Source organism: Engystomops pustulosus, chromosome 3 (assembly GCF_040894005.1).
Source record: "Engystomops pustulosus chromosome 3, aEngPut4.maternal, whole genome shotgun sequence".
Classification (NCBI taxonomy): domain Eukaryota; kingdom Metazoa; phylum Chordata; class Amphibia; order Anura; family Leptodactylidae; genus Engystomops; species Engystomops pustulosus.
The window spans coordinates 233,612,342-233,749,667 of NC_092413.1; the positions used below are offsets into that span (position 1 = coordinate 233,612,342).

At 47.1% G+C, this 137,326-nt stretch overlaps 1 pseudogene; it reads left to right on the forward strand.

The window, feature by feature from the left end:
* The first annotated feature begins 74,462 nt into the window (after window positions 1–74,462).
* LOC140123032 (vomeronasal type-2 receptor 26-like) lies at window positions 74,463–94,941 on the forward strand (annotated as a pseudogene).
* The last annotated feature ends 42,385 nt before the right edge of the window (window positions 94,942–137,326 follow it).

Consider the following 137,326-nt stretch of genomic DNA (forward strand, 5'->3'; position numbering starts at 1 on the left):
AACGCGAAACACCGGCGTCTTGTTCCCGATCGCAGGCGTTTCCATAGAAACACCGATGCGATCGGGCCGAGGCCCGCCCCGGTGGGCGCGACTTTGTCTGCGTTTGCGTTTGCAAACGCAGACAAAAGCACCACGTGTGGCGCCGGCCTTAGTCTGATTGTTGAAGGTCCTGTCTATAGAAAGTGCACTGTTCTCCAGAATTAGGGACCCCTGTCCTGTACATTGCATAAAGGGAGACTGCTCATGTGTGTTAGATCTATTAGATTTCAAAGAAGCATTTTTATTTTTCACTGATTTAAAAAAAATCTTGAAGGCTGCATGTTCCATGTATTTTTATCATCATTTTAAAGCACTGAATAAGTGATGACTCCTCTCTTCCCCCGAGGTCTCCATGCCGCATGTTACATACATCATGTTTGTGGCTATTTTCCATGCACAAGGTTTTGCGGATACCACATGCAAAATGACACTGATTGGAGTTTTAGAAAATGTTGTGGAGTCCGGGGACCTTATCATCGGGGGAATCGTCAAACTTTCTGATGAGAGAGGTTTCGTCTCGAAACCGTCAGGTCCAATAAGTGTGGAATTGCAGAGCTGTGACAGGTAAGTGTAATATCTTCATTCTCTAATTTACATAAAAATACATAATGTAATAGGGACATTGGGGCACTTTTACTTACCCGTCCGATTCACAAGAGTTCACTAAGATTGTGCGTCCGATATCCTGCATGTGTCCCTTCCCCCGATCAGGTCCGTCAGAGCTCACCTTCTCCTTCCTGGTACATGTAAGTGCTTGGGCTTGCAACACAATTTGAAAGTTAAATCCCGATTCAGTCGGATCGTCCGATGGCGGCCCCCCGATTTGTGTCGCATGGAAACCAGTGCAGCTGCGCCAAAAATCAATCACATGTGGCACGATGCCAGAGCAGACACCTGTAAAATACCTCTCGAAGCCGTGCAATCCCTGAAAACAGTGTAAACTCTGATGAAAGTGCTTTCCGCGACCCTTAGTTAATGAGCCCCATTGTGAGTCTTATTCATGTTTTTGTGAAAATAAAACATTTTTGTACTGTGTAAGCCAAGTGAAAAAAACCCGAAGCTTTTAATAAGGCAAACAGAATAACCTTCTTGAGATGTTAATGGCTAAACTGAATATGTATGGAAAATTGATGGGTTGATGGGAGCAGCGCCAATCAGAGGTGTGCTGGCCCTTGAAATCTTTAATTGCCGGCGCGTGCGCACCCTAGGTGGATGCGCGTACAGCCTCGTCGGGGCAGGAGCGTGGCGAGGTATGTGAGGGCCTGGGTAGGTAGCACCACAGAGAGTGGCACGTGTGTGCCTGCGATCGCAGGGACACCCGTGACAGCTGCGTCCTTAAATGGTTAAAAGGGAGGATCCCTCTTAGGTTGTATGCTTGGTTGTGATTGGCTTATCCTTATTTGGTCATGGTTATGGATAGAGATGAGCGAGCACTAAAATCCTCGGGTACTCGTTATTCGAGACAAACTTTTCCCGATGCTCGAGTGCTCGTCTCGAATAACGAGCCCCATTGAAGTCAATGGGAGACTCGAGCATTTTTCAAGGGGACCAAGGATCTGCACAGGGAAGCTTGGCCAAGCACCTGGGAACCTCAGAAAAGGATGGAAACACCACGGAAATGGACAGGAAACAGCAGGGGCAGCATGCATGGATGCCTCTGAGGCTGCTTAGTCGCACCATTATGCCAAAAGTATGGGCAACAGCATGGCAATGACAGAGTGACCGAATGAGGCTAGATAGCATCTAAAACATCCAATAATTGACCCTGACACTATAGGGGACTATGCAGAGGCAGCGGCAGCAGCGGCAGGCTAGAGAGTGTCTTGGCAACATACCCCAAGTGGACTCAGGCTTAAAATCAATGGGTGGCAGAGAGGAACCAAAGGAGGTGAGCAAGAAGCGCTCAAATAATATCGGTAAATGATAAAAGTTTGCCAGTATATTTTGTGGATTACACAGCAGGGTGGCGACAAAGTTAACAAGTTTGATGAGGAAGCCTGACACAGCTCGTTTGATAAGGGGACCATGTATGGAGGCAGTGAACTAGTAGTAGATTAAAGGTGCTGCAGTTAAAACTATGTTAGTTGGATCTTGGGATGGAGCTGGCGCTCCGCTGCCAGGCGAGCTTTCGCCAATCCAAGCCCCTGTCTGTAGGCTACTCCCCAAACAGCACTTCTAAGAACCTTTTGTATAAGATCAAGTGTAGTAGCGTTCTTATAAGTTTGGGTTCTGGCGGGTGAGGGGAATGTAAACAGATGCGCAAGAAGCGCTGAAATAATATCGGTAAATGATAAAAGTTTGCCAGTATATTTTGTGGATTACACAGCAGGGTGGCGACAAAGTTAACATGGAAGCCATGAAAACAATCCAAAATTCTGCCTGACACAGCTCGTTTAATAAGGGGACCATGTATGGAGGCAGCTATATGGACTACTTTTGGAGGCAGCTATGGCGTGTGGAGGTAGCAATGGAGACAATGTGTGAAGGCAGCTAAAAAGACGACGTGTGGAGGCTGCTATGGAGACAATTTAATTTGGATAGTGCCTGTATGTGGCAGTCCAAAAAAGTTTTCAAACCAGAGGAGCAGGTAGTTGGTCCTCCAAAAAGATTAAATAAATTGAGTGCCTGTATGTGGAAGTCCAAAAAAGTTTTCAAACCAGAGGAGCAGGTAGCTGGTCCTCCAGAAAAATTACATAGATTGAGTGCCTGTATGTGGCACTCCCAAAAATTGTTTAAAACAGAGGACAGGGTAGTTGGCCCTCCAGAAAAATTAAATACATAGAGTACTATAGCCAGAGCCAGTTGGCCCTGGCAAAAAAATAGCCAGTTTCCTCTGCTTTAGTGTACAAAGAGGAGGAGAAGGAGGACAATGAGGAGGAGTGCATACATTATTCAGGTTCAGCTTCTTTCACCTGGTGGAGAATGGAAATGCGGAGAAATCCAGGCTTTATTCATCTTGATAAGCGTCAGCCTGTCAGCGCTGTCAGTCGACAGGCGTGTACGCTTATCGGTGATGATGCCACCAGCTGCACTGAAAACCCGCTCGGACAACACGCTAGCGGCAGGGCAGGCAAGAACCTCCAAGGCGTACAGCGCCAGTTCGTGCCACATGTCCAGCTTTGAAACCCAGTAGTTGTAGGGAGCTGTGTGATCATTTAGGACGATGATATGGTCAGCTACGTACTCCCTCACCATCTTTCTGTAAAGATCAGCCCTACTCTGCCGAGACTGGGGACAGGTGACAGTGTCTTGCTGGGGTGACATAAAACTGGCAAAGGCCTTGTAAAGCGTACCCCTGCCAGTGCTGGACAAGCTGCCTGCTCGCCTACTCTCCCTCGCTACTTGTCCCGCAGAAGTACGCCCTCTGCCGCTAGCGCTGTCAGAAGGGAAATAGTGTTTCAGCTTGTGCACCAGGGCCTGCTGGTATTCATGCATTCTCACACTCCTTTCCTCTCCAGGGATGAGAGTGGAAAGATTTTGCTTGTACCGTGGGTCCAGGAGAGTGAATACCCAGTAATCGTTGCTGGAATAAATTCTTTGAACGCGAGGGTCACGGGATAGGCAGCCTAGCATGAAATCTGCCATATGCGCCAGAGTCCCAACGCGCAAGAATTCACTCACTAGCCTGACTGTCCATTTCCTCCTCCTCCAACTCCTCTTCTTCTGCCCATACATGCTGAACAGTGAAGGTCTGAACAATGGTCCCCTCTTCTGTCTCGCCAACATTCTCCTCCTCTTCCTCCTCATCCTCCTCCACCTCCTCCGATATGCGCTGAGAAACAGACCTAAGGGTGCTTTGGCTATCAACAAGGGAATCTTCTTCCTCCGTCTCTTGTGACGAGCGCAAAGCTTCCGACTTCATGCTGACCAGAGAGTTTTTCAACAGGCCAAGCAGCGGGATGGTGAGGCTGATGATGGCGGCATCACCACTGACCATCTGTGTTGACTCCTCAAAGTTACTCAGCACCTGACAGATATCAGACATCCACGTCCACTCCTCATTGTAGACTTGAGGAAGCTGACTGACCAGACTACCAGTTCTGGTGGAAGTTGACATCTGGCAGTCTACAATCGCTCTGCGCTGCTGGTAAACTCTGGATAACATGGTTAGTGTTGAATTCCACCTCGTGGGCATGTCGCACAACAGTCGGTGAGCGGGCAGTTGGAGGCGGCGCTGCGCTGCCCTGAGAGTGGCAGCATCTGTGCTGGACTTCCTGAAATGCGCACAGATGCGGCGCACCTTCGTGAGCAAATCAGACAGATTGGGGTATGTCTTGAGGAAACGCTGAACTATCAGATTTAACACATGGGCCAGGCATGGCACATGTGTCAGTCTGCCGAGTTGCAGAGCTGCCACCAGGTTACGGCCGTTGTCACACACAACCATGCCTGGCTTCAGGTTCAGCGGTGCCAGGAATAGATCAGTCTGCGCCGTGATGCCCTGTAATAACTCTTGGGCGGTGTGCCTTTTATCGCCTAGGCTCAGCAGTTTGAGCACCGCCTGCTGTCGCTTAGCGATGGCACTGCTGCTGTGCCTAGAGCTACCGACTGATGGCGCCATGCCCACGGATGGTAATTCAGAGGAGGAGGTGGAGGAGGGGTGGGAGGAGGAGGAGGCATAGTAGGCCTTTGAGACCTGGACCGAGGTAGGCCCCGCAATCCTCGGCGTCGGCAGTATATGACCAGCCCCAGGGTCAGACTCGGTCCCAGCCTCCACCAAGTTAACCCAATGTGACATCAGCAATATATAGTGGCCCTGCCCGGCAGCACTCGTCCACGTGTCCGTGGTCAGGTGGACCTTGTCAGAAACGGCGTTGGTCAGGGCACGGAGGATGTTCTCTGACACGTGCTTGTGCAGGGCTGGGACGGCACATCGGGAAAAGTAGTGGCGGCTGGGGACCGAATACCGAGGGGCGGCCGCCGCCATGAGGTTTCGAAAGGCCTCGGTCTCTACCAGCCTATAGGGCAACATCTCCAGGCTAAGCAACTTGGAGATGTGGACGTTGAGGGCTTGGGTGTGTGGGTGGGTTGCGCTATACCTCCTTTTGCGCTCCAGCGTCTGGGGTATGGAGAGCTGAACGCTGGTGGATGCTGTGGAGGATCGTGGAGGCGAAGATGGGGTTTTCGCACGGGAGGTGTTTGGGCCGGGGTCCTGGGCAGGGGGCTGACTAGCAGATGACACAGGGTAAGGAGCAGTGGTGTGCCCGGCCGGAGGTGAACGGGCTTGGTGCCATTGAGTGGGGTGTTTAGCATTCCACGCCCTCGTCCTCTACCCCTAGCCCTCGTGTTAAACATTTTCCAAATTAAAGTGTAAACTTGAAAAAAAAATTTTTTTGTGTTTATTTTTTTTAATTTTTTATTTTTTTTTAACAAAACGATGCTATCCTATTGCTATGGCTAGTTTCTAACCTACACTGACAGCACATAACTGGATTTTGTGCTTTGCAAGATGAGTTTGAGTTTAAAATGAAATAAAGATAAAAAAAAAATATTAAATCAGCAGACTCTGCCTAATTCTAATCAAACCCCTAATAAATTGTCCCACTTTGGTGTTTGAGGTGGATATGCGTGTCACTAAGAGCTAAACACAAAGGTCGCAGGTCTCCCAGCAAATTCCTCACAGTATGGTACTAGCTGCACTACTAGTGCCAGCAAGCCCAGCCACAAGCAAACAAAAAAAAGGAAAATATAACGCTATTGTAGGCCTAAGTAAGCCGTTGGGGTTCTCCTATGGCTATTTTGTAGCCTACAATGAAAGCACACTGCTTTGCAAGATGAGTTTGAGCTATAAAATGAAATACAGCTAAAAAAAAAAAAAAAATCAGCAGACTCTGCCTAATTCTACTCAAACCCCTAATAAATTGTCCCACTTCGGTGTTTGAGGTGGATATGCGTGTCACTAAGAGCTAAACACAACGGTCGCAGGTCTCCCAGCAAATTCCTCACAATATGGTACTAGCTGCACTACTAGTGCCAGCAAGCCCAGCCACAAGCAAATAAAAAAAAAAAAGTATAATGTTATTGTAGCCCTAAGAAGGGCTGTTGGGTTCTTGTAGAATCACTCCTGCCTAACACTATTCTAATAGAACACCCTAACGCTTTCCCTGACCAGCAGCAGCTCTCTCCCTAGCGGCATCCAGACACAGAATGATCCGAGCAGCGCAGGCAGGGGCTAGTCTATTCCAGGGTCACCTGATCTGGCCAGCCAACCACTGCTATCGACGTGTAAGGGTACCACGTCATGCTGGGTGGAGTGCAGAGTCTCTTGGCTTGTGATTGGCTCTGTTTCTGGCCGCCAAAAAGCAAAACGGCGGGAGATGCCATTTTCTCGAGCGGGCGAAGTATTCGTCCGAGCAACGAGCAGTTTCAAGTGCGCTAATGCTCGAACGAGCATCAAGGTCGGACAAGTATTTTCGCTCATCTCTAGTTATGGATATGCACAGTTACATTGATAAAATGAACAACATATCACATGATATTGATATACTGAGGCTCCAGTCTTCCTTAGTGTATGGAGGAGGAATTTAATCTCTTCAAGGCCTCTTCAAGGCTTCTCTTCGTGATGAGGTTCTCATAGATGTCAGCCAAGCGGACACCATCCTACATAGCTTCAGAATATGAAACTGAGTTATGTCCATAACAAATGTTTCTTGAATTTGTTCGATAATCATATCCATAACTGTGTGGCTGATTCCCCATGGACAGAGATAAAATATATATGTCTACATGGGTCATGGCGTGTGATTAGCTATATGTCCTGAAAATTTAGATCTCCTAAGTTTGTATGTGGCTTTTACTGGCTGGTATTCCGAGACTCTGCAGAGTATCATTAGAGTATCGCTCGGTTAACTCTGTCACTGGTACTCCCGCGAACCCATATCGCGGATAACGGGCTCACCCGTGTCGTTTCGTGTTCACAGGCATGGCACTTGCGCTGCTCACCGCTCCCTGCTCCTAATTCTCATCCGCGTTCCGTGTGCCTATTCCATCACTCCCTGCTGGATCTTCCTGCCTTGTGCCTTAGAGAAAGCTTTGTCTGAGGCCCTGTGCTATTTTTGTGATTTACTGTTGTGACCCTGGTTACGTTCCTGACTACGCTTCTCCGCTGCCTGCCTTGACCTATTGCTACGCCCCCGAATCTGATGCTGTGCTGCCCGGCCTGACTTCCTGCCTGTCTCCGACTACAAGATTGGCTGCCACCACGGACAAGTCACGCCTGTGGAACAACCTGGTGGTACCACGCCGCAGCAAGACCAACCTGCTTTGCGGCATTCTCTAATGAAGACCGGGTGCCACTTAGACTCCAGTCCCAGGTGTTGGCTTGTGTCATCATCCGCATTGGTTCCGAGGATCCACTACCTCTGATCCTGTTAGTAAGATCCGGCCATGGATCCCGCCGAGGTTCTGCTGCCTATTTGGTCCGATCTTACCACCATCCTGGTCCAGCAGTCCCGGCAGATTGCTGCGCAAGGTAAACAGCTAGGATGGGTCACCGCCATGTTGCAGCAATTAATGGTAGCTCAGCCACAGCATCAAGCTCTTGCAGATCCTCCTGCTGCTTTGGTTAGCTTGGGTGCTGAACCTAGGCTTTGACTATCTATGCCTGATAAGTATGATGGGGACCCCTAGCTGTGCAGGGGTTTTATTACCAAGTGCTCCCTGCACATTGAAGTCATGCCATCTCAATTTGTCACTGAGTGATCTAAGGTGGCATTTATCATCAGTCTCCTCTCCAGGAAGGCCCTGGCCTGGGCTACCCCTCGATGGGATAGAGACGATCCAGTCACGACTACTCACATGGCTTTCCTGGCGGAATTCTGGTTGGTGTTCAAAGAACCTGCATGGGCCTCTTCCACGTCTGGTCATTCTGGTCACTCCTCAGTGTTGGCACAGATAGCCAGTTTCAAGTTTGTGCCTTCTGCAGGAAACTTTGTGGATGCTACCCTGGTCTCTTAGCATCACATCCCAGTGGTATGTCTAAAGAAGCCCCTGGTTATCTCCTTAGTCAGTGGCCAGATTCTCTCCGATCCAGTCTGGTACCGCACACAGCCATTGTACCTGTAAGTTGGAGCCCTACAAAAGGAGAGACTGTCCTTCAATGTACTGCCTCACTCCACCTCGCCCATCCTGCTGGGTCTTTTGTGGTTGCAGCTCCATGCTCCTGTGCTTAGTTGGGAGACGGGGGAGATTCTTCGTTGGGAGCCAGATTGCCAGTCCCGTTGCATGGTGGTTCCTCATCCAGTACCCGTCATGGTCTCTTCTATGGTCGATCCTATATAATCAGCTGCAGGTGAAATTGGACTTCTCTTCTGTGTACCATCCGCAGCCTAATGGACAGGTAGAGAGAGTTAACCAAAGTCTGGGCTGTTATCTACGTCAGTTTGTCTCTGCTCGCCAGGACGACTAGTTCACTTTGTTGCCATGGGAAGAGCTCTCCTATAATTCCCTGGACTCGGAGACTTCTGGTGCCGCCCCATTCTTTATTGTTTAAAGGCGAATTATACGCCCCACATCTCCCTCTGTCCGTTCCCTTGAATGTTCCTGCAGTAGAAGAGTTGGTGCAGGATCTCAGTTCTATCAGGGAACAGACTCGTCAGTCTCTGTGTGGCTTTCATTCAGATGCATTCTGGCTTTCATCCAGATACGTTCTACTGAAAATCCACAGCTACAAGCTTGGACCTCGTTTTTTGGGGAAGTGCATAAACCCTTTGGCATATAAACTTTGTTTTTCTCCCTCAATGCAAATCCCGAACTTCTTCCACGTCTCTCTCTTGAAGCCAGTCATCCTGAACCGCTACTCTTGGCAAGTGCTTCCTCCTCCTGAGGCTGATTTCACCAATGTGTTTGAGGTAAAAGAGGTCCTGAATATGAAGACTGTGAGAGGTAAGCAGTTCTTTCCTGTTGACTGTAAGGGGTTTGGGCCAGAGGAGATATCATGGGACCCCGAGGACAATATCTTGGACCATGGTCTCCTGCAGAGATTTCTCCAGCCTAAGAAGAGGGAGAGGCCGAGGGGGGTGTTCTGTCACGGGTTCTCCCGCGACCCATATCACGGGTTGTGGGCTCACCCATGTCCCTCCGTGCTCGCAGGCGGAGCACTCACGCTGCTCATCTTTCCCTGCTCCTGATTCCCATACGTGCGCATGCGTGCCGACTTCAGCAAACTTAAAGGGCCGCCGCACTATCAATTGCAGCTGGCCATTTCTTGGAAAACTATTTAAACCTGCCACTCCCATCGCTCCCTGCCAGATCTTTGTGCCTTGTACTTTAGAGAAAGCTTTGTCTGATGCCCTGTGTTATTATTGTGGTTTCCCATTGTGACCCGATTCCGTTCCTGACTACGCTCCTCCGTTGCCTGCCTTGACCTATTGTGACTCACCCCACTCTGCTACCGTGCTGTCTGTCCTGACCTCCGGCCTGTCCCCGACTACGAGATTGCCTGCCATTCCTGTACCTCGACCTTGGCTGCCATCACAGAAAAATAACTGTGAAACGACCTGGTGGTACCACGCCGCAGCAAGACCAACCAGCTTTGTGGCGGTCTCTGGTGAAGATCAGGTGCCACTTAGACTCCAGTCCCAGGTGTTGGCTTGTGTCATCGTCCACGGTGGTCGAAGAGCACGGGAAGGGCGATAGACTGAGAAGAGAGATAGAGAGGTGCAGCATTATTCAGAGCTTTGTGGATGAGGGTTATTATTTTAACTGGTTCGCGACCGCCCGCTGTGTATTCACGGCGTCGGTCGGGTTGCGCTGCCGGTAAGTCTTTGCTGCATATTGCGATTGGTGCCAGCGGGGAGGGCGATCTGTCTCCATGGTAGCCTCGGGTCTTCCAAAGACCCGAGGCTATTTCGTTTTAACCCCTTCATTACAATGTGCTGATAGCACATTGTAATGATGAGGAGTATATGATAGGATCGATCAGACAACCTAGGGTTAAAGTACCTAGGGAGTCTGAAAATAGTAAAAATAAAAATAAAATAAAGTTAAAAAAAAAAATATTAAAAAAAACTAAAAATTCAAATCACCCCCCTTTCCCTAGAACTGAGATAAATATAAATAAACAGTAAAAATCATAAACACATTAGGTATCGACGCGTCTGAAAATGCCCGATCTATCAAAATATATTAACGGTTTTTCAATGCGTTTAACCCCGTAATAGGGGGAAAATAGCGCCCAAAGTCGAAAATGGCACTTTTTTGCCATTTTGAAAAATATAAAAAAATCTATAAAAAGTGATCAAAAGGTTGTACAGTCCTAAAAATAATATCATTGAAAATATTATCAAATGTCGCAAAAATTGACACCACCAACAGCTCCGTACAACAAAGTATAAAAAAGTTATTAGCGCCAGAAAAAATTTGTACAGGAGGTTTTAATTTTTGTAAATGTATGAAAACATTATAAAACCTGTACAAATTTGGTATCCTCTTGACCGTACCGACCCAGAGAATAAAGAAGACATGTCATTTGGGGCGCTCAGTGAAAGATGTAATATCCAAGCCCACAAGAAAACGGCGCAAATGTGTTTTTTCACCATTTTCACTGCATTTGAATTTTTTTTTTTCTCATTCACGGCTTTATTGAGTGAGTTAAGATACATACAGAGTAATGTGGGTTTATGCATTATTTGCCTTTAGGGCATTCATACATTTGGAATTTTTTTACCGCTTCCGAGTACATGGCATGGAATATTTAATACCATCACTATGAAGTGCAATTTGTTACGCAGAAAAGAAGCCGTCACCCAGCTCTTTACGTGTAAAAATAAAAACGTTATAGATTTTTGAAGATGGGGAGTGAAAAATGGACATGAAAAAACAAGAATGGGCCCGGTCCTTAACCGGTTAAAGTGAATACGGAAGGAGACAGGCAGTCAGTGCAGTGATTGGCACAAACCGGATGCATCCGTGTAGTGTTTGGTCTGAAAGACGAGCCTGGCAGCTGCATTAAGAATAGATTGTAGAGGAGAGAGTTTAGCGAGTGGAAAACTGATTAGTAGGGAGTTACAGGAGTCTAGTCGAGAGTGAATAAACGCAACTATTAGCATTTTAGAAGTTTGAAATTGTTAGAAATGGGTGGAATTTTGAGATGTTTCTGAGATGCAAGCGGCAAGATCTAGCAAGAGATTGAATATATGGTGAGAAGAAGAGGTCAGAGGCCTGCTGCCTTGGTGCTATAGTGATCCCACAGACAGAGATGGAGAGGTCAGGGTTAGGTAAGTTAGGAGGTGGTGGAAAGATAAGAAGTTCAGTCTTAGAAAGATTGGGGCAGATTTACTTACCCGGTCCATTTGCGATCCAGCGGCGCGTTCTCCGCGGTGCATTCGGGTCCGGACAGGATTCATTAAGGTAGTTCCTTGACGTCCACCAGGTGGCGCTGCTGCACTGAAAAGCATCGGAACGCGCTCAAGTTCACTGGCCTATTCCTAGTGAAGGTAAGTGCAAGCTCCGCGACACATTTTTTGTTTTAAATGCGGCAGTTTTTCCGAATTCGATGGGTTTTCGTTCGGCCACGCCCCCCCGATTTCCGTCGCTTGCATGCCAGCGCCGATGCGCCAAAATCCGATAGCGTGCGCCAAAATCACGGGGCAATTCAGGGGAAATTGGCGCAAATCGGAAATATTCGGGTAACACATCGGGAAAACGTGAATCGGGCCCTTAGTAAATGACCCCCATTAAGTTTCAAGAAGAGAGAGGACATGATGTTAGAGACAGCAGAGAGACAGTCACTAGTGTTCTGGAGTAAGGCAGGGGTGATGTTACATGCAGAAGTATATAGCTGGGTGTCATCAGCATAGAGATGAGAAGAGAAAAGGACCTAGGACTGAGCCGTGAGGAACCCCAACACTGAGAGGAAGATGAGAAGAGGAAGATCCAGAAAAGGAGACACTGAAAGTACGGTCAGAGAGATAGGAAGAAAACCAAGAGAGTGCAGTGTTCTTTAGACCAATGGAGCGAAGCCCCTGAGGAGGAGCTGGTGGTCCACACTATCGAATGCTGCCGATAGATCCAGGAGAATGAGGAGAGAATAGTCACCTTTGGATTTTGCAGTGAGGAGATCATTGGACACTTTAGAGCGGTTTCAGTGGAGAACATAGAACAGAAACCAGATTGTAGGGGGTCAAGGAGGGAGTTAGCTGAGAGATAGCGGGTTAGTCGAGAATAGACCAGGCGTTTCAGGACTTTGGGGATGAAAGGGAGGTTAGAAACTAGTCGGTAGTTAGTAGCATTGGATGGGTCCAGTGAAGGTTTATTAAGTAAAGGGGTGACAACAGCATGCTTGAAAGAAGAGGGGACGACACCAGAAGAGAGAGAGGTTGAAGATTTTAGTGAGGTGAGATGTGACTGCTGGGGAGAGAGACCGTACGAAATGTGAGGGGATGGGGTCACTGATGCAGGTAGTGGGGCGAGCAGAGGAAAGGAGCCTAGACACTTCATCCTCTGTGACTGGCTCAAAGGAAGAGAGTAAACAAGATAAGGTATGGGAGGGAAGGGGATTAGTGGGGGGAGTGGATTGAGCAATTACTTCCTGACGAATTAAGTCAATTTTGTCCTTAAAGTAGGCGCCAGATCTTCAGCCCCAAGGTCTGTGACAGGTGGCTGCACCTTTGGTATTAGTAAGAAGTGAAGAGTATCAAAGAGCCTTTTGAGAGAGAGGATATGAGATTAGTAAAATAGACCTGTTTAGCGAGGTAAAGGGCAGAGTTATAAGTTTTTTGCATAAATTTGAAGTTTAGAAAGTCTGCAGATGTGCACGTTTTTTTCCACAGACGTTCGGCAATCCTGGAACACTGCCGAAGGAAACGAGTTTGCTCGGTGTGCCAAGGTTGCCTGTGTTGAAAATTTAGTATAGTGAGTGGAGCCATCTCATCTAGGGCGCTTCTGACAGTGTGATTATAGTGGTCCGTAACCAGGGGAGGACAGGTGAAAGAGGTATACTACGGTATACTACAGCCACACTAAGAGAGAACGGGAGGAAAGTCTAAGGGTGTGGACCTCAAAAGATGGGAAAGTAAGAGAGGGTACAGGAGGAATGACCTGGAATGTGCATTGTGGAGAGGGGAGTATTCCCACCCTCCTCCTCCTCCTCCCTGCCTATTCTCAGGTCTGGAAGAATGAGAAAAGTGTAAAACGCCATCAGACAATGCCGCAACGGAGGCAGAGTCATCCTGCTGGATCCATGTTTCTGTAATGGCAAGCATGTCAAAAGACTTAGAAAGAAAGAGGTCATGAACTGATTCTAGTTTATTACACACAGAGCGATCGTTCCATAGGGCACATTTAAAAGGGGTTACAGGTGGAGGAGGAGAAGAATCTTTATAAGGTTATCAGGGTTTCTGTGTGTTTCTGCAGCAAGCAGAAGGAGAAACAGAAGAGACAAAAGATGCTTCAGAAATTTATAAGATTAAGGTTATGTCTAACACTGTGATAAGTTAGTCTGGTTACATAACATATACAATGTGTGAGTGGTAAAGAAAGGATTTGTAAAGAAAGGGCAAAACGATGTCTTTATCATGAGAATCTATTCTTCTCTTGATAGATCCCATAATTTTATTTGCTTTGGCAGCAGCCGCCTGGCTCTGGTCACTAAAATTTAGTTTATCATCCACCAATACCCCCAAGTCCTTTTCAGCTCCAGTTTTAGCAAGTAATTGACTGTTTAGAACATAATTATACTTTTTGTTTCCAGGCCCAAGTGCATAACTTTACATTTATCTACATTAAATCTCATCAACCATTTCTCTGCCCACTCCTCAAGCTTCCAATGGCCCCAATACTGACCCCTGTGGCTTCCACTGGTAACGTCAACCCAATCTGAGAATGTGCCATTAATGACGACCCTCTGTTTTCTATCACTAAGCCAATTACTTACCCAGATACACAGATTTTCCCCTATTCCCAGCAGTCTCATTTTATGCGCCAACCTTTTATGCGGCATGGTGTCAAATGCCTTTGAAAAGTCCAGATATACAACATCCACAGCGTCCCCCAGATCCAGTCTTGAACTTACTTCCTCGTAGAAACCAATCAGATTAGTCTGACAGGACCGATCTCTCATAAACCCATGCTGACGCTGGGTTATAAGGTTGTGCACAGTGAGATACTCCAGGATAGCATCTCTGATAAACCCCTCAAATATTTTCCCCACCACAGCAGTTAGACTCACGGGTCTGTAGTTTCCAGGATCGCTATTTGATCCTTTTTTGTATATTGGTACCACATTTGCTATGCGCCATTCCTGTGGAACATAACCAGTCCTAAGTGAATCTTCAAATATTAAAAATAACGGTCTGTCTATCACGGTACATAGTTCATGCAGAACCCGGGGGTGTATGCCATCTGGCCCAGGTGATTTATCTATCTTAGTGGTTGGGAGGCGGCACCGTACCTCTTCCTGGGTTATACTGTTGACATTCCAAAGAGAATTTACATTATTCCTCATTGTGTCTTCCACCAGGGGATTTTCCTGGGTAAAGACAGTTGAGAAGGCGACATTCAGTAGTTTCACCCTTTCCTCATCTCCTTCCACCATGACCCCCATATTATTACTAAGGGGGCCCACACTCTCAGTTTTTAGTTTCTTATCATTTATATACTTGAAGAATAATTTTGGATTATTTTTGCACTCCCTGGCAATATTTCTCTCGGTCTCTATTTTTGCAGCCTTTATTTGCTTTTTACAGGATTTATTTTTCTCTCTATAATCCTGTAATGCCTCATCGCTACCTTCATGTTTTAGCACATTAAACGCCTTATCTTTAATGGCATAGAATGCTGGATAAATACCAAGGTATAACAGATGACATCCACACTCTCATTGGTAGCTTCATAGCATCTACTCATGCTTCTCTTTCTGTTTTCTCTTTTATCATTGATTAACAGCCCAGATCTTCACTACTGGAGACATCTCTTGGTCTTTATATTTGCCATAGAAGAAATAAACAGTAGATCTGACATCTTACCTAATATCACCTTGGGGTACAACATCTATGACTCCTGCAGTTTAGGAGATAAAGCTGTACATAGTGCACTGAGTATACTGTCAGCAAGAACAGAAGCCGTCCCCAACTACAACTGTGATGAGAAGAACAATGTGGTGGCTTTTATTGGACACCTGATGTCTACCTCCAGTCTGTTCATAAATCATATAACTGGGATCTATGGATATCCTCAGGTAAGATACATCTCCAGCCTGTCCATAGCGGAGATAACTGGGATCTATGGATATCCTCAGGTAAGATACATCTCCGGCCTGTCCATAGCAGAGATAACTGGGATCTATGGATATCCTCAGGTAAGATACATCTCCAGCCTGTCCATAGCGGAGATAACTGGGATCTATGGATATCCTCAGGTAAGATACATCTCCAGCCTGTCCATAGCGGAGATAACTGGGATCTATGGATATCCTCAGGTAAGATTCTTCTTCAGTCCCACTGCGATGTACATGAGACTTATGGACCCACTATAAAGGATAGTTATCACGACACGTTATCTTAAGCTTAAAGAGGCTTTTTGATTTAGTTAAACCTAATTTACTTTCCTTACCAGAGAATTTTTTGTTAATAGATGATTCTCACTAAGAGATTCTCCAGTTTTAGAGCCATGGTTTAGGCTCATGCACCCAACCATAGTTCATGGCTATGATCTAGCTGCCCACGAGAACTGTTTGCATGCAGGAGGATTGAGTCTGTGTTTTTTTTTTTGCAAAAACAGACACACTTTTTAATGACTTTGTGACTTTTTAAAATATCAATATCTGGATTCCTAAGAAATAAGGGTTTCTGACATTTCACTTGTTACCGTATAAAATTGTTATAATTCCTCTCCATCAGGTACAAAACTTTTCACAGTCATTACTTATTGGTTTTCACAATCACAATCAAATGTCTTCAGCAACTTGTATGACAGCTCCACACTGTGCCCTTAAAAATGCCACAGTCACAGCATAATGGCACATGGATAAAATCTATGTTCTAATTTATATGGGGCACTCAATAATTTTTATACAGCAGTGACATGTCTTAACGGGGTTTTACCATGAAAGAAAATTCTCAAATTTCAATCCCTAGTTATTTAGAGTCAATAAACATTTATTGAAACAGAACAAAATACAGTAAACAGTATATATATATATTCATAGCAGAATAGAAGCGTCTGAGCAATGGACAATATTATCAACCTACATTTTGGAAATAGGAAGTCTTAGAAAATGGTACATTTTTAAGATTGGCAATCCATTGATTAGAGTCGTTTTATAGAACAAAGCAGATGGTGTAGGACAAGTTTTAGATGCAAGCCTGAGTTCTCTATTCTGTAAAACAGCAGTTCAGGAATATAAACAGAATAAAACAATAGAAGTACATATGAGAAAAACAGGGGTGGCACACTAGGATGGGGGGGGGGGGGTAGACAAGAAAGAGTAAAGCTAAAGAAAGTGGGTTGTGGAAGAAGAGCGGTAAAGAGAAGTATCATGAAATGTAATCCAGGTCGCAAAAGAGGGTGAGTCCCTGAAAGTTAGCCAAACGGACCACATGGTGTAAAATTGCGTGACTTTACCGTCATCAATGGCCTTCAATTCTTCCATTCTGAAGATATGATTTAGGGCGGTGACCCAGTCCGCTCTGGAGGGGGGAATAGTAGATCTCCAGCAGCAAGGGATAACCTGGCGTGTAGCTACAAGAAAGTGTCTCAGGAGGTCCTTTTTAATTCTAGAAATAGGTCCCGGGAGGGCCGAGAGCAGTGCCTGCTCCGCTGTCAGATTGACCCGTGATTTGGTCAGAATGTTGTATAACTGATTAATATTCTGCCACAAGGGGGTGATGAGCAGACAGCTCCACCAAATATGGAGCATCGTGCCCGTATCATTTCCACATCGCCAGCACTTGTCTGAAATCTGAGAATCCATTTGTCTCAGCTTAACCGGGGTGTGGTACCAATGTGAGAGAATCTTAAAGTTAAGTTCCTGTATTCTGCAAGCGATGAGAGAACGTGAGTTAAAGTGAAGACAGTAGACCATTGCTCTGTGGTAAGTTCTTTACCCAAAGCCGTCTCCCAGGCCCTAGCATAGTATGGTGTCGAATCCCCTGTCTCCTTTGCCAAGAACACTCCATATAATAATGAGGCGGTGTGGGTGAGACGCGTGTCAGTGAGGCATAGTTCTTCAAATGTAGTGAGATTGGATGTAAGAATTTGAACAGGTGCCAGAGAGGAGATGAAATGCCGCAGCTGAAGATATCTGAGCCAGGCTCCAGGCGTGCTTCCAGTGCCTATGTCCACTAAAGGCCGCATTCCCCCCTCACCTACCACATCCCTGATTCTAGGGAGCACAGAATCGATCCCCAAGAGAGAGTGAGCTTGAGCTCCTGGCGTAAACTGTGGGTTACCCAGCAATGGGGTCAAGGGGCCCGGGACAGAGACTATTCGAAGCTTAAATGCAAACTTCCTCCATGCCTGTAGGATACCTTTCAGGGCCCACGATATCTGGAGGGACTGTAGTGTAGTAGATTGTGGTAACCAGAAAAAGCCTAGTGCATGTGGGGAGGAGAGTTCCAACTCCATTCTGACCCAGAGCTTTCTTGGTTGGTGGTGGAAGAGATCCAGCACACAATTGCCTATGGCTGCTCTAAAGTAGGATGTAAAGTCCGGCATTACCACCCCTCCAGTTATCTTGGGACACGTGAGGAGGCTCCTTCTTATACGAGGAAGGGCGCCACGCCAAATGAAATGACGAGCCAATTTATGGAGGGACATAAAGAAACTCCGAGGTATATCCATGGGTACAGTCTGAAACAGTTATAGGAGGCGGGGTAGGATGTCCATTATTAGTACATTAACTCTCCCAAACCAAGACAAGGCCAGTGAATGCCACTTGGTTAAATCAGCTGCTATGTTTGCCAATAGCGGTTCGTGGTTGAGAGAGTAAAGACGTGATAGGTTTGAGGGAATGTGGATAGCCAAATATTTAATTGATGTGCCCGCCCAGCGTAAGGGGAAGACGGATGCTAGATGAGACGCCTCCGAAGAGGAAAGTGACACATTCAGCATCTCTGACTTCTGTAGATTTACTTTGAAGTTTCTGAGTTTCCCGTAAATGTCAAATTCCTTCAGCATTGCTGGGAGAGAGATTTTGGGATTAGTTACATAAAGGAGCAGGTCATCTGCAAACAAAGACATCTTATGGTGGACACGTCCAACACCCACGCCCCGCACGTCAGGGTTGTTACAAAGGGCGATGGCCAGGGACTCCATCACGAGTATATATAAGAAAGGTGATAACGGGCACCCCTGCCTGGTTCCGTTGGAGATAGAGAATGGTAATGAGAGTGTCCCGTTGACCTTGACCCTGGCAGAGGAACCTCGATATAGCCAAAATTCTCTCTCGCATATGTGGGCCCAGACCGACGGAGCGTAAGGTCGCCTCCTGGAACCCCCAGTGTACTCGATCAAAGGCCTTTTCAGCGTCAATAGATAACAAGCACATGGGGGTCCCGGAGGCCTGTGCCCTTGCTATCAAGGAGGTGGTTTAAATCGTATTATCCCTAGCCTCCCTACCCGGGACAAATCCCACTTGTTCTTGGTGGATCAAGGAGGGGATAAGGGGTTGGAGATGGACCGCCAGAAGTTTGGAGAATATTTTGGTGTCCACATTCAAGAGAGATATCGGGCGAAAGTTGCCACAATGTGTTTGGTCCTTCCCCGCCTTGGGTATCACGGTAATATAAGCTTGTAAAGCTTGATCTGAGAAGGGGCAGTTCTCAGAGATGGCATTGAAAACTTTAGTCAATAAAGGTACCAGCTCCAGTTTGCACATTTTGTATAGTCTAGGAGTAAACCCGTCCGGGCCCGGGCTTTTCCAATTTTTAAGGTTTTTAATCACATTTGCTACCTCCTCTTCAGAAAAGTCATCTTCCAGAGAGGAGGCCTCTACTTCTGGAATAGTTGGCAGTGAATTTGTTTCCAAGTAACTATCCACCGCTGAGGTGTGTAGGTCAGGGGATCTCTGTTGAGTGGAACCAATGTTATATAGATCTGAGTAAAATTTAGAGAATTCGTCTAATATCTGATACTCTTTATATACTAGACCTTTGTCTGGGGAGTTTATAGAGAATATATGTGTAGTTGGATTTCGTGGGTGGATCGCTTTGGCTAGCCATGCTTCACACTTATCCCCATATTCAAAAAAGCCTTTCTGCATACGTTCCCTCGCACAGCGATACTTTTGGTCCAGGATGGACAGAACTTCTTGTCTTATGGTGGAAATTTCAGCCTTCAGAAGCTCGGAGGGAGTAGATTTGTTAATACATTCTTTATCAGCTAGGGAAAGCAGCAAGTTTTTAAGTTTGTGGGCTCTCTCCCGTTTCAGTCTGGACCCATGAGAAGTGAGAATGGTTTGCAGTTTGTTTTTAAGGATATCCCAAATGGAGACAGGGGTTTAACTACTTATGGAGAAACTTTCTGATATGTCTCGAATTGCGGCCCTCACCTCCTCTATGCACAGTTGGTCATCAAGAAGATGATCATTTAATTTCCACGTGCCTTTTCGTCTTGGAAAAGGGGAGCCTGTTAGCGATCCAAAGACCGGGGCATGATCAGACCATAAGAACGTGTCAATGGAGCATCTAGGCAACATGTCCAGTAATCTATGTGAAAGGAATAAATAGTCTAACCTGTGGTAGGAGTTGTGTGCTAAAGAATGGTAGCTATATTCCTTCGTGGACGGATGTAATATGCACCACATGTCGACAAGGTGAAGGGCACGGAGCTCAGTTTTCAATCTTCGACCCTTGGCAAAGGAGACAGCGGACCTACCTGTGGATGTGTCCAGGTCCACGTCCATCATCATATTAAAGTCCCCTCCCATGACTATGTCTGAGCCATTAGCAAATTCTGCCAGAGTCTGGAGTGTTGAGACGCCAAAGGAGACCTGGTTGGAGTTGGGGAAATATACATTAGCAATGGTAAAGACAGCACCTCCGATACTAATTTTCAGAAACAGAAATCTGCCCCCTGGGTCGTATTTCGAGTCTAGTAGGGTATAGTGAAGAGATTTATGTAACGCTATTGAGACCCCACCTACCTTTCGGTCAGGGTGTGGAGAATGGAACCATTTGGAGTATAGGTTCGTTGGGCAGATTGGGACCGCATTAGCTACAAAGTGGGTTTCCTGAAAGAGGGCTATGAGAACCTTTTGTTTGTTGAGTCTATATAAGATTTGTCCTCTTTTTGCGGGGGCATTGAGTCCCTTAACGTTAAAGGAGCAAAAAGATAGAGCCAGGTTATTCATGACGTTACCAAAAAGGTGGAGACAAAGAGAAAGAGAGAAAAGAGAGAAAGAGGGAGGAAAGGGGAGACACAGGGAGGGAGAGACTGAAAGGGAGGTTGAGACAGGGGTAAATTACAAATAAACGAGCTTATTAGAAACAATACTAAATGGCTAGGCCGTGTTCCAGGTCAACCAAATAGACAACACTAGGTTGCCAGAAATGGCTTTAACTTGGGGTGTCGTCTACAAATACACGAACGGGTTCGCCGTACGTGTAGACCCCAGAGGGGAACGGGCAAACTAGGAAAGAGGGGTACACAGAATTTATGCATCCCCCGTTTGCTGTATTTGAGGTAACAAGAAAAATGAAAATGTTAACTATCCAACATTTAGATGGTATATATGAGATGAGTACAGACTGATAACCAGAGCAGATTTGAGTAGTCCCATGAACAATAGGGGCCTGCAAGGAGAGAGACACATACTATACATATGTCGTCCTTCAAAAATCTGAACCCAATTGTAAGTTGCTTTAACTCGGCAAGAACATTGTACATTACTGAATGTCCGGCAGCCCGGGTTGATGTGGGGAGGCCGCTCGTCTTCCTTGGCCTCTGTGGGCCCGCCGTCTTGGAGGTCTAGCTGGAAGAGGGGGAACTCCTCTAGGGCCCTCCGGATTGGGAAGCCGCGGCCACTCCGTGACGGCAGGAGCTGGAAAGCCAAGTGCAGCCGCCAGGTCTTGTATATCTGAAGGATGTCGCAAGGTATACCTATTATCCCTGTAGCGGAAGTGAAGACAAAAGGGGAAACCCCACGAGTATGGGATGTTCTGTTTTCTGAGTTCCTCTAGGAAAGGCTTTAAGGCTTTGCGTTTGAGCAACGTGAGGCGAGATAAATCTGGAAGCAGCTGGAGATGTGTCCCTTGGAAGATGATGTTCTCCGTTTCTCTGGCTTTGCACATGATGGCATCTTTAATTTGAAACTTATGGACTCTACAAATGACATCTCTAGGTGGATCCTGGTCATTTGGCCTTGCTTGTAATGAACGATGAGCCCTGTCTAGTTCCAAGGGCATATCTACCAGGACTTCCAACAAGGAGTTAAAAATCTGCCGGAGCGTGTCATGGAGACGAGAAGATTCCACTGTTTCCGGAAGACCTCTGACCCTTATATTATTACGCCGACCTCTATTTTCAGTGTCGTCTAGCTGGTCCGCTAGAAACTGCAATTGAAATGCATGTGTGGAAAGTATGGCGTCATGAGTGTCCATTCTGGCGGTGAGGGCTGTTTGACTGTCTTCTGTAGCAGAGACTCTAACTGTCAGGCTTTGAACATCTTCTCTCACTGCTCCTAACTCTGCCCCATAGGCCTGTTCCAGGCGCACCATGTAACTTTCCATGTCCTCCCTAGTAGGGATGCATCATCATGTGTGCATGTTGGGACGAGGGAGAGGAGTACGTAGAGTGGGGGGACATTATGGGGTCTGCCCCAGGTAGATGTTGAGGTGCGGATGGTGGAAGCGAGAGGGACGGTGCCAAGGCTGCCGGTGAGGTATTCATCGGGGTGTCCGGCCATTCTCCCTGGGAGGGACAGAGTACAGGAGAGCTGGGGCCATCTGGCATATAAGTGGGTAATGCCGATGTAGAGGCTCCCCCAGGGCTGGTTGGAGGCCCTGCAATGTAGGTAGCCCCTGATTCCTTATAGCCCCCCAAGACTGCAGGTGGGGCTGGTGTTGAGGCAGGTGTCATTTGGGAGCATATGTTCCCCTGCTGCTGGGATGCTATGTCCCCACTCACCTCTCCCGTTGTCAAGGTCATGGCTGCAGCAGGATGTATTCCGGGAGCATGCATTTGGGCAGGTGCGCCTCCGGGCCTCTGTTGGGGTGTTGCGTCGTCTGGGGATGCATTAGACGCCAGCAGTCTGGGTCCCACGATGTCCCGCGGTGTAGCCGCTGTTGGCTGGGTATCGGGCCGAGAGCCCCCGCGACTTCCGGAAGCCCCCTCACTGACCGCAGGCTCCCGATGTGTGAGAGCACCGCTCCGCTGCGCCATCTCCCGGGTCTTGCTGGGCGCCGCCATCTTGGGATCGGCCGCACTATGCAGTGCGGCGCAGGGCCGGGACAGCTCTGCTGCTGGGTCCCCGTGCGCTCCGGAGGTCTCGGTTGCAGCCGCTCTTTCCCTAGGAGGTAAGCTGCGTTGCCCTTGTTTAGAGGAGGACGGCACCTCTGAACCAGCCGCCATGTCGGCTCCACGTGGTGACGAGGAGGAGGCCGCGATGGGGGTCAGGAATCTCCCGATCCCACGGGATCCCGTTCTGGTGAGTGGAGCATTCGGTGCTTTGGGTTCTCCCCGCTTTTTGGGTCCCATCAGAGGTGTGGAGGGGTGTTGGATAGCCCCTATAACAGCCGGCTACGGGGGTATGCTGCGGGAGCTACTCTGATGTGTGACCAGTCTCCGCCATAGTCAGGCCACGCCCCCCCAATCCCTAGTTATTTAAACACAACAAAGATAAATTTTTAACCATTTACTTTATAATTTGACTCAGTTTTATTGCTGTTTTATTGCTCCTATGACTTCATCATGGACAGTGTCAAATTCCAGGGTGTGGGCAGGGACTCTCTAAGCAGACACATTATGATCTCTCTAGTTTTGTGAGCTGACATTGTGGTTAGATTATCAGGGTACATGTTCATATACACTTTCACTTACCTTACCTTATCTAACACAAAGAGAGATGATGACAGATCATAGATGATGAGATCTTTGAGATGATGTCTATTACACTCAATGACAGATAATGTTACAATGTTCCCATACATAAAATCATTTGAGGTAATACTAAGAGTAAGCAGGGCAATTGGTGTGATCACAGTGTCTATAGGTTAGAATACGATCAAAAAGATAAGATAAAATGAGGAAAGAGTAAAAGAGGCCCAAGAGGGGGAGTTGGACATGGCCCCATTACCCTGGTCCCGGAGGGCTGGTAAGCATGTCTTTATATAAGGGAGAGTCCTTGAATAATATCCAAGGTTGCCATACTTCTGCCAATTCTTCCAAGCGAGCTATTGTAAACATCTCCTGAGCCCACTCAAATATTGTGGGTATGGATCTGGCTGCTATGAGGGTGTAGCATAGTAATTTCTTCTTCTGTGCCCCAATGGAGCCAGGGAGCATAGAAAGTAAGGTCACTTCCAGGGTGTTAGCAACAGAGGAGCCAGAAATAGAACGGTATGCTGTTAATACCTGATCCCAAAAGGGTTGAATATTATCGCAACCCTACCATATATGTAATATATTCCCTCCGGGAGCCTCCCAGCGCCAGCAGGTATCTGACACCGATTGGAAGATGCTATGGAGTAATGTAGACCTGGTACCACCTAGAGAGAATTTTGTTCTAATGAATGAGGACAATTGTGAGTATTCCAGCCATGACAAGACACTAACATCTGGACCGGAGCTTAGATCGCCAAAAGAGGGGATCTTTTCAGAACTTCAAACAATTTTATGTTATTGTCGCACTTCAAGCCCAAGAATGTGTCTCTGGACTGTATCAGAGGGAACTCAGGGATATAGAAAAGTGGAGTAAAGGGTCCGTGGGGTCTGGAAAGTATCCGACACTTCACAAATCCACGGCACAGAGTCAATGCAGTACGCAGGAGGGTTGTTTGCGGGGATGCAGACGGTGTGAGGCCAGGGGAGCAGTCTTGGCACAGATTAAATACTGCCATCCTATACAGGGTTTGGACATGTCCCAGAAATAGCAGAGCAAAGCAGTGTGCAAGGATCGAAAGAAAGAAGAGGGAGACTGAATGAGAACTTTATGAAACAAATAAAGGAAACAAGGCAACACTTTCATCTTCAATACATTAATAAAACCAAACCATGACAACCATTTTTTTCATGATAGGAGGCAAGGTCCTGTAACGTGTGCTCCAACAAGGGTGGATTCTGAAAGGTCCGTTGGAACCATGACCCCTAGGTATTTAAGCGCCGAGGCCTTTCATTGAAACGGGAAGTTGTCTTTGTGAATTACTTCAGAAGAGGAAAGGGAAATATTAAGGGCTTCTTACTTACTGTAATTGATCTTGAAATTACTAAGCTGACCATATCTTTCAAACTCTTAAATAAGGGACGGGAAGGACGTGCATGGCTGGGTGATGTAGAGGAGGAGGAGGTTGTCTGCTTATAAAGCAGCTTTGTGATACACCAATACGTAGCCCTGTGATATTTGGATTGTTGCAGATCACGTTGGCAAGGTGCTCTATGACCACCGCATATAACAATGGTGACATTGTACCCTATCTGCTACCGTTTATAATAGGGAATGGATCCCAGGCCAATTTGTGACAGTGCTGCAGTCCTGAACCCCCAATGCACCCGGTCGAATGCTTTCTCAGCATCCACAGACAGAAAACAAGAATGAATGGAGTGGGATTGGGCCTGTTGCATAAGGAAGAAGGTCTTGTTCAGATTGTCTCTGACCTCTGATAAAACCCACTGGGTCATTATTGATGATAAGGGGGAGATGAGGAGCCAGGCGATATCTTCGAGAACAATTTCTTGTCAACATTAAGAAGTGAAATGGGGCAATAGCTGGCGGGGGTTACCAGGTTTCAGGATTACAGTGATGTTGTCTCTTAAGATCTGGAGGGGAAATAGAGTGGAGGATAAAACAGAGTTGAATACTCTGGCCATGAACGGGAATAGGGTGCCCGTCCTTAGCTTGTAGCCAGGCTTTTACCAGCTGGGGATTTCTTAATACTCTCAAGACCTCTTGACCGATGATTTCACTCTCTTGTTCAGCGACAACTTCTTCCCCTAAGGCTGGCAAACTAGTTTCAGCTATGTACGACTCTATCTTACCCTGCAGTGTCATGGGGTGCTGATCAGCTAGTGGTTCCCTAATGTTGTAAAGGTTAGAGTAAAAGGATTGGAACTCCGTTACTATCTTCCCTGGGTGGTACACATCATTGTCTTGTGGGTCTTTCACCCTAGGAATATAGGTTGCAACTGAGCAAGGGTAAAGCAAGCGTGCCAGAGGTCTATCACATTTGTTTGATTGGCCATACTTGGCTATACTTTTCATCCATCAGTGAGCGCAAAGAATCCCTCAGTTCATCCCTTTCAAGTTCGCGTAACTGAGGGAACAACAATGTTATCTTTGCTCCCTTGGCCTTCTTGAGCCTTGATTAGAGTCCCTTGCATCACTCCCTTACGTGTTTCCTATTGCTGTGGTAAAGGGCGATCTGTTGCATCGTGGGAAGTAATGAAGCAGGAAACAGTTTCAAGTCTGCCATGCACACTGCATCTTTAAGCAAATAACATTTAACCTCCAAGACCATGAGGAAGAGTCAGGGTAAGATATATCGGGACGTGATCTGAATGTACTATGTTCCCTATGGTGGAGGTAGGGTCCCAAGACATGGCTCCATGACTAATGAAGGAGTAGTCGATACAACTGTATGAAGTGTTAGCGGGGAAATGTCTAACAGTTGAAGCTCTTGCAGCTCTCTTTTGAATGAGTGAAGCTGCCCGGGTCCTTCCAGCCGAGGTGTCAAGCGTACAATCTTGTGTAACGTTAAAATCTCTCCCCGGGATTAAGGTACCCTCCATGAAGTCTGACAGCTACACCTGCCTTGGGTTTGGGCAATGGTTAGATAGGTACCATGAGGATAAAGTAAAAACCTGTCCCCAGATGTTAATTTTGAGGAACACATATTGCCCATTGAGTCTATTTTTTTCATCTAAGATTTCATGTGGAAGGGATTTGTGTAATGTAATTGATACCCAGCGTAATTCCAGGGTGGCTTTGAGCCTGGATCTCAGAGCACTGCGTTACGGTCTTTTTTGAAGTGGGACGTCTGTAGGAACAGAATATCTATCTTGTGTTTGTGCATCCCATACAGTATTTTGAACGTTTTTGGGGGGATGTTGAGTTCCTTGGTGTTCAGTGTTCCTAAACGTTGTGATGCCATGGCCAGTAAGGCCACCTCATCCGGGGTTAAGAAGAAGGTGTATGGGGGGAAGAGAAAGTTCAGGAGAAGGGGAAGAAGAAAGAAGAATAAGAAGAAGTAATAAGATGGGAGTATATGGACAGGAAAAACAAGGGGCTTAGAGCTAAGCCTAAGGGTATCTACGTGGCAGATTTATAATGTGCACACAGAACAGCCTCGTACGAAACCCCAAGTGGAAAGTTTTGTTGCCGTCAACGGAGAGAGGTCTGTCAACAGTTGTAGTTGAGCCCCCTGGTGGACAATCTGTTCTAGGTCCTGATCTCCGTTCCTAATAGCGTCCTTTAGTTGGTAGCGGTGGAGTCAACAATTAACGTCTTGTGGGGGATTTTGCGCTGCAGGGTGGGCCTGGAGGGCCCAATAAGCCCTCTGCAGCTCAACCGGGGAATCTTCAGGTACTTTCAAGATTGAATTAAAGACTGATCGCAGCAGTTGCGATGATTTCACACTTTCACGGTTGCCACATACACTGATATTATTCCGCCGTCCCCTGTTTTCTGTGTCGTCAAGCTGGTCCATCAGGAATTGAAGTTGATAAGAGTGGGTAGCTAGAGCAGTGGAATGGGTGTCTATCTGGTTCGTCATCACCTCCTGGGAAGCTTCAGTGGCTACTAATCTGTTTTGCAATTGCTGTACTTCATTCCTTTGCACCACTACCTCTGCACTGTAGGATTGTTCAAGACGTGAGATATATGTCCTTGTCCTCTTTAGTGGGAATCACCTTCAGGTGGGAAAGTTACGTAGTTCTGCTAATCCCTTTAGTATTTGAGAGAAGGTGTACCATCAGGACTGAAAAGTGACAGTTGCGGGCAGGGGGGGGGTTGTTGGAGATGGTCATCTCCATAGTGGGTGGCACCAAAAACAAAGAATGCGGCTGTGAAACAAGGTGGGGCGTGCCATGGTGCCCCAACATCAGGCCATGATGGTGACTGCGCCAAACTGGGTTTATCATTCTCCTGTAAGGGGACCAGGGTAGGGCCTGGACTGGGTCTCTCCCGGGCGTTTGCCGGCTCTGGCGCCCAGGCCTCAGAGTGTTTAAGAGGTGGGCAGGAGGGGGCCACAACCGACGGGTATGGTGCAGGGTCCTAGGGCAGCCAGGACAAACTCCTATTGGTGAACTGAGCATTGGCAGCTGAGGGACCCCCGTCACCCTAAGGTCAGAAACACTAACCTCCCATCTATTCTGAGCTTGCCATTCCTTGTTCATCGAGTATGTCGTCTGCAAGGAAAGTGGGGTTAGTTGCTGCTGAGGCGGCAGAGTTTCCCGGCTCACTTTGGGGAAATACCTGCCATAGATATAGCGTTGCTGGGTGTCCGCAGGCTGTAGATATAGTAGATATTAGTTCTGGGTTACAGTGGTCTAACGTGTGTGGCCCGGGATGGAGAAGGAGCTAACACTCTGCACGTCTATTCACCTCCGTAGCCAGCCAATTCCCCTGCCCTCTGTTTAATGAATTTACTGTGCCAGCACACTTTCATTCATATATAGTAAAGCATTAATCCCATTAATTTATATGTAGCACAGATGCTCATGATTAATCCAGGTTGGCGAGCAGCAGCACCCCTCACCAATTCATTTGTGGTCAGCAGAGTTTCCCTATTAATATATAGTAAAGCAGTTCTCCTTATTCATTTACTGTGTAGCAGACCCCCCATATGTATGCGTAATGGCTTGGTGGTAGGTTTCCTTTAAGAATATTCATAAATAAAGATATGACAAAACAAACAATGCTGGTTCCCAAATTTTGTAGTAGACACAGATGGCACACTGTTGCTAGATATCATGTGACAGCACACTGTTGTGAGATGACGCGATACGGAATACGCATCACATGATGCCATGGGACATGTCATGGTTTAAAAGGGGTCTAAATTAGTAGTGTATAAAGTAGTATAGAAATAAAAATGTAAAAAGCCTAACATTCCAAATCATCCACTATCACATGAACATAAAAATGCAAACAAGGCTTCACTGCTTCCCAACTGCCGATCTATCAAAATATAAAAATTATTACTCTCTGTGGTGAACCCTGTAACAGTAAAATATGTCCAAATGCATGGAATGCCACAAAGCATAAAAGTTATACCTAAAAGTGTATAATAAGTCACATAGTCCCCAAAATGGTTTCAAATGAACCAACAGCTCATCCTGCTAAAAATGCTGATATGCTCCATTCAATAAATTCTGAAAACGTTATTGGCATCATAGTATGGCCATACAGCAAATTTTATTTGGAGCGCAATTGTATTCATGTATTTTTGAAAAACTTTTTAATGTTATTTTTTAAATCTATTATTTTAAGGTGTTTGATCCCAAGCGAGTCTGATTGTTTTTATTTCAGTATATTTTTAATATATTGATTTCTGCTAAAGATAATTGGTGACGCGGATTATCTCACGTGTTGGCTGCTTGCGGAGAATAGTCTTAGATTTGGTGCAGAGATGCAATTTTGTGAGCAACATATCTAAATATTTTCAGAATAGCTTTAAATGAATCTTGCAATGGCTCCTTGACCGCCATCCTCAATGATAGATAGCTAACCTTCCATCTATCTTGGTTCCCTGGCTAACCAGTACTCATTTGTGTAAGTCAGACCTCCTTGGTTGGATCTATGGGCGGTGCATGTAGGGGCTTTATGCCATTGCCCTGTGCGGCCACGGCCTCCTTGCCACATGTAGTGCCAGAGTGGATACTGGTAGCTGGTGGCCAGTGTGCTGCAAAATCAGTCTGCTGAGAATGTCTGTTGGTTTGGGTCAGCTGTGACCCCACATGTTTGCTGGTTGCCCCTTCAGTGTGGATGAATGCTGCCCTCGGTACAGCCTGGCTGAAGATTGTGGTCAGCTGTGCCACTTCATCGCCTAACCCCGTGACTGCCGGCTGTCTGAAGGAGGAACTACACTATGTCAAGGCCCCTAATCGCTGGTCTGTGTCTCCTGCTGCCTGTGTGGAGGGATGGGTTCATATGGCCTACATTTGTCTCTCCACATTGTCTCCCGATCTATCTATCTTTCCTAGGATAGACCCACAGTGTCTATCCTAGTCAATAGCCTCTCACACAGCCAAATCAGTTCCCTACACTGTACTGAGGAGACCCAACCAGGTCGAAACAGTGCTGTCTACAGTTGGGAGTCTGTTCCTTATGGAATAGATATACTGGTTTGGCTTAATCCCACATCATGTTTTTAGACTTCTTGTAGGTCATACTTGATGTTAAGGGGGCTGCTTTTCAAGGTAGCAAAAGGAGGTATTGTTTTCCATATAACACCTTGGAAAACTTATTTGCATTATTCCCACAGTGTCTCCCTACACCCTTAGCCTGCACCCAACCTCAATCCTGCCTAAGCTACTGTAACTTCCTCTGCCTGCTGTCCACTGGTGCCTCCTTATTTTCTATGCCTCACAGCAGCCTTAACCCAGGGCCAAAAGTGACTTGGCCCTTGAAGTACGTGTTCCTAATATCCTTCTCTGGTTTGCGCAGCTCCTGACGCCTGTTTTCACAAACACTTGGCAGCGGACTGCATTTGCTCTGGTTGCCTGCTATAGTCATCAGTGGTATAGGTAATCGGAGAAAGACTGCTAAGCAACAAAAGATGACGACTGGCATCTCTGCACTTCCCTCTTAGATGAATCCCTGCCGGGGGACTCCCCTTTTTAGTCCCTGGATCCCTTGTGTGATGAGGTGGGCTCCACTTCACAGCCTTTCCAGGCTCAGATACAATATAATGCTGCCTAGAAACTCAGAAATTTCTTCCATGCGCAACCATGCTCGAATCAGGGGTCTCCAATTTCTTTCCCACCTATGTTTTAGGGCTCTCAAAGTCCCTTTCAGCCCAACCTATAATTTGCAGAAGTGGTGACAGCTATTAATTTGTGCAAATCCATGCGGGTCATCAAAGTGGACGAGCCCTCGACAGGACTTTGTTCTATTCCAGCATGAAGAGAAAATGATGGAGACAGGGCACAGGGTGTCGAAGGCCAATCCCTGCACAAATTAGTGATCTCCAGCATCAGGCTGTGGATAAAGCAGATTACTTTAAAAATCGTTTAAGGCATAACAACATCCATATTGTGGGACTTCCTGAAAAAGCAATGGACCCTGACCCAGTATACTTTCCCGAAAACTGGCTGAAAGACCAACTTCCAGCAGAGACCTTCACCACCTTCTTCACGGTTGAGAGGGCTCACCATGTGCCGACTCACCCCGGTCTCACCAAAGACTGTTTCTTACTCTGTATCTATACTTCAGGGACAGAGATTCCATCCTTTGAGCAGTTTGGGATTATGGGAAAATCCTGTATGCAAATAGTTGAGTCTCCTTCTATCCTGATTTTTCTGCCTTAATAAGAAAGCATCATGCTGAATTCATGGAGGTTCGCAGCTGTCTCCGCGAGAATGGAACTGCCGGTTGCGCATCATTGATGGACAGAAGACCCGTTTCTTCACGTTCCTGGCCGCTCCTCGGGTTTCTTCGCCAAGGCCGCTCCTCGGGTTCCAGGTGCCGCTGGACTAGTTGGTGTGCCAGATTGTGATATTATGTCTGTCCCGTTTTCTCCAGAGGGTTGTATTCTGTTTCTCACAGAGTGTCCTAATGTTGGACAATATCAGCTTTCCTTTTTGATGTTATAGGATCTGCCAAGATGAGGGATTTGATGTTTCCCTTGTTCCTTATTCCTCTCTCCCTCCCCCTCCACTTTTATGGTGCTATCTAGAGATGAGCGAACATACTCGTCCGAGCTTGATGCTCGTTCGAGCATTAGCGTACTCGAAACTGCTCGTTGCTCGGACGAATACTTTGCCCGCTCGAGAAAATGGCATCTCCCGCCGTTTTGCTTTTTGGCGGCCAGAAACAGAGCCAATCACAAGCCAGGAGACTCTGCACTCCACCCAGCATGACGTGGTACCCTTACACGTCGATAGCAGTGGTTGGCTGGCCAGATCAGGTGACCCTGGAATAGACTAGCCGCTGCCTGCGCTGCTCGGATCATTCTGTGTCTGGATGCCGCTAGGGAGAGAGCTGCTGCTGCTGGTCAGGGAAAGCGTTAGGCTGTTCTATTAGAATAGTGTTAGGCAGGAGTGATTCTACAAGAACCCAACAGCCCTTCTTAGGACTACAATAACGTTATACTTTTTTTTTTTTATTTGCTTGTGGCTGGGCTTGCTGGCACTAGTAGTGCAGCTAGTACCATATTGTGAGGAATTTGCAGGGGGACTTGCTACCGTTGTGTTTAGCTCTTAGTGACACGCATATCCACCTCAAACACCAAAGTGGGACAATTTATTAGGGGTTTGAGTAGAATTAGGCAGAGTCTGCAGATTTATTTTTTTTTACCTGTATTTCATTTTATAGCTCAAACTCATCTTGCAAAGCAGTGTGCTCTCATTGTAGGCTACAAAATAGTCATAGGAGAACCCCAACGGCTTACTTAGGCCTACAATAGCGTTATATTTTCCTTTTTTTTGTTTGCTTGTGGCTGGGCTTGCTGGCATTAGTAGTGCAGCTAGTACCATACTGTGAGGAATTTGCTGGGAGACCTGCGACCGTTGTGTTTAACTCTTAGTGACACACATATCCACCTCCAACACCGAAGTGGGACAATTTATTAGGGGTTTGAGTAGAATTAGGCAGAGTCTGCTGATTTTTTTTTATTTTTTATCTTTATTTCATTTTATAGCTCAAACTCATCTTGCAAAGCACAAAATCCAGTTGTGTGCTGTCAGTGTAGGTTAGAAACTAGCCATAGCAATAGGATAGCATCGTTTTGTTAAAAAAAATAAAAACTAAAAAAAAATAAACACAAATTTTTTTTTTTTTCAAGTTTACACTTTAATTTGGAAAATGTTTAACCCGAGGGCTAGGGGTAGAGGATGAGGGCGTGGACGTGGGCGTCCAACTACTGCAGGGGTCAGAGGCCGTGGTCCTGGGCGGGGTGAGACACCACCTGCTGATGGGGGAGCAGGGGAACGCCGCAGAGGTACACTCCTTAGGTTCATCATGTCTCAAGTTACTGGGACTCGTGGTAGAGCACTGTTGAGGCCAGAACAGTGTGAAGAGGTGATGTCGTGGATTGCGGACAATGCTTCTAGCCATTTGTCCACCAGTCAGTCTTCCACGCAGTCCACCCATGTCACCGAAATCGGCACTCCTCCAGCTCCTCCACCTCAGCCTCCTTCCCCCCAGTCTGCCCCCTCCCACCAAAATTTGGCATTTGAACCGGCATACTCTGAGGAACTGTTTTCTGGACCCTTCCCACAGTCACAAACCACTTGTCCTGCTGCTGCTGAGCTATTTTCCGATGCCCAGGTTTTCCACCAGTCGCAGTCTGTGGGTGATGATGACATTATTCACGTAGTGGAAGAAGTGTGTAAAGAGGTGTCGGACGATGAGTTGTCAGACAGTGGTGAAGTTGTTGTCAGGGCAGGAAGTCCGAGGGGGGAGCAGACTGAGGGATCGGAGGATGATGAGGTGACAGACCCAAGCTGGGTTGATAGGCCGGGTGAACACAGTGCTTCTGAGACGGAGGCGAGTCCTATAGCAGAACAGGTTGGAAGAGGCAGTGGTGGGGCCAGACGGAGAGGCAGGGCCAGAGCTGGTGCATCAGCGCCAAATGTTGCCCGTAGTCAAGCTCCCGTGGCGAGGGCTAGATTTTCAGAAGTCTGGAGGTTCTTTAAAGAAACACCGGATGACCGACGGACTGTGGTGTGCAACCTTTGCCAAACCAGGATCAGCAGGGGTTCCACCACTACTAGCTTAACTACCACCAGTATGCGCAGGCATCTGAATGCTAAACACCCCACTCAATGGCACCAAGCCCGTTCACCTCCGGCCGGGCACACCACTGCTTCTTCCCCTGTGTCATCTGCTAGTCAGCCCCCTGCCCAGGACCCCGGCCCAAACACCTCCCGTGCGAAAACCCCATCTTCGCCTCCACGATCCTCCACAGCATCCACCAGCGTTCAGCTCTCCATACCCCAGACGCTGGAGCGCAAAAAGAGGTATAGCGCAACCCACCCACACGCCCAAGCCCTCAACGTCCACATCTCCAAGTTGCTTAGCCTGGAGATTCTGCCCTATAGGCTGGTAGAGACCGAGGCCTTTCGAAACCTCATGGCGGCGGCCACCCCTCGGTATTCGGTCCCCAGCCGCCACTACTTTTCCCGATGTGCCGTCCCAGACCTGCACAAGCACGTGTCAGAGAACATCATCCGTGCCCTGACCAACGCCGTTTCTGACAAGGTCCACCTGACCACGGACACGTGGACGAGTGCTGCCGCGCAGGGCCAATATATATCGCTGACGGCACATTGGGTTAACTTGGTGGAGGCTGGGACCGAGTCTGACCCTGGGGCTGGTCATATACTGCGGACGCCGAGGATTGCGGGGCCTACCTCGGTCCAGGTCTCAAAGGCCTACTATGCCTCCTCCTCCTCCCACCCCTCCTCCACCTCCTCCTCTGAATTACCATCCGTGGGCATGGCGCCATCAGTCAGTAGCTCTAGGCACAGCAGCAGTGCCATCGCTAAGCGACAGCAGGCGGTGCTCAAACTGCTGAGCCTAGGTGATAAAAGGCACACCGCCCAAGAGTTATTACAGGGCATCACGGCGCAGACTGATCTGTGGCTGGCACCGCTGAACCTGAAGCCAGGCATGGTTGTGTGTGACAACGGCCGTAACCTGGTGGCAGCTCTGCAACTCGGCAGACTGACACATGTGCCATGCCTGGCCCATGTGTTAAATCTCATAGTTCAGCGTTTCTTCAAGACATACCCCAATCTGTCTGATTTGCTCACGAAGGTGCGCCGCACCTGTGCGCATTTCAGGAAGTCCAGCACAGATGCTGCCACTCTCAGGGCAGTGCAGCGCCGCCTCCAACTGCCCGCTCACCGACTGATGTGCGACGTGCCCACGAGGTGGAATTCAACACTAACCATGTTATCCAGAGTTTACCAGCAGCGCAGAGCGATTGTAGACTGCCAGATGTCAACTTCCACCAGAACTGGTAGTCAGGTCAGTCAGCTTCCTCAAGTCTACAATGAGGAGTGGACGTGGATGTCTGATATCTGTCAGGTGCTGAGTAACTTTGAGGAGTCAACACAGATGGTCAGTGGTGATGCCGCCATCATCAGCCTCACCATCCCGCTGCTTGGCCTGTTGAAAAACTCTCTGGTCAGCATGAAGTCGGATGCTTTGCGCTCGTCACAAGAGACGGGGGAAGAAGATTCCCTTGTTGATAGCCAAAGCACCCTTAGGTCTGTTTCTCAGCGCATATCGGAGGAGGTGGAGGTGGAGGAGGAAGAGGAGGAGAATGTTGGCGAGACAGAAGAGGGGACCATTGTTGAGTCCTTCACTGTTCAGCGTGTATGGGCAGAAGAAGAGGAGTTGGAGGAGGAGGAAATGGACAGTCAGGCCAGTGAGGGGAGTGAATTCTTGCGCGTTGGTACTCTGGCGCATATGGCAGATTTCATGCTAGGCTGCCTATCCCGTGACCCTCGCATTCAAAGAATTTATTCCAGCACCGATTACTGGGTATTCACTCCCCTGGACCCACGGTGCAAGCAAAATCTTTCCACTCTCATCCCTGGAGAGGAAAGGAGTGTGAGAATGCATGAATACCAGCAGGCCCTGGTGCACAAGCTGAAACAGTATTTCCCTTCTGACAGCGCTAGCGGCAGAGGGCGTACTTCTGCGGGACAAGTAGCGAGGGAGAGTAGACGACCAGGCAGCTTGTCCAGCACTGGCAGGGGTACGCTTTACAAGGCCTTTGCCAGTTTTATGTCACCCCAGGAAGACACTGTCACCTGTCCCCAGTCTCGGCAGAGTAGGGCTGATCTTTACAGAAAGATGGTGAGGGAGTACGTAGCTGACCATACCATCGTCCTAAATGATCACACAGCTCCCTACAACTACTGGGTTTCAAAGCTGGACATGTGGCACGAACTGGCGCTGTACGCCTTGGAGGTTCTTGCCTGCCCTGCCGCTAGCGTGTTGTCCGAGCGGGTTTTCAGTGAAGCTGGTGGCATCATCACCGATAAGCGTACACGCCTGTCGACTGACAGCGCTGACAGGCTGACGCTTATCAAGATGAATAAAGCCTGGATTTCTCCGCATTTCCATTCTCCACCAGGTGAAAGAAGCTGAACCTGAATAATGTATGCACTCCTCCTTCTCATTGTCCTCCTTCTCCTCCTCTTTGTACACTAAAGCAGAGGAAACTGGCTATTTTTTTGCCAGGGCCAACTGGCTCTGGCTATAGTACTCTATGTATTTAATTTTTCTGGAGGGCCAACTACCCTGTCCTCTGTTTTAAACAATTTTTGGGAGTGCCACATACAGGCACTCAATCTATGTAATTTTTCTGGAGGACCGGCTACCTGCTCCTCTGGTTTGAAAACTTTTTTGGACTGCCACATACAGGCACTCAATTTATTTAATCTTTTTGGAGGACCAGCTACCTGCTCCTCTGGTTTGAAAACTTTTTTGGACTGCCACATACAGGCACTCAATCAATTAGTTGACAGTTAGGCGCCGCCTGGAGTGGCAGCCTGTTACAGCAGCTCCTGCTCACCTATGAGCTTATTCTCTCTTTTTTCTTTTTTTATTACTTCTATTACTCTACTTAAGAGAGATTGAACTATGGGCCGAGGGTCTATAGTCTACACTAGGGAACAGCTGCTGGAGCTCAGTGACACATCAAGGCAGCATGCTATCAGACCTGACATCCCCCAAGAACTGAGGAAAAGGAGACGAGGATGTAGGGCTGGAGCTCTTCGGAGAGCCAGGAGGAGACGTCATAGACCTGTTCTACCCTCCATCATTATGGGCAACGTAAGATCTCTCTCAAATAAGATGGAAGAACTGTCAGTGCTGACCCGGTATCAACAGGAGTTTCGGGAGTGCAGCATGATGCTGTTTACAGAGACTTGGCTTACTGGACTTACTCCAGACACACTTGTCTCCTTGGGAGGTTTTAAACTCTTTCGCGCAGACAGGACAAGGGATAGCGGTAAGAGGATAGGAGGAGGGCTGGCAATATTTGTGAATGAAAGATGGCGTGACCCTAGGCACATTACAATTAAGGAGCAAACTTGCTGTAAAGACATTGAACTGTTAGCTATGAGTATGAGACCTTTTTATCTGCCAAGGGAACTATCCCATGTCATTGTCATAGCTGCTTATGTGCCCCCCACTGCGTATGCTGATACTGCCTGTGACGTCCTACAATCTGCGCTGAGCCGGCTGCAGACACTGCACCCCCAGGCCCTCTTTCTGGTGTCTGGAGATTTTAACCACGCTTGTCCAACATCTGCATTGTCAAATTTCACACAGTATGTATCCTGCAACACAAGGGAAAATAAAACACTGGACCTCTTTTTTGCCAACATAAAGGAGGCATATAAGTCATCAGCCCTACCTCCCTTGGGAAGAGCAGTGCACCTATGCCCTGTGTACCTACCTCTTGTACAGAGAGAACCAGTTGCTATCCGCACAGCGAGGATATGGTCTGCAGAGGCTGAAGAGGCTCTGAGGGATTGTTTCAATACAACTGTATGGGAAGTCCTGCAGGATCCTTATGGGGAGGACATTGATGGCCTAACACACTGCATAACGGACTATATTAACTTCTGTACAGAGAACACGGTACCCACAAAAATGGTGAGGTGCTTCTCTAACAACAAACCCTGGATTAACCCTGATATAAAAGCTCTTCTTAAAGAGAAAAAGAGATTTTTTAAATTAGGTGACAGGGAAAACCTGAGGATTGTTCAAAAGGAGCTGAGGCGACAAATAAGGGAGGGGAAATCCAGATACAAGAGGAAGATAGAGGAGCAGATGCAACAGAAAAACATCAGTGGGGTCTGGAAAAGCCTCAAATCAATATCTGATCACAGACAGCCTGTCTCTCAGGTTACAGCAGATAAGGAGTGGGTTAATGAACTTAATCTATTCTTCAATAGGTTTGATCACACACCTGCCTCTCCCACCTCACAGGCTTCCCTCCTGAGACAACATGAGTCCATGTCATCAGGAAACCACTCTATTGTCTCCTCCACACTCAATGTCTCCCCCACTAGATCCCCTAATGTTAGCCCTCATCCACAGATCAGTGAAACCAGCTGTCAGTCATCAGGCTACAATTTGATCCTTACAAGTGCCCAGGTGAGAAAAGAGCTGAAAAGACTCAAAGTGGGCAAGGCTACAGGACCAGATGGTATCAGTACAAGATTAGTCAAGACCTGTGGTGATCAGCTTTGTGGTATCATTGCACATATGTTCAACATGAGCCTGGAGTTGGGAAGGGTACCACAACTGTGGAAAACATCCTGTGTGGTACCAGTTCCAAAAACACTTCACCCATCGGACCTCAACAGCTATAGACCGGTGGCATTAACATCCCATTTGATGAAGGCCTTCGTGAAGTTGGTTCTCACACATCTCCGCCCTCTAGTGAGCTCATTTATGGACGCCCTACAGTTTGCTTATCGGCCAGGCATTGGTGTAGATGATGCCATCATCCACCTACTACATCGAACTCTTTCTCACTTGGAGAAACCTGGGAACACTGTGAGAATAATGTTCTTTGATTTCTCCAGTGCTTTCAATACCATACAGCCAGAGCTACTAAGGGACAAACTGGATTTGGCTGGAGTGGACCACCATCTCTCTAGTTGGATCCTAGACTACCTCACAAACCGACCTCAATATGTGAGAGCCCAGGACTGTGTGTCGGATACTGTGATGAGTAGTACAGGTGCACCTCAAGGTACGGTTCTGGCTCCCTTCCTCTTCACATTGTACACAGCAGACTTCAGGTACAATTCATGTAGCTGCTACCTCCAGAAGTTCTCTGATGACTCTGCAATAGTCGGCCTCATTACAGGTGAGAACAACAGGGAGTACAAAGAACTGATACGGAAATTTGTGGACTGGTGCCAGCGAAACCACCTTAGGATTAATGCTGGGAAGACCAAGGAGATGGTGGTGGACTTTCGTAAGCACAGTCCTCCTTCTCAACCGGTGGTTATCCATGGGACAGACATTGAGGCAGTGAAGTCCTATAAGTACTTGGGTGTCCTCCTCAACAATAAACTGGAGTGGGCAGAGAACATAAACGCACTTCACAGGAGGGGTCAGAGCCGGCTACACCTGCTGAGGAGGCTGAGGGCATTCGGAGTGCGGGGGGCTCTTCTTAAGACCTTCTTCAACTCTGTAGTGGCACCAGCCATCTTTTTTGGCATAGTCTGTTGGGGAAGCAGCATCTCAGCTAGGGAGAGGAGCAGACTGGACAAATTGATTAGGAAAGCCAGTTCTGTCCTGGGGGGTCCTCTTGACACAGTGCAGGTGGTAGCTGAGAGGAGGACACTGTGTAAGTTGAAGTCTATTCTGGAGAATAGCTCCCATCCCTTGCATGAGACTGTGATGGCATTGGGGAGCACATTCAGTGACCGACTGCTTCACCCCAAGTGTGAGAGGGAGCGTTATCGTAAGTCCTTCCTCCCCGCTGCCATCAGGCTGTTCAACAAACAAGGCCCAAACTGAAGTAACCTGCGCCCCCCACCTAACCAGTCCCTGCAGGTCCCATCCACAGACTAAACATCAAACTGCCGATCATTGCTTGTCTCTTTTTTGTCTTTTTATCCCCATTTTCTTTTTGTTCATTTATCCCTAATATTCTCTGTACCCTCTCTGCTGCTGTAACGCTGTGAATTTCCCCACTGTGGGACTAATAAAGGATTATCTTATCTTATCTTATCTTATGTAATTTTTCTGGAGGACCAGCTACCTGCTCCTCTGGTTTGAAAACTTTTTTGGACTGCCACATACAGGCACTCAATCTATGTAATTTTTCTGGAGGACCAGCTACCTGCTCCTCTGGTTTGAAAACTTTTTTGGACTGCCACATACAGGCACTATCCAAATTAAATTGTCTCCATAGCAGCCTCCACACGTCGTCTTTTTAGCTGCCTTCACACGTTGTCTCCATTGCTACCTCCACATGTCATCGCCATAGCTGCCTCCAAAAGTAGTCCATATAGCTTCCTCCATACATGGTCCCCTTATCAAACGAGCTGTGTCAGGCAGAATTTTGGATTGTTTTCATGGCTTCCATGTTAACTTTGTCGCCACCCTGCTGTGTAATCCACAAAATATACTGGCAAACTTTTATCATTTACCAATATTATTTCAGCGCTTCTTGCGCATCTGTTTACATTCCCCTCACCCGCCAGAACCCAAACTTATAAGAACGCTACTACACTTGATCTTATACAAAAGGTTCTTAGAAGTGCTGTTTGGGGAGTAGCCTAGAGACAGGGGCTTGGATTGGCGAAAGCTCGCCTGGCAGCGGAGCGCCAGCTCCATCCCAAGATCCAACTAACATAGTTTTAACTGCAGCACCTTTAATCTACTACTAGTTCACTGCCTCCATACATGGTCCCCTTATCAAACGAGCTGTGTCAGGCAGAATTTTGGGTTGTTTTCATGGCTTCCTCATCAAACTTGTTAACTTTGTCGCCACCCTGCTGTGTAATCCACAAAATATACTGGCAAACTTTTATCATTTACCGATATTATTTGAGCGCTTCTTGCTCACCTCCTTTGGTTCCTCTCTGCCACCCATTGGTTTTAAGCCTGAGTCCATTTGGGGTATGTTGCCAAGACACTCTCTAGCCTGCCGCTGCCGCTGCTGCCGCTGCCTCTGCATGCCGTCCCCTATAGTGTCAGGGTCAATTATTGGATGTTTTAGATGCTATCTAGCTTCATTCTGTCACTCTGTCATGGCCATGCTGTTGCCCTTAGTTTTGGCATAATGGTGTGATTAAGCAGCCTCAGAGGCATCCATGCATGCTGCCCCTGCTGTTTCCTGTCCATTTCCGTGGTGTTTCCATCCTTTTCTGAGGTTCCCAGGTGCTTGGCCAAGTTTCCCTGTGCAGATCCTTGGTCCCCTTGAAAAATGCTCGAGTCTCCCATTGACTTCAATGGGGCTCGTTATTCGAGACGAGCACTCGAGCATCGGGAAAAGTTCGTCTCGAATAACGAGTACCCGAGCATTTTAGTGCTCACTCATCTCTAGTGCTATCTTTTATTATACTGAATTACTATGGTAGTTGAAGGTTGGGGTTCTGGGGTATTTATAGTATAGATTGCTTAGTTAGGAAACACTGTTCCTATTAGGGTAGTTGTTCATGGGTATTGGTCTGCACTACTACAGTTGTGTTAGATAGGGCTTTTCTTTTCTTTCTTGAAGGGTTGCTTCAGACTGCTATGTTGATTTTTCATGACTATGTCTATCTGTTAATGCGTCTGTCATACTAATGCGTGTGCACGCCTGGTTGTCTATGTCTCTCCCTCCTCATCCTCCATGCTCTCCTACTATTGTATGGCCATTTTCATTCCCATTCCGTTAATATGGATGCACTTAAAATTATGAGCTGGAATGTCCTTAACTCCAAATGCAAGCATTTACTGATAAGAGACTCAATTAAGAGGCAATCCCCCCATGTAGTTTGCATAAAGGAGACTGACTAGCCAAAAAGTCTTATCATGGAAACGTGCGTGGGTTGTTCGGGGCTACCATTCCTCATGCTTGGTTTATGCTAGAGGGGTTTTCGTCCTTGTATCTAAGGCCTTCCCCATGGAGGTGCTACAGGTGACCAATGGGTAGATATATGGTTCTGCATTTACTATTGCATCAGGGTATGTCTCCACACATTTTGACCTGAACCTTTAGCATCTACTGTCACGAAAAGTTTGCAACCTTGCCCCCTGGTCCAGTGCTTTGCATCAATGACTTTAATGCGGTCAATGGCGCTGCAAGTATCCTGTGAAGAAAAAATTCCTTCTTCTTACTGGTCCATAAAAGTTTCTCTCGTATAGACCTAGCGTTCTGTTAGGACTTGGGGTCAGTGGAGATGGTACTAGCCAACACTAGGACCGGAATCTAAGTGGCACCTGGTCTTCACCAGAGCCTGCCGCTAAGCGGGATGGTCTTGATGCGACTGGGTACCACCAGGTCGTTCCACAAGTCTGACTAGCCCGCGGTGGCAACCACGTTCGAGGCACAGATTCAGCCGGCATTCTCGGAGTCAGGCACAGGTAGAGTCAGAGGTCAGTTCCGGGGTCACAACTGAAATTCAAGGCAAAGCGGGAACAGTAACAAGGAAGGTACAACACTGGCAACAGGAAGCTTTCCATAATTGCTATGAGCAATCAGCGGTGCACTGGCCCTTTAAATCTTCAGGTGCTGATGTGCGCGGCCTAGCCGGGACAGGAACAGGAGCGTGGAGAGGTAAGTGAAGGCCAGAGGGTGTCACCACGGAGAGGTTTATGGGTGTGCCTGTGATCCGAAAGGTGGATCGCGGGGACACCCTTGACAGTACCTCCCTCCCCTTCGGCTTCCCCCTCTTCTTGGTCCCAAGAAACCTCTGGAGGAGACCACGGTCCAGAATATTCTCCTCTGGCTCCCAGGATCTCTTTTCGGGCCCGAACCCCTTCCAGTCAACTAGGAAGAACTGCTTCCCTCTCATGGTCTTCATGTCCAGTACCTCTTTAACCTTGTAGACATCTGTGGAATCATCCTTAGGAGCAGGAAGAGGAGATTGTTGAGAGAAGCGGTTTAAGATGACAGGCTTCAGGAGGGAGGCATGGAAGGAGTTTGGGATGCGCATAGATGGAGGAAGGCAGAGCTTGTACGTCATCGGATTGATGCGTTTGATGACTACAAAAGGACCGAGGAAGTGTGGACCAAGCTTGTAGCTAGATAACCACACCTTGTCACCCAGAGAGAAGACAGGAGGAGGAGAAAGCTTCTTATCAGCCTGGGTCTTGGGGCGTTCTGTTATTACAAAAATGGTTTGCAAGGACCTCAGTGACGACCATTAGTCTAAAAAGTAAATTTTATTGATGTCAGACGATAAAAATAAATATGTGATATAATAAACCTAAAACGTATTCATGGTAAAAATCTACAGATCATTAGTGTTGGTAGCTATTGCACAATTAGTCACCATGGGGCATATTTATCATACCCTGGCGCTCGTGCGCCAGGTATGATAGCCCCGCTGCAGCATATTCGCAACGGGATACATCAAGAGGCTTATGCCTGGCAGGGCCTTGCGTAGAAAAAAATGCAGCCGGCGAATTTTCACATATGAAAAGTCGCCGGCAGCAGCGAGTGTGCAGGCGCGGAGACAGTAACGCCCCGCGCCGGGGACAGGAGAGTTTAGTATTGACAGCGCCATGTCAGGTGAAGCCAGTAGGGATCACTGGTGCTTTATTTATCAATCAATCACTTAGTAATATGCAACACTGTAGCATTATGTCTTTGTGTAAAGAGTAACACAGCCCTTTGGTCCTGTGCAATAGACCTTCAGACACAGGCACTAATTGCCGTTTGAGGTGCCTAAGGCCCCTTCCACACTAGCGAGTGTGATGCGATGAACTCGCATCACACTCGCAACGCAAGCTGCCGGGAACGCACGGCCCGAACGCTGCACCGCGGGAGTGAACTGACATGCTGAGTTCACTCCCGCGGTGCAGCGTTCGGGCCATGCGTTCCCGGCAGCTTGCGTTGCGAGTGTGATGCGAGTTCATCGCATCACACTCGCTAGTGTGGAAGGGGCCTAAATAGGCATTGCTGACCCTATATTCAGCATATGCTCACGCTCTATTGTCCTATATAAAATATCTAAGGTAACTCAGCACTCAACACTAATATCACTGCTAAATAAAATAAATGCTATAGCCCCCCCGGCATGTTTTGCCACCGCAGTGGTATCTTCGGGGTGCCGGGGCTTTATGTAAGGCTACAGTTTTGCATATCATTAAGTGATTGATTGATTGATAAATAAATAAAGCACCAGTGACCCCTACTGGCTTCCCCTGACATTGCGCTGTCAATACTAATGCTAAACTCTCCTGTCCACATATGGTGACTAATTGTGCAATAGCTACCAACACTAATGATCTGTAGATTTTTAACTCCAGCGTCTTAGTTCATGAATAAGGTTTTGGTTTATTAAATCACATATTTATTTTTTCAACTGACATCAATAAAAGCTAATTTTTAGACAAATGGGTCTCAGTGAGGTCCTTGCTGACCTTTCTTGTAATAATATGTAATTATATACGGACCCAGTCATATAACAGATCCACTATTTTTATTGGCTATTGGTTCGGAGAAGAGATTGACAGGTCTGGTCCCAAATTGATTGCAGGTCTTGCACCAGATCCTCTACTGCAGGGACATCGGAGAGAGTGGATAACGGAAGAGGAGGATGAGGGATCCGTCCGTAGACCACAAAGAATGGAGCTGCCCCAGCAGACCTAGAGTCCAAATAGTTTTAGAAAAACTCAGCCCAGTTATCTTGATGGCTGATACGAAGTGGCGGAGGGAACAGCCAAAAGTCTGATTCACCCTTTCTACTTGACCATTCAACTAAGGGTGGTAAGCAGAAGAAAAGTCCAGATTAACTTGAAGCTGGTTACGCAAGGAGCGCCAGAACTTGGACACAAACTGGACTCCTTGGTCGGACATGATGTGCAGCAGACGTCCATGCAGCTGGAAGATATGCTGGAAGAACAAACTAGCAAGCCGCAGAGAAGATGGAAGACCTGGAAGGGGAAAAAAATGGGACATTTTGGAAAACCGGTCCGTCACCACCCACATGATGGAATTGCCAGAGGAGAGAGGAAGATCAGTAACAAAGTCCAAAGCCACGTGAGACCACAGGTGACTGAGTATCGGGAACGGCAGTAACAGTACAGCCGGCTTTGTAATGGGCACAGAAGGGGCAGGATCCCACGAAATCCTAACCATCTTTGACCAGGTCTGGCCACCAGTAGTAACACGGAATGTTGCACCCCGGGGTGCTTAGCCAGTCACGAAGAATGTCCCCAAGACAGAATCCTCTTCCGAAGTGCAGGTCTAACATACAGGAGGTTGTTGCTGAAGATCTACTGGAGCTTCAACAACAAGTTGTTCAAGAGAGATGATATGCCGAGGGACCAGCTCTTCTCCAACGATATCTGAAAAACGAGACAAGGCATCAGCCTTGACATTCTTCTCCGCAGGACGGAAATGGATTAACAGGTTGAAGCGTGAGAAGAACAACGGGCTTGCCTGGGATTTAGGCACTGGGCTGTCTGGAGGTACAGGAGGTTCTTGTGGTCAGTGTACACACATAAACGGGATGGAAAGCTCCCTCCAATAGATACCGCTACTCCTCTAGAGTTTGATGGCTAACAGTTCTCTGTCACCAATAGAGTAATTTCTCTCTGCGGAAGAGAAAGTCCTGGAAAAGAAGCCGCATGTGAGAGTTTGGCCCTTAGGCCCTTTTTGGTTGAGCACTGCTCCAGCTCCCACGGAGGATGCATCCCCCTCAAAATGAAAAGTTTTCTCTGTGTTAGGCCTAGTGAGAACAGGAGCTGAGCCAGAGGCAGACTGCAACCTGGAGAAGGCCTCTTCAGCCGCAGAGGGCCAGGCACAGGGATTGGCACCTTTCTTGGTAAGTGCCACGATGGGAGACACCAGAGTGGAAAAATGCAGAATAAACTGCCTATTAATAGTTGGCAAAACCCAGAAACCCCAGTATGGCTAGTAGACCTTTTGGGCGTGGCCACTGTAGAACTGCAGACAGTTTAGCAGGATCCATCTGAAGGCCTCTATCGGAGATAATGTAGCCGAGGAAAGGAAGTCTCCGCTGGTGAAACTGACATTTTTCAAGCTTGGCGTAGAGATGATTAGCCCGTAGCCAGCCAAGAACTTGACGTACGTGTGACTGATGGTTCTCGAGTTCTGGAGAATACATAAAGATGTAATCTAGGTAGACCACGACACATGTATACAGAAGATCAGCAGGAGCATTACAGAGTCCGAATGGCATCACTAAGTATTCAAAAGGTCCATCACGGGTGTTAAACACCATCTTCCATTCGTCTCCCTTGCGGATCCAGACGAGGTTGTAGGCCCCACGAAGATCCAGCTTGGAAAACACTTTGGAACTGCACAGACGGTCGAAGACCTCTGTAATCAATGGGGGAAGTGGTTTTTAACTGTGACCTTGTTCAGCCCGCGGTAATCACAACAAGGATGGAGGGAGCTGTCCTTCTTGGTCACGAAAAAGAAATCTGCGTCAGCAGGAAAGGAGGACTTGCTTATGAAGCCTCTCTGCAGGTTCTCTTTAATGTAGCAGTCTCTTTAATGGCAGCAGTCTCTAGAAATGAAAGAGGATACACATGGCCTCTGGAAGTCACAGAGGATGTCAAGACAGGTAGAGGAACCACCATACAGCGGGACTGACATTCTGGGCCCCAACTCAGGATCACCCCCGTCTTCCAGCTGAGGACCGGAGCGTGGAGTTGCAGCCATGCAAGACCCAGGAGAAGAGATGAAATGAAGCGTGGCAGCATGTAGAAGGAGAGTTTTTCTTTATGAAGAGCTCCAATTTGTAGAGAGAAAGGCTCTACTGGATCGGACAAGATTTGTCCACTGACTGAAGATATGGCAAGAGGCTTTTCGAGAGGAACGACCAGAATGTGATGTCGGGAGAGCAGAGCGGCATTTACAAAGTTCCCCGCAAGAAAGCTGAGACTTCCAGGTACCGATACTGAGAATCAGAGGAATTGTCAGGCATGGAGAAGCTGAATTCACGCCTAGGGACCCTTCCCCCAAAAACCCTGGGTGCTAGTATTTCCCGGACGCTGGGGACGGATCGGACAAGCCCCGATGAAGTGCTTTGGACTGGCACAATGCAAGCAGAGATTCTCCTTACACCATCCTTGATGGTGAGGCTACTCTGCAAATTGTGCGGCCGGAGACTTTGGGAAAGCAGGAGCCAGGCAAGGAAGTCCAGGCTTGCGGATGATCCTGATGCAACTCCTCACCACGCTTTATGAACAGCACGTCAATCCGAGTCGAGTGGCCAGGGTGATGAGACCACTCAGAGTAGACGGCAGGTCACGGGATGGCCAATGCGTCTTTGACTTGAAAAGACAGTCCTTTTTTGAATGTTGCTGACAGGTCCGCATCATTCCAGGAGAGCTTGGAAGACAGGGTGCTGAACTTGACAGCATATTTGCCCACAGACAAGTCACTTTGGCGCAGGTTCAGCAGCCCCTTTTCAGCTGAGGAAACTCGTGCGGGTTCCTCAAACACAAAGCGGAATTCAGCCAGGAATGCTTTATGGGTGGCTGGATCACTTCTTTCCTGTAGAGCAGTGGCCCAGGCCAGTGCTTTCCCGGAGAGGAGACTGATAATAAATGCCACCTTGGAGTGTTCGGTGAAAAACTGGGATGGTATCAGTTCTATGTGCAGCGAGCATTGTCTAATGAAGCCCCTGCACAGCTTGGGGTCGCCTTCAAACTTCACAGCATCAAGAATCTGAGCCTTCTGCTGTCGATAGACAAGCCAGAGTAGCAAGAACTGTCGCAGGAGCCTGAATGGCAAGCAGCTGTTGCATCGTGGCAGTAGCTTGGCCAAGCTGTTCTCCTTACGCTGGTAAGATCAGCCAGTATTAGAAGCGGCACCATGACGGGGTCCATGGCCGTACCTTACTGTCCGAGTTCAGGGTCAGTGGACCCACAGGAGATGGTACTAGCTGACACCTGTGACTGGAATCTAAGAGGCACCTGGTCTTCAGCAGAGCCTGCCGCAAAGCGGTACGGTCTTGCTCTGACAGGGTGCCACCAGGTTGTTCCACAGGTGTGACTAGCCCGCGGTGGCAGCCAAGGTTGAGGTACCGATTCAGAGGGCAGTCTCGTAGTCAGGCACAGGCAAATAGTCAGGGCAGGCAGCAGAAATGCAAGGTCAGAATACAAGTCCGGGGTCAGAACAGGATAACTAGACAGAATGCTAGGAACGCAGGGAAACAGTTTTCTCATAGGCATGTAGCACTTAGATCCGGCGGGGGTAATGAGGGAAGCTGGCCTTTATGGAAAATCCGGAAGTGACCGGAGCCAGTCAGCAGCGCACTGGCCCTATAGATCTGCAAGTGTCGGCCGCTCCCTAGGGCGCGTGTGTGGGCTAGCTGGAACAAAAGCATGTGCGTGGAGAGGTAAGGGCTGGGGGCGCCACCACAGAGAGCAGTATGGGTGTGCCTTGCGATCCGAGGCATGGATGGCAGGGACACCCGTGGCAATTTATCTGTACAGTTTAGGGACTGCAGGGATATATTTATGTTTGCAGTGTAGTGACTGCAGAGATATTTTTATGTGTATAGTAATGTGACTGCAGGGATATATTTATGTGTACAGTATAGTGACTGCAGGAATATATTTATGTGTGCAGTATATTGACTGCAGGGATATATTTATGTGTACAGTATATAGTGACTGCAGGGATATATTTATGTGTTCAGTATAGTGACTGCAGGGATATATTTATGTGTACAGTATAGTGACTGCAGGGATAGATTTATGTGTGCAGTATAGTGCATACAGAGATATATTTATGTGTGCACTTTAGTAACTGCAGGATATATTATGTGTGTGGTTAAGTGACTGCAGGGATATATTTATCTGTACAGTATATTGACTGGAGGGATATATTTATGTGTGCAGTATAGTGAATACAGGGATATATATATATGTGTCTGGTATAGTGACTGCAGGGATATATTTATGTGTGTGGTTAAGTGACTGCAGGGATATATTTATGTGTTCAGTATAGTGACTACAGAAATATATTTATGTGTGCAGTATAGTGACTGCAGGGATATATTTATGTGTACAGTATAGTGACTGCATGGATATATTTATATGTACTATATAATGACTGCAGGGATGTATTTATCTGTGCATTATAGTGACTGCAGGAATATATTAATGTGTACAGTATATTGACTGCAGGGATATATTTATGTGTGTGGTGTAGTGACTACAGGGATATATTTATCTGTACAGTATAGTGACTGCAGGGATAGATTTATGTGTGCAGTATAGTGCATAGAGATATATTTATGTGTGCACTTTAGTAACTGCATGATATATTATGTGTGTGGTTAAGTGACTGCAGGGATATATTTATCTGTACAGTATATTGACTGGAGGGATATATTTATGTGTGCAGTATAGTGAATACAGGGATATATATATATGTGTTTGGTATAGTGACTGCAGGGATATATTTATGTGTGCAGTATAGTGACTGCTGGAATATATTTATGTGTGCAGTATATTGGCTGCAGAGATACATTTATGTGTGCAGTATAGTGCCTGCAGAGATATATTTGTGTGTGCAGTATAGTAACTGCAGGGATATATTTATGTGTGCAGTATAGTGCCTGCAGGGATATTTTTATGTGTATGGATTACATAGTGTTGCTGGATTGACCGCAAAATTATAGATGGCACCCAGATTATGCAGGACTATCCACGCCAATATCTCCTAAGAGAACTGTCTTACTTGTCCTCTTATAGCATCCTATAGACATCACATTGAAACTACCCTAGTAGTGAATTCCTTCTTCAAGCAGTGAGTATTGACAAATATAAAAAACGTATGCCAGTTAAATCCAGTCACCATCTTATAGGGTCAGTATCACACACCTGCTGAGATTCCTGCTATCTAGACAAAACCAAATCCATTAGCAACCCTGTGGGCACACAATGGGGCACAATTAATAAGCGGTCTGAGCCAGAATACTGGCGCAGACTGCACATAAATACATACAAACTGGTTGCACATGTAGTGTTTGTGCCAGTATTGCGTTGTGTGCACGCCACAACACAATACTGTGCACCTAAAGGGGAGCTGCACAGTCGCACTGGCTGTCACATTGATTTTGGAAGTTCAATATAAATGTGTCGCAGGCCTGTTAAACTCAGTGCACCCGAAAAAAAATTGCTGCACCCAGGGTGCACCCAGGGTGCGTCGGATTCATGAAGCTGGCACACTCTGCGGGATAGTGAGGCAAAGTACTTTGTGCAGTTTGCTTCACTATTAATAGATGGAGCCTGTTGTGTTTTTCCACCAATACACCTGCAATGACCAATTTATTCCTTATAATCCATAGATTTATTATAATATTTTTATGTCTTTTCTTCCCAGATCAGCTATGGGGCTATGGATTCCATATTCAACAATAAGATCCTATACCCTACTTTATTCCGTTCAGTCCCGGATGATAGGGATCAGCATAATGCGATTGTTCTCTTACTGAAGCATTTTGGATGGAGCTGTGTTGGGATTGTAAGAGCGAATGATGAGAGCAGCGAACGAGCGGTGATAGATCTCACTAGTGTCCTGACCCGGAACGGGATATGTGTCACTGTTAATACCATTGTCAATAAAGAGGAATTATCGCGTAAAGAGCCATACTTTACTACTGTGCAGGGGATACTGAAAACCAATTGCGATGTTATTATATTTGTTGGTAACACAGAGGCGTTCGTATTTATTCAGATGACATTGCTAAATAAATATAAGAAGAGGAAAGTTTTTATTATGCAGCATTTATTTACATACTTTAATAAAAAAGAGGACAATAATCTGCAGGGGTCGCTACATATTTCTATATCTATGAGAAATATTCCAGGGCTGAAGGATTTCCTGCTCAGCATTGGTCCTTTCAAGCATCCAGATTCCGAAATAACTAATCATATATGGAACATTTACCTTGCCTGTACTGATGCACCTTCTGTGTGGTTCCGATCCTGTAACGATACAAATCTCTTCAGTAACGTTCACCCTTCTTTATATGATGTCAATAATTTCCGCTTTACCTTCAGTGTGTACTCTGCAGTCTACGCCGTGGCTTATGCGTTACATGATTTATCACTAAGAGAAGGAGATCTGATGTCATTGGCCAAAAACAGGTCCCGCATGTTATCCAAGGTAAATACCCAAGAAGGCAGTAACATAATAATACATCGTTAAACATCAGGGCACATTATTATGTGTGTCTTCTTGCTGAGTTATGCAAAGTAAATTGTTCCCCCTATTCATCCCCCATGGACACTTGGTAACAAAAAGTATAAGGAAAAACAGTGACAATTAGTATCATAGTTTGTACGGTTGAAAAAAGACACATAACTATCAAGTCCAACCAAGGAAGGGAGGGGATTTATGGGAAAAATGTCTATATAACATAAAAATAAATGTTATTACAGTGTAAAAAGGCATCTAGACCCTTCTTGAAGCTCTCTGCTGTCCCTGCTGTGAACAGTGCCTGAGCTCTCTGCTGACCCTGCTGTGACCAGCGCCTGAGCTCTCTCCTGTCCCTGCTGTGACCAGCGCCTGAGCTCTCTGCTGTCCCTGCTGTGACCAGCGCCTGAGCTCTCTGCTGTCCCTACTGTGACCAGTGCCTGAGCTCTCTGCTGTCCCTGCTGTGACCAGCGCCTGAGCTCTCTGCTGTCCCTGCTGTGACCAGCACCTGAGCTCTCTGCTGTCCCTGCTGTGACCTGCGCCTGAGCTCTCTCCTGTCCCTGCTGTGACCAGCGCCTGAGCTCTCTGCTGTCCCTGCTGTGACCTGCGCCTGAGCTCTCTGCTGCCCCTGCTGTGACCAGCGCCTGAGCTCTCTCCTGTCCCTGCTGTGACCAGCGCCTGAGCTCTCTCCTGTCCCTGCTGTGACCAGCGCCTGAGCTCTCTGCTGTCCCTGCTGTGACCTGCGCCTGAGCTCTCTGCTGACCCTGCTGTGACCAGCGCCTGAGCTCTCTCCTGTCCCTGCTGTGACCAGCGCCTGAGCTCTCTGCTGTCCCTGCTGTGACCTGCGCCTGAGCTCTCTGCTGTCCCTGTTTTGATCAGCGCCTGAGCTCTCTGCTGTCCCTGCTGTGACCAGCGCCTGAGCTCTCTGCTGCCCCTGCTGTGACCAGCACCTGAGCTCTCTGCTGTCCCTGCTGTGACCAGCGCCTGAGCTCTCTGCTGTCCCTGCTGTGACCAGTGCCTGAGCTCTCTGCTGTCCCTGCTGTGACCAGTGCCTGAGCTCTCTGCTGTCCCTGCTGTGACCAGCGCCTGAGCTCTCTGCTGTGACCAGCGCCTAAGCTCTCTGCTGTCCCTGCTGTAACCAGTGCATGAGCTCTCTGCTGTCCCTGCTGTGAACCGTGCCTGAGCTCTCTGCTGTCCCTGCTGTGACCAGCGCCTGAGCTCTCTGCTGTCCCTGCTGTGACCAGCGCCTGCGCTCTCTGCTGTCCCTACTGTGACCAGTGCCTGAGCTCTCTGCTGTCCCTGCTGTGACCAGAGCTTGAGCTCTCTGCTGTCCCTGCTGTGAACAGTGCCTGAGCTCTCTGCTGTCCCTGCTGTGACCAGCGCCTGAGCTCTCTGCTGTCCCTGCTGTGACCAGCGCCTGAGCTCTCTGCTGTCCCTACTGTGACCAGTGCCTGAGCTCTCTGCTGTCCCTGCTGTGACCAGAGCTGGAGCTCTCTGCTGTCCCTGCTGTGACCAGCGCCTGAGCTCTCTCCTGTCCCTGCTGTGACCAGCGCCTGAGCTCTCTGCTGTCCCTGCTGTGACCTGCGCCTGAGCTCTCTGCTGACCCTGCTGTGACCAGCGCCTGAGCTCTCTCCTGTCCCTGCTGTGACCTGCGCCTGAGCTCTCTGCTGCCCCTGCTGTGACCAGCGCCTGAGCTCTCTGCTGTCCCTGCTGTGACCAGCGCCTGAGCTCTCTGCTGCCCCTGCTGTGACCAGCACCTGAGCTCTCTGCTGTCCCTGCTGTGACCAGCGCCTGAGCTCTCTGCTGTCCCTGCTGTGACCAGTGCCTGAGCTCTCTGCTGTCCCTGCTGTGACCAGTGCCTGAGCTCTCTGCTGTCCCTGCTGTGACCAGCGCCTGAGCTCTCTGCTGTCCCTGCTGTGACCAGCGCCTAAGCTCTCTGCTGTCCCTGCTGTGACCAGTGCCTGAGCTCTCTGCTGTCCCTGCTGTGAACAGTGCCTGAGCTCTCTGCTGTCTCTGCTGTGACCAGCGCCTGAGCTCTCTGCTGTCCCTGCTGTGACCAGTGCCTGAGCTCTCTGCTGTCCCTGCTGTGAACAGCGCCTGAGCTCTCTGCTGTCCCTGCTGTGACCAGCGCCTGAGCTCTCTGCTGTCCCTGCTGTGACCAGTGCCTGAGCTCTCTGCTGTCCCTGCTGTGACCAGTGCCTGAGCTCTCTGCTGTCCCTGCTGTGACCAGCGCCTGAGCTCTCTGCTGTTCCTGCTGTGACCAGCGCCTGAGCTCTCTGCTGTCCCTACTGTGACCAGTGCCTGAGCTCTCTGCTGTCCCTGCTGTGACCAGTGCCTGAGCTCATTGCTGTCCCTGCTGTGACCAGCGCCTGAGCTCTCTGCTGTCCCTGCTGTGACCAGCACCTGAGCTCTCTGCTGTCCCTGCTGTGACCAGTGCCTGAGCTCTCTGCTGTCCCTGCTGAGACCAGCTCCTGAGCTCTCTGCTGTCCCTGCTGTGACCAGCGCCTGAGCTCTCTGCTGTCCCTGCTGTGACCAGCGCCTGAGCTCTCTGCTGTCCCTCCTGTGACCAGCACCTGAGCTCTCTGCTGTCCCTGCTGTGACCAGGGCCTGAGCTCTCTACTGTCCCTGCTGTGACCAGCGCCTGAGCACTCTGCTGTCCCTGCTGTGACCAGGGCCTGAGCTCTCTGCTGTCCCTGCTTTGATCAGCGCCTGAGCTCTCTGCTGTCCCTGCTGTGTCCAGCGGCTGAGCTCTCTGCTGTCCCTGCTGTGACCAGCGCCTGAGCTCTCTGCTGTCCCTGCTGTGACCAGTGCCTGAGCTCATTGCTGTCCCTGCTGTGACCAGCGCCTGAGCTCTCTGCTGTCCCTGCTGTGACCAGCACCTGAGCTCTCTGCTGTCCCTGCTGTGACCAGGGCCTGAGCTCTCTACTGTCCCTGCTGTGACCAGCGCCTGAGCACTCTGCTGTCCCTGCTGTGACCAGGGCCTGAGCTCTCTGCTGTCCCTGCTTTGACCAGCGCCTGAGCTCTCTGCTGTCCCTGCTGTGACCAGCACCTGAGCTCTCTGCTGTCCCTGCTGTGACCAGCGCCTGAGCTCTCTCCTGTCCCTGCTGTGACCAGCGCCTGAGCTCTCTGCTGTCCCTGCTGTGACCTGCGCCTGAGCTCTCTGCTGTCCCTGCTGTGACCAGCGCCTGAGCTCTCTCCTGTCCCTGCTGTGACCAGCGCCTGAGCTCTCTCCTGTCCCTGCTGTGACCAGCGCCTGAGCTCTCTGCTGTACCTGCTGTGACCTGCGCCTGAGCTCTCTGCTGACCCTGCTGTGACCAGCGCCTGAGCTCTCTTCTGTCCCTGCTGTGACCAGCGCCTGAGCTGTCTGCTGTCCCTGCTGTGACCTGCGCCTGAGCTCTCTGCTGTCCCTGTTTTGATCAGCGCCTGAGCTCTCTGCTGTCCCTGCTGTGACCAGCGCCTGAGCTCTCTGCTGCCCCTGCTGTGACCAGCACCTGAGCTCTCTGCTGTCCCTGCTGTGACCAGCGCCTGAGCTCTCTGCTGTCCCTGCTGTGACCAGTGCCTGAGCTCTCTGCTGTCCCTGCTGTGACCAGTGCCTGAGCTCTCTGCTGTCCCTGCTGTGACCAGCGCCTGAGCTCTCTGCTGTTCCTGCTGTGACCAGCGCCTAAGCTCTCTGCTGTCCCTGCTGTAACCAGTGCATGAGCTCTCTGCTGTCCCTGCTGTGAACCGTGCCTGAGCTCTCTGCTGTCCCTGCTGTGACCAGCGCCTGGGCTCTCTGCTGTCCCTGCTGTGACCAGCGCCTGAGCTCTCTGCTGTCCCTACTGTGACCAGTGCCTGAGCTCTCTGCTGTCCCTGCTGTGACCAGAGCTTGAGCTCTCTGCTGTCCCTGCTGTGAACAGCGCCTGAGCTCTCTGCTGTCCCTGCTGTGACCAGCGCCTGAGCTCTCTGCTGTCCCTGCTGTGACCAGCGCCTGAGCTCTCTGCTGTCCCTACTGTGACCAGTGCCTGAGCTCTCTGCTGTCCCTGCTGTGACCAGAGCTGGAGCTCTCTGCTGTCCCTGCTGTGACCAGCGCCTGAGCTCTCTCCTGTCCCTGCTGTGACCAGCGCCTGAGCTCTCTGCTGTCCCTGCTGTGACCTGCGCCTGAGCTCTCTGCTGACCCTGCTGTGACCAGCGCCTGAGCTCTCTCCTGTCCCTGCTGTGACCTGCGCCTGAGCTCTCTACTGCCCCTGCTGTGACCAGCGCCTGAGCTCTCTGCTGTCCCTGCTGTGACCAGCGCCTGAGCTCTCTGCTGCCCCTGCTGTGACCAGCACCTGAGCTCTCTGCTGTCCCTGCTGTGACCAGCGCCTGAGCTCTCTGCTGTCCCTGCTGTGACCAGTGCCTGAGCTCTCTGCTGTCCCTGCTGTGACCAGTGCCTGAGCTCTCTGCTGTCCCTGCTGTGACCAGCGCCTGAGCTCTCTGCTGTCCCTGCTGTGACCAGCGCCTAAGCTCTCTGCTGTCCCTGCTGTGACCAGTGCCTGAGCTCTCTGCTGTCCCTGCTGTGAACAGTGCCTGAGCTCTCTGCTGTCTCTGCTGTGACCAGCGCCTGAGCTCTCTGCTGTCCCTGCTGTGACCAGTGCCTGAGCTCTCTGCTGTCCCTGCTGTGAACAGCGCCTGAGCTCTCTGCTGTCCCTGCTGTGACCAGCGCCTGAGCTCTCTGCTGTCCCTGCTGTGACCAGTGCCTGAGCTCTCTGCTGTCCCTGCTGTGACCAGTGCCTGAGCTCTCTGCTGTCCCTGCTGTGACCAGCGCCTGAGCTCTCTGCTGTTCCTGCTGTGACCAGCGCCTGAGCTCTCTGCTGTCCCTACTGTGACCAGTGCCTGAGCTCTCTGCTGTCCCTGCTGTGACCAGTGCCTGAGCTCATTGCTGTCCCTGCTGTGACCAGCGCCTGAGCTCTCTGCTGTCCCTGCTGTGACCAGCACCTGAGCTCTCTGCTGTCCCTGCTGTGACCAGTGCCTGAGCTCTCTGCTGTCCCTGCTGAGACCAGCTCCTGAGCTCTCTGCTGTCCCTGCTGTGACCAGCGCCTGAGCTCTCTGCTGTCCCTGCTGTGACCAGTGCCTGAGCTCTCTGCTGTCCCTGCTGTGAACAGTGCCTGAGCTCTCTGCTGTCCCTGCTGTGACCAGGACCTGAGCTCTCTGCTGTTCCTGCCGTGACCAGCGCCTGAGCTCTCTGCTGTTCCTGCTGTGACCACTGCCTGAGCTCTCTGCTGTCCCTGCTGTGACCAGCGCCTGAGCTCTCTGCTGTCCCTACTGTGACCAGTGCCTGAGCTCTCTGCTGTCCCTGCTGTGACCAGCGCCTGAGCTCTCTGCTGTCCCTGCTGTGACCAGCGCCTGAGCTCTATGCTGTCCCTGCTGTGACCAGCGCCTAAGCTCTCTGCTGTCCCTGCTGTGACCAGTGCCTGAGCTCTCTGCTGTCCCTGCTGTGAACAGTGCCTGAGCTCTCTGCTGTCCCTGCTGTGACCAGCGCCTGAGCTCTCTGCTGTCCCTGCTGTGACCAGCGCCTGAGCTCTCTGCTGTCCCTACTGTGACCAGTGCCTGAGCTCTCTGCTGTCCCTGCTGTGACCAGAGCTTGAGCTCTCTGCTGTCCCTGCTGTGAAAAGTGCCTGAGCTCTCTGCTGTCCCTGCTGTGACCAGCGCCTGAGCTCTCTGCTGTCCCTGCTGTGACCAGCGCCTGAGCTCTCTGCTGTCCCTGCTGTGACCAGTGCCTGAGCTCATTGCTGTCCCTGCTGTGACCAGCGCCTGAGCTCTCTGCTGTCCCTGCTGTGACCAGCACCTGAGCTCTCTGCTGTCCCTGCTGTGACCAGGGCCTGAGCTCTCTACTGTCCCTGCTGTGACCAGCGCCTGAGCACTCTGCTGTCCCTGCTGTGACCAGGGCCTGAGCTCTCTGCTGTCCCTGCTTTGATCAGCGCCTGAGCTCTCTGCTGTCCCTGCTGTGTCCAGCGGCTGAGCTCTCTGCTGTCCCTGCTGTGACCAGCGCCTGAGCTCTCTGCTGTCCCTGCTGTGACCAGTGCCTGAGCTCATTGCTGTCCCTGCTGTGACCAGCGCCTGAGCTCTCTGCTGTCCCTGCTGTGACCAGCACCTGAGCTCTCTGCTGTCCCTGCTGTGACCAGGGCCTGAGCTCTCTACTGTCCCTGCTGTGACCAGCGCCTGAGCACTCTGCTGTCCCTGCTGTGACCAGGGCCTGAGCTCTCTGCTGTCCCTGCTTTGATCAGCGCCTGAGCTCTCTGCTGTCCCTGCTGTGTCCAGCGGCTGAGCTCTCTGCTGTCCCTGCTGTGTCCAGCGGCTGAGCTCTCTGCTGTCCCTGCTGTGACCAGCGCCTGAGCACTCTGCTGTCCCTGCTGTGACCAGCGCCTGAGCTCTCTGCTGTCCCTGCTGTGACCAGCACCTGAGCTCTCTGCTGTCCTTGCTGTAACCAGCGCCTGAGCTCTCTGCTGTCCCTGCTGTGACCAGCACCTGAGCTCTCTGCTGTCCCTGCTGTGACCAGCGCCTGAGCTCTCTGCTGTCCCTGCTGTGACCAGCGCCTGAGTTCTCTGCTGTCCCTGCTGTGACCAGCGCCTGAGCTCTCTGCTGTCCCTGCTGTGACCAGCGCCTGAGCACTCTGCTGTCTCTGCTGTGACCAGTGCCTGAGCATCCTTTTTATTGACCGGAGCCCAGGACTGGACAGCATATTCCAGGTGAGTGTGGACCAATGCCTTGTCCAGTGGTAATATTACTTCCCGATCAGAAAGCCCATACCACTTTTGATACATGACAAGATGCGCCTCAATTTGTTATTTAATTTATGATCTACTAGTCAACCAGGGATCCATTTTTTTTCCTCAATTTATCTTACGCTGACCTTTTAAAAGATCCTTAAAAATGCACAATGTGAGTTTCTGCCCATAAATTATTGCAAATTCTGGTTTTAACTTTATGATATTAACAATATTCATACCAAATACATGAAATTGCAGATAACTATAATGTAAGTGAAAATGGCCCTTAAAGACGCCTCTGATTGTATCACATTCTGTTATTCTGTAGGTCAATCGCTACTTAGAGACGGTGAATTTCACGACTCCTGGGGGGGAGGAGTTTTACTTCAGTGAGGATAGAAGCGCGGCTGCCCGATATGATTTAGAAAATTATTATATATCAAACAAATTGACCCAAAAAAGAACATTTGGATATTATAAAGATCAGCAATTTATCATAAATGACAGCGACGTTCACTGGGATCCAAGATTTACTCAGGTAGATTTTATTATAAATATTTGAAGGGAAACTGTACAAGGTCTTTTATTTTATAAGATATCAGCACTTACATGTCATTTATTATGCTGTATATAACACCATTTGCATCTCAAATACAAATCATTTAACAATAAATTACCGTATATACTCGTGTATAAGAAAAAAAAATTTTCTGAAAAACCTCACCTCGGCTTATACACCAGTCAATTAAAAAATAAAAAACTTAATACTCACCCTCCGGTGTCCGGATCCTTGGCGTGGCTCCCGATCTTCGGTGCGAGGCTCCCGATCTTCGGTGCGGTTCCCGGAGCCTCCTCTGCTCTCTTCTTTTGTCTCTCAGCGCCCGCCGGCAGGTTGCATTGACGCGACTCTGCCGGCTAGAGAAGAAAGTAGACAGAACCTGCCTGGAGCCGCTGCCGGGGATCGGGAGGCGCCATCGAGGATTGGGGGTGAGTATTAAGTTTTTTATTTTTAATGCACTTGGCAGGGGGCTGGCTGTATATTACATGGGGGGGTGGCTGTATACTATATGGGGCTGGCTGTATACTACTTGGAGCTGACTGTATACTACTTGGGGCTGGATGTATACTACATGGGGCTGGCTGTATACTACATGGGGCTGGCTGTATACTACATGGGGCTGGATGTATACTACATGGGGCTGGCTGTATACTACATGGGGCTGGCTGTATACTACATGGGGCTGGCTGTATACTACTTGGAGCTGACTGTATACTACTTGGGGCTGGATGTATACTACATGGGGCTGGCTGTATACTACATGGGGCTGGCTGTATACTACATGGGGGCTTGCCGGCTGTATACTACATGGGGACTGGCTGGCTGTATACTACTTGGGGCTGGCTGTATACTACAGGGGGCTGGCTAGCTGTATACTACACCCTCAGCTTATACTCGGCTTATACTCAGGTCGGCTTATACTCGAGAATATACAGTATACAGAAAATCACAATACAAACAGACTCCTCAGTTCACATCATTACTATACTGCAATATCAGCTTTGTGCTGCACACCTCTCTCATGGAGCTACAAACAGTCAAGGGTTGATCCAGTAAACCCAAATTGTAAAACATAGAAAATAAGTTCTGACCGGAGCTCCCGATTCCCTTGCTTCCATGTGTCCTTCTCTTCCAATATGTCAAAATAGAGCAGTTCACACTCCTCCAGCACAATTCCTGAATCCTCCGATAAGAATGTACCGCTATTCAGACCAACACTCCTGCGTTTTTCTTGTGACCTCCTCCGTATGCAACATATGTTGTGGTAGATCGCTGGAAGAAATTCCCCCGCAGATGGCGTAGTACAGTTTACACTCAGGATTTACTTAGATTAAAAACATACTCACAAAAGAGCGATAAAAATGCGCATATAAAACTCCAACATGGGACGCCAGCTACACGTTCTCGCCCGACCCTGGGTTTCGCCCGGTTTGGCTTCTTCTGGGGCGTTGCTAGCGTCCAGTCCCAATTACTCTTTAAACCCAACATATACTCTAACATTGAGAAACATTTATAAATATATATTTGCAACTTATTCGTTCCTATACTTTCACTGTAATTTTTTGTGCATTACTCTTTATAAAAGCAATTCCTCAACCATACATTGTTTATCCACTCTATTCATTTTATTCATAGACCACAATGCACCATTTTCCATATTAGCCAATCCTAATCTATGGTAGGGAATTCACACCATCCAATCCTCAGTCCCGCAGGCGACACACCTATTGGGGCACATTTACTTACCCGGTCCAGTCGCGATCCAACGGCGGGTTCTCCGGCGCTGATTCGGGTTCTGCCGGGATTCACTTAGGTCTGTGCGCCGATATTCACCAGGTGTCGCTCCTGCGCTGAGGTCCGCCGAAGTTCACCTGCTTTTTTCCGGTGTATGTGAGTGCTTGATCTTGCGACACAAATGGCTTTTTAAATTCTACGGTTTTTCCGAATCCTTCGGGTTGTCCGGTGGCCACGCCCCCCGATTTCTGTCGCGCGAAAGTCAATCGCGTGCGCCACAATCCAGTGAAATACAGCGCAAAGCGGAAATATTCGGGAAAAACCCGACGGATTCGCGGCTGCGGACCCTTAGTAAATGTGCCCCATTGTCTTACTTGTCTACGACACCTACAACGCCTAAATTTCCAATTTATAATTTGGGACTTGGTACCTGTGTATCAATCCCACAGGGAGTCCTATTTTATTTGCATCTTATTTCATCGGTATAAAATTGTTATTAGAAGGAGGTATATATCCAAATTTTATTGCACCCATACGATAGTACATCTAATCCTGTTGAGCTTTCCTCTCTCCCTAATGTACAGGGGTAGAGAATACAGCTCCACCCCACTGCCATAGGTTAATTCTATTGGGCCTTCATCTCTCCCTAATACACAGGGGCAGAGAACACAGCTCCACTGCACTGCCAAAATGCCAACCCTATGTATACCTCTAAGAATATGGAAACATGGAAAATATGGAAGCTGTTATTGCTGTATTTTTTGCTTGTTACAGGTCCAGAGTGTATGCACTGCTCTCCTATATTTTGAGAGAGTTCAATTAATCTGTACTACATCTATTGTGATTTTTTTCGGAATAGTGAAAGAAATGGATGTATTTGAATTTCGAAATGTAAACTTATCAGAATTTCCAAGTTTCTTTCACAATCAAATGGAATCAAGTCTCCAAACAGATGATCTGGAAAGTAATTTTCGAAACTTGGAATTTCTGATGATAAAGGAATTGAATATATTGTGGGATGTAGCGTCTTTGGAGAATTTTTTAAAGGAGGAAATGATACCTGAGGGTTTAAGGTGGCAACTACCACTGAATACAGACATAAATGATACACATGAGCATAAAGCCTGGGAAAAACTATTAAGCCAGTGCTCATCTAGTATAATGAGATTCATAATTGATGTTAGGAAAAGGAAACTAGAAAGCATCAATGGGAATATTGAGGAATTTAAAACAAAGCTAGAACCCTTTAAAGGGTTGGAAGACTACATCGAGTTATCCTCCTTATGCCAAAAGAATGTAAAAAAAGTAGAGCATGAGATAAAAGCAAGAAAGTTTAAAAAACTCAACAAAATTAAGAAAGATTATGCGGAGAATAATGTATATAGATGGAATAAGAGAATGGTGGACGACAGCACAAAGAATGATGCCGATAGGAAAAATCCTAGGGAAGAAAAGGAGATTACCCACTATACAGACAATGTGAATAGGACTAGGAGTGTAAAAACGAATGAAGGGAATCATCAAAGTACACTCAGGAGGAGGGAGAGCCAAGGATATGATATCCAGTATGATAGAGGCTTTCATGAGTTTAGGAGAAACAGATATGAGAAAAGGAATAATTATTATGATAGAGGGTACCTACGGGCCGATACGTACGAAAGAAAAAACCCGTATAATGGGAGAAATCATAATAACTATAACACCCAGAACTATAGCCATTATGATAGATACACAACAGGACAACAAAGCAGATTTTTTACCCCGAGAAAAGAGTGGAGAAATGAATATGTCTCCGAAGCCAGGGGAGTTAACTTTGCATCACAAAATAGGTTTGCTCCTCTAGCAGCATATGAGGAAAGCCCAAATAGAAATAGACAAAATTTTCCCCATCAGAAAATTGGAGACGGACATCGAGACAGTGTAAGGATGGGCAAAAGAAAACTAGAGGATGGGGGAGACGAAGGAAACAACACAACAGAGAAAAAAAGGACAAAGGAGACTTAGATCAATCAGGGATATTTAACCTCAGCTCTGTACAATTGTCTGACGACCATATAACACTTTTGAATAAAGGTATAAAGTATGCGCCTGAGTCCAAAATGGACAAATTCCAAACCTATATAGACATTAATAAGTATGTGAGAAGCATCAATTTGAAAAAATACTTTATTAATAAAAATCCAATCAATGTAAATAATAATACTAGCTATACAGGATTAAGGAATAAATCAGATTTTATTCCACCACCTATGGGAAATAATGAGTGCATTGATACATTCAAAAGACTAGTATTGAGGGACTTTGAAAATTTAAAAAGAGAAAACTGGAAGGATAATCTAACGAAAGGTGAAAGAATAGCACTAAAAGAACTGAGAGAGAACAAAAATATAATTATCAAAAATGCTGATAAAGGGGGGGGGGGGATAGTTCTACTTAATAAGATAGATTATGATAAAGAAATGTACAGACAACTAAGTGACAATCAAACATACAATAAATTGAAGGGTGACCCTACAAATGAATATAAAAAAGACCTCACTAAGCTTTTGGAATGGGGTAAAGAGCAAGGGATCATCAACGACAGGGAATTTGCCTATTTAAATATACAAGTTCCGAGGATACCAGTAATATATTATTTGCCCAAAATGCATAAAGACCCTATAAATCCTCCGAGGCGTCCCATAGTATCGGGGATTAACTCCGTCACCTGCCGTTTAGGTGAATATGTGGATATACACCTTCAACCATTGGTGAAAAAAATGAAATCTTACCTTAGGGCAGTGTTTCTCAACCTTTTTAATGCTGTGACCCCGCAATACAGTTCCTTATGTTGCGGTGACCCCAAACCACGTACAAGACTATAACGACTATAATACTGCCCCATATGTACAAGAATATAACTACTATAATACTGCCTCCTATGTACAAGAATATAACTACTATAATACTGCCCCATATGTACAAGAATATAACTACTATAATACTGCCCCCTATGTACAAGAATATAACTACTATAATACTGCCCCCCTATGTACAGAAATATAACTACTATAATACTGCCCCCTATGTACAGGAATATAACTACTATAATACTGCCCCCTATGTACAGGGATATAACTACTATAATACTGCCTCCTATGTACAGGAATATAACTACTATAATACTGCCCCCTGTGTACAAGAATATAACTACTATAATACTGCCCCCTATGTACAGGAATATAACTACTATAATACTACCCCCTATGTACAGGAATATAACTACTATAATACTGACCCCTATGTACAGGAATATAACTACTATAATACTGCCCCCTATGTACAAGAATATAACTACTATAATACTGCCTCCTATGTACAAGAATATAACTACTATAATACTGCCCCCTATGTACAAGAATATAACTACTATAATACTGCCCCCTATGTACAGGAATATAACTACTATAATACTGCCCCCTATGTACAGGAATATAACTACTATAATACTGCCTCCTATGTACAGGAATATAACTACTATAATACTGCCCCCTATGTACAGGAATATATCTACTATAATACTGCCCCCTATGTACAGGAATATAACTACTATAATACTGCCCCCTATGTACAGGGATATAACTACTATAATACTGCCCCCTATGTACAGGGATATAACTACTATAATACTGCCCCCTATGTACAGGAATATAACTACTATAATACTGCCCCCTATGTACAGGAATATAACTACTATAATACTGCCCCCTATGTACAGGAATATAACTACTATAATACTGCTCCCTATTTACAAGAATATAACTACTATAATACTGCCCCCTATGTACAAGAATATAACTCTAATAATACTGCCCCTATGTACAAGAATATAACTACTATAATACTGCCCCCTATGTACAGGAATATAACTACTATAATACTGCTCCCTATTTACAAGAATATAACTACTATAATACTGCCCCCTATGTACAAGAATATAACTCTAATAATACTGCCCCTATGTACAAGAATATAACTCTAATAATACTGCCCCCTATGTACAGGAATATAACTACTATAATACTGCCCCCTATGTACAGGAATATAACTACTATAATACTGCTCCCTATTTACAAGAAAATAACTACTATAATACTGCCCCCTATGTACAGGAATATAACTACTATAACACTGCCCCCTATGTACAGGAATATAACTACTATAATACTGCCCCTATGTACAGGAATATAACTACTATAATACTGCCCCCTATGTACAGGAATATAACTACTATAATACTGCCCCCTATGTACAGGAATATAACTACTATAATACTGCCCCCTATGTACAGGAATATAACTACTATAATACTGCCCCCTATGTACAAGAATATAACTACTATAATACTGCCCTCTATGTACAGGAATATAACTACTATAATACTGCCCCCTATGTACAGGAATATAACTACTATAATACTGCCCCCTATGTACAAGAATATAACTACTATAATACTGCCCCCTATGTACAGGAATATAACTACTATAATACTGCCTCCTATGTACAGGGATATAACTACTATAATACTGCCCCCTATGTACAAGAATATAACTACTATAATACTGCCCCCTATGTACAAGAATATAACTACTATAATACTGCCCCATATGTACAGGAATATAATTACTATAATACTGCCTCCTATGTACAAGAATATAACTACTATAATACTGCCCCTATGTACAGGAATATAACTACTATAATACTGCCCCCTATGTACAAGAATATAACTACTATAATACTGCCCCCTATGTACAGGAATATAACTACTATAATACTGCCCCCTATGTACAGGAATATAACTACTATAATACTGCCCCTATGTAGAGGAATATAACTACTATAATACTGCCCCCCATGTACAAGAATATAACTACTATAATACTGTCTCCTATGTACAGGAATATAACTACTATAATACTGCCCCTATGTACAAGAATATAACTACTATAATACTGCCCCCTATGTACAGGAATATAACTACTATAATACTGCCCCCTATGTACAAGAATATAACTCTAATAATACTGCCCCCTATGTACAGGAATATAACTACTATAATACTGCCCCCTATGTACAGGAATATAACTGCTATAATACTGCCCCTATGTACAGGAATATAACTACTATAATACTGCCCCTATGTACAAGAATATAACTACTATAATACTGCCCCCTATGTACAAGAATATAACTACTATAATACTGTCCCTATGTACAGGAATATAACTACTATAATACTGTCCCTATGTACAGGAATATAACTACTATAATACTGCCCCCTATGTACAGGAATATAACTACTATAATACTGCCCCCTATGTACAAGAATATAACTACTATAATACTGCCCCCTATGTACAGGAATATAACTGCTATAATACTGTCCCCTATGTACAAGAATATAACTACTATAATACTGTCCCCTATGTACAGGAATATAACTGCTATAATACTGTCCCCTATGTACAAGAATATAACTACTATAATACTGTCCCCTATGTACAGGAATATAACTGCTATAATACTGTCCCCTATGTACAGGAATATAACTACTATAATACTGTCCCCCCTCCCCCAGTTTTGGTTCCTCCATTTGCTGCCCCAGTTGTAGTGCCCCCCCCTCCTGCCCCCAATTCTAGCCCCCCCTCCAGTCTCCAGTTTTGCCCCTTCTCCTGTCCCCAGTTCTAGTGCTTCCCCTCCTGCTGCTTCAGGTTCTACTCACTGTGAGCAGAGCAGTCTGTTCCGCGGGAGTCTGTATAGAGGAGGAGCCAGAGGGTCATGTGATGATGACATCACCACAGGCCCTCAAGCTTCCCCTGTATACAGCAGGAAGGTCCTCAAGCAGTGAGTTATTACACTTTATACTCCGTTTTTGCCGCAAATCGCGGCAAAAACGTAATAGGATCGCGACCCCTGTGTTTTGGTCGTTCGACCCCCTCTGGGGTCGCGACCCACAGGTTGAGAAACGCTGCCTTAGGGACTCACAACACCTGTTGGATATCTTGAAAAATGTAAATGTGGGGTTCGACAATGATATTCTATTATGTACGTGTGATGTATCTTCACTGTATACATCTATTCCCCAAAAATTAGGAGTTAGGGCTATGAAAACAAAACTGGAAGGAATTATGGAGATCGACTGGCAAAAGAGATATTTTTTGCTAGAAGGAATAAAATTTTGTTTGGAGCACAATTATTTTTGGTTCGATGAGGGCTTCTATGTACAGGTTGGCGGAACGGCCATGGGGGCTAAATTTGCTCCGTCGTTTGCCAACCTGTACATGGAAAAATGGGAAGAGGAATTTATTTTTAATGAGGAAAATGAATTTAGAGATAATATTGTTTTATACAATCGATACATTGATGATTGCATTATAATATGGAAGGGTACGCACAGGAAATTTGGGGAGTTTATGAGATATATAAATATAAATGAATATAATTTGAAATTCACACATGATAAAAATTCAGAGAGTATACACTTTTTAGATCTAGAGTTATTTCGTGAAGGAGACACAATTAAAAGTAGAAACTATTTCAAACCTATAGACGTAAATAGTTTTATTCAATTTGATAGCTGTCACCATAAACCTTGGATAAAAAATATTCCTAGGGGTCAGATGAAAAGGATTGAAAAGAACTGCACAAACGATCAAGATAAAATAATCAGGAATTATAAAAGATTAGAGAAAGGGGTTACCCGGAGGACTTATTTTTAGAAAAAGAACCTGTAAAACGGCTACTGGAAGAGGGTAAAATCAACCCCCCATTTATCACCGGCTATTCTAAAGAAGCACTGAGGGTTAAGTCTATCTTACAGAAATATTGGCATATAATAAAGAGTGACCCAGTGATAGGGGCACATCTTTCAGAAAGACCATGGACGCTATTCCGTAAAGCTCCTTCATTAAAGGATATGTTAACCAATAGTTATATAAGGAACGAAAAAGATACATTTAATAATTCGGTAAACAATGTCTTTGTGCACTGTGGTAGGTGTAAGGCATGTAAGGAAACAAGATCGCACATTAGAACACAGGGAGACGCTCCTAAGGTGAATGGATGGGAAATCACACTGAAAAGCAACATGAATTGCGATACAACCAATGTAGTGCACCTGATGGTTTGTCCGTGCGATAAAGGTTATGCAGGGAGAACAGGTCGCTAGTTAAAAACAAGAATTGCGGAACATTGCCGCAATATAAGAAAAGGGGTGAGTAGTCACAGTGTGTCTGCACATTTTAAGAGAGTACACAATTCAAACCCGAACGGGATGCGTTTTTGGGCAATAGAGGAAATTAAAGCACATTGGCGAGGGGAACATATTAATATCAAGCTAAGTAGAAGGGAGGGATTCTGGATACACAAATTGGGAACACTTACACCAGGGGGGTTGAATATAGACTTTGAACTTAAATGTTTTTTAAAGGAAGGTTGACATTGTCCATTGACAAGTTTGGAGATAATAGGATTGTCAATGTTCTGTATGTTTCCGTATTCTTCAGAGGTATACATAGGGTTGGCATTTTGACAGTGCAGTGGAGCTGTGTTCTGTGCCCCTGTGTATTAGGGAGAGATGAAGGCCCAATAGAATTAACCTATGGCAGTGGGGTGGAGCTGTATTCTCTACCCCTGTACATTAGGGAGAGAGGAAAGCTCAACAGGATTAGATGTACTATCGTATGGGTGCAATAAAATTTGGATATATACCTCCTTCTAATTACATTTTTATAACGATGAAATATGATGCAAATAAAATAGGACTCCCTGTGGGATTGATACACAGGTACCAAGTCCCAAATTATAAATTGGAAATTTAGGCGCTGTAGGTGTCGTAGACAAGTAAGACAATAGGTGTGTCGCCTGCGGGGCTGAGGATTGGATGGTGTGAATTCCCTACCATAGATTAGGATTGGCTAATATGGAAAATGGTGCATTGTGGTCTATGAATAAAATGAATAGAGTGGATAAACAATGTATGGTTGAGGAATTGCTTTTATAAAGAGTAATGCACAAAAAATTACAGTGAAAGTATAGGAACGAATAAGTTGTAAATATATATTTATAAATGTTTCTCAATGTTAGAGTATATGTTGGGTTTAAAGAGTAATTGGGACTGGACGCTAGCAACGCCCCAGAAGAAGCCAAACCGGGCGAATCCCAGGGTCGGGCGAGAACGTGTAGCTGGCGTCCCATATTGGAGTTTTATATGCGCATTTTTATCGCTCTTTTGTGAGTATGTTTTTAATCTAAGTAAATCCTGAGTGTAAACTGCACTACGCTATCTGCGGGGGAATTTCTTCCAGCGATCTACCGCAACATATGTTGCATACGGAGGAGGTCACAAGAAAAACGCAGGAGTGTTGGTCTGAATAGCGGTACATTCTTATCGGAGGATTCAGGAATTTGTGCTGGAGGAGTGTGAACTGCTCTATTTTGACATATTGGAAGAGAAGGACACACGGAAGCAAGGGAATCGGGAGCTCCGGTCAGAACTTATTTTCTACTCATTACTATACTGTGTGTTTATGTTTCATTGCAATTGTTTTGTTCATTACCATGGCTAGAACTTTTGCGTCTTCATCATGTCGGCTTGTAATTCGTAGCCTCCATTAAAGTGCCTTTTAAACTTTCTGTATGGTACCATTTAGTATATTGAAACTTAGTCATTTGTACCGGCAGCTCAATTTGTGTGAAGTTCACTAATATGAACTTTTTCCACTTTCGGAAAAATTTTGTTCCAGTGTCCCTTTTCCTTTCTGCCTCGATTTTGTCTGGTCTGGTTAATAAGCTCTTGTATAGAAGGAGTGGTAGCCTGTAACCTGTGGTTGAGCAGACACCTCTTTGCTCTGTTTAATAAAACATATGTCAATGGAGATACCTTCAGTGCTCTTTCCAAGTCATCTGACAGAAGGGGGGAAGCATGGAACAAAAGAGACAAAGGAGTTGTCTCCCAATACTTTTGTACTGGTGGACATTGCTATAGGTCATGTAATGCCTACATCTGGCATTACAGGCAGCTCATAAGTCTCTCTGGTTTTTCAGGGAGGCAGACTGAAGGCATACATTGCATTGTTAGTCATTTCATGGGTTTCTCTCCATCGTTCATTTATTAAATGTTTTCTGGTCAAAAGCTCTGTGACATCTGCATTATTCAATTTTCTCTCCCAGTAGGAGTTTTTCATTTTATCAGATTCTGCTTTTTTATTTCCAAATATTCTATGTAATATAGAAATAGAGAAGTTTGCTGTGGCTGGGCCTATCCACTTTTCAAACCCATTAGTGCCAATTTCGGTAGCTATGGAGTGCATCCACGAGTTGCAATGCCAGGATCAGTGGTAGTGGATCCTCTAGACCATCGCAGACAATGATGTAATCTGACACCTGGGACAGGAGTGGCCCCCGGTTTTCACCAGAGCCAGCCGCAAAGGGGTTGGACTTGCTGCGGCGTGGTACCACCAGGTCATTCCACAGGCCTAACTTCGTCCATGGTGGTGGCCAAGGCGAAGTACAGAATCGTGTGGCAGAAGCGTGGTCGGGGACAGGAAGAAGATTGAGACAGGAAGCACAGGATCGGAGTTGGGAACGTAGCGGAAGGTCAGGAGGGGCAGCACAGAAGTGAAGTCAGGAACGGAATCGAGGTCGACAGTGGGAAATCAGGATAATCGCCCAGGACATTGCTTTCTCTAAGGCTATGAGGCAAAAAGATCCCGCAGGATGGGGCTGGGAATTTATCTGGAAAGGCAGCTGGCCAGTGCCAGTTATTGGTGCGCTGGCCCGTTACAGTGTGCGCGCCCTAGGCGGGGAGTATGCGCAGAAAACACAGATGGAACCCGACGAGGTGAGTAGCGCAGCGAGCCACAAAGAGGTACACAGGTGTCGTAGAGCACCCATGACAGTGCCCCCCCCCCTTCGGCCTCCCCCTCTTCTTGGCGTGAAGGTACCTCTGAAGAACACTATGATCCAGAATGTTGTATTCTGGCTCCCAAGAGATCTCCTCTGTCCCAAATCCCTTCCAGTCAACAAGAAAGAACCACTTCCCTCTGACTGGCTTCACACCCAGGAGCTCTTTCATCTCATAGACATCAGAGGAATCTGCCTAAGAAGCTGGAGGTGGTACTTGCCAGGAGAAGCAGTTCAGGATGACAGGCTTCATAAGGGAGACATGGAAGGAGTTTGGGATTCGCATGGTAAGAGGAAGGCGCAGCTTATAGGCCATGGTGTTGATGCCTTTCAGCACCTCGAATGGACCCAGATAGCGAGGACCAAGCTCGTAGCTGGGAATCTTCAGACGTATCTTAAAGACAGCCACACTTTATCACCTGGGAAGAAGACTGGAAGGAGGCCTGCGTCTCTTGTCGGTCTGGTTTTGGTGGAGGTGGACGCCCGTGTTTGCTCCAAGATAAATCTGAGGTCTTGAACCAATTCCTCCACGGCAGGAACATCAAAAGGCACTGATAAGGTGGGCGTCCATAGACAACAAAGAAGGGAGCGGCACCGGCAGATTCAGAGTCCAGACAATTATATGAAAATTCTGCCCAAGGTATGAGGGTAGAGCAATTGTCCTGACGAGCATGGCCAAAGTGCTGTAGCTAGCAGCCCAGAGTCTCGTTGACCCTCTTCACTTGTCCGTTAGTCTGTGGATGATAGGCAGAAGAGAAGTCCAGCTTAACTTGTAGTTGGCTGCACAAGGAATGCCAGAACTTGGAAACAAACTGGACCTCGGTCCGAGACGATGTGTTGAGGAAGCCCATGAAGCCAAAAGATGTAAAGAAAAAACAAGCTGGCAAGACGTGGAGCTGACAGCAGACCTGGCAGAGTCACAAAGTGGGACACCTTGGAGAACCGATCCGTTACCATCCAGATGACTGTATTACTGTAAGAAGATGGGAGATCCATAATAAAGTTCATGGCTATGTGAGTTCACGGGCAATTGGGTATTGGAAACAACTGGAGCAGACCTGCTGGCTTGCAACGTGACAGCTTGTTATGGGCACAGGAAGCACAGGAACTCACAAAATCTTGAATGTCCTTGACCAGATCTGGCCATCAGTAACGAGATATGAGAGCGATAGACCTCTGCACCCCAGGGTGCCCTGCCACAAGAGAGGTCCACAGGAGCAGCAACAACCAGACGTTCCAGAGAAATGATATGACAAGGAGCCAGTTCTTTCCCAACAACAGAGCCATGAGAAAGAGAAAGTGAATGAAGAATTAGAACCAGGAAAAGAAGAGGGACCAGCGAGCCTCTCGAGGATTGAGACGCTGAGCGGTCTGGAGGTACAGGAGATTCTTGTGGTCAATGTAGATAAAGACCACTAGCTGTAATGTAAAAATCTTGGTGTGCTGCACACTTGGCTCCTAGGAGCTGACAACGGCTCAGAACCAGCCCACAGAAGGTCCCACAATTGAAACAAAAAAAAAAAACTGAGGAAAATTTACTCTGACCGGAGCTCCAATGATCCTTCTATAAGTCCTTTATAATCCAATAAAGTGCATTGCTTGATGTATCAATATTGCACGTCTCCATAGATCTCCGGCAAGAATAGGTCACCATTCAGACCAAATCCTTCGCATTTTCTAATCCTCCTTCATCACCATTTAACTTTAAGGCAATTTCACTGGAAGAAAATACTCATCTGTGTGCATTGATCCCAAGTGTGTGCAGTGTTCTAAGTGTGACTTACGTTTAAGGGACTTAAGTTTGAGGGGCTTTAGCAGGTAACTGCTGTATTTTGTTACTTTGACTGTAAATTCTTCTTTCCGTGCATATTTCTATTGTAATCCCCATTAGAACAATGGACTCCATAAGTGGCATTGCTACACAGTGTACATCCTGTGCCATGTATGCTTTCCTTGAACAGCCGTTCGAGGGGGAATACTGCTGTGTGGGGTGTGTGAGGGGGTATATACTGCTGTGTGGGATGTGTGAGGGGTATATACTGCTGTGTGGGGAGTGTGAGGGGGTATATACTGCTGTGTGGGGTGTGTGAAAATTGCTCATCTGGAAGCCCAGATTCTGGATCTGAATGAGCAAGGTTCAAGGCTGCGGGCAATTGACAATATGGAGCGAAGTTTGCTGCTCCTGGAGCACAAACTCTCTGGGGTAGATGGGGGTGGGGAGGGAAGTATGGAGGTGCAGAGTGAGGGGGCAGATGGGTGTGAGGAGGGAAGTATGGAGGTGCAGAGTGAGGGGGCAGCTAGTTGGGTAACATGTAGAAGGCGGGGTAGAGGGAAGAGTTGTAGGGAGTCTAGTCCTGATCTGGTGCACCCCAATAAGTTTGCCAGGCTGGCGGATGAGGGGGATATCAGCTCTGGGGTAGCAATGCTGCAGCAAGACGTGGCCTCTAGCAACCAGGGGACTGTCTGCTCCAGAAAGAAGGGTAATGGGAGCACAGGCAAGGTCAGACAGGTGCTGGTAGTGGGAGATTTGATTATTAGGGGAACACACAGGGCAATCTGTCACAAAGACCGTGCATAGAGAACAGTGTGTTGTTTGCCGGGTGCTCGGGTTCGGCATGTTGCGGATCGGGTTGACAGATTACTGGGAGGGGCTGGTGAGGAACCAGCGGTCATGGTCCACATTGGCACTAATGACAAAGTAAGAGGTAGGTGGAAGGTCCTTTAAAAATGATTTCAGGGATTTAGGAAATAAGCTCAGGGCAAGGAACTCAAAGGTAGTTTTCTCCGAAATACTGCCTGTACCACGTGCCACACCAGAAAGGCAGCGGGAGATCAGGGAGGTAAATAAGTGGCTCCAGAGCTGGTGTAGGAAGGAGGGTTTTGGGTTCATGGAGAACTGGACTGACTTTTCTGTCGGCTACAGGCTCTACAGTAGGGATGGGCTGCACCTCAATGGGGAGGGTGCAGCTGTTCTGGGGGAAAAAATGGCTAGAAGGTTGGAGGACCTGGGGGAGGGCAAGTACACTTGTGCAGGGCAAATAGACAGTGTAGATAGAGAGCTGGGAAGAGTCATAGTCCATGGGGGAGGAAGGGTGGGGGCTGTAATGAGATTGGGGAATAAGAACAAAAGGAATACGGACAGGGAAAACCATATAAAGTGCATGTACACAAATGCCAGAAGCCTCACAAACACAATGGAGGAACTGGAACTCTTGATGTTGGAGCAGAAATATGATATAGTGGGTATCAGCGAGACATGGCTGGACAGTAGCTATGACTGGGCTGTTACTATAGATGGTTATAGTCTTTTTAGAAAGGATTGTATAAATAGACAAGGGGGAGGGGTTTGTTTATATGTGAATTCTTGCCTCAAGCCTGTCTTGCGAGATGACATCAGTAACGCAAATGTGGAGTCCCTATGGGTGGAGATAAGGGGAGAGAAAAAGAATAATAAAATATTACTAGGGGTTTGTTATAAGGCTCCAAATATAATGGAGGCAGCAGAGGAAATGCTGATAAGTCACAAGGATGCAGCTTCACTTATCATGGGGGACTTCAATTACCCAGATATTGACTGGGGGGCAGAAACATGCAGGTCCTTCAAAGGTAGCAGGTTCTTGTCAACAACAAAAGACAATTACCTGTCGCAACTAGTCCTGGAGCCAACAAGAGGGGGGGGCACTGCTGGACCTTATCCTAACCAACAGACCTGATAGGATATCAAAACTACAGGTTGTGGGGAACCTGGGGAATAGTGATCATAATATCATTGATTTTGTATTACGCTTTACTAAGAGCGTTAGGGAAGGGGCAACCAACACTCTAAACTTCAGGAGGGCAAATTTTCAGCAACTAAGGGAAGACCTTAAAGGCATAGACTGGTATAATGTTCACAAAGACAAAAGCCCCCCCCCCCCCCCCCCAAAAAAAAAATGGGACTTTTTCTTATATATTCTGAAAAAGTCCTGTGAAAAACACAAACCATATGGGAAAAAGCATAAGAGGAACAAGAAAAAGTCAATGTGGCTACCTAGTCTTGTAAGGAAAGCAATAAAGCAATGCGGATGAGGTTATATGCCCCCCCTTCCTCACGCAGATCAAGCTTGGTAAAAACCTTGGCTCCCCGCGACATGGCCGTGTTTTCAGGCACAGATAATGGGTATAACTGACCACGTGGAAAAGATGTACCTGGCAGCAGGTCAATGGGGCAGTCATGGGGACGGAACGGTGGCAGAATCTCCTCTTGCTTATAAGAGAAAACATCTGCAAAGTCCTTATAAGAAGTGGGAAGACCTGTAAGGTGCTTGGAGGAGCCCGGAGACGACATGGCAGGCACCGGATGGAGAGCCATGAGATAGTGAGAATGGCACTCTGGTCCCCAACAAAGTATTTCTTAAGTCAGCCAGTCGAGCACAGGAGCATGTTGCTGCAGCCATGGAAGGCCCAAAAGCACTGGTCACGTAGCCTGGGGGAGCACATAAAATGACAGTCTCTTCTTGTGCAATGCCCAGATTTGCAGAGACAGAGGCTCCGTACGATACTGAACCGGGTCATGGATAATCTGTCCACTGATGGAAGAGATAACCAGCAACTTCTCTAGGCAGACCACAGGAAAGTAATGCTGGGAGACCAAGGTAGCATTCACAAAATTCCAGGAAGGCAAATACTTGAACCCAGCCTGTTCCAAAACTGAGAAGAACAGGAACATTCAAACGCGGAGAAACTTTGGTACCTTAGGTACGGGCGTTTCCTAAACGCTGTGGATGGACAGGACAAGATGTAAGAAAGTGCTCTGAGTTGGCACAATAGAGGCAGAGATTCCCCTGTCTTCGTCTGGAATGTTCTTGGCAAGACAGACGAGCGCTATCCATCTGCATCGATTCCTCTGCAACAGGCACGGAAGATGGCTGAGGTGGTCTTTGGAAGACTGGAGCTAGACGTGGCAGATGACGTTGCTGCTCAGAATGCTCAGCAAACCAGATGTCTACCTGAGTGGCCAGAGAGATTAGATCACTCAGCTTAGATGGTAGGTCCCGTGCAGACAGGGCGTCTTTGATCTGACCAGACAGTCCCTTTTTAAACAGTGCAGTCTCCGCAGAAGATACCTGGGCAGGTTCCCCAAAGACAGACCGGAATTCAGCAAGGAATGCAGTCAGAGGGGAGTAGCCCACTCCAGGGCTTTCCCGGAAAAAAGGCTGATCATGAACGCCACCTCAGCCCTTTCTGTGGCAAACTGTGAAGGCATCAGTTCCATATGTAGGGAGCACTTAGTAATGAAACCCCTGCATAGCTTGTAGCTTGGCCTCAACGTCATATGTGGAGGGCATGGATAGATGCAACCTGGGCTCAGCAGAAGATGATGCAGCCGTAGACACGGGAGTTACCACAGGTACTGGACGCTACTGGGTAGCCAACAATTGCTGCATGGAGATGGTGAGTTGTGCAAGTTGCTGTCCTTGCACGGAAATCTGTTGCAACTGCTGGACCACAATGCTGGTAAGGTCAGCCATTTCAGGTAGAGGAACCTTGGCAGGATCCATGGCCGGATCTTGCTGGATCAGTGGTAGCGGATCCTCTGGACCACCGTGGACATTGACATAAGCCGACACCTGGGACCGGAGTCTAAGTGGCACCCGGTTTTCACCAGAGCCCGCTGTAAAGTGGGTTGGACTTTCTGCGAAATGGTACCACCAGGTCAGTCCACAGGCACAACTTTGTCTGCGGTGGCAGCCAAGGTGAAGTACAGAATTGTGTGGCAGAAGCGTGGTCGGGGACAGGCAGAAGGGCGAGACAGGAAGCACATAATCATAAAGGGCATCAGGAAAGCTTTCTCTAAGGCCGTGAGGCACAAAGATCCGGCAGGGAACACAGAAAAGGGCTGGGAATTTATCAGGAAACGCAGCTGGGCAGCGCCAATTATGAGTGCACTGGCCAGTTAAATTTAACAGAGCCAGCGAGCGTGTGCTCCCTAGGCTGCAGGGACGAGTGCGAGGAGCCGTGGGAGACGCTGATGAAACCCGGCGAGGTGAGTAGGGCAGCGGGCCACACAGAGGTACACAGGTGCCATCACAGATTGTGGGGGGAAGGGGAGGAGTTGAGCTGAACACCAAGCCCAACCTTCTGGCTGAAGAGTCTGCATTTGGGTTCACTCATCACTATGGGTAACCCTGATAGGGTCTCATACTCACCCTGGTAAAGTTCCTTATTTGTGGCCAACACCTTTACCACAATCCACAGATTATTAGCTGATGTTTATAAAGCATCTGTCACTGTAAAATGATGGTAAAATGTTAAATAGATGTTGTATTGTTATTTCCCATCATTTCCTGCATTTGGACATATATATATTTTTTTATAACTTGTACCCTGATACATATAGTCCTTATACAGAAGTTTCAGGATTTCTCCTAAACTTTCCTCTATTCCAGACTCCACAATCTCTCTGCAATCCTCGCTGTCTACATGGATACAGGAAAGTCCTCCATGAAGAAAAACCCAGATGCTGCTAATACTGTGTCCCATGTCCAGAGGGGGAAATCTCCAACCAGACAGGTCATTACATTATATGAATGGGGGTGATATTACCCTCAGACGAGCAAATGTGCAGTGAATGAAGCCGAGGAATTTGACAGATAGAACTGAATAAATAGGCAATGCCACTTACATTATATAGAGCAAATGGCGCCCTTATTTTTTTTTAGACTAGTGAGCTGTTTTAGAACCTCTTACTACACACCTCAGCTGCTGCAGAACATCCTAATACACAGCTCAGCTGCTGTGGAACATCATAACACATACCTCAGCTGCTCTGGAACACCATAACACACAGCTCAGCTGCTGCAGAACATCATAACACACCTCAGCTGCTCTGGAACACCATAACACACAGCTCAGCTGCTGCAGAACATCATAACACACCTCAGCTGCTGCATCCTCCCACAAGCAGCTACAGGAACAAGAAGTTTAGAAAATTTAATAAGTTTAGAAATTAGTGTCTTGCCTGTGTATAATGCAGGGGGCACCAGATTCATGATGTCTGGCGTCTGTTTTTCATGAATCTGGCGCTCCCTGAATCTGGCCTGGCAGAGTGCAGCAACATTATATGGTCTATCTTTAACATGGGACGGGCAACACATTTCGGACTTTGTATGTTAAATCTAGCGCATGGTCCGACTGAGCTACGGACACCCCCTAATTTGTTTCGCTTGGTGCAGACACCTCTTATATACCTGCGCAAGCCATTTACACTAGAATAAACGTGCAAAGTCCGACAGAAAAATGTGCCCACTGTGTTTTGTTATGGTGTTTGTGATGTATTATATAAGTTTTATATTGATATAGATATATGTACTTGTCTGTTCCTGTTATGTCATGTCTTCATGTAGTTGTATCTGTGCTGTGGCGAGAAATAATTTCCCATTGTTGGGGATTATTAACGTTTTATTGTATCGTTTCGTATTGTATTGTAATAGAAAGCCCCAGGGAAGAGTCTGGAATAGGGAAAGGGATACATATTTGTATATGTGCATTAAATGGCTAAGACCAATTAATAAACCTCAATATGCCAAAGAGAAGGATGGATTACTGTACCTTATGCCGAAATAAGCCTTTAGATAAGAGAATGTTATACGGTATACAATGTTAAAGTACATATGGTTTAATGTAAAATTTAAGCAAAATGAAAAAATTCATACACTTACTTTAATAAGCGTGAATGTATAAACACATTTGGGGTCATTTACTAAGGGCCCGATTCGCGTTTTCCCGACGTGTTACCCGATTATTTCCGATTTGCGACGATTTTCCATTAATTGCCCCGGGATTTTGGCGCACGCGATCGGATTGTGGCACATCGGCGCTGGCATGCACGCGACAGAAATCAGGGGGCGTGGCCGAACGAAAACCCGATGGATTCGGAAAAACCGCTGCATTTAAAACAAAAAATTGGTCGCACGCGCCATACTCACATGCACCAGGAAGAGATCAGTGAACAGCAGCGACACCTGGTGGACATTGGGCGCAGGACCTTCATGAATGGCCGGAAGACCCGAACGCTTGTCTGAGAAGCCGCCGCTGGAATGCGAATGGACCGGGTAAGTAAATGTGCCCCATTGTTATGTAGAGTTTTGATTTGAACAAACACGAGATAAGGGGGAAAAGCGAAAAATAAGAATGGGCTCCTGTATTCTGCCTCGCAAATAAGTAATATTCCCCGATGTATTACATAAAGCAGACGAATTTCTAAAAAGAATAACCAGTATATCCGTCGCGCTGCTAGTAGCAGAGGTAGGTGCAAATGCTTAGCAGTGATACGAGCACATTTGTACAATTAATAAAGAGCATTTATTATGACAACTTGTTTACATAAAAGGCTGAAATAAAATGCGTTTCGGGGCGGATTTACCCCTTCTACAGGTCCAGAGGCTTCTGCAATGTGTAGAGACATCATATCACGCATATATACACTCACCGGCCACTTTATTAGGTACACCTGTCCAACTGCTCGTTAACACTTAATTTCTAATCAGCCAATCACATGGCGGCAACTCAGTGCATTTAGGCATGTAGACATGGTCAAGGCAATCTCCTGCAGTTCAAACCGAGCATCAGTATGGGGAAGAAAGGTGATTTGTGGCCTTTGAACGTGGCATGGTTGTTGGTGCCAGAAGGGCTGGTCTGAGTATTTCAGAAACTGCTGATCTACTGGGATTTTCACGCACAACCATCTCTAGGGTTTACAGAGAATTGTCCGAAAAAGAAAAAACATCCAGTGAGCGGCAGTTCTGTGGGCGGAAATGCCTTGTTGATGCCAGAGGTCAGAGGAGAATGGGCAGACTGGTTCGAGCTGATAGAAAGACAACAGTGACTCAAATCTCCACCCGTCACAACCAAGGTAGGCAGAAGAGCATCTCTGAACGCATAGTACGTCCAACTTTGAGGCAGATGGGCTACAGCAGCAGAAGACCACACCGGGTGCCACTCCTTTCAGCTAAGAACAGGAAACTGAGGCTACAATTTGCACAAGCTCATCGAAATTGGACAGTAGAAGATTGGAAAAACGTTGCCTGGTCTGATGAGTCTCGATTTCTGCTGCGACATTCGGATGGTAGGGTCAGAATTTGGCGTCAACAACATGAAAGCATGGATCCATCCTGCCTTGTATCAGTGGCTCAGGCTGGTGGTGGTGGTGTCATGGATCCATCCTGCCTTGTATCAGCAGCTCAGGCTGGTGGTGGTGGTGTCATGGTGTCTTTGGGCCCCTTGGTACAACGCCACAGCCTACCTGAGTATTGTTGCTGACCATGTCCATCCCTTTATGAGCACAATGTACCCTGTAACATCTGATGGCTACTTTCAGCAGGATAATGCGCCATGTCATAAAGCTGGAATCATCTCAGACTGGTTTCTTGAACATGACAATGAGGTCACTGGACACAAATGGCCTCCACAGTCACCAGATCTCAATCCAATAGAGCATCTTTGGGATGTGGTGGAACGGGAGATTCGCATCATGGATGTGCAGCCGATAAATCTGCGGCAACTGTGTGATGCCATCATGTCAATATGGACCAAAATCTCTGAGGAGCTTCCAGCACCTTGTTGTATCTATGCCACGAAGAATTGAGGCAGTTCTGAAAGCAAAAGGGGGTCCAACCCGTTACTAGCATGGTGGACCTAATAAAGTGGCCAGTGAGTGTATATATACATACATAGGTTTGTTATAGTAAATTTATGAATACATATTAGAGGATGGGTCATTAAAAAATATTGATTAATAAAGATAAGTGAAGAATTAATAAATAGATATAAAAAACAATGTGCGTATATAAAATATTATAAAATTTAAAAAACTTGGAATATAAATACATCATACGGTAAATATCCCAAAACTATGGAGCATTAGTGTTTCACTATCATTTTGTAGACAATAATTGATTCTAAATCATGCCACTGTGGGAATACGTTTTCACAGCTGGGGTTTTGCTGTGAGATATATACATTTCATTTCATTGCATAATAATGGATCTACTGACCTTTCTATGTTTGGAAAAGGCACATAAGTTGTCCCATATGTTAATTGTATTTACACTGAAGGGATAAATAGTTTAATTAAATGAGGAAACCGAGATTTTAATTGATATTAAGAAGTGGAACTACTGTTAATTAACTGCTAACCTTTTGTGCTGGGCGCTGAGGAGAAAGACCGGTGTATAACAGACTGCTTGTTGATGGAATCTCTTGTTGATGGCATCTCTGTTATGCTGAAACATTGAAAAAGAGGAGATAGTCCTGGATAAGGTGCGGGCTAAACTCAAGGAAGGTGGGCTATGTGCAGGCTGGAGGGGAGGACTTACTTGATGAGAGGTCTGTATCATCCGGCAGCAGCGTTGGAAGCAATCGCTGACGGCCGGGAGGCAGGAGCCTTATAAGGATTTGCGAGTGAGCGCGCTTGCGCATGTGCGCATGTCCGAACTAGGAGTCGACATGTGAGTGCACAGCGCGCAGGATTAGAGGGACCGGGTTGCCAGTTTGTATGTACATTAAAGGAAGATCTACCCGCTATTCTTAATAACAAAATAGTGGGAATCACCGATTGATTGGTGTACTTATTGGATATCTCAAAGGTGACAGGATAACTCTAATACTGGGGAATAATATACTCTAAGGGTATATTAGGTAAGTTGGGGTGGATTACTGGCTCTGTGGGTGTATGCCCATGTTAGAGGAACACCAATGTGGGAAATGAAGGGATGGCTGATGGGGGAGTACCTAAATTTTTTCCATCGATTCGTTCAGGTCGAAAGGGCTCATAGTATTCAGTTTAAAAATCCAGAAGTTTTCTCTTTTTATTAACTGGGTGAGTCTATTGGGATGGTGTTTAGGAATTTGTTCTATAATGCTGACTTTGGCTTGGGTGAAATACCTGTCCTGCTTTTTTTTTTTTTTTGCTACAATGTGTATTGATCCTCTCTCTGAAGGGTTGGGAAGTTTGGCCAACGTACTAAAGGGTGCAATGACAATCCAATAAGTAGACCACATGATCCGGAGCACAATTGGCAAATGATTGGATCTGGAAAATTTCTGAAGTGGAATGTGACATAAAGGTCTGTGCCTTATGTTGCATAATCCCACACGTTAGGCACCTGGGGCCATTACATCTGAAGTTGCCTTTAAGTGATGGAAACAAAGTTGTTTGGGTGGAGCTGGGAGCCCATCAGCCATCCCTTCATTTCCCACATTGGTGTTCCTCTAACATGGGCATACACCCACAGAGCCAGTAATCCACCCCAACTTACCTAATATACCCTTAGAGTATATTATTCCCCAGTATTAGAGTTATCCTGTCACCTTTGAGATATCCAATAAGTACACCAATCAATCGGTGATTCTCACTATTTTGTTATTAAGAATAGCGGGTAGATCTTCCTTTAATGTACTGGCAATCCGGTCCCTCTAATCCTGCGCGCTGTGCACTCACATGTCGACTTCTAGTTCGGACATGCGCACATGCGCAAGCGCGCTCACTCGCAAATCCTTATAAGGCTCCTGCCTTCCGGCCGTCAGCGATCGCTTCCAACGCTGCTGCCGGATGATACAGACCTCTCATCAAGTAAGTCCTCCCCTCCAGCCTGCACATAGCCCACCTTCCTTGAGTTTAGCCCGCACCTTATCCAGGACTATCTCCTCTTTTTCAATGTTTCAGCATAACAGAGATTCCATCAACAAGCAGTCTGTTATACACCGGTCTTTCTCCCCAGCGCCCAGCACAAAAGGTTAGCAGTTAATTAACAGTAGTTCCACTTCTTAATATCAATTAAAATCTCGGTTTCCTCATTTAATTAAACTATTTATCCCTTCAGTGTCAATACAATTAACATATGGGACAACTTATGTGCCTTTTCCAAACGTAGAAAGGTCAGTAGATCCATTATTATGCAATAAAATGAAATGTATATATCTCACAGCAAAACCCCAGCTGTGAAAACGTATTCCCACAGTGGCATGATTTAGAATCAATTATTGTCTACAAAATGATAGTGAAACACTAATGATCCATAGTTTTGGGATATTTACCGTATGATGTATTTATATTCCAAGTTTTTTTAAATTTTTATAATATTTTATATACGCACATTGTTTTTTATATCTATTTATTAATTCTTCACTTATCTTTATTAATCAATATTTTTTAATGACCCATCCTCTAATATGTATTCATAAATTTACTATAACAAACCTATGTATGTATATATATATATATATATATATGCAATGGAAAAGAACGTGATATGATGTCTCTACACATTGCAGAAGCCTCTGGACCTGAAGAAAGGGTAAATCTGCCCCGAAACGCGTTGTCCTATTCTTTTATTTCAGTCTTTTATGTAAACAGGTTGTCACAATAAATGCTCTTTATTAATTGTACAAATGTGCTCGTATCACTGCTAAGCATTTGCACCTACCTCTGCTACTAGCAGCGCGACGGATATACTGGTTATTCTTTTTAGAAATTCGTCTGTTATTTTCAGGGATTACTCCCTGTTAACCAGAGTACGCAGCAGCTTTTGTCAAATATACCTCTCTTACACCCATGGAGCGCGGTGTTACCCTCTAAAAACTATACAGCAGACACCATTTTTAATTTATTGATCCATTGAACCTCCTTCTGTAGAAGGATTCTGTTCCAGTGTCCTTTTCTGATTGGTGGATTGACAACATCAATGCCAATAAAACGGAGGCCTCTAGAGTCGTTATCTTCTTCTATAACGTCATAAAGGTTTATCTCGTCAATGTGTGATGTTGCCTAGATGATCGCCAATAAGGCAGTGAAATTCCCAGTACATTTTGTAAATTACCCCTTTGGTAGTACAATTAATAAACTTAAGAATTTTGTATGTTTTGCCTGTAACTTTTACTGGAAAAGGTTTTTGCACTAGCAAGTCCCCAAGTGTTACACTGGAAACAATTATATATCTCCCTACTCAACCATGATGTAGGGGAGGTAGGTGTGGTGTAGTGCCTGTGCTCAATATTTCAACCTCTGCTATGTGTCTCACAAGTCCATTTTCAAGCTGTGCCAGTGATCCTCAAGGACTTTACAAATTTACAAATTTGGGGTCTGCTCCATCATAGGTGCCGATCCGGTGAATCAAAGGTTTGTCGGCCTCTTTTGATTTTGAAGTCAACAATGAAATGCGCTCAACATTTAATGATCTCTGATACACCCTACGTAGGATGTGGTCAAGAAAACCTCAAGCCCTAAAGCAGGCTCTCAGATCGTTTATCTCGTAGTGTTGAGCCGTTCCTGCGCATCCACAGTTACTGTCCAAAGGGATTCCCCCTTTTAAGAGCTGGTGGATGATTTGATTTCCATCTTAAAATGGAATTGGTCGAGGTAGATTTTCTGTATACAGAAGTTTGGATTAGGACTGTGGATGTTTTTCCAATACTGAAAGGCAATACATGGAGGGTGGATCTCATAAGTAAAGCATAGGCCTAACGTGTTTTGGTTAAGGTCGCTGATGAGCTCTTTGAATTCATCAACACTCGCCTCCCAAATGATAAACACCTCGTCGATATATCGTGCCAAGAGGCTTACCCGACCAATCCAACGAGTTGCTCCAACATCATCTCCAAAAACACAATTACATTTCCACCAGCCCAGGAACAAATTGGCATAGCTGAGGGCGCAGAAGCTCCCCACTGCCGTGCCCCTGAGCTGGTGGTACGTCCGGTTACTAAATAAGTAGTAATTGTGTGTGAGGGAGAATTCAAGAATTTGTTGTGTAACAAAACGAACAAGGAATAAAATTGTTGTGTAATTTTCAATGATTGCCTTTATTTTCAAGATAAGATTTTACAGCTCTGAGGCCTAACTGGTGTGGTATAGAAAAGTATAAGGCCTCGACATCAATACTAGCCAGGAAACTAGATGGAGAAACTGATAGTCCATCCAATGGTTACAAGTCCATCGTGTCCCTAATATAGGATGAAAGGGTGACCACAAATGATGCTAGAATTTTCTGTATGTAAACACTAAGATTTTGCATAAAGATGAAACCCCAGAGACGATGGCTCTACCTTTGAGGGGTTGCTACCCAAGGGTGTTTGGGTAGAAGAAAATCATACTCATCTTTTGACAGTAGTTAATTGTTACCATATATACTGAAGTATAAGCCGACCCGAGTATAAGCCGTGGCCCCTAATTTTAACACCAAAAACTGGGAAAACCAGTATAAACTCGAGTATAAGCCAAGGGTGGGAAATGCATTGGTCACAGCCCCCTCCCCCAGTATATAGCCACCAAGCCCCCAGTAGTATATAGCCAGCAGCCCCCTGTAGTATATAGCTGCCAGCCAGTCCCCAGTAGTACATAGCCTGTCAGCCCCTGCCCCAATATATAGCCTGTCAGCCCCTGCCCCCAACATATAGCCTGTCAGCCCATGCCCCAATATGTAGCCTGTCAGCCCCTGCCCCAATATGTAGCCTGTCAGCCCCTGCCCCAATTTGTAGCCTGTCAGCCCCTGCCCAAGTATTTAGCCACCAGCCCCTGTGCCCTCTTAAAGAGCCGGATCCCCGGCCGGTTATGGAGCTGGATCCCCGGCCGGTTATGGAGCCGGATCCCCGGCCCGTTATGGAGCCGGGTCCCCGGCCCATTATGGAGCCAGATCCCTGGCCCGTTATGGAGCCGGACAGTTAATTTAAAAAAATAAAAAATCTAAACTCACCTTTCCGGCGGCCCCGCCAGTCTTCTATGTGATCCCTCTGGCTGCTGTGCCAGGTACGTGCGTCGCGCAGCTCTGACGTCATAGTGTGTGCTGGCTGCCGGCACACACAATACAATACGCGGCGGCGGCTAAATGTCAGTGACTGTGACATCGCACTGACCTGGTGCCGCAGCCAGAGGGATTGCATAGAAGACTCGCGCGGCCGCCGGAAAGGTGAGTTAAGATTTTTTTTTTAAGTCAGCTTTTTGACTCGAGTATAAGCCGAGTTTGTGTTTTTCAGCACATTTTTTGTGCTGAAAAACTCGGCTTATACTCGAGTATATACGGTAAGTTTAGTAGTCAAGACAGCCTTCAATTCGACATAGAAGACTTCAGTGGGAAAACTTGAAAGAATTGCATAGTTATCCCCATCTTTCACTATATTTTAATAATAATAATTCTTTATTTATATAGCGCACACAGATTACGCAGCGCTGCACAGGCATGTCAAATTGGTCCCTGTCCCCATGGGGCTCACAATCTAAACAACCTAACAGTATGTTTTTGAAGTGTGGGAGGAAACCGGAGTACCCGGAGGAAACCCACGCAAACATGGAGAGAACATACAAACTCTTTGCAGATGTTGACCTGGGTGGGATTCGAACTCAGGACCCCAGTGCTGCAAGGCAGATGTGCTACTCACTCAGCCACCATGCCGCCCATTTTCACTCATTGTTTGATATTGGGTGGTTTTCATAGCTACAATATTATAATCAGACTGATATCTTTTTCCAAGGACTGTAGTGCCTAATATCAAGATCATCCAATACTAGTTTTGCGAAGACATCTATGCTTGTGACATCCCCAACAGGAGGAGCCTTGGTACTTTTAATTTTCAAATATGTAAATGGTCCAAGGCCTGCTATTGTGGGTTGAGGTTCTGCAAAACCTTTCAGCAATTGGCCATCAGGCAATAATTCAGTTGATACACTTAGTTCCTGGCAATGCTTTTTATCTTTAATTGCAAAATATTTTTGCCATCAAAGTTTTCGCAAAAAGAGGTGGGTGTCTTAAAGGGGTATTCCCAAGAAGGAATGTTTCTTAAATGCACTCAGGATAACAAAATAACACATTCTCTAATTCACTGTTATTAACAAAAATACAGCATCTCACAGATATAAGTCCAACCTGTCTCTATCAGTCCTGATGTACACAATTTCAGTTGCCCCTAGACACGACCCTGTAACTTTTGACTTTAGCGTTGTCTGCCATCTTGCTGTTGGCTTCACAGAGCTTGTCTCTCTCTCTCTGCTCCGTAGCCCCTGCCAACAGGCATCTAATGGATCTCATCATCTCTGATGCGTCTCATCTTTTTCTATGTTCAGAACCTAGATCAGTGATGGCAAACCTTTTGGAGATAGAGTGCCCAAACTTCAACCAAAACCCACTTATATGTTGAAAGGTGCCAATAGTTCACCAATATAATACAAATATGATGGAGAAATTTGGATTGTAGCTTCCTTGCAGAGTCCCCTGAAAAGGAAGAATCCGGGTTCCCAGACCAGCAGCTCCAAAAATAATCTCTCTCTGTCCACACTTTCTCGTTTCTCCTGTAGCCCTGGCATCCAAAGATGTTGCTTTAAAATGGTGCTAAGCATGGCATGTCCTGAGCTGTATTGGACCTTTGTTGGGGTGAAGGCCTGGGTGCCCACAGCAAGGGCTCTGAGTGCCACCTCTGGCACCCGTGCCATAGGTTTGCCACCACTGACCTAGATGAAAGTGTATATTAACCACATTGAAAGCTCACAGAACTAGATGGATCATAATTAGAGATGAGCGAACACTAAAATGCTCGGGTACTCGTTATTCGAGACGAACTTTTCCCGATGCTCGAGTGCTCGTCTCGAATAACGAACCCCATTGAAGTCAATGGGAGACTCGAGCATTTTTCAAGGGGACCAAGGCTCTGCACAGGGAAGCTTGGCCAAACACCTGGGAACCTCAGAAAAGGATGGAAACACCACGGAAATGGACAGGAAACAGCAGGGGCAGCATGCATGGATGCCTCTGAGGCTGCTTAATCGCACCATTATGCCGAAATTATGGGCAACAGCATGGCCATGACAGAGTGACAGAATGAAGCTAGATAGCATGTAAAACATCCAATAATTGACCCTGACACTATAGGGGACGGCATGCAGAGGCAGAGGCAGCGGCAGCAGGCTAGAGAGTGGCATGGCGACATACCCTAATTGGACTCAGGCTTCAAACCAATGGGTGTCAGAGAGGAACCAAAGGAGGTGAGCAAGAAGCGCTCAAATAATATCCGTACATGATAAAAGTTTGCAAGTATATTTTGGGGATTACACAGCAGGGTGGCGACAAAGTTAACAACTTTGATGTGGAATGCCCTGTAATAGCTCTTGGGCGGTGTGCCTTTTATCGCCTAGGCTCAGCAGTTTCAGCACCGCCTGCTGTCGCTTAGCGACGGCACTGCTGCTGTGCCTAGAGCTACCGACTGATGGCGCCATGCCCACGGATGGTAATTCGGAGGAGGAGGAGGTGGAGGAGGGGTGGGAGGAGGTATAGTAGGCCTTTGAGACCTGGACCGAGGTAGGCCCCGCAATTCTCTGCGTCGGCAGTATATGACCAGCCCCAGGGTCAGACTCGGTCCCAGCCTGCACCAAGTTAAGTGTAGTAGCGTTCTTATAAGTTTGGGATATGGCGGGTGAGGGGAATGTAAACAGATGCGCAAGAAGCGCATGATGCGCATGGAGCTGGCGCTCCGCTGCCAGGCGAGCTTTCGCCAATTCAAGCCCCTGTCTCTAGGCTACTCCCCAAACAGCACTTCTAAGAACCTTTTGTATAAGATCAAGTGTAGTAGCGTTCTTATAAGTTTAGGATATGCCGGGTGAGGGGAATGTAAACAGATGCGCAAGAAGCGCTGAAATAATATCCCTAAATGGTAAAAGTTTGCCAGTATATTTTGTGGATAACACAGCAGGGTGGCGACAAAGTTAACAACTTTGATGTGGAATCCATGAAAACAACCCAAATTTCTGCCTGACACACCTCGTTTGATAAAGGGACGATGTATGGAGGCAGCTATATGGACGACTTTTGGAGGTAGCAATGGAGACAACGTGTGGAGGCTGCTATGGAGACAATTTAATTTGGATAGTGCCTGTATGTGGCAGTCCCAAACATTTTTCAAACCAGAGGAGCAGGTAGGTGGCCCTGCAGTAAAATGGAATAGATTGAGTGCCTGTATGTGGCAGTCCCAAAAATGTTTCAAACCAGAGGAGCAGGTAGGTGGCCCTGCAGTAAAATGGAATAGATTGAGTGCCTGTATGTGGCAGTCCCAAAAATTTTTCAAACCAGAGGAGCAGGTAGGTGGCCCTCCAGTAAAATGGAATAGATTGAGTGCCTGTATGTGGCAGTCCCAAAAATGTTTCAAACCAGAGGAGCAGGTAGGTGGCCCTGCAGTAAAATGGAATAGATTGAGTGCCTGTATGTGGCACTCACAAAAATTGTTTCAAACAGAGGACCGGGTAGGTGGCCCTCCAGAAAAATTAAATGCATGAAGTACTATAGCAAGAGCCAGTGGGCCCTGTCAAAAAATAGCCATTTTCCTCTGCTTTACTGTACAAAGAGGAGGAGAAGGAGGAAAATGAGGAGGAGGAGGAGTGGATCAATTATTCAGGTTGAGCTTCCTTCACCTGGTGGAGATTGGAAATTCTGAGAAATCCAGCCTTTATTCATTTTAATAAGCGTCAGCCTGTCAGCGCTGTCAGTCGACAGGCGTGTACGCTTATCGGTGATGATGCCACCAGCTGCACTGAAAACCCGCTCGGACAAGACGCTAGCGGCAGGGCAGGCAAGAACCTCCAAGGCGTACAGCGCCAGTTCGTGCCACATGTCCAGCTTTGAAACCCAGTAGTTGTAGGGAGCTGTGTGATCATTTAGGACGATGGTATGGTCAGCTACGTACTCCCTCACCATCTTTCTGTAAAGATCAGCCCTACTCTGCCGAGACTGGGGACAGGTGACAGTGTCTTGCTGGGGTGACATAAAGCTGGCAAAAGCCTTGTAAAGCGTACCCTTGCCAGTGCTGGACAAGCTGCCTGCTCGCCTACTCTCCCTCGCTACTTGTCCCGCAGAACTACGCACTCTGCCGCTAGCGCTGTCAGAAGGGAAATACTGTTTCAGCTTGTGCACCAGGGCCTGCTGGTATTCATGCATTCTCACACTCCTTTCCTCTGCAGGGATGAGAGTGGAAAGATTTTGCTTGTACCGTGGGTCCAGGAGAGTGAACACCCAGTAATCGGTGCTGGAATAAATTCTTTGAACGCGAGGGTCACGGGATAGGCAGCCTAGCATGAAATCTGCCATATGCGCCAGAGTACCAACGCGTAAGAATTCACTCCCCTCACTGGCCTGACTGTCCATTTCCTCCTCCTCCAACTCCTCCAACTCCTCTTCTTCTGCCCATACACGCTGAACAGTAAAGGACTCAACAATGGTCCCCTCTTGTGTCTCACCAACATTCTCCTCCTCTTCCTCCTCATCCTCCTCCACCTCCACCTCCTCCGATATGCGCTGAGAAACAGACCTGAGGGTGCTTTGGCTATCAACAAGGGAATATTCTTCCCCTGTCCCTTGTGACGAGCGCAAAGCTTCCGACTTCATGCTGACCAGAGAGTTTTTCAACAGGCCAAGCAGCGGGATGGTGAGGCTGATGATGGCGGCATCGCCACTGACCATCTGTGTTGACTCCTCAAAGTTACTCAGCACCTGACAGATATCAGACATCCACGTCCACTCCTCATTGTAGACTTGAGGAAGCTGACTGACCTGACTACCAGTTCTGGTGGAAGTTGACATCTGGCAGTCTACAATCGCTCTGCGCTGCTGGTAAACTCTGGATAACATGGTCAGTGTTGAATTCCACCTCGTGGGCACGTCGCACAACAGTCGTTGAGCGGGCAGTTGGAGGCGGCGCTGCGCTGCCCTGAGAGTGGCAGCATCTGGGCTGGACTTCCTGAAATGCGCACAGATGCGGCGCACCTTCGTGAGCAAATCAGACAGATTGGGGTATGTCTTGAGGAAACGCTGAACTATCAGATTTAACACATGGGCCAGGCATGGCACATGTGTCAGTCTGCCGAGTTGCAGAGCCGCCACCAGGTTACGGCCGTTGTCACACACAACCATTCCCGGCTTGAGGTTCAGCGGTGCCAGCCACAGATCAGTCTGCGCCGTGATGCCCTGTAATAGCTCTTGGGCGGTGTGCCTTTTGTCGCCTAGGCTCAGCAGTTTGAGCACCGCCTGCTGTCGCTTAGCGACGGCACTGCTGCTGTGCCTAGAGCTACCGACTGATGGCGCCGTGCCCACGGATGGTAGTTCGGAGGAGGAGGTGGAGGAGGGGTGGGAGGAGGAGGAGGCATAGTAGGCCTGAAACACCTGGACCGAGGTAGGCCCCGCAATCCTCGGCGTCGGCAGTATATGAGCAGCCCCAGTGTCAGACTCGGTCCCAGCCTCCACCAAGTTAACCCAATGTGCCGTCAGCGATATATAGTGGCCCTGCCCGGCAGCACTCGTCCACGTGTCCGTGGTCAGGTGGACCTTGTCAGAAACGGCGTTGGTCAGGGCACGGATGATGTTGTCTGACACGTGCTGGTGCAGGGCTGGGACGGCACATCGGGAAAAGTAGTGGCGGCTGGGGACCGAATACCGAGGGGCGGCCGCCGCCATGAGGTTGCGAAAGGCCTCGGTCTCTACTAGCCTATAGGGCAGCATCTCCAGGCTAAGCAATCTGGAGATGTGCACATTAAGGGCTTGGGCGTGCGGGTGGGTTGCACTATATTTGCGTTTCCGCTCCAGCGTCTGGGGTATGGAGAGCTGAACGCTGGTGGATGCTGTGGAGGATCGTGGAGGCGACGATGGGGTTTTTGTGGCAGGGTCCTGGGCAGGGGGCTGACTAGCAGCTGACACAGGGGAAGGAGCAGTGGTGTGCACGGCCGGAGGTGAACGGGCTTGTTGCCACTGAGTGGGGTGTTTAGCATTCATATGCCTGCGCATACTGGTGGTAGTTAAGCTAGTAGTGGTGGAACCCCTGCTGAGCCTGGTTTGGCAAATGTTGCACACCACAGTCCGTCGGTCATCCGGTGTTTCCTTAAAGAACCTCCAGACTTCTGAAGATCTAGCCCTCGCCGCAGGAGCCCTCGCCACGGGAGCTTCACTAGTTGACACATTTGGCGCTGATGCACCAGCTCTGGCCCTGCGTCTCCGTCTGGCCCCACCACTGCCTCTTCCAACCTGTTCTGGTCGAGGACTCTCCTCCGTCTCAGAAGCACTGTGTTCACCCGGCCTCTCAACCCAGCTTGGGTCTGTCACCTCATCATCCTCCGATCCCTCAGTCTGCTCCCCCCTCGGACTTCCTGCCCTGACAACAACTTCCCCACTGTCTGACAACCGTGTCTCCTCATCGTCGGACACCTCTTTACACACTTCCACTACGTCAAGAAGGTCATCATCACCCACAGACTGTGACTGTTGGAAAACCTGGGCATCGGAAAATTGCTCAGCAGCAACCGGACAAGTGGTTTGTGACTGTGGGAAGGGTCCAGAAAACAGTTCCTCAGAGTATGCCGGTTCAAATGCCAAATTTTCCTGGGAGGGGGCAGACTGGGGGGGAGGAGGCTGAGGTGCAGGAGCTGGAGGAGTGGCGATTTCGGTGACATGGGTGGACTGCGTGGAAGACTGACTGGTGGTGGACAAATTGCTCGAAGCATTGTCAGCAATCCACGACATCACCTGTTCGCACTGTTCTGGCCTCAACAGTGCTCTACCACGAGTCCCAGTAACTTCAGACATGAACCTAGGGAGTGTAGCTCTGCGGCGTTCCCCTGCTCCCTCATCAGCAGGTGGTGTCTCACCCCGCCCAGGACCACGGCCTCTGACCCCTGCAGTAGTTGGACGCCCACGTCCCCGCCCTCGTCCTCTACCCCTAGCCCTCGGGTTAAACATTTTTAAAATGAGAGTTATAACTTTATTTTTTTTTTTACTTTTTTTTTTTTTTTTTGTGTTTTTTTTTTTTTTTGTGTTTTTTGTTTTTTTTTGAGTTTTTAAAACCAAACAATGCTATCCTATTGCTATGGCTATTTTCTAGCCAAGTATCAAAGCACACTACTATGCCAGATGAGATGACACTGAGTTAGTGCCTAATTGAAATCCAACCCCTACTAAATTTTCCCACTTCGGTCTTTGCTATGGATATGTGCGTCACTAAGCGCAGAACACAGCGGTCGCAAGTCTCACTACAAATTGCTCAGAATTGGCTAGTACATGCACTGCAGAAAGTACAGCCACCAGCAGATCAACCAGAAATCAAATATATAGAACGCTACTGTATGCGTAAGTAAGCTCTTTGTATTCTCCTATGGCTATTTTCTAGCCAAGTATCAAAGCACACTACTATGCCAGATGAGATGACACTGAGTTAGTGCCTAATTGAAATCCAACCCCTACTAAATTTTCCCACTTCGGTCTTTGCTATGGATATGTGTGCCACTAAGAGCTAAACACAATGGTAGCAAGTCCCCCTGCAAATTCCTCACAATATGGTACTAGCTGCAAATAATAAAAAAAAAAAATGTATAACGTTATTGTAGCCCTAAGAAGGGCTGTTGGGTTCTTGTTGGAGAATCACTCCTGCCTAACAGTAAGCTAATAGAACAGCCTAACGCTTTCCCTGACCAGCAGCAGCTCTCTCCCTAGCGGCATCCAGACAGAGAATGATCCGAGCAGCGCGGGCAGCGGCTAGTCTATCCCAGGGTCACCTGATCTGGCCAGCCAACCACTGCTATCGACGTGTAAGGGTACCACGTCATGCTGGGTGGAGTGCAGAGTCTCCTGGCTTGTGATTGGCTCTGTTTCTGGCCGCCAAAAAGCAAAACGGCGGGAGCTGCCATTTTCTCGAGCGGGCGAAGTATTCGTCCGAGCAACGAGCAGTTTCGAGTACCCTAATGCTCGACCGAGCATCAAGCTCGGACGAGCATGTTCGCTCATCTCTAATCATAATGTGTCTGCTTAGAGAGTTCCTGCCCACATGCTGGAAGATGGCACTGACCATCACTGATTGATAGGAGATAAAACAGCAATAAATTGTGAAGTAAATGGTTAAGAATTATATGTATTGTGTAAACATCACTAGGGGATTGTAATTTGAGAATTTTCTTTCATGGGAAAACCCCTTAAATGACAGACAAACAGGTTGCATTTGTTTGAGGGAACAAAAGACAGTCCCTTGTTTAGAATATTAAATTTGGCTGCGGTTAGCTTATATGTGGAGAGATTAATAATTATGGATTCTTGGGAAGTCCTTTCGGATTCTGATTCCTCAGGGGATACATTGGATTCTCAGATAAAATGAGAAAGAAGAGGAAGCGGAAGAGGAGGGCAGAATGTTTGTGATGTACATGTTGTATTCTCTTGTCTAAATTGTGCTGTTGTTTTTCCTCTACCCCTGCACCACTTAGGCCTCAGAGCTGTACAATCTTATCTTGAAATGAGAGGGAATCATTGTAAATTACACAACAATTTTGTTCTCCAAATCCTTGAGTTCTCCCTCACTCACAATTACTTCTTATTTAATAACCAGACGTACCACCAGCTCAGGGGCACGGCAATGGGGAGCTCCTGCACCCTCAGCTATGCCAATTTGTTCCTGAGCTGCTGGGAAAGTAATTGTGTTTTTGGAGATGATGTTGGAGCTCCTCGTTGAATTGGTCGGTAAAGTCTCTTGGCACGATACGTCGACAACATGTTTATCATTTGGAAGGGGAGTGTTGATGACTTCCTAGAGCACATTAGCGACCTTAACCAAAACACGTTAGGCCTACGCTTTACTTATGAGATCCACCCTCCATGTATTGCCTTTCTAGGCATAAGTATTGGAAAAACATCCACAGGCCTAACCCAAACTTCTACATGCAGAAAATCTACCTTGTCCAATTCCAGTGTAACATTCGGGGACTTGCCAGTGCAAAAACCTTTTCCAGCAAAATGTTACAGGCAAAACGTACAAAATTATTAAGTTTATTAATTGTTTTACCAAAGGGGTAATTTACAAAGCCTCTTGCGCATGTGGTAAGGAATGTACAGTGAAAATTTACAGGAAACTTCGCCGCCGTATTGGTGATCATCTAGGCGAACGCAACCATCAACGAGATTAACCTTTATCACGTCATATCCAAGGAGAAGATAATGGAGACTCTAGAGGCCTCCGTTTTATTTGGTTTGATGTTGTCAATCCTCTAATCAGAAAAGGAAACTGGAACCGAATCCTTCTACAAAAGGAGGCCCAATGGATCTAAGAGAGGGTTAATAAAGGTTAAAGGTCTTCCTAAAAGCTGTTTGTGGTAGTTTGAGGGGCGCAGATTTTAAAATGGGTTGATTTATAGGGGTTTCTAATATTAACATTTCAAATTTCTTTAAAACAGTAATTCCCCCAAAAAAGTCAATTCTGAAATCTCCTTGAAAATACGTAAAACAATTTTGGATTTGTAAGCCGCGTGACATCAAAATAAATTATCCAAAATGATGAAAATGTAAAGTAGACATGTGGGAAATGTTATTCAGCAACTTATCTTGTGGTAAATCTATCTGCCTGAAAACAAGGTTTGAAAATGGCAAATGTATCAAAATATCATCATTTTTTATTTAATAAATGCAAAACTTATCAGCAAACATTTACCACTAAAATGAAGTACAACATGTAACGAAATAACAGTTGCATAATCACTTTAATAAGTAAAAGTGTTCAAAAGTTAGAACCATATAAAGCAACACAAGTCAGAATACAAAAAATGGAGCCTTAAATGGGTTTTCTTACAAAGAAAAGTTAGGAAAACGAGGAGTCCGATGGGGACCATTTTTATATTTTTTGTATTCTGACTTGTGTTGCTTTATATAGTTATAACTTTTGAACAACTTTTCTTTGTGGGAAAACCCATCTAAGCTAAAAACTGGCTCAGTCTTGAATGGTGTTAAGGAAAGTGATATTAATACACATGAGAGTTTGGGGCCAATGATTCCAATAGAATTACAATAAGAAGTTCCATGTGTAACATCAATGTAAGTAATTATTAATATGTCATGCACATCACATCTCCACAGATATGGAAACTTGTCTGAAGTGTTCCAGGGATCAATGGTCAAACGAGAGAAGAGACTCCTGTATCCCGAGAGCGGTGGATTTCCTGTCTTATGAGGAGACCCTGGGATTGTCTCTTGTGGTTCTTGCTGTGGTCCTCTGTCTTCTGACTGCTGTTATATTGGGGATATTCATCAGACACAAGGACACGGCCATTGTAAAAGCCAATAACCAGAACCTCAGCTTTATCCTTCTTCTTACACTCATTTTATCCTCTCTCTGCCCTTTTCTATTTATTGGCCATCCAACCGAGACGTCCTGTCTCCTCCGACAAGTGGCTTTCGGCAACATTTTCACAGTTTCTGTTTCTTCAATTTTGGTGAAAACCATCACAGTGATCTTGGCCTTCAAAGCCACAAAACCAGATACAAGACTGAAGAGATGGCTCGGAAGACATTTCTCATCTGGTCTGCTGATCATCTTCTCATCTGTTGAAGTTGTCATCTGTGTCTTTTGGTTGTCTTTCTCTCCACCATTCCCATATCAAGATACAACAACAGAAATCGGGAAGATCATTCTACAATGTGATGAAGGGTCTATCGTTGCTTTCTATGTTGCTATAGGTTATGTGGGACTCCTGGCTGTCTTGAGCTTCGCGGTAGCATTTTTTGCCAGAAAACTTCCAGACACCTTCAACGAGGCTCAGTACATCAGCTTCAGCATGCTGGTCTTCTGCAGTCTGTGGATTTCCTTCATTCTGGCCTATCTCAGCACCAAGGGGAAGTACATGGTGGCTGTGGAGGTCCTCACCATTGAGGTTTCGAGTGCAGGACTTTTGGTTTGTATCTTCATTCCTAAATGTTACATTATTCTTCTGAGACCAGAACTGAATGTAAAAGGAAACCTAATCGTTCAAACAAAATATAAGATTAAAGTATAACACTTATGACTATGTAATGATTAGTGACAATGTTCTTTACGGAATGCAATAAACTCAATCCCTATGGAGTAAATATTTATCATTATACCTGGACGTCCCGTTCTCTTTGGTAGACCTGTTACCACAGACTGGTTACAAAGATAATTTTAGGGAAAGCAAGCTCTGCAAGGATCTAAGAGGCCTTGGGCTATTCCAATGGCCATAGCATTTACTTTGCCCAGGACCATGGCTGTATCTCTTTCGGAAGGTCTTTCCTCATTTCTACTTACTTTATAATTCCTTTATTTACTACTACTACTTTACATCCATCTTTTGGTGTTCATCATCTGTGCATTGCAGCAGTACATCTCCATGCTCCTCTCGTCCTTTCATTTTTAGAATCAAGGTAGGAAGGAAACGACAGTACATGATTGTTCAAATACAAGGGCAGCTCTAATATACAAATTGTTACGTAGACTTTACTAGTCATTTATGCTCCCCTGGGGGATTCTAGGAAATATGCATCATGTGGGATTAAAGCCAAACTAGTATATCTAGAAAGTCATGCTTGATGTTAAGGGGGCTGTCTTACAAGGTAGCTAAGGGGCATTGCTTTCCTTATACCATCCTGGAAAACATATTTCCACAATACTAATTTACATTCCTAATGGACACGGATGATTCCAGCCTCCAGGATGTCAGAGGCAAAAAAAAAAATCTCATTCACGTGTTGATGCACTCCAGAATGCAGAGATCACGCCCCCGGTCTCTTACTGGATGCAATTTGCCGCATCTAAACAGGACAGTCATTGTAACGATCTGGGTCTGGTTTTGGAGTTTTGGAGTCACTTGAGTTATTGCAGACAGTAACCGTAGTCAGTAAGGCAAGAGTTCGGAACACAGGAGAGGCTTAGCAGTACAGAGGAGCAGGCAAGTATCGTGGTCAGGAGGAAGCCGGAGGTCGTAGCACAGAAGATTAGCATCAGTTTTGAGGGAGCAGGAGGTATCATAGTTAGGAGGAAGCCGGTGGTCGTTGAACAATAGAGGAGTGGATCACAGGAGAGAAGGAGAAAAGCTAGACTACAGGCTGGAAGCACAATAATTTTGCAAGGATGTATAGGCAAGCTGGGTTTAAATAGGAAGTCCAATCTAGGAAGGGGTGGAGCAAGGCCAAGGAAAAAGGAACTAGGAACTGGAAAGTTAAAAATGAGGCCAAGGATCAGCACTGGAGCTGCCAGAGTGTTGCATAGCTTAGTTGGTAGAGCTGCAGCCTGGGACAGCGGAGTCCTCCATTTCAAGTCCTGACAGTCATTCACAGAACAGAATGGTTTTATCAAGGTTGAGTTCTGCCTGATTAGCTTGTATTTGTCCCATTACCCACCAATGCATAGTGTAAAATCCATTCCAGAATCATCTTCTATCAGCAGAAGGCAGCTTACTAGAGTTATGGACGGCTGATCCAATCAGGTGCTGGGGGCGGCGTCCAGCAACTCCGTTATATTTTGGCCTTTTCCATTACTTTTGATCAGTTTCCTCATACCTGTTCCATGTGATTGTGTGTTCTTACTTGCTATTCGGTGTATCCGACCTCCACTATATTTACATGACCTCTCACGTGTGATTCAATTTTGTACCTACGCTGCCATCTTGGTTTTGACCCAATTCAGTCAATAAAATACATAACTGTATAATGTCAGAGACAGTGCTATAAAAAACATGTGAATGATTAGAATAATTAATTTTGGCTATAAGGTATTTCAGTCTCATTTCCAACATTGAGGTGTAAACTATAATCCTTGTGGAAAGCAATCCAGGATTATAAACCAAGATTTCTTCCAAAAACCTCACAGAACCTGACTATGTGATGTCTGGGATTGGATTTTGGCTCCACAGAAATAATCAGGAATGAGCTGCAGTACTATACACAACCTGTGGCCAGTGTATAAGGCCTAATTATACCAATTATACCACTTCCTGCTCTGGAGAGATCAATTCTTGTCAGGCTTATGGGTGTGGATCCACTGGACCACTGCAGACGATGACACAAGCCACTACCTGGGACCGGAGTCTAAGTGGTACCCAGTTTTCACCAGAGTCCGTCGCAAAGCGGGTTAGACAAGCTGCGGCTTGGTACCATCAGGTTGTTCCTCAGGCGTGGCGGCCAAGGTCGAGGTACAGAGACGGCAGAGGTCAAAGTCCAGGCACAGGGTCAGGGCAGGTGGCAGAGATGCAATGTCAGAGTCCGATCCGGGGTCAGCAACAGGAGGTCCAAGCAGATGGGTACGGGAACATGGCACACAGGACAGCAGCACGGAGGAACACTGGTACACAGGAACACGGAGGAGCTCAGGTAACACAGGAACACGGAGGAGCTCAGGTAACACAGGAACATGGAGGGACTCAGGAACGCTGGAGACACAGGAACGCAGGAGACACAGGAAAGCAGGTAAATCGCAGGAAACACTGAAACGTCAGGCTGTTAGGCACAAAGATCCGGCAAGGGTGTAAGGAAGGTGCTGGATTTTTAAAAGGGGAAGTGATCAGCCAGTGCACCAATTAGCGGTGCACTGGCCCTTTAAATTTCCTGAAGGTGCCGTGCGCACACCCTAGGAGACGGGGACGCGCGGACGGAACTCGGCTGAGATTCTGGAACAGGGAGAGGTGAGCTGCGCTGGCGCAGCGCCTGCGAGCCCCAGGGAGCACGGGTGAGCCTACGACCCACGATAACAGTCAACAGACTTGTCAAAAGGGGGTGGGCTGTTACAGAGGTTTTACTACATATGCTGGGGCCATTTTTCAGGAATCCTATATAAGAAAACCAGTGTATAAGGCCTGAAATAATCGCAGTTTCACATGTGCGGCACCGCTCCGTACCCGGGAAAAAGATAGGACCTGTCCTATCTTTTCCCGTAATACGGCGCCGTGCGCCATGCATCTCTATGGAGAGGGGCGGGGGTGAGCTGCGCTCACCTCCTCCTCCTCTCCCTGTGCACTGCCGTTGCCCGCTATGGTACGGTACGGGCGGGCAACGGCAGTGTGAATATAGCCTAAGAGTGATAATAGCAGAATGATACTCCAGTCATAGCCAGAGCTGCAAACATCTGAGATGATCAAACGGTGGAAAGATCATTGCAGCTCTGGATGTGACTGGAGTATCACACTAGGAGTTCAGAATATATTGGGGCTTATTAACTAAGGGCCCTGTGGCTGCATTTTCGTTTTTGTTTTTTCGACTTTTCAGGGATCGTGTCAGAGATTGTGTCCCACGCGATCGGAATGTGGCGCACCGGCTTTCATGCGACAGAAATTGGGGAGCGGGCTGTAGGATGATCCGACGGATTTGGACAAACCGCGGGATTGAACTTTGAATTTGTGTCGCAAGCCAAGCACTCCTTAGCACCAGGAAGAAGAAGGTGAACTCCGGGGACCTCAGCGGGGAAGCGACACATGCAGGATATCTAAAATTCTACTTAAACACAATAGAACCTTTTATATCCATGTGATTCTACACAGCCAAACAATAAAGGGGAGGAGTCATTTGAGGCATAAAAAGCCTGAGCCGATATAAAGCAGACACTGGGAAATGTTAGTTATGAAGTTACTTGGGTGCTGCGACTATCTGTGAAAAAAGCTCTCATTCCAGCTCACCTCCAGCCTCTAAGTACCTCGGAAACGGCACGGGCTTCACCTCGTTTGCTGAGGTCACAATAGTTTACTGAAAAAACCTTCGACAGTCCAGCCAAGTTCCGGAAAAAACTTTTGAGATTTTTATTTAGTCAAAATACAAACATCCACTGCATTATTTCTCAATATTCCCTTTTTCTGTCCAACGCGTTTCAAACGGATTAACCGTTCTTAGTCATGGTGTATCTGAGAAGGAGACGTGCACTCGACTTTATATTGGTAAAGATAAATGCCTGCACCTGTGGGAAGGTGTGTGAAGTCGATTACTGCACGTAGACTCCTCCTATACTCCATGTTACACAAGTTTACATGGAAGTTTACATACAATTGTCACGGGATAAAATATACAAAATCTTTATTCTAATATACTATGGTTAATAAAAATAATAATAATAGGTACACACTTAAAAAACATGAAATATGAAAAAAGAAAAGAACCCTCACTTTCTCTTGCCATCTCAATTGATATTCCGATGCTTCCCATCTCCAGGGCAACGGAGGCGTTTGCAGTGTTGATCACATGACGGTCATGTGCTAGATCCTCGTAGTAAATGTCACCGAGGCGTGAGCATCAAGAATCGCGTGTGATGTTACGTGTTAAATCACCCTGGTGATTCATACACAAGGGGCAGAACGACCCTCGTCTGGAAGAACGCCAACATAATGTAAGTAAATTATTTAAAGTATATAGATTTTAGTGGACGTCCACGTTGCCTTGGTGTTCCGGGAGCATGGTTGGAGAGGAATGCATTATAGATGTTGACAATACAACTAGAATCGAGAGAAAAGAAAAAAAAAAAGGAAATTATCATTATACATGTATTGGGCTCTTGATCGTATCTATTTAGTACAAACATCACTAAAAACAATTACATGTTCGACTGCTAAAATCCACATTATGAACAGAATAGCTGAACATATATCACTGTTGTAAATACTGTTTATGCCCATTCGCAACATCGTTGTGAACAACAGATGAGTGCATTAATCGTGTAGGGAGTAACTGCAACAAGTGGTATATGATATGTGAAACTGCCAATTGTACATTCTATAAAAATAAATCGTATCTTTCTGGTGAATGTCAACGTGACAAGTCAGATGTTATTTCTCGTTGGAGAAAATACATCCTGTTAGACATACACTATGTTTGGACAAGGAATGATCCAATGAAATGTATTATATTGTGATATTTTTATGACTTCGGTCATTCTGTTATTCTGTCAAGTATAACTCTCTTCTTTATATACTGAATATACTACCACCTGTTGTTTTTTTGGATTTTAATAATAATACATAAATTCCTTTCTAAAGTTCATACCCTTTGGATATCGGGTATCTAAATTGAATATCCAGTATGCCTCTCGGTTATATAATTTTGAATTTATGTTCCCCCCTCTAATGGGTTTATGTACTTTCTCGAAGGCAAATGTACGTAAGGATCTTGTGTCTTTCTGATGGATGTCAACAAAATGTTGAGATGCCCCTGAGAGTCCCCTTACTTCACTTCTATTGATACCATTTAAATGTTCCAAAAAACGTGTCTTAAATTTGCGTCCGGTATGTCCAACATACATCAGGTCACATTCTGTGCATACAATAGCATAGATGACATTAGCTGTGTTGCAGTTAATGTAACTTTTTATGTGGTATTCTTTTTCATGATTACTGTTGTGAAAAGTCTGAGTCTTCTGTACATAGTTACATGTGTTGCAACGATTCGCACCACATCTATAGAAACCCTTATGTGCTAGCCAAGACGAGTTAATTTGGGTGGTATATAGTGAGGGCGACAAAATGTTACCCAGTGTTTGCCCTCGTCGTGGTATGATGTTGCAACCCGCTGTCAGGATTTGTTCCAGAATCGGATCCGCATGTAGCAGTGGAAGATGTTTATGCACAATATCGGATATGTCTTTGTGTTGCGGGCTATAGGTTATTACTAATGTTGGTTTGTTAGATGTCGATTTGGTTGTTCTATGTTTGTGGGTTGTCTGCTTGTTTGTCTGCCTTTTGTCTACTATATCCCTGGCCCGAGTAAGCATCCATTTGGGGTAATTCCTCTGCTTGAGTCTATCACTGGCTTTCTCTACCTCTCTCTCATACACATCAATTTGACTGCAGTTGCGTCTCAACCTCGTGAATTCACACACTGGGATAGCCTTTACGGTGTGTTTGGGATGTTGTGAATCAGCGTGTAATATAGTGTTACCTGCTGTCAATTTACGATGTGGAGAAAAATGTACATATTCACCCTCTTGTGTTTTTAGACTCAAATCTAGGAATACCATTTCACTTGGATGTGTATTAGAGGTGAAGCCCAAATTATACTCATTGCTGTTCAGATACTGTATAAAGAGTGGTATGGCAGGCACATCGCCGCTCCATATAATCAGGATGTCGTCGATGTACCTGCCATACCACTTCAAGCTGGAGAAAAAAGGATTAGCATCAGTGAAAATGAACTGCTCCTCCCACCATGACATTGTAAGATTTGCCAGTGAGGGGGAAAACTTAGCCCCCATACTGACACCTCTAACCTGTAAAAAATATTCATCATCAAAAAGAAAAAAATTATGTGTTAACAAATACATGCATACATCAATGATGAATTCCTTAAGCGCTGGTTCATAATGGCTGTATTTGTCCAGGTGAAAACCTAGTGATTTTATGGCTATGTCATGGGGGATCGATGTATATAATGAAATTACATCGCAACTGAGCCAGGTGTAATTATTTGCCCATACTATGTTTTGCATGGAAGTCACCACATCGTTTGTGTCCTGTAGATAACCCGGAACTCTCTGTACAAGGGGCTGAAGAAATGAGTCCAACCACCCACACAGATGTTCGTTTAGTGAGCCGATTCCTGAGACTATTGGTCTCATCGGCGGTGGTTGTATTCCTTTATGAATTTTAGGTAGAGCGTGCATGATAGGAGTAATGGGATCTTTAACATTAATGTAATCCACCTCTTTCTGCGTCAACACTCCCATAGTTAAACCTTCATTCAGTAATTTACTCAACTTATCCTTGAAACAAGGGGTTGGATTTGTCTGTAACTTTCTATATGTAGTCGAATCCCTTAACAGTACCTGCACCTGCTCACAATACATGTCTTTATCCATCACTACTACCATACCCCCTTTGTCTGCCATTTTGACAGTTATATCGTCCCATGTCCTCAGTTCTTCCAGGGCCTCCCTCAGGTGTGAAGAGAGGTTATTGGTTTTTGTCTTTTTTGTTTCATGTAAATTTTTCAAATCCCCTCTGCGACTATCTGCCTGAAAAACAGAAAATGTTGAACTTTGAAAATGAGTTATTTTTTGAAATTTTTGCCAAATTTCCATTTTTTTATAACTAAACATAAAAGATTTTGTCAAATTTTTTTTATTACTTTGAAGTGCAATGTGTGACAAGAAAACAATCTACAAAACAATAAAACTTTATTGATCCGCTGGTGGAGAAATGAATGTGTGCATAGTGCTCAGGTCTTTCGTTGCTTACAGTTAGGGATAAGTTACATGCGACAAAACAGAACAAAGAGACAATAATTATGACCTGATCTGTGAACGACTTTACAAGTCATGCTTGCTTAGAGTTTCTACTTGGTTACCTACATACAAATACATATACAAACTGATACTTCATGATTCTAGTACTTGTACTTAAGCTTAATGGTCTTGCAGTGGGACTAGGACTGTCCAGGGTCTCTGTCCATTGTCCATTGTTCCAGTTCCAGCCATGCATGGCACCACCAAGATAAAGCATGCAGCGTTTATCCCCTTCTAGAGCTAGCACCCTGGTTTCTAGATGCATTACATTGACAGTTACAGTTACCGGGTACCGGAAAGCTGGATATGGAAGAATGTAGCACAAGGGGGGGGGGGGGGGGGTTAGGGTGGGAATTTTTGTTGGTACTGGGACTTACATCTTGGTGACCAGATCAGGTCCTGTGTGCTGGCAGTTTTGGCACTCTATCGCACCTGACTAGTGCACCTGACTAGTGCTCTGACGTTGCCTCACATTGTGCACATGGATGCTTGTTGTCCATTTCTTATCAGGTGGGTGTCCCTCGTGGTTGAGAACTACCAAGAGTTCTCCCTCGCCACATAACCCTGCAGTTGCCAGGCCTGTGGGTCTTGTGTTCAGGCAGTGTACGGCAACACGATGATGCCCTAGTAGCTCCACGTGGGAGGTGGCCATCGCGCACAAATTCCGCCAGCCTGGGTGGTCAGTGGAGGCTGCGAGAGAAGCTCCATGTGGACAGCTGATAGCCCGCCCCAGCTGTCCTGGGCTGCAGCATGCCAACACTGAATGGTGAGGGTTGGCCAAAGATTGAGTAGACAGCATAGAGCCACGGGAGCAGCTCCACACAGGCAGCTGATGGCTCAGACTCTCCCAGGCTGCATCGCACTGCCGTGGATGATGCACACCTGCCGGCGCTCCACACCTCACTGATGCAGGAACAGCGTACCTTTCAGGGAGACTAGTATCTAACTGTCACGGGTGCTCCTGTGAGCCCCCCTCTCGAGTTGCAGGCGCACCTGTGTGCCTCCCTGTGCCCCCTCAGCGTTGCAGGATCACTCACCTGTCCATGATCCAGCGTTGTGTCCTGTGATCCGGCGCACTTGTACCTGCCTCCTACGGCGTCTATGCGGTGGCTTTCTCGAGATTTTAAGGACCAGCGCGCCACTTATTGGCGCTGACCACCTGGCAATCTAATAAATAGCCGCTTTCCTTATGTCCCGCCGGATCTTTGTGCCTCGCTGCCATTGAGAAAGCTGTGCTCCTTGCCCTGTGCGTTTATCCTTATTTCCCATTGTGACCTTGATTCCATTCCTGACTTCTTTGGTCATAGATGTGCCTCACGTCTGTGTACCTCGCCTTGGCTGCCACCGCTGAAAAAGTTGCGCCTGTGGAGCGACCTGGTGTTTCCACGCAGCAGCAAGTCCAACCCGCTTTGCTGCGGGCTCTGGTGAAAACTGGGTACCACTTAGACTCCGGTCCCAGGTGTCGGCTTACGTCATCATCCGCGGTGGTCCAGTGGGTCCACTACCCCTGGAGCCTGACACTAACTAGAGATTTGTTATTTCCTGACAAAGCCATAGGCGAAACATGCATCGAGGGTGTCCCCAGGGCGCCGGGTCCTCACAGTCAAGTCCTCTTGCGCCACCGTGCTGTGAAAATCAGTAAGTGCAAACCCGGCTAAGATTATGCCATGATGCGTCTAATAGTATCTAAGAATTACACTTTACTTCATGGGACGATGCAATAGAAACTAAAAAGGTGTCACATGTTTTAATTTATATTGTTTTGTGTTAAAACCCTCTCCCTTCTCCCTCAGAATGTCTTTGCAATAAAGAAGATTCTTCTGAATAATGAATAATTGTATACGTAGAAATGCTTATTTTTACATTAAAAAACTATTTGGTGTCTTAAAATCTATGACCATTTTTGGGGTGATATTAGGTGCAGACTTAGGACAATACTTATTGGAGTGACCTAGGAAATAAATTGGTGGAAAAATATATTTTATATTTTTTGGATGTAATAGAGACTGGTAGTTGTCTGTAATCTGTAAACTGAAGCAATGTTATCCCACAACCAGAGACGGGTGAGGTTTAGGTTTTTCATGAACGATCTGGTTTGCTGGATTTGGGGTCTAGCCCTGAGCTCTGCAGTAGATTTCTGTGCTTGTCAGCTCTGTGGGCTCAGATCAGGGGATGTCATTACACCCTCCCACCCCCCTGTACCTAATATTCCCTTTTACTAACAGTCACTGGTACTTACCGACTGCAACTTACTGTATGTGCAATAACAATCAATTACACTGCGCCCTCTGCTGCTCACCTTTGGAATTGCAGGGTACAGCGCCCTCTGTGTGGTTGTGCAGGGTACAGCGCCCTCTGTGTGGTTGTGCAGGGTACAGCTCCCTCTGTGTGGATGTGCAGGGTACAGCTCCCTCTGTGTGGATGTGCAGGGTACAGCTCCCTCTGTGTGGTTGTGCAGGGTACAGCGCCCTCTGTGTGGTTGTGCAGGGTACAGCGCCCTCTGTGTGGTTGTGCAGGTTACAGCTCCCTCTGTGTGGATGTGCAGGTTACAGCGCCCTCTGTGTGGTTGTGCAGGTTACAGCGCCCTCTGTGTGGTTGTGCAGGGTACAGCGCCCTCTGTGTGGTTGTGCAGGGTACAGCGCCCTCTGTGTGGATGTGCAGGGTACAGCGCCCTCTGTGTGGATGTGCAGGGTACAGCGCCCTCTGTGTGGTTGTGCAGGTTGGTGCAGTAAATTGAGCTCTCCCGGAGTTGGGGCAACAGATTCATCCAAAATGTAAGTAATAAGAACTTAATTAAGTTCTATTGGGAAGATAATCCTACACAAATATGCAAAAACAGTATATAACACTATATAAGACACCATACAATGATACACAACAGCACATTACACACTGATACAATGTAATCCACATCTACAATATAACTAAGAAAAGATACAATTCACAGAGCTGATACAATGTGATACACTACTGTGACACAACAATACACAAGGCTGATACAGTGTTACACACAGAAATACAACACAACTATGACAATCCTATAGGAAGATACAAGAGTACACAGCACTGATACAATGTAACACCCACAGAACAAATCATATAATATACACAGAACTGTCACCCAACTATAATCCTATGTACTCTAGAATCTGCATGATATAATGACGTGGCTGTTGTATCATTGTATTTACACTGTGTATTATATGTGATATCCTATAATGTGATCATGTATTATTCTCCAGGTTACGCCTGGGTGGGGGTGGGGGATGTATCTAACCAGAAACATTTTACTCCACAGAGATACCATGAATGGAGATGAAGCCAGGACCACACCCAGGGGCCATCATGTCCTGCAGGACCCCGGAGGTGAGACACACGAGGTCCTGGTGACATGGAAGTGGGGAATGGTAGAGGCGACTTACTGCAGGCTACACTAATAGGAACAGCTTATTGCAGGGGTTGTATACAGCATTGGGGTCCTAAGACTGGGGGGTCTGCACTAGAGTGGGGGAAGTACATACGTGTTACCCTCTAATGTGCATGAGGGGGATAAAGGATTTAGAATTTCATCCAGGCTGATCCTTTAGTAATGGAAAAACGGTCAGAGAGGAATCGGCAAGTATAAGAGCGGCGTCTAGTGAGGCAGAGGGGCATTTATTATCCCCTGTGCCCCACAAATGGCTTCTAGTTCTGCTCCTTGTCGCTCGTAGAACTTGTGCTACGTCTTTTATAGTGCTGCTATTTTCACTATTCCAGGACCCTTCCGCCTTTTTTTCTAAAAAAAGAGGGGCGTGGCTTATTTTCTTCACTCTCTGTGCCTTATTTATGTTTAGTTTAGGCATTTTTGGGGCGCAAAAGTAGGCCCAGCTAAAATCTGGTCTAAAAAATAAGGATAAGAAGATTCCAAGGTGTAGAGCACTAAACGGACCTGGACACCGTATTCATCAATGTCGCGGCTTCTTTGCTTATCCTCAGGTAATGGCCACATTCAAAGGCCTTTTGCTTTCATATATGCGCCATTTTTTATTGTGCCCTCGGTTCTGATGCTAAGGTGCTTGGAATTTGCTCTGCCCCCCTTTCCATTCTGCTCCGGTCGTCCTGTCCCTCTCCTTTAGCACATACTTGGACGCGCAGGTGGTTCATTACTCCCGTTCCGGATGTGGAACTCATTCCTCACCATAGATTAGAAGGGCTTCTAATCGTGTGCCAAAAAACAGGCGCACACAAAGACTTAGACTTGCCATGAATGTGGCGCATGCGGCACTCGGCCAATGTGCAGAAACCAAGTGCAGCAGTTTTTTTCTGTTGCTCTCAGTGTGCAACACAATAATGCCGGGACTTGCTGACATAAATGTGGTGCACATTGCGAATCCCCACTGGACCGCCCATTAAAAGGGTTGTCCGACAGTTTTGAAAATCTTGCAGACGGTCTGGGGCGGTTAGTTTTTAAAAAAGAAAGCCGTACTCATCTTCTCCAACGCTCCCGGTGTCCTGCGCCGCCCTCTCACTGGTAAACAAACAGGGGCACGGAAGCTCCGCTGAGTTCAGCTTCCGGTCAAAGTGTCCGGCCACACCCACCCATACCCATATGTCAGCCTTGGAATAGGGACAAGTGGGCGTGGCCGGACACCTCAGCCAGAACTCAGTGGAGCCTTCATACCACTACATACAAACAAGGGCACAGACCAGCAAAGACGAAGGGAGCGATGGAGCAGGTGAGTACAGCTTTCTTTTTATAAATTTACCTCTCCAGCTGCCTGTAGAATTTTAAAAAAATTCAGACAACCCCCTTAACGTGCACCGTATTGTGCATTGTGCAGCCTCGACAAAACTGGCGCAGACACCTCATAAATACATGAGCATGCAGTTTACACATGTATGTGCAAAGTGCTCAAGATCTAGAAAATTTTGGCTCATTAAGAAGTATTAGGTCTTATTTTAAGGGGAGGTCTTTATTTTTCCATGAACATGAATTTACATTTATTGTTGAATTAAAAAAAAATACATTTCTTAGGATACTGAAGTCCTGCCATCACTAACGTCAGCAGAACCAGACAAAGTCTAACCTTTACCAAGTCCAGGATTTACGAACAATATAAAGTTAAAACTAACGATGACATCGCAGGAGTTCCTGCATCTTTCATAATGCGATTTACACAGATGACCTGATTCTGTCCCCTCCTGTTCTCTTCCTTCCTTACCCAATGGTAGAACTACGCCGATGCACTTCCATCTCAAGCTTTAGGAACACCTTTGGTGAGTCTGAATCCCCTAACACCTCTCGGCCTGACTCTAAGGTGCCCGGTCTCCATAACTCTACCCCATTTCATTGGCTCATCCAGTCTCTTAAAGACCCGGGGATCCATTTACCTTCCAACCTTTCTTCTCTGTTTCCGCTTTACTTCCATGATGAATATAGGAACCTTTAGGTTTGGATAACCCTTCTTCTAAGGACCTTCTCCATGCGCTTCGGGTTCGGCATCCCTCTTCCTTTTTTTGGGCTGCTAAACTGGCCAGGATGAAGCAAACTCTTCCTTCTCTCCCTAAGGATTGTGGTGGAATTGGATTACCAGACTTTGACACACACCTGGACAGCACTCCGGACTGGTGTCATCACATCTCCTAATAGCCATGGGTCATTATCGAGCAGGCCTTCACCAAGATGCCACTGGCAAAGACCCTCTAACAGGATCAGCCCTTTATCATTGCTCTGTTTACACCCCTCGATGGGCCCTATGCTATAATGTTATGACCATGCAATTGTTTGTACCCCTTATGTACCTATCCCTTCTACCTTTTTCAGTTGGCCACTTGGCTGCACTAAGTGCAATTAGTAGTCCTTTTGTTAGTGGGAACCAGTAGTGAGTACCTCAGCCCTGGATCAATAGTCATCTAGGATAGATCAATCTCTGCTACATCATCAGCACAATGTCAGCAATCTGTGGAATCAGAGCAATAGAAAAATGGAGACCTTGTCCTAAGACAATGACCCTGAACCCCAGAGCTGAGCCTTTATTTATAGGCTTTAGTCTCATTCTCTGGAAGGTTCTAGGGAGCTAGCCAATGCACAGCCTACATTACCTCATCAGAATAAACTGCTGTTACATAAACATAAACTCTTTGGTAGTAAACCAACATACATAGAAAGATATGCACAAAATTATACCTATACCTGTTGTTCCATAATCAGTCCAAAGGTAGCCAGCATTACTAACTTACTTAATGGGAAACCAGAATCATGCCTATGTGATTATTTTCTTTTTTCACCACTTTATTGTTAAAGACTTTTTTGACTGCAAGTTATTAATAAACAAATCTTTTATGGAACTGTTTCCTTGTGTCTCAGTGCTCTGTTCAACCTCACCATCACGGGCCTCCCCTACAACATCAGCCAGGGACTAATACCAGGGAGATTTCCAAGAGAAATACCAGCTCCTTAAAGAATTCCAGTCAGAGAGTGATGTCACTCCCAGGACTATTAGGATGTGATGTCACTCCTAGGACTATTGGGTTATGATGTCACTCCCAGGACTATTAGGATATGATGTCACTCCCAGGACTATTAGGATATGATGTCACTCCCAGGACTATTAGGATATGATGTCACTCCCAGGACTATTAGGATATGATGTCACTGCCAGGACTATTAGGATATGATGTCACTCCCTGGACTATTAGGATGTGATGTCACTCCCAGGACTAGTAGGATGTGATGTCACTCCCTGGGCTATTAGGATATGATGTCACTCCCAGGACTATTAGGATGTGATGTCACTCCCAGGACTATTAGGATATGATGTCACTCCCAGGACTATTAGGATGTGATGTCACTGCTAGGGCTATTAGGATGTGATGTCACTCCCAGGAGTATTAGGATATGATGTCACTCCCAGGACTATTAGGATGTGATGTCACTCCCTGGACTATTAGGATATGATGTCACTCCCAGGACTATTAGGATGTGATGTCACTGCTAGGGCTATTAGGATGTGATGTCACTCCCAGGACTATTAGGATGTGATGTCACTCCCAGGACTATTAGGATATGATGTCACTCCCAGGACTATTAGGATGTGATGTCACTCCCAGGACTATTAGGATATGATGTCACTCCCAGGACTATTAGGATGTGATGTCACTGCTAGGGCTATTAGGATGTGATGTCACTCCCAGGAGTATTAGGATATTATGTCACTCCCAGGACTATTAGGATATGATGTCACTCCCAGGACTATTAGGATATGATGTCACTCCCAGGGCTATTAGGATATGATGTCACTGCCAGGACTATTAGGATGTGATGTCACTCCCTGGACTATTAGGATATGATGTCACTCCCAGGACTATTAGGATGTGATGTCACTCCCTGGACTATTAGGATATGATGTCACTCCCAGGACTAGTAGGATGTGATGTCACTCCCTGGGCTATTAGGATATGATGTCACTCCCAGGACTATTAGGATGTGATGTCACTCCCAGGACTATTAGGATATGATGTCACTCCCAGGACTATTAGGATGTGATGTCACTGCTAGGGCTATTAGGATGTTATGTCACTCCCAGGATTATTAGGATATGATGTCACTCCCAGGACTATTAGGATGTGATGTCACTCCCTGGACTATTAGGATATGATGTCACTCCCTGGGCAATTAGGATATGATGTCACTCCCAGGACTATTAGGATGTGATGTCACTCCCTGGACTATTAGGATATGATGTCACTCCCAGGACTATTAGGATATGATGTCACTCCCAGGACTATTAGGATGTGATGTCACTCCCAGGACTATTAGGATGTGTTGTCACTCCCAGGAGTATTAGGATATGATGTCACTCCCTGGGCAATTAGGATATGATGTCACTCCCAGGACTATTAGGATGTGATGTCACTCCCAGGAGTATTAGGATATGATGTCACTCCCTGGGCAATTAGGATATGATGTCACTCCCAGGACTATTAGGATGTGATGTCACTCCCAGGACTATTAGGATATGATGTCACTCCCAGGACTATTAGGATGTGATGTCACTCCCAGGACTATTAGGATATGATGTCACTCCCAGGACTATTAGGATGTGATGTCACTCCCAGGACTATTAGGATGTGATGTCACTCCCTGGACTATTAGGGTATGATGTCACTCCCAGGACTATTAGGATATGATGTCACTCCCAGGACTATTAGGATATGATGTCACTCCCAGGACTATTAGGATGTGATGTCACTCCCAGGACTATTAGGATATGATGTCACTCCCAGGACTATTAGGATATGATGTCACTCCCAGGACTATTAGGATATGATGTCACTCCCAGGACTATTAGGATGTGTTGTCACTCCCAGGATTATTAGGATATGATGTCACTCCCAGGACTATTAGGATATGATGTCACTCCCAGGACTATTAGGATGTGATATCACTGCCAGGACTATTAGGATGTGATGTCACTCCCTGGACTATTAGGATATGATGTCACTCCCAGGACTATTAGGATGTGATGTCACTCCCTGGACTATTAGGATATGATGTCACTCCCAGGACTATTAGGATATGATGTCACTCCCAGGACTATTAGGATGTGATGTCACTGCTAGGGCTATAAGGATGTGATGTCACTGCCAGGACTATTAGGATGTGATGTCACTCCCAGGACTATTAGGATGTGATGTCACTCCCAGGATTATTAGGATATGATGTCACTCCCAGAACTATTAGGATATGATGTCACTCCCTGGACTATTAGGATGTGATGTCACTCCCTGGACTATTAGGATATGATGTCACTCCCAGGACTATTAGGATGTGATGTCACTGCTAGGGCTATAAGAATGTGATGTCACTGCCAGGACTATTAGGATATGATGTCACTCCCAGGACTATTAAGATATGATGTCACTCCCAGGATTATTAGGATATGATGTCACTCCCTGGACTATTAGGATATGATGTCACTCCCAGGACTATTAGGATATGATGTCACTCCCAGGACTATTAGGATGTGATGTCACTCCCTGGACTATTAGGATATGATGTCACTCCCAGGACTATTAGGATAGGATGTCACTCCCAGGACTATTAGGATATGATGTCACTCCCAGGACTATTAGGATGTGATGTCACTCCCAGGACTATTAGGATATGATGTCACTCCCTGGGCTATTAGGATATGATGTCACTCCCAGGACTATTAGGATGTGATGTCACTCCCAGGACTATTAGGATATGATGTCACTCCCTGGGCTATTAGGATATGATGTCACTCCCAGGACTATTAGGATGTGATGTCACTCCCAGGACTATTAGGATATGATGTCACTCCCTGGGCTATTAGGATATGATGTCACTCCCAGGACTATTAGGATATGATGTCACTCCCAGGACTATTAGGATATGATGTCACTCCCAGGACTATTAGTATATGATGTCACTCCCAGGACTATTAGGATGTGATGTCACTCCCAGGATTATTAGGATATGATGTCACTCCCAGGACTATTAGGATACGATGTCACTCCCAGCACTATTAGGATGTGATGTCACTCCCTGGACTGTTAGGATATGATGTCACTCCCAGGACTATTAGGATGTGATGTCACTCCCTGGACTATTAGGATATGATGTCACTCCCAGGACTATTAGGATGTGATGTCACTCCCTGGACTATTAGGATGTGATGTCACTCCCAGGACTATTAGGATATGATGTCACTCCCAGGACTATTAGGATGTGATGTCACTGCCAGGACTATTAGGATATGATGTCACTCCCAGGACTATTAGGATATGATGTCACTGCCAGGACTATTAGGATGTGATGTCACTCCCTGGACTATTAGGATATGATGTCCCTCCCAGGACTATTAGGATATGATGTCACTCCCAGGACTATTAGGATGTGATGTCACTGCTAGGGCTATAAGGATGTGATGTCACTGCCAGGACTATTAGGATGTGATGTCACTCCCAGGACTATTAGGATGTGATGTCACTCCCAGGATTATTAGGATATGATGTCACTCCCAGAACTATTAGGATGTGATGTCACTCCCTGGACTATTAGGATATGATGTCACTCCCAGGACTAGTAGGATGTGATGTCACTCCCTGGGCTATTAGGATATGATGTCACTGCTAGGGCTATAAGGATGTAATGTCACTCCCAGGACTATTAGGATGTGATGTCACTCCCTGGACTATTAGGATATGATGTCACTCCCAGGACTATTAGGATATGATGTCACTCCCAGGACTATTAGGATGTGATGTCACTGCTAGGGCTATAAGGATGTGATGTCACTGCCAGGACTATTAGGATATGATGTCAATCCCAGGATTATTAGGATATGATGTCACTCCCTGGACTATTAGGATATGATGTCACTCCCAGGACTATTAGGATGTGATGTCACTCCCAGGACTATTAGGATGTGATGTCACTCCCTGGACTATTAGGGTATGATGTCACTCCCAGGACTATTAGGATATGATGTCACTCCCAGGACTATTAGGATATGATGTCACTCCCAGGACTATTAGGATGTGATGTCACTCCCAGGACTATTAGGATATGATGTCACTCCCTTGGCTATTAGGATATGATGTCACTCCCAGGACTATTAGGATGTGATGTCACTCCCTGGACTATTAGGATATGATGTCACTCCCAGGACTATTAGGATATGATGTCACTCCCAGGATTATTAGGATATGATGTCACTCCCAGGACTATTAGGATATGATGTCACTCCCAGGATTATTAGGATATGATGTCACTCCCTGGACTATTAGGATATGATGTCACTCCCAGGACTATTAGGATGTGATGTCACTCCCTGGACTATTAGGATATGATGTCACTCCCAGGACTATTAGGATGTGATGTCACTCCCTGGACTATTAGGATATGATGTCACTCCCAGGAATATTAGGATATGATGTCACTCCCAGGACTATTAGGATGTGATGTCACTGCTAGGGCTATAAGGATGTGATGTCACTGCCAGGACTATTAGGATATGATGTCACTCCCAGGACTATTAGGATGTGATGTCACTCCCTGGACTATTAGGATATGATGTCACTCCCAGGAATATTAGGATATGATGTCACTCCCAGGACTATTAGGATGTGATGTCACTGCTAGGGCTATAAGGATGTGATGTCACTCCCAGGACTATTAGGATATGATGTCACTCCCTGGGCTATTAGGATATGATGTCACTCCCAGGACTATTAGGATGTGATGTCACTCCCTGGACTATTAGGATATGATGTCACTCCCAGGACTATTAGGATATGATGTCACTCCCAGGATTATTAGGATATGATGTCACTCCCAGGACTATTAGGATATGATGTCACTCCCAGGATTATTAGGATATGATGTCACTCCCAGGACTATTAGGATATGATGTCACTCCCAGCACTATTAGAATGTGATGTCACTCCCTGGACTATTAGGATATGATGTCACTCCCAGGACTATTAGGATGTGATGTCACTCCCTGGACTATTAGGATATGATGTCACTCCCAGGAATATTAGGATATGATGTCACTCCCAGGACTATTAGGATGTGATGTCACTGCTAGGGCTATAAGGATGTGATGTCACTGCCAGGACTATTAGGATGTGATGTCACTCCCAGGACTATTAGGATATGATGTCACTCCCAGGACTATTAGGATATGATGTCACTCCCAGGACTATTAGGATGTTATGTCACTTCCTGGACTATTAGGATATGATGTCACTCCCAGGACTATTAGGATATGGTGTCACTCCCAGGACTATTAGGATATGATGTCACTCCCAGGACTATTAGGATGTGATGTCACTCCCAGGACTATTAGGATATGATGTCACTCCCTTGGCTATTAGGATATGATGTCACTCCCAGGACTATTAGGATGTGATGTCACTCCCTGGACTATTAGGATATGATGTCACTCCCAGGACTATTAGGATATGATGTCACTCCCAGGATTATTAGGATATGATGTCACTCCCAGGACTATTAGGATATGATGTCAATCCCAGGATTATTAGGATATGATGTCACTCCCAGGACTATTAGGATATGATGTCACTCCCAGCACTATTAGGATGTGATGTCACTCCCTGGACTATTAGGATATGATGTCACTCCCAGGACTATTAGGATGTGATGTCACTCCCTGGACTATTAGGATATGATGTCACTCCCAGGACTATTAGGATGTGATGTCACTCCTTGGACTATTAGGATATGATGTCACTCCCAGGAATATTAGGATATGATGTCACTCCCAGGACTATTAGGATGTGATGTCACTGCTAGGGCTATAAGGATGTGATGTCACTGCCAGGACTATTAGGATATGATGTCCCTCCCAGGACTATTAGGATGTGATGTCACTCCCTGGACTATTAGGATATGATGTCACTCCCAGGAATATTAGGATATGATGTCACTCCCAGGACTATTAGGATGTGATGTCACTGCTAGGGCTATAAGGATGTGATGTCACTCCCAGGACAATTAGGATATGATGTCACTCCCTGGGCTATTAGGATATGATGTCACTCCCAGGACTATTAGGATGTGATGTCACTCCCTGGACTATTATGATATGATGTCACTCCCAGGACTATTAGGATATGATGTCACTCCCAGGATTATTAGGATATGATGTCACTCCCAGGACTATTAGGATATGATGTCACTCCCAGCACTATTAGGATGTGATGTCACTCCCTGGACTATTAGGATATGATGTCACTCCCAGGACTATTAGGATGTGATGTCACTCCCTGGACTATTAGGATATGATGTCACTCCCAGGAATATTAGGATATGATGTCACTCCCAGGACTATTAGGATGTGATGTCACTGCTAGGGCTATAAGGATGTGATGTCACTGCCAGGACTATTAGGATGTGATGTCACTCCCAGGACTATTAGGATATGATGTCACTCCCAGGACTATTAGGATATGATGTCACTCCCAGGACTATTAGGATATGATGTCACTCCCAGGACTATTAGGATGTTATGTCACTTCCTGGACTATTAGGATATGATGTCACTCCCAGGACTATTAGGATATGATGTCACTCCCAGGACTATTAGGATGTGATGTCACTCCCAGGACTATTAGGATGTAATGTCACTCCCAGGACTATTAGGATATGATGTAACTCCCTGGGCTATTAGGATATGATGTCACTGCTAGGGCTATTAGGATATGATGTCACTCCCAGGACTATTAGGATATGATGTCACTCCCAGAACTATTAGGATGTGATGTCACTCCCATAGCCATTAGGATATGATGTCACTCCCAGGACTATTAGGATATGATGTCACTCCCAGGAATATTAGGATATGATGTCACTCCCAGGACTATTAGGATGTGATGTCACTCCCAGGGCTATAAGGATGTAAGGTCACTCCCAGGACAATTAGGATATGATGTCACTCCCAGGACTATTAGGATATGATGTCACTCCCAGGACTATTAGGATGTGATGTCACTCCCAGGAGTATTAGGATATGATGTCACTCCCAGGACTATTAGGATATGATGTCACTCCCAGGACTATTAGGATGTAATGTCACTCCCAGGACTATTAGGATATGATGTCACTCCCAGGGCTATAAGGATGTAATGTCACTCCCAGGACAATTAGGATATGATGTCACTCCCAGGACTATTAGGATATGATGTCACTCCCAGGACTATTAGGATATGATGTCACTTCCAGGACTATTAGGATGTAATGTCACTCCCAGGACTATTAGGATATGATGTCACTCCCTGGGCTATTAGGATATGATGTCACTGCTAGGGCTATTAGGATATGATGTCACTCCCAGGACTATTAGGATATGATGTCACTCCCAGGACTATTAGGATGTGATGTCACTCCCAGGGCTATAAGGATGTAAGGTCACTCCCAGGACAATTAGGATATGATGTCACTCCCAGGACTATTAGGATATGATGTCACTCCCAGGACTATTAGGATATGATGTCACTCCCAGGACTATTAGGATGTGATGTCACTGCTAGGGCTATAAGGATGTGATGTCACTGCCAGGACTATTAGGATATGATGTCACTCCCAGGATTATTAGGATATGATGTCACTCCCTGGACTATTAGGATATGATGTCACTCCCAGGACTATTAGGATGTGATGTCACTCCCAGGACTATTAGGATGTGATGTCACTCCCTGGACTATTAGGGTATGATGTCACTCCCAGGACTATTAGGATATGATGTCACTCCCAGGACTATTAGGATATGATGTCACTCCCAGGACTATTAGGATGTGATGTCACTCCCAGGACTATTAGGATATGATGTCACTCCCTTGGCTATTAGGATATGATGTCACTCCCAGGACTATTAGGATGTGATGTCACTCCCTGGACTATTAGGATATGATGTCACTCCCAGGACTATTAGGATATGATGTCACTCCCAGGATTATTAGGATATGATGTCACTCCCAGGACTATTAGGATATGATGTCACTCCCAGCACTATTAGGATGTGATGTCACTCCCTGGACTATTAGGATATGATGTCACTCCCAGGACTATTAGGATGTGATGTCACTCCCTGGACTATTAGGATATGATGTCACTCCCAGGACTATTAGGATGTGATGTCACTCCCTGGACTATTAGGATATGATGTCACTCCCAGGAATATTAGGATATGATGTCACTCCCAGGACTGTTAGGATGTGATGTCACTGCTAGGGCTATAAGGATGTGATGTCACTGCCAGGACTATTAGGATATGATGTCACTCCCAGGACTATTAGGATGTAATGTCACTCCGTGGACTATTAGGATATGATGTCACTCCCAGGAATATTAGGATATGATTTCACTCCCAGGACTATTAGGATGTGATGTCACTGCTAGGGCTATAAGGATGTGATGTCACTCCCAGGACTATTAGGATATGATGTCACTCCCTGGGCTATTAGGATATGATGTCACTCCCAGGACTATTAGGATGTGATGTCACTCCCTGGACTATTAGGATATGATGTCACTCCCAGGACTATTAGGATATGATGTCACTCCCAGGATTATTAGGATATGATGTCACTCCCAGGACTATTAGGATATGATGTCACTCCCAGCACTATTAGGATGTGATGTCACTCCCTGGACTATTAGGATATGATGTCACTCCCAGGACTATTAGGATGTGATGTCACTCCCTGGACTATTAGGATATGATGTCACTCCCAGGAATATTAGGATATGATGTCACTCCCAGGACTATTAGGATGTGATGTCACTGCTAGGGCTATAAGGATGTGATGTCACTGCCAGGACTATTAGGATTTGATGTCACTCCCAGGACTATTAGGATATGATGTCACTCCCAGGACTATTAGGATATGATGTCACTCCCAGGACTATTAGGATATGATGTCACTCCCAGGACTATTAGGATGTTATGTCACTCCCAGGACTATTAGGATGTGATGTCACGCCCAGGGCTATTAGGATATGATGTCACTGCTAGGGCTATAAGGATGTAATGTCACTGCCAGGACTATTAGGATGTTATGTCACTTCCTGGACTATTAGGATATGATGTCACTCCCAGGACTATTAGGATATGATGTCACTCCCAGGACTATTAGGATGTGATGTCACTCCCTGGACTATTAGGATGTAATGTCACTCCCAGGACTATTAGGATATGATGTCACTCCCTGGGCTATTAGGATATGATGTCACTGCTAGGGCTATTAGGATATGATGTCACTCCCAGGACTATTAGGATATGATGTCACTCCCAGAACTATTAGGATGTGATGTCACTCCCATAGCCATTAGGATATGATGTCACTCCCAGGACTATTAGGATATGATGTCACTCCCAGGACTATTAGGATATGATGTCACTCCCAGGACTATTAGGATGTGATGTCACTCCCAGGGCTATAAGGATGTAAGGTCACTCCCAGGACAATTAGGATATGATGTCACTCCCAGGACTATTAGGATATGATGTCACTCCCAGGACTATTAGGATGTGTTGTCACTCCCAGGAGTATTAGGATATGATGTCACTCCCAGGACTATTAGGATATGATGTCACTCCCAGGACTATTAGGATGTAATGTCACTCCCAGGACTATTAGGATATGATGTCACTCCCAGGGCTAAAAGGATGTAATGTCACTCCCAGGACAATTAGGATATGATGTCACTCCCAGGACTATTAGGATATGATGTCACTCCCAGGACTATTAGGATATGATGTCACTCCCAGGACTATTAGGATGTAATGTCACTCCCAGGACTATTAGGATATGATGTCACTCCCTGGGCTATTAGGATATGATGTCACTGCTAGGGCTATTAGGATATGATGTCACTCCCAGGACTATTAGGATATGATGTCACTCCCAGAACTATTAGGATATGATGTCACTCCCAGGACTATTAGGATGTGATGTCACTCCCAGGGCTATAAGGATGTAAGGTCACTCCCAGGACAATTAGGATGTGATGTCACTCCCAGGGCTATAAGGATGTAAGGTCACTCCCAGGACAATTAGGATATGATGTCACTCCCAGGACTATTAGGATATGATGTCACTCCCAGGACTATTAGGATATGATGTCACTCCCTGGACTATTAGGATGTGATGTCACTCCCAGGGCTATTAGGATGTGATGTCACTGCCAGGACTATTAGGATATGATGTCACTGCCAGGACTATTAGGATATGATGTCACTCCCAGGATTACTAGGATGTGATGTCACTCCCAGGACTATTAGGATGTGATGTCACTCCCAGGATTACTAGGATGTGATGTCACTCCCAGGACTATTAGGATGTGATGTCACTCCTGGGACTATTAGGATATGATGTCACTCCCAGGACTATTAGGATACGATGTCACTCCCAGGACTTTTAGGATGTAATGTCACTCCCAGGACTATTAGGATGTGATGTCACTGCCAGGGCTATTAGGATGTGATGTCACTCCCAGGACTATTAGGATATGATGTCACTCCCAGGACTATTAGGATGTGATGTCACTCCCAGGACTATTAGGATGTAATGTCACTCCCAGGACTATTGGGTTATGATGTCACTCCCAGGACTATTAGGATGTGATGTCACTCTCGGGAATATTAGGATGTGATGTCACTCCCAGGACTATTAGGATGTGATGTCACTCCCAGGACTATTAGGATATGATGTCACTCCCAGGACTATTAGGATATGATGTCACTCCCAGGACTATTAGGATGTGATGTCACTCTCGGGAATATTAGGATGTGACGTCACTCCCAGGACTATTAGGATATGATGTCACTCCCAGGACTATTAGGATGTGACGTCACTCCCAGGACTATTAGGATGTGATGTCACTCTCAGGACTATTAGGATGTGATGTCACTCCCAGGACTATTAGGATGTGATGTCACTCTCAGGACTATTAGGATGTGATGTCACTCCCAGGACTATTAGGATGTGACGTCACTCCCAGGACTATTAGGATGTGATGTCACTCTCAGGACTATTAGGATGTGATGTCACTCCCAGGACTATTAGGATGTGACGTCACTCCCAGGACTATTAGGATGTGATGTCACTCTCAGGACTATTAGGATGTGATGTCACTCCCAGGACTATTAGGATGTGATGTCACAGCTTTTTCTCTCTCTTTCTATAAGACATCATCTATGTGTCCTCTGATGATGAGAATTCCGGAGAGGGAAGGAAGGAATACAGAGAAGGTACAGGTGACGGTAAGTGTATGTTACCGGGGGAGAATATACATTATGCATTGATGGCCGTTAGGGTCAAGTTCTTTCCCTCCATAGTTCCACCCCTAATATTAATATGTAATATGCCCCCACAGCCCCCTGGGGGGAGGAGGACTCTTTGTGGCACATCTGCTGACATCAACTCTATATCATTACAGGCAGCAGCTATGTGGAGTCCGATGAGGATGATGAGGAGTCATGTCACAGGGTCCAGACTGCAAAGAAGAGAAAGAGAGTAGGAGAAAATGATGAATCAGGTGCATAAAACTATAAACCCTCTCACCTTACAATGATAACGAACAGTCAGTGACATCCACAGCCCCCAAATCACTGACCTCCAAAGTGCCCCCAAAACACTGACCTCCACAGTGCCCCCAAAACACTGACCTACACAGTGCCCCCATAACACTGACCTCCACATCCCCACATAACACTGAGCTCCACAGTGCCCCCAAAACACTGACCTCCACATCCCCCCATAACACTGACCTCCACAGCCCCCCATAACACTGACATCCACAGCCCCACATAACACTGACCTCCACATCCCTCATAACACTGATATCCACAACCCCTATAACACTGACCCCCACAGCCCCCCATAACACTGACACCTACAGCCCCCATAACACTGACCCCCACATCCCCCATAACACTGACCTCCACATCCCCCATAACACTGACCTCCACATCCCCCATAACACTGACCTCCACATCCCCCATAACACTGACCTCCACATCCCCCCATAACACTGACCCCCACATCCCCCATAACACTGACCCCCACATCCCCCATAACACTGACCCCCACATCCCCCCATAACACTGACCTCCACATCCCCCATAACACTGACCTCCACATCCCCCATAACACTGACCTCCACATCCCCCATAACACTGACCTCCACATCCCCCCATAACACTGACATCCACAGCCCCCATAACACTGACCTCCACATCCCCCATAACACTGACCTCCACAGCCCCCCATAACACTGACCTCCACATCCCCCATAACACTGACCTCCACATCCCCCATAACACTGACCCCCACATCCTCCATAACACTGACCCCCACATCCCCCATAACACTGACCCCCACATCCCCCCATAACACTGACCCCCACATCCCCCATAACACTGACCCCCACATCTCCCCATAACACTGACCCCCACATCCCCCCCATAACACTGACCCCCACATCCCCCCATAACACTGACCTCCACAGCCCCCATAACACTGACCTCCATATCCCCCATAACACTGACATGCACAGCCCCCATAACATTGACATCCACAGCCCCCCATAACACTGATATCCACAACCCCCCATAACACTGACGTCCACAGCCCCAATATCACTGACCTCCAAAGCCCCCATAACACTGACATCCACTGCCCCCATAACACTGACCTCCACAGCCCCCCATAACACTGACCTCCACAGCCCCCCATAACACTGACATCCACTGCCCCCATAACACTGACATCCACAGCCCCCATAACACTGACACCTACAGCCCCCATAACACTGACATCCTCAGCCCCCCATAACACTGATATCCACATATTCCCATAACACTGACATCCACAGCCCCCATATCACTGACATCCACTGCCCCCATAACACTGACATCCACAGCCCCCATAACAGTGACCTCCCCAGCCCCTCATAATAGTGACATCCACAGCCCCACATAACACTGACCCCCACAGCCCCCCATAACACTGACCTCCACATCCCTCATAACACTGATATCCACAACCCCTATAACACTGACATCCACAGCCCCCCATAACACTGACCCCCACAGCCCCCCATAACACTGACACCTACAGCCCCCATAACACTGACCCCCACATCCCCCATAACACTGACCTCCACATCCCCCATAACACTGACCCCCACATCCCCCCCATAACACTGACCCCCACATCCCCCCATAACACTGACCTCCACAGCCCCCATAACACTGACCTCCATATCCCCCATAACACTGACATGCACAGCCCCCATAACACTGACCTCCACATCCCCCCGTAACACTGACCTCCACAGCCCCCATAACATTGACATCCACAGCCCCCCATAACACTGACGTCCACAGCCCCAATATCACTGACCTCCAAAGCCCCCATAACACTGACATCCACTGCCCCCATAACACTGACCTCCACAGCCCCCCATAACACTGACCTCCACAGCCCCCCATAACACTGACATCCACTGCCCCCATAACACTGACATCCACAGCCCCCATAACACTGACACCTACAGCCCCCATAACACTGACATCCTCAGCCCCCCATAACACTGATATCCACATATTCCCATAACACTGACATCCACAGCCCCCATAACAGTGACCTCCCCAGCCCCTCATAATAGTGACTTCCACAGCCCCCCATAACACTGACCTCCACAGCCCCCCATAACACTGACCTTCACATCCCCCCATAACACTGACTTCCACAGCCCTCCATAACACTGACCTCCACATCCCCCCCATAACACTGACCCCCACATCCCCCATAACACTGACCTCCACATCCCCCATAACACTGACCCCCACAGCCCCCATAACACTGACCTCCACAGCCCTCCATAACACTGACCTCCACAGCCCCCATAACACTGACCCCCACAGCCCCCATGACACTGACCTCCAAAGCCCCCATAACACTGACCCCCACAGCCCCCATAACACTGACCTCCACAGCCCTCCAAAACAGTGACCTTCACATCCCCCCATAACACTGACCCCCACATCCCCCCCATAACACTGACCTCCACAGCCCCCATAACACTGACCTCCACAGCCACTATAACACTGACCTCCACAGACCCCCATAATACTGACCTCCACATCCCCCATAACACTGACCCCCACATCCCCCCATAACACTGACATCCACAGCCCCCCATAACATCAACCCCCACAGCCCCCCATAACATTTATGTCACATTTACTGATGTCATAACCCCAGAAGCTCTGCTGGATGCAGCACACCCGAGTGTCTGCTCTGCCGGAGGGCTGAATGACTCACATCTTTCTGCCCCTATGTGGTGGGGGTATGTCACAGGCGCCAGCTGCTGGGGCGGTGTCCTGGCAATCCATTTTAACACACTGATGATTTTAAGTCTTCTAGCAAGTGGTGATTAATATTCTCTTCTGTGTTTCTCAGTAAAATTCTGACAATTTGCTTGTATTTTTAACTATTCTTGGCCCTACATTTCTGTACCTCACCGCCCTTTTGGTTATAAGACATTTGCTGACCTTGTTATTTCTCTGTCTCACTTGTTTGCCTTTTTATGTATTCTGTGCATGAAACCAGGGTAAGGACTGTCGCCCAGTTGTCGCCTGTAATATAGGTTAGGGCTGGCAATAGGCAGGGACAGAGGCATGGAAAGTGCAGGACTTGCCCCTCTCCCCTGTCCTGACAACTGACAATGTTTTTTATATTAACGGTTTTACAAAATGCACATCTTGGGGCACATTTACTAAGGGACCGCGGACCGCAATACAGTCGGGTTTCCCAAATATTTCCTTTTTGGGCCCAATTGCCCTGGGTTTTTGGCGCACACAATCGGATGGTGGTGCATCGGCGCCGGCTTACACGCAACAGAAATCGGGGGGCGTCGCCGCCGGACAACCCGACTGATTCGAACAAACCCCGGAATTTAAAAACGAAATTGTGTCGCAATTGTGTCTCACACACACCGGGAAGAAGAAGGTGAACTCTGAGGACCTCAGCGGGGAAGCCCCCATAACACTGACCTCCACATCCCCCATAACACTGACCCCCACATCCCCCCCATAACACTGACCCCCACATCCCCCCATAACACTGACCTCCACAGCCCCCATAACACTGACCTCCATATCCCCCATAACACTGACATGCACAGCCCCCATAACACTGACCTCCACATCCCCCCGTAACACTGACCTCCACAGCCCCCATAACATTGACATCCACAGCCCCCCATAACACTGACGTCCACAGCCCCAATATCACTGACCTCCAAAGCCCCCATAACACTGACATCCACTGCCCCCATAACACTGACCTCCACAGCCCCCCATAACACTGACCTCCACAGCCCCCCATAACACTGACATCCACTGCCCCCATAACACTGACATCCACAGCCCCCATAACACTGACACCTACAGCCCCCATAACACTGACATCCTCAGCCCCCCATAACACTGATATCCACATATTCCCATAACACTGACATCCACAGCCCCCATAACAGTGACCTCCCCAGCCCCTCATAATAGTGACTTCCACAGCCCCCCATAACACTGACCTCCACAGCCCCCCATAACACTGACCTTCACATCCCCCCATAACACTGACTTCCACAGCCCTCCATAACACTGACCTCCACATCCCCCCCATAACACTGACCCCCACATCCCCCATAACACTGACCTCCACATCCCCCATAACACTGACCCCCACAGCCCCCATAACACTGACCTCCACAGCCCTCCATAACACTGACCTCCACAGCCCCCATAACACTGACCCCCACAGCCCCCATGACACTGACCTCCAAAGCCCCCATAACACTGACCCCCACAGCCCCCATAACACTGACCTCCACAGCCCTCCAAAACAGTGACCTTCACATCCCCCCATAACACTGACCCCCACATCCCCCCCATAACACTGACCTCCACAGCCCCCATAACACTGACCTCCACAGCCCCTATAACACTGACCTCCACAGACCCCCATAATACTGACCTCCACATCCCCCATAACACTGACCCCCACATCCCCCCATAACACTGACATCCACAGCCCCCCATAACATCAACCCCCACAGCCCCCCATAACATTTATGTCACATTTACTGATGTCATAACCCCAGAAGCTCTGCTGGATGCAGCACACCCGAGTGTCTGCTCTGCCGGAGGGCTGAATGACTCACATCTTTCTGCCCCTATGTGGTGGGGGTATGTCACAGGCGCCAGCTGCTGGGGCGGTGTCCTGGCAATCCATTTTAACACACTGATGATTTTAAGTCTTCTAGCAAGTGGTGATTAATATTCTCTTCTGTGTTTCTCAGTAAAATTCTGACAATTTGCTTGTATTTTTAACTATTCTTGGCCCTAATATTCTGTACCTCACCGCCCTTTTGGTTATAAGACATTTGCTGACCTTGTTATTTCTCTGTCTCACTTGTTTGCCTTTTTATGTATTCTGTGCATGAAACCAGGGTAAGGACTGTCGCCCAGTTGTCGCCTGTAATATAGGTTAGGGCTGGCAATAGGCAGGGACAGAGGCATGTAAAATGCAGGACTTGCACCTTTCCTCTGTCCTGACAACTGACAATGTTTTTTATATTAACGGTTTTACAAAATGCACATCTTGGGGCACATTTACTAAGGGACCGCGGACCGCAATACTGTCGGGTTTCCCAAATATTTCCTTTTTGGGCCCAATTGCCCTGGGTTTTTGGCGCACACAATCGGATGGTGGTGCATCGGCGCCGGCTTACACGCAACAGAAATTGGGGGGCGTCGCCGCCGGACAACCCGACTGATTCGAACAAACCCCGGAATTTAAAAACTAAATTGTGTCGCAAGACATGCACTCACACACACCGGGAAGAAGAAGGTGAACTCTGAGGACCTCAGCTGGGAAGCGACACATGAGGCAATCGGCGAAATAACCGACTATTTCCGTTTTGTGCCACAATTGTATTTTTGCGCATCAGCGCCGGCTTGTACGCGACACAAATCATGGGGCGTAGCTGATGGACCATCCAACAGATTCGGACAACGCGTGGGATTTAACATCTCAAATTGTGTCACAAGACATGCACTCACATACACCGGGAAGAACATAGTGAACTCCGGGGACCTGAGCAGGGAAGCAAAACATGCATGATATCGGGCGTCGGACTTCTTCTTCGTCGCACTGTCCGGATCGGGGATCACGACAGGACCAGGTAAGTAAATGTGCCCCATTGTGTCGCAAATTGAAAAAAAAAAGATAAATTCTAAATTTGTGAAAAAAAAGAACCACCACCAGCAGGAGATTATGAGCCCCTTTTCCTGTCCTTAAGCATCATAATTAGTGCCTCATGTTACAGAATGGAATTTTTTATGTGCAAGATTTTGGTGAATCTGTGGTCACAAACTTGTTTTGATGTAATAAATTCCACGTAGCAATGAATTTTGTTACTTTTGTATAAGAAAATGAATTCTATGGAACAAAATGAATTTTGGAAATTACAACCTTGTGCGACAGAATAGATTTTGTGACAAAATCCTTTTCGTGTTACAGAAAGACGTTCTGTGGGAAAGTGACTTCTGTGAGGAAAAATAAATGATGTGATGAATAAAACTCTCCTGCTTTCCACATTATGACAGATTACATCTACGTGGACTCCAGCTCTGAGGACAATGAAGGGGCGGATACTGAGGAGGAGGAGGAGCCAGGATGGTGCATTGTTAGAAGCCCCGAGAATGTAAACGTGGAGGATGATCCTGCATCAGGTGACACGTCCCGGGATTTCATCTCATACACAGAAAGAAACTTCATGACTCTGTCTACAAGAAGAAACATTAATCACAGCTTTTAATATTGAAGAGCCGTATAACAGGGGGAAGCGGCAGCAGGTTTATAGTCTGTGCTTCTATCCCACATCTCAAAGGGAACTTTAAGGGGGGCACGAGGGGTCTGTATACAGGGGCAAGGCTGAGTAATGCTCTTTGCAGGGAGTTCTCTATACAAGGGTCAGGCTGATGAATGTCCTGGGCAGGGGAGGTGTCTGTATGCAGGGGTAGGGCTGAGGAATGTCCTGGGCAGGGGAGGTGTCTGTATGCAGGGGCAGGATGATAAATGCCCTGGGGATCTGTATACAGAGGCAGGATGAGTTATGAGTTATGAGCAGGGGAGGGGTTTATATATAGTGGCAGGATGAGTTATGCCCTGGTCAGGGGAGGGGTCTGTATACAGGTGCAGGATGAGTAATGCGCTGGGCAGAGGAGGGGTCTATATAAAGGGGCAAGCTAAGTAATGCACTGGGCAGGGGAGGGGTCTATATGCAGGGGCAAACTGAGTAATGCACTGGGCAGAGGAGGGGTCTATATAAAGGGGCAGGCTGAGTAATGCCCTGGGCAGGGGAGGGTCAGTTTGCAGGACTTCTATGAACTTGTTCTTCCTCTTCCTTATAGTGGATCACATTTATGTATCTGAAGACAATTCATATCCCGGGGAGACAGAGAGAAGGAAGAGGGACCTGCAGATCCGGAGTGAGTATTCAAAGCCATCGGTCCCTTTAAGAAGATCCTGAAGTGGGAGTGGGAGGTCTGTACATGCACAAAGCTGCACAGCGCCGCCCCAAGTAGTGGATGAGCGAAAAGAGAAGAAATATTGTGATACTTGTTCTGTACAGCAAACAAACAAACAGACATTGGGGCACATTTACTTACCTGGTCCCATGGAGTTCACCTTCTTCTTCCTGGTGCATGTAAGTGCATTGTCCGTGTATAATGCGCTGTGCGGAGAGTCACTAACATCCTGCGCCCAATATCCTGCATGTGTCACTTCCCCGCTCAGGTCCCTGGAGTTCACCTTCTTCTTCCTGGTGCATGTAAGTGCATTGTCCGTGTATAATGCGCTGTGCGGGGAGTCATTGAGATCATGCGCCCGATATCCTGCATGTGTCGCTTCCCCGCTCAGGTCCCCGGAGTTCACCTTCTTCTTCCTGGTGCATGTAAGTGCATTGTCCGTGTATAATGCGCTGTGCAGGGAGTCACTAAGATCCTGCGTCCGATATCCTGCATGTGTCACTTCCCCGCTCAGGTCCCCGGAGTTAACCTTCTTCTTCCTGGTGCATGTAAGTGCATTGTCCGTGTATAATGCGCTGTGCGGGGAGTCACTAAGATCCTGCGCCCGATATCCTGCATGTGTCACTTCCCCGCTCAGGTCCCCGAAGTTCACCTTCTTCTTCCTGGTGCATGTAAGTGCATTGTCCATGTATAATGCGCTGTGCGGGGAGTCACTAAGATCATGCACCCAATATCCTGCCTGTGTCGCTTCCCCGCTCAGGTCCCCGGAGTTCACCTTCTTCTTCCTGGTGCATGTAAGTGCATTGTCCGTGTATAATGCGCTGTGCGGAGAGTCACTAAGATCATGCCTCCGATATCCTGCATGTGTCACTTCCCCGCTCAGGTCCCCGGAGTTTACCTTCTTCTTCCTGGTGCATGTAAGTGCATTGTCCGTGTATAATGCGCTGTGCGGGGAGTCACTAAGATCGTGCACCCGATATCCTGCATGTGTCGCTTCCCCGCTCAGGTTCCCGGAGTTCACCTTCTTCTTCCTGGTGCATGTAAGTGCATTGTCCGTGTATAATGCGCTGTGCGGGGAGTCACTAAGATCGTACGCCCGATATCCTGCATGTGTCGCTTCCCCGCTCAGGTCCCCGGAGTTCACCTTCTTCTTCCTGGTGCATGTAAGTGCATTGTCCGTGTTTAATGCGCTGTGTGGGGAGTCACTAAGATCCTGCGCCCGATATCCTGCATGTGTCACTTCCCCACTCAGGTCCCCGGAGTTCACCTTCTTCCTGGTGCATGTAAGTGCATTGTCCGTGTATAATGCGCTGTGCGAGGAGTCACTAAGATCCTGCACCCGATATCCTGCATGTGTCGCTTCCCTGCTCAGGTCTCGGAGTTCACCTTCTTCTTCCTGGTGCATGTAAGTGCATTGTCCGTGTATAATGCGCTGTGCGGGGAGTCACTAAGATCATGCGGTGGATTTCCTGCATGTGTCGCTCCCCCGCTCAGGTCCCCGGAGTTCACCTTCTTCTTCCTGGTGCATGTAAGTGCATTGTCCGTGTATAATGCGCTGTGCGCGGAGTCACTAAGATCGTGCACCCGATACCCTGCATGTGTCACTTCCCCGCTCAGGTCCCCGGAGTTCACCTTCTTCTTCCTGGTGCATGTAAGTGCATTGTCTGTGTATAATGTGCTGTGCGGGGAGTCACTAAGATCCTGCGCCCGATATCCTGCATGTGTCACTTCCCCGCTCAGGTCCCCGGAGTTCACCTTCTTCTTCCTGGTGCATGTAAGTGCATTGTCTGTGTATAATGTGCTGTGCGGGGGGTCACTAAGATCCTGCGCCCGATATCCTGCAAGTGTCGCTTCCCCGCTCAGGTCCCTGGAGTTCACCTTCTTCTTCCTGGTGCATGTAAGTGCATTGTCCGTGTATAATGCACTGTGCGGGGAGTCACTAAGATCCTGCACCCGATATCCTGCATGTGTCACTTCCCCGCTCAGGTCCCTGGAGTTCACCTTCTTCTTCCTGGTGCATGTAAGTGCATTGTCCGTGTATAATGCGCTGTGCGGGGAGTCATTGAGATCATGCGCCCGATATCCTGCATGTGTCGCTTCCCCGCTCAGGTCCCCGGAGTTCACCTTCTTCTTCCTGGTGCATGTAAGTGCATTGTCCGTGTATAATGCGCTGTGCAGGGAGTCACTAAGATCCTGCGTCCGATATCCTGCATGTGTCACTTCCCCGCTCAGGTCCCCGGAGTTAACCTTCTTCTTCCTGGTGCATGTAAGTGCATTGTCCGTGTATAATGCGCTGTGCGGGGAGTCACTAAGATCCTGCGCCCGATATCCTGCATGTGTCACTTCCCCGCTCAGGTCCCCGAAGTTCACCTTCTTCTTCCTGGTGCATGTAAGTGCATTGTCCATGTATAATGCGCTGTGCGGGGAGTCACTAAGATCATGCACCCAATATCCTGCCTGTGTCGCTTCCCCGCTCAGGTCCCCGGAGTTCACCTTCTTCTTCCTGGTGCATGTAAGTGCATTGTCCGTGTATAATGCGCTGTGCGGAGAGTCACTAAGATCATGCCTCCGATATCCTGCATGTGTCACTTCCCCGCTCAGGTCCCCGGAGTTTACCTTCTTCTTCCTGGTGCATGTAAGTGCATTGTCCGTGTATAATGCGCTGTGCGGGGAGTCACTAAGATCGTGCACCCGATATCCTGCATGTGTCGCTTCCCCGCTCAGGTTCCCGGAGTTCACCTTCTTCTTCCTGGTGCATGTAAGTGCATTGTCCGTGTATAATGCGCTGTGCGGGGAGTCACTAAGATCGTACGCCCGATATCCTGCATGTGTCGCTTCCCCGCTCAGGTCCCCGGAGTTCACCTTCTTCTTCCTGGTGCATGTAAGTGCATTGTCCGTGTTTAATGCGCTGTGTGGGGAGTCACTAAGATCCTGCGCCCGATATCCTGCATGTGTCACTTCCCCACTCAGGTCCCCGGAGTTCACCTTCTTCCTGGTGCATGTAAGTGCATTGTCCGTGTATAATGCGCTGTGCGAGGAGTCACTAAGATCCTGCACCCGATATCCTGCATGTGTCGCTTCCCTGCTCAGGTCTCGGAGTTCACCTTCTTCTTCCTGGTGCATGTAAGTGCATTGTCCGTGTATAATGCGCTGTGCGGGGAGTCACTAAGATCATGCGCCCAATATCCTGCATGTGTCACTTCCCCGCTCAGGTCCCTGGAGTTCACCTTCTTCTTCCTGGTGCATGTAAGTGCATTGTCCGTGTATAATGCGCTGTGCGAGGAGTCACTAAGATCCTGCACCCGATATCCTGCATGTGTCGCTTCCCCGCTCAGGTCCCTGGAGTTCACCTTCTTCTTCCTGGTGCATGTAAGTGCATTGTCCGTGTATAATGCGCTGTGCGGAGAGTCACTAACATCCTGCGCCCAATATCCTGCATGTGTCACTTCCCCGCTCAGGTCCCTGGAGTTCACCTTCTTCTTCCTGGTGCATGTAAGTGCATTGTCCGTGTATAATGCGCTGTGCGGGGAGTCATTGAGATCATGCGCCCGATATCCTGCATGTGTCGCTTCCCCGCTCAGGTCCCCGGAGTTCACCTTCTTCTTCCTGGTGCATGTAAGTGCATTGTCCGTGTATAATGCGCTGTGCAGGGAGTCACTAAGATCCTGCGTCCGATATCCTGCATGTGTCACTTCCCCGCTCAGGTCCCCGGAGTTAACCTTCTTCTTCCTGGTGCATGTAAGTGCATTGTCCGTGTATAATGCGCTGTGCGGGGAGTCACTAAGATCCTGCGCCCGATATCCTGCATGTGTCACTTCCCCGCTCAGGTCCCCGAAGTTCACCTTCTTCTTCCTGGTGCATGTAAGTGCATTGTCCATGTATAATGCGCTGTGCGGGGAGTCACTAAGATCATGCACCCAATATCCTGCCTGTGTCGCTTCCCCGCTCAGGTCCCCGGAGTTCACCTTCTTCTTCCTGGTGCATGTAAGTGCATTGTCCGTGTATAATGCGCTGTGCGGAGAGTCACTAAGATCATGCCTCCGATATCCTGCATGTGTCACTTCCCCGCTCAGGTCCCCGGAGTTTACCTTCTTCTTCCTGGTGCATGTAAGTGCATTGTCCGTGTATAATGCGCTGTGCGGGGAGTCACTAAGATCGTGCACCCGATATCCTGCATGTGTCGCTTCCCCGCTCAGGTTCCCGGAGTTCACCTTCTTCTTCCTGGTGCATGTAAGTGCATTGTCCGTGTATAATGCGCTGTGCGGGGAGTCACTAAGATCGTACGCCCGATATCCTGCATGTGTCGCTTCCCCGCTCAGGTCCCCGGAGTTCACCTTCTTCTTCCTGGTGCATGTAAGTGCATTGTCCGTGTTTAATGCGCTGTGTGGGGAGTCACTAAGATCCTGCGCCCGATATCCTGCATGTGTCACTTCCCCACTCAGGTCCCCGGAGTTCACCTTCTTCCTGGTGCATGTAAGTGCATTGTCCGTGTATAATGCGCTGTGCGAGGAGTCACTAAGATCCTGCACCCGATATCCTGCATGTGTCGCTTCCCTGCTCAGGTCTCGGAGTTCACCTTCTTCTTCCTGGTGCATGTAAGTGCATTGTCCGTGTATAATGCGCTGTGCGGGGAGTCACTAAGATCATGCGGTGGATTTCCTGCATGTGTCGCTCCCCCGCTCAGGTCCCCGGAGTTCACCTTCTTCTTCCTGGTGCATGTAAGTGCATTGTCCGTGTATAATGCGCTGTGCGCGGAGTCACTAAGATCGTGCACCCGATACCCTGCATGTGTCACTTCCCCGCTCAGGTCCCCGGAGTTCACCTTCTTCTTCCTGGTGCATGTAAGTGCATTGTCTGTGTATAATGTGCTGTGCGGGGAGTCACTAAGATCCTGCGCCCGATATCCTGCATGTGTCACTTCCCCGCTCAGGTCCCCGGAGTTCACCTTCTTCTTCCTGGTGCATGTAAGTGCATTGTCTGTGTATAATGTGCTGTGCGGGGGGTCACTAAGATCCTGCGCCCGATATCCTGCAAGTGTCGCTTCCCCGCTCAGGTCCCTGGAGTTCACCTTCTTCTTCCTGGTGCATGTAAGTGCATTGTCCGTGTATAATGCACTGTGCGGGGAGTCACTAAGATCCTGCACCCGATATCCTGCATGTGTCACTTCCCCGCTCAGGTCCCTGGAGTTCACCTTCTTCTTCCTGGTGCATGTAAGTGCATTGTCCGTGTATAATGCGCTGTGCGGGGAGTCATTGAGATCATGCGCCCGATATCCTGCATGTGTCGCTTCCCCGCTCAGGTCCCCGGAGTTCACCTTCTTCTTCCTGGTGCATGTAAGTGCATTGTCCGTGTATAATGCGCTGTGCAGGGAGTCACTAAGATCCTGCGTCCGATATCCTGCATGTGTCACTTCCCCGCTCAGGTCCCCGGAGTTAACCTTCTTCTTCCTGGTGCATGTAAGTGCATTGTCCGTGTATAATGCGCTGTGCGGGGAGTCACTAAGATCCTGCGCCCGATATCCTGCATGTGTCACTTCCCCGCTCAGGTCCCCGAAGTTCACCTTCTTCTTCCTGGTGCATGTAAGTGCATTGTCCATGTATAATGCGCTGTGCGGGGAGTCACTAAGATCATGCACCCAATATCCTGCCTGTGTCGCTTCCCCGCTCAGGTCCCCGGAGTTCACCTTCTTCTTCCTGGTGCATGTAAGTGCATTGTCCGTGTATAATGCGCTGTGCGGAGAGTCACTAAGATCATGCCTCCGATATCCTGCATGTGTCACTTCCCCGCTCAGGTCCCCGGAGTTTACCTTCTTCTTCCTGGTGCATGTAAGTGCATTGTCCGTGTATAATGCGCTGTGCGGGGAGTCACTAAGATCGTGCACCCGATATCCTGCATGTGTCGCTTCCCCGCTCAGGTTCCCGGAGTTCACCTTCTTCTTCCTGGTGCATGTAAGTGCATTGTCCGTGTATAATGCGCTGTGCGGGGAGTCACTAAGATCGTACGCCCGATATCCTGCATGTGTCGCTTCCCCGCTCAGGTCCCCGGAGTTCACCTTCTTCTTCCTGGTGCATGTAAGTGCATTGTCCGTGTTTAATGCGCTGTGTGGGGAGTCACTAAGATCCTGCGCCCGATATCCTGCATGTGTCACTTCCCCACTCAGGTCCCCGGAGTTCACCTTCTTCCTGGTGCATGTAAGTGCATTGTCCGTGTATAATGCGCTGTGCGAGGAGTCACTAAGATCCTGCACCCGATATCCTGCATGTGTCGCTTCCCTGCTCAGGTCTCGGAGTTCACCTTCTTCTTCCTGGTGCATGTAAGTGCATTGTCCGTGTATAATGCGCTGTGCGGGGAGTCACTAAGATCATGCGGTGGATTTCCTGCATGTGTCGCTCCCCCGCTCAGGTCCCCGGAGTTCACCTTCTTCTTCCTGGTGCATGTAAGTGCATTGTCCGTGTATAATGCGCTGTGCGCGGAGTCACTAAGATCGTGCACCCGATACCCTGCATGTGTCGCTTCCCCGCTCAGGTCTCGGAGTTCACCTTCTTCTTCCTGGTGCATGTAAGTGCATTGTCCGTGTATAATGCGCTGTGCGGGGAGTCACTAAGATCCTGCGCCCGATATCCTGCATGTGTCACTTCCCCGCTCAGGTCCCCGGAGTTCACCTTCTTCTTCCTGGTGCATGTAAGTGCATTGTCTGTGTATAATGCGCTGTGCGGGGAGTCACTAAGATCCTGCGCCCGATATCCTGCATGTGTCACTTCCCCGCTCAGGTCCCCGGAGTTCACCTTCTTCTTCCTGGTGCATGTAAGTGCATTGTCTGTGTATAATGTGCTGTGCGGGGAGTCACTAAGATCCTGCGCCCGATATCCTGCATGTGTCACTTCCCCGCTCAGGTCCCCGGAGTTCACCTTCTTCTTCCTGGTGCATGTAAGTGCATTGTCTGTGTATAATGTGCTGTGCGGGGGGTCACTAAGATCCTGCGCCCGATATCCTGCAAGTGTCGCTTCCCCGCTCAGGTCCAGGAGTCCACCTTCTTCTTCCTGGTGCATGTAAGTGCATTGTCCGTGTATAATGCACTGTGCGGGGAGTCACTAAGATCCTGCACCCGATATCCTGCATGTGTCGCTTCCTCGCTCAGGTCCCAGGAGTTCACCTTCTTCTTCCAGGTGCATGTAAGTGCATTGTCTGTGTATAATGCGCTGTGCGGGGAGTCACTAAGATCCTGCACCCGATATCCTGCATGTGTCACTTCCCCGCTCAGGTCCTCGGAGTTCACCTTCTTCTTCCTGGTGCATGTAAGTGCATTGTCCATGTATAATGCGCTGTGCGGGGAGTCACTAAGATCCTGCCCCGATATCCTGCATGTGTCGCTTCCCCGCTCAGGTCCAGGAGTTCACCTTCTTCTTCCTGGTGCATGTAAGTGCATTGTCCGTATATAATGTGCTGTGCAGGGAGTCACTAAGATCGTGCCCCCGATATCCTGCATGTGTCGCTTCCCCGCTCAGGTCCAGGAGTTCACCTTCTTCTTCCTGGTGCATGTAAGTGCATTGTCCCTGTATAATGCGCTGTGCGGGGAGTCATTAAGATCGTGCCCCCGATATCCTGCATATGTCACTTCCCCGCTCAGGTCCAGGAGTTCACCTTCTTCTTCCTGGTGCATGTAAGTGCATTGTCCCTGTATAATGCGCTGTGCGGGGAGTCATTAAGATCGTGCCCCCGATATCCTGCATGTGTCACTTCCCCGCTCAGGTCCAGGAGTTCACCTTCTTCTTCGTGGTGCATGTAAGTGCATTGGATGCGACACAAATTGAATCTTAAATCCTGCGCTCAGTTCTAATCAGATCGTCCGACGCCCCCCCATTTCTGTAGCATGGAAGCAGCACAGCTGCGCCACAATCTGATCGCATGGGACACAATCCCGGCGCAGTCACCTGCAAGATGTTTTAGCCATGAAGAATGTGAACAGTCTGACTAAAGTGCGCAGCGTTACCCTAAGTAAATGAGTCCCAATGTGTAATAATCCATAAAATGAGACTGAGAAACAGCAAAATATGTGCATCTGTGTGACCCAATCCTCCTCATAAGTGAGAATCCAGCTTTGGTGGGAGGTATAACATGGGCACTGGTGCTATGTACAGCCCCTCCCCCATCAGTCATGTGTATGGTATAACATGGGCACTGGTGCTATAGACAGCCCCTCCCCCATCAGTCATGTGTATGGTATAACATGGGCACTGGTGCTATGTACAGCCCCTCCCCCATCAGTCATGTGTATGGTATAACATGGCTACTGGTGCTATATACAGCCCCTCCCCCATCAGTCATGTGTATGGTATAACATGGGCACTGGTGCTATGTACAGCCCCTCCCCCATCAGTCATATATATGGTATAACATGGGCACTGGTGCTATATACAGCCCCTCCCCCATCAGTCATGTGTATGGTATAACATGGGCACTGGTGCTATGTACAGCCCCTCCCCCATCAGTCATATATATGGTATAACATGGGCACTGGTGCTATATACAGCACCTCCCCCATCAGTCATATATATGGTATAACATGGGCACTGGTGCTATGTACAGCCCCTCCCCCATCAGTCATGTGTATGGTATAACATGGGCACTGGTGCTATGTACAGCCCCTCCCCCATCAGTCATGTGTATGGTATAACATGGGTACTGGTGCTATATACAGCCCCTCCCCCATCAGTCATGTGTATGGTATAACATGGGCACTGGTGCTATGTACAGCCCCTCCCCCATCAGTCATATATATGGTATAACATGGGCACTGGTGCTATATACAGCCCCTCCCCCATCAGTCATGTGTATGGTATAACATGGGCACTGGTGCTATGTACAGCCCCTCCCCCATCAGTCATATATATGGTATAACATGGGCACTGGTGCTATATACAGCCCCTCCCCCATCAGTCATATATATGGTATAACATGGGAACTGGTGCTATGTACAGCCCCTCCCCCATCAGTCATGCGTATGGTATAACATGGGCACTGGTGCTATAGACAGCCCCTTCCCCATCAGTCATGTGTATGGTATAACATGGGCACTGGTGCTATATACAGCCCCTTCCCCATCAGTCATGTGTATGGTATAACATGGGCACTGGTGCTATATACAGCCCCTCACCCATCAGTCATGTGTATGGTATAACATGGGCACTGGTGCTATATACAGCCCCTCCCCATCAGTCATGTGTATGGTATAACATGGGCACTGGTGCTATATACAGCCCCTTCCACATCAGTCATGTGTATGGTATAACATGGGCACTGGTGCTATGTACAGCCCCTCACCCATCAGTCATGTGTATGGTATAACATGGGCACTGGTGCTATAGACAGCCCCTCCCCCATCAGTCATGTGTATGGTATAACATGGGCACTGGTGCTATAGACAGCTCCTCCCCCATCACTCATGTATATGGTATAACATGGGCACTGGTTCTATATACAGCCCCTCCCCCATCAGTCATGTGTATGGTATAACATGGGAACTGGTTCTATATACAGCCCCTCCCCCATCAGTCATGTGTATGGTATAACATGGGCACTTGTGCTATATACAGCCCCTCCCCCATCAGTCATGTGTATGGTATAACATGGGCACTGGTGCTTTATACAGCCCCTCCCTCATCAGTCATGTGTATGGTATAACATGGGCACTGGTTCTATATACAGCCCCTCCCCCATCAGTCATGTGTATGGTATAACATGGGCACTGGTGCTTTATACAGCCCCTCCCCCATCAGTCATGTGTATGGTATAACATGGGAACTGGTGCTATATACAGCCCCTCCCCCATCTGTCATGTGTATGGTATAACATGGGCACTGGTTCTATATACAGCCCCTCCCCCATCAGTCATGTGTATGGTATTCCATGGGCACTGGTGCTATAGACAGCTCCTCCCCCATCACTCATGTATATGGTATAACATGGGTACTGGTGCTATATACAGCCCCTCCCCCATCAGTCATGTGTATGGTATAACATGGGCACTGGTTCTATATA